This window comes from Xenopus laevis, chromosome 8L (genome assembly GCF_017654675.1).
Source record: "Xenopus laevis strain J_2021 chromosome 8L, Xenopus_laevis_v10.1, whole genome shotgun sequence".
Classification (NCBI taxonomy): Eukaryota; Metazoa; Chordata; class Amphibia; order Anura; family Pipidae; genus Xenopus; species Xenopus laevis.
The window spans coordinates 62,845,997-62,970,686 of record NC_054385.1 but is presented as its reverse complement, the minus strand read 5'-3'; the positions used below and the strand labels follow the sequence as shown (position 1 = coordinate 62,970,686).

Below are 124,690 nucleotides of genomic sequence, written 5' to 3'. Positions count from 1 at the left end.
CTGAAATGCTATACCTTTGTACCAGTCTTTGTGATCTGTACCAGTCTACAATCCTTTAGTAGTGAAGATCTGTGCCTCCATATATGCCCCCAGTAGCTCCCAAACTTCTTTTCTGCTGATTCACTTATTGAATTGGGCTGAAACAAAAAATAGTTCCCACTCCCCAAATTAACACTCATTCCCTGCAGAGGATTGGTGGCTAGCCCATTTCATAGATATGTTACCATTTGTGAACAGGTACCACTGGCCAAGGGATGTGCCTGGGTCACTGTTTAGGGCAGGGGTCCCCAACCTTTTATTACCTGTGAGCCACATTTAAATGTAAAAAGAGTTGGGGAGCAACACAATCATGAAAAAGTCCCTTGGGGTGCCAAATAAGGGCTGTGATTGGCTATTTGGTAGCCCCTATGTGGACTGGCAGCCTACAAGAGGCTCTACTTGGCACTATACTTAGTTTTTTTTTGCAATTAAAACTTGCTTTCAAGCTTGGAATTCAAAAATAAGCACCTGCATTGAGGATCCTGAGAGCAACATCCAAGTGGGAGCAACATGTTGCTCACAATCTACTGGTTGGGGATTACTTGTTTAGGGAATGTGGAGCTTCTTAGAGACTACCCTTCCTACCAATAGCCTAGACTTGTGGTCCCCAACCAGTGGCTTGTGAGCAACATTTTACTTACAAACACATTGGATGTTGCACCTAGTAACCTCACAGCAGGTGCTTATTTTTGATTCCTGGTTTGGGTGCTGTTTCAGTTGCATAAAAACCATGTGTACTGCCAAACAGAGTCTTCTGTAGACTGCCAGTCCACATAAGGACTACCAATAGCAGCCCATAATTGGCATCCCCGTGAGCTTTTTCCATAATAGTGTTGCTCTCCAACTTTTATTACATTTGAACGTGTCCCAAAAAAAGGTTGGGGAACCTTGGCCTAGTCAAACTCTTCATGAAGTTGGACTTTATCCATTGAACAGAGCTTCCATATGTTCAGTAAGGGTGGAATCAGACAACAGTATAATTATGGCTAACTGAAACATCTTTGAAACCCAAATTTCAAAACAATGACAATGTGATCGATATTAGTGGCAGGGAATGTCATGATATGCCAATGTGGCTAGTGGCAACTGCAAAAACCACTGATACTTTAATGTCCTAAAGTGGTCATATTTCATTAAATAATGTTTATTTATTGCCATTCCTTTAGTAATTTGGTTACATATTACATTTTGGGTAGTTTGGACAGGGATAAAGGCTGGATCGTGCTGGCAAAGCAACTGAGCATAGCTGTAACTTTTTTCTCTCCAGGCATCCTCTTTTCAATACAGTAAATCTAGGGCCAGACAACTATGGATCCGCTGCCCCTGTTATGCCTGGACCCATAAGCATTGTCTCTGCTCTGGTGCAAGTAGACACAGCGGATTTTGGTGCTGAAACATGACATTTTTCATTTTATGACTAAATCTGCCCTGCCTTCAGAAGGGGAGCGGCAGGTCAGTGGATTCTCTGCCTGTGGAAAATCCACAATCTTTAACATCATCTGGCCCTAGCCTAAAACCTTTCCTAATGTGCTGCACAGTTACTAATTACCAACCATGATGCTATACTGTAAGAGAATGGTCAAGAAAGCAAGAGGAGCACTAACCAGGGGTCCAGTAGTTAGCAGTTATATTCCACTGTTATGCCCAACAAATTGGCATAGCACAGTGATTTGCCTTGTCTTAGAATACTGATAAAGTGAGTGGAATTAACAATAGTATGTGTATCTGTGGCTGGGGGTAGCAAGGAAGAGAGGGGCTTCAACCAAGATCTTTCCTGGAGAATACAGTCCTCTAGTGAGGTAACTGTATAGGTAACTGAAAAGAACAAAATTAAAAGCAACATGCAATTTACCAGACATATGCTGATTTAGCAGGACAAATGAGTCTGTGTTTCAGTTAACCACTCAGCAGCATTCCTGTTCTTTTCTCCCCAGGAGGAGCAGGTTAGAAGGAATAAGCTGCTCTCCTGGCCCTTCCCTGTCAATGCAAAGAAAATATTCTAGTCTCTGTGTGCCATTAAAAATCTTCAATTCTATATGGTATTGCAATTTCCCAGTGAAATCATATACACAGTGTAGTATGTATAGTATGCAAAGGTATAAACTAAAATATGGCAGTTACCACGCTCCATTTAGGACACTTTACTGAAGACACTGGATACCTTTTGTTTTTCCTTTTTTTTTTATTTGGTCTGTGTGTCATTGGAGGGGGGTTTCTCGGTTCTAGAAATTGTATGAGCAAAAAGCAGTGTCCGTCTTTCTTTTCTACTGGATCCTCTTCCATGGGTTCATCAGGTACTGTAGATTTTTCTGAGGTTCTACTGTCCTCTTGGGGAACCTCTTTCCCTTGAGACTTCTGCAGACAAGAAAAATGTTTATATAACAAATGAATAAAATATATTTTCAAAAGTGAAAGATGAAGGAAGAAGAAGTATACAAAGACATTCTATGCATATTTATTTATTGACAGAACAGAAATGTAAACAGACCATTGACTCCTCCTCCTCTTTGTCAGCTATAAAGATGGTAGGTGGATTAGAAGCCTTGTCCTCCCTATGAAATAACGGCACAGTGACATCCACCTGGAACTGTGGCATTCCAAAACAACAATCTTCACAAAAGTGAATGAAAAGCGCAATGAAACAAATCTCTCTGTGGGGAGCAACTCTATGGAGAATGTGCAGAATTCCCTGCCCAAAGAACCAATGAAGGAATACAATCATGCTTCATAAAGAAAGAAAAAAAATAAAGAATGGGGCACAAGTGGGAGATTCTGTTACCTTCCAACCTGTATACCATAGACAAAAAATGTGTAATCCCACTTGCAGTAAGAAAGTATGTTTTTATTCTAAGTAGTTCAGCATGACAACAAATTCACAACATACACAACATTTTGGAAAGGTGTGTAACCCAATCCCTTCCTCAGGTATGCAATTACGCCTCATGGAACCAAAACAGCCTGGGACAGGGACAGTAAGCAAATTCGCTTCTCTTAGTCAGCAAAATTACACAGGCTAAGAAGAGCCTTCAGCCTGTGTGCCTATAGCCTTACAGCACAAGAGGTGGGCATCCCATGAACTTCACTGAATAGAGGATGGACTACTTTTGGAAAATCAGCAGCCCAAAGATCTAGCCAGAGCAAACGGTCACCAAATTGGTAGAGGCTAGTGTACTGCTCTCTTAAAGGGAAACTATTGTGAAAATGAAAATTTAATATATGCTTCATCATGCTGAAATAATAAACTTTCTAAATACAATCATCATGGGCATCCTCAGATATATTTCCAGGGAGGGGCAAGGAAGAAAACAAATTCCTTCTTCACAAACCTAATAAGAGCTTTTCTATAAATATATAAAGTAGTAAGTGTAGGGAGGGGGGGGGCTCCTTTTGCCTAGAAGACCAGACATCATGTCTCTCTACATGCAGAATTTGTTCAAAAGGCAGTTATTATGTTAGATTTTTGCTGGACTGGAATCAGTTATTTGAGTGAGCTCTAATTAATCTGCTAGGAAAGGAAGCCCCCCCTAGAAAGATATATTGGATCTAACTGTAAATGAACATTTGACATTCAACTGCTGAATGAAGAGAAAAAGATGATGAGAGAGGAATAGTGAACATAACATTGATTATCTCAGAAATGGTACAGAATTTTTAATTGGTTGTATTTAGAAAGTGTCTTATTTCAGTATGAGTAAGTTTATATTAAATTCCCATTTTCACGATAGTTCCCCTTTAAGTTGGTCTGCTAAAATATCAGCGGCCAAATGAATCCTTGCAAACAAGTAGGTGGGTTGCAGAGAATAAAGCCTGCAGCAAAAAATACAGGCGCATTGTCTATATTGAATCAAGTGAAGACAGTACTTTTATTGGTAAAATTTGTGAGCCTGGATCCTACTCTGCAAAAGGCACTGACACATATCCACAAACAATTATGTGAATAGAACTACAGAGTCAAATCATTCTTTTTGCCAAGTCTCTTGACATTATTTGTACTTAATGCTGTGCAACAGTGTAAGATTTACATACCTATGTCTGACAATGTAGCTATGCAACTACATGGTGTTTAAAGATCTGAACGAAAAATACTCATAAATGTATACAACAGCTTACAGCACACAGACACAGGCTCTGTGCTTCTGCCCTTAGAGGGATAAGAGCAAGAAGTTTGCACAAATTCCATTAACACGTTTTTCTCCCAGTGCATGCAGCCATGTTGTGTCACGCGCATGTGCATAATGAGCAATTCGTGGCACATTTTCATTACGCACATGGGGTTTGGATGATGCAGGCTGACAGCTGGCTTAGGGAACTGTCAGAAACCATATAAAAATTGTGAAAAGTCTGCATATTTTTTAAATTATGTATATTGCAAAGATGTTTGAAATTATGTTTACTTTTCAAAAAACTTAAGTTATGTTTTTGTGGAGTTCTCCTTTAACCCTTTAAGTGCCACAGAACGTAGAATCTACGTTCTGTGGAAAAGTAACTTGAAATGCCACAGAACGTAGATTCTACGTTCTGCAGCACTTCCGGGTTCTGGAGCGGAGGAGCGGCTGTTAGAGCCGCTCGCTCCGTTCCGCATCGATCCCCTGCCCCTAGGCAACGAGCAGAGCAGGGGATCGAGTGGCCCCTGGGGCGCGATCGCCCAGGGGCCCAAAAACAGCAGCAGGCACGTGTAACTTACGTGTCCTGCTGCTGCAGCCTACACCGCGCTGGATATCTCCGCCCCCACAGCACAGGCACACAGAGGACGTCGCAGATCTCTTCCTGAGGCCCTTCCAGATCGCCTGCAACAGTCTCCAGCGATTTTTTCAGGTTAGTGCAACAATTACACACACAAACACACCAACACACACTTATTACAGTAATACACACTTAGATTCACACTTACACACACTTACACATACATTTTTGGGGATTGGGGGGGTCACTTACACTCACTGCACTTACACACATGTGCACACGCACACACGCGCACATAACATGTAATTTACCATTTGTACACACGCACACGCACATACATGGCATTGTGGCTTTTTTTTTTTTTTTCTTATCGCATCGTTTCTTTTTTTGGCTGAAAAAAATGTTTTATTGCCATTACGAATAGCGTATTCGCTAACCGTACTGTGCAATATCTTTTTTATGTTATTTCGGTGATTATATTGCAATTTTGGGTATTTTGGTGCATTTTTAGCATTTTTATTGAATTTTTAGCCATTTTATTGCATTTTCAGCTCTGCGTATGTTGTGTTCACTTGTTTCTAGCCATATAACCTGTTTGGCCCAGCTAAAATATTCAAACTGTGATTCTGACGGCCGATAACACGAGTCTGGAAAAAAAACATTGATTTTTGTGGTTTTATTGGATTTTTTTGCATTTCACTCTTTACTGCCTTATTTTGTTTTGCCTTGTAAATTTTATTTACTATATATCCATTTGGGGGTCTCTGTGCACCACATAGTTTGGTATATCTATGCATATTGGGCATCAAAGTGTTCAGTAGACCCCTGGCGTTCATATTTAGGATGTTTTATGCTGATACGTTACGAAATGTGGGGCATATAATGGGGTAAAATTCAAGCTTTGTGACGATTTTCAGAAATTTCATAAAAACCGTTATGTTCAGCATTGCTTTGCAGTTTGGCAGTTTACAGTAGAAACATTTATTTACCCATATTGTATTCGTCAGAATGTGTACTTTCTGAAAATATATGGTTTTCTGGGGTCTCTGTACTGTTAGGGGGGTCTAATGTCGCATAATACACACTCCAGGTGCTTATATTGCAGCAGCCAGCGCGTCAGCCGTGAAAATGTATATACACTATTGTCATTTGGGGGTCTCTGTGTGCCACATAGTTTGGTATATCTATGCATATTGGGCATCAAAGTGTTCAGTAGACCCCTGGCGTTCATATTTAGGATGTTTTATGCTGATAAGTTACGAAATGTGTGGCATATAATGGGGTAGAATTCAAGCTTTGTGACGATTTTCAGAAATTTGATAAAAACCGTTATGTTCAGCATTGCTTTGCAGTTTGGCAGTTTGCAGTAGAAACACTTATTTACCCATATTGGATTCGTCAGAATGTGTACTTTCTGAAAATATATGGTTTTCTGGGGTCTCTGTACTGTTAGGGGGGTCTAATGTTGCATAATACACACACCAGGTGCTTATATTGCAGCAGCCAGCGCGTCAGCCGTGAAAATGTATATACACTATTGTCATTTGGGGGTCTCTGTACGCCACATAGTTTGCTATATCTATGCATACTGGGCATCAAAGTGTTCAGTAGACCCCTGGCGTTCATATTTAGGATGTTTTATGCTGATACGTTACGAAATGTGTGGCATATAATGGGGTAGAATTCAAGCTTTGTGACGATTTTCAGAAATTTGATAAAAACCGTTATGTTCAGCATTGCTTTGCAGTTTGGCAGTTTGCAGTAGAAACACTTATTTACCCATATTGGATTCGTCAGAATGTGTACTTTCCGAAAATATATGGTTTTCTGGGGTCTCTGTACTGTTAGGGGGGTCTAATGTTGCATAATACACACTCCAGGTGCTCATATTGCAGCAGCCAGAGCGTCAGCCGTGAAAATGTATATACACTATTGTCATTTGGGGGTCTCTGTGCGCCACATAGTTTGGTATATCTATGCATATTGGGCATCAAAGTGTTCAGTAGACCCCTGGCGTTCATATTTAGGATGTTTTATGCTGATAAGTTACGAAATGTGGGGCATATAATGGGGTAAAATTCAAGCTTTGTGACGATTTTCAGAAATTTGATAAAAACCGTTACGTTCAGCATTGCTTTGCAGTTTGGCAGTTTGCAGTAGAAACACTTATTTACCCATATTGGATTCGTCAGAATGTGTACTTTCTGAAAATATATGGTTTTCTGGGGTCTCTGTACTGTTAGGGGGGTCTAATGTCGCATAATACACACTCCAGGTGCTCATATTGCAGCAGCCAGAGCGTCAGCCGTGAAAATGTATATACACTATTGTCATTTGGGGGTCTCTGTGCGCCACATAGTTTGGTATATCTATGCATATTGGGCATCAAAGTGTTCAGTAGACCCCTGGCGTTCATATTTAGGATGTTTTATGCTGATAAGTTACGAAATGTGGGGCATATAATGGGGTAAAATTCAAGCTTTGTGACGATTTTCAGAAATTTGATAAAAACCGTTATGTTCAGCATTGCTTTGCAGTTTGGCAGTTTGCAGTAGAAACACTTATTTACCCATATTGGATTCGTCAGAATGTGTACTTTCTGAAAATATATGGTTTTCTGGGGTCTCTGTACTGTTAGGGGGGTCTAATGTTGCATAATACACACACCAGGTGCTTATATTGCAGCAGCCAGCGCGTCAGCCGTGAAAATGTATATACACTATTGTCATTTGGGGGTCTCTGTATGCCACATAGTTTGGTATATCTATGCATACTGGGCATCAAAGTGTTCAGTAGACCCCTGGCGTTCATATTTAGGATGTTTTATGCTGATACGTTACGAAATGTGTGGCATATAATGGGGTAGAATTCAAGCTTTGTGACGATTTTCAGAAATTTGATAAAAACCGTTATGTTCAGCATTGCTTTGCAGTTTGGCAGTTTGCAGTAGAAACACTTATTTACCCATATCGGATTCATCAGAATGTGTACTTTCTGAAAATATATGGTTTTCTGGGGTCTCTGTACTATTAGGGGGGTCTAATGTTGCATAATACACACACCAGGTGCTTATATTGCAGCAGCCAGCGCGTCAGCCGTGAAAATGTATATACACTATTGTCATTTAGGGGTCTCTGTACGCCACATCGTTTGGTATATCTATGCATACTGGGCATCAAAGTGTTCAGTAGACCCCTGGCGTTCATATTTAGGATGTTTTATGCTGATACGTTACGAAATGTGTGGCATGTAATGGGGTAGAATTCAAGCTTTGTGATGATTTTCAGAAATTTGATAAAAACCGTTATGTTCAGCATTGCTTTGCAGTTTGGCAGTTTGCAGTAGAAACACTTATTTACCCATATTGGATTCGTCAGAATGTGTACTTTCTGAAAATATATGGTTTTCTGGGGTCTCTGTACTGTTAGGGGGGTCTAATGTCGCATAATACACACTCCAGGTGCTCATATTGCAGCAGCCAGAGCGTCAGCCGTGAAAATGTATATACACTATTGGCATTTGGGGGTCTCTGTGCGCCACATAGTTTGGTATATCTATGCATATTGGGCATCAAAGTGTTCAGTAGACCCCTGGCGTTCATATTTAGGATGTTTTATGCTGATACGTTACGAAATGTGTGGCATATAATGGGGTAAAATTCAAGCTTTGTGATGATTTTCTGAAATTTGATAAAAACCGTTATGTTCAGCATTGCTTTGCAGTTTGGCAGTTTGCAGTAGAAACACTTATTTACCCATATTGGATTCGTCAGAATGTGTACTTTCTGAAAATATATGGTTTTCTGGGGTCTCTGTACTGTTAGGTGGGCTAATGTCGCATAATACACACACCGGGTGGTTATATTGCAGCAGCCAGCGCGTCAGCCGTGAAAATGTCTATACATATTGTCATTTGGGGGTCTCTGTGCGCCACATAGTTTGGTATATCTATGCACATTGGGTATCAAACTGTTTAGTAGACCCATATGTTTATATTTAGGATGCTTTATGCTGGTAATGATACATGGACAATACGATGCTGGAAAGTTGAAGCTTTGAGGCAATTTCCAGATATTTCACCAAAACCGACAACTTTGGGAAAGCCTTGCGACTCAGTAGTTTGGAGCAATAAGGCATGGGTACCCATTTTAGATTCTGTAGAATGTGTACTTTCCAAAAATGTATGGGTTTGGGGGGTAAACATATATTTCTGTGTTTTTACCCCACAAAAATGCAGTCAATGTGTTGATTTTTCATTAGCTGAAGTTACCCACGGGACTGTTTGTATGCACTAACTTCATTTTGGGGCCTCTAAATGCCAGATACTTTGGTAAACCTATGAACAATGGCCACCAAACTGTTCGGAGGAACCCTGGCAATCATATTTAGGGTGCTTTTTCTTGGTGCATAACGATACATGGGTGATATGGTGCTGAGAAGTTGAAGCTTTGAGGAAATTTTCAGATATTTCACCAAAACCGACAATTGTGGGAAAGCCTTGCGACTCAGTAGTTTGGAGCAGAAAGGCATGGGTACCCATTTTAGATTCGGTAGAATGTGTACTTTCCAAAAATATATGGGTTTTGGGGGGTAAACATATATTTCTGTTTTTTACCCCACAAAAATGCAGTCAATTTGTTGATCTTTCATTAGCTGAAGTTACCCACGGGACTGTTTGTATGCGCTAACTTCATTTTGGGGCCTCTAAATGCCAGATACTTTGGTAAACTTATGAACAATGGCCACCAAAATGTTCAGAGGAACCCTGGCAATCATATTTAGGGTGCTTTTTCTTAGTACGTAATGACACATGGGTGATATGGTGCTGGGAAGTTGAAGCTTTGAGGCAATTTTCAGATATCTCACCAAAACCGACAATTGTGGGAAAGCCTTGCGACTCAGTAGTTTGGAGCAGAAAGGCATGGGTACCCATTTTAGATTCTGTAGAATGTGTACTTTCCAAAAATATATGGGTTTTGGGGGGTAAACATATATTTCTGTTTTTTACCCCACAAAAATGCAGTCAATTTGTTGATCTTTCATTAGCTGAAGTTACCCACGGGACTGTTTGTATGCGCTAACTTCATTTTGGGGCCTCTAAATGCCAGATACTTTGGTAAACTTATGAACAATGGCCACCAAAATGTTCAGAGGAACCCTGGCAATCATATTTAGGGTGCTTTTTCTTAGTACGTAATGACACATGGGTGATATGGTGCTGGGAAGTTGAAGCTTTGAGGCAATTTTCAGATATCTCACCAAAACCGACAATTGTGGGAAAGCCTTGCGACTCAGTAGTTTGGAGCAGAAAGGCATGGGTACCCATTTTAGATTCTGTAGAATGTGTACTTTCCAAAAATATATGGGTTTTGGGGGGTAAACATATATTTCTGTGTTTTACCCCACAAAAATGCAGTCAATGTGTTGATTTTTCATTAGCTGAAGTTACCCACGGGACTGTTTGTATGCGCTAACTTCATTTTGGGGCCTCTAAATGCCAGATACTTTGGTAAACTTATGAACAATGGCCACCAAAATGTTCAGAGGAACCCTGGCAATCATATTTAGGGTGCTTTTTCTTAGTACGTAATGACACATGGGTGATATGGTGCTGGGAAGTTGAAGCTTTGAAGCAATTTTCAGATATTTCACCAAAACCGACAAATTTGGGAAAGCCTTGCGACTCAGTAGTTTGGAGCAATAAGGCATGGGTACCCATTTTAGATTCTGTAGAATGTGTACTTTCCAAAAATGTATGGGTTTGGGGGGTAAACATATATTTCTGTGTTTTTACCCCACAAAAATGCAGTCAATGTGTTGATTTTTCATTAGCTGAAGTTACCCACGGGACTGTTTGTATGCGCTAACTTCATTTTGGGGCCTCTAAATGCCAGATACTTTGGTAAGCCTATGAACAATGGCCACCAAACTGTTCGGAGGAACCCTGGCAATCATATTTAGGGTGCTTTTTCTTGGTGCATAACGATACATGGGTGATATGGTGCTGAGAAGTTGAAGCTTTGAGGCAATTTTCAGATATTTCACCAAAACCGACAATTGTGGGAAAGCCTTGCGACTCAGTAGTTTGGAGCAGAAAGGCATGGGTACCCATTTTAGATTCTGTAGAATGTGTACTTTCCAAAAATATATGGGTTTTGGGGGGTAAACATATATTTCTGTGTTTTTACCCCACAAAAATGCAGTCAATGTGTTGATTTTTCATTAGCTGAAGTTACCCACGGGACTGTTTATATGCGCTAACATCATTTTGGGGCCTCTAAATGCCAGATACTTTGGTAAACTTATGAACAATGGCCACCAAAATGTTCAGAGGAACCCTGGCAATCATATTTAGGGTGCTTTTTCTTAGTACGTAATGACACATGGGTGATATGGTGCTGGGAAGTTGAAGCTTTGAGGCAATTTTCAGATATTTCACCAAAACCGACAACTTTGGGAAAGCCTTGCGACTCAGTAGTTTGGAGCAGAAAGGCATGGGTACCCATTTTAGATTCAGTAGAATGTGTACTTTCCAAAAATATATGGGTTTGGGGGGTAAACATATATTTCTGTGTTTTTACCCCACAAAAATGCAGTCAATGTGTTGATTTTTCATTAGATGAAGTTACCCACAGGACTATTTGTATGCGCTAACTTCATTTTGAGGCCTCTAAATGCCAGATACTTTGGTAAACCTATGAACAATGGCCACCAAACTGTTTGGAGGAACCCTGGCAATCATATTTAGGGTGCTTTTTCTTGGTGCGTAACGATACATGGGTGATATGGTGCTGGGAAGTTGAAGCTTTGAGGCAATTTTCAGATATTTCACCAAAACCGACAATTGTGGGAAAGCCTTGCGACTCAGTAGTTTGGAGCAGAAAGGCATGGGTACCCATTTTAGATTCGGTAGAATGTGTACTTTCCAAAAATATATGGGTTTTGGGGGGTAAACATATATTTCTGTGTTTTTACCCCACAAAAATGCAGTCAATGTGTTGATCTTTCATTAGCTGAAGTTACCCACGGGACTGCTTGTATGCGCTAACTTCATTTTGGGGCCTCTAAATGCCAGATACTTTGGTAAACTTATGAACAATGACCACCAAAATGTTCAGAGGAACCCTGGCAATCATATTTAGGGTGCTTTTTCTTAGTACATAATGATACATGGGCGATATGGTGCTGGGAAGTTGAAGCTTTGAGGAAATTTTCAGATATTTCACCAAAACCGACAATTGTGGGAAAGCCTTGCGACTCAGTAGTTTGGAGCAGAAAGACATGGGTACCCATTTTAGATTCAGTAGAATGTGTACTTTCCAAAAATATATGGGTTTGGGGGGTAAACATATATTTCTGTGTTTTTACCCCACAAAAAATGCAGTCAATGTGTTGATTTCTCAGTAGCTGAAGTAAAGTCCTGAACAATTTGGATGTGCTAACTTCATATTGGTGTCTCTAAATGCCAGATACTTTGGTAAACCTATGCATAATGGGTATCAAATTGTTCAGTGGACCCCTGGCAATCATATTTCAGGTGCTTTTTCTTGGTACCTAATATAGTTTGGGATATGCGGAGCAGCAAAATAAAACCTTTGAAATGATTTTTCAGAATTTTGAATTTTTTGTTGAAAAACCGCTATGTTCAGACAAGCTTTTATGTTTGGTAGTTGGGAGTAGAGAGACATAGTTACCCATTTTGTAATCGGCAGAATGTGTACTTTTCAAAAATGTATGGTTTTCTGGGGTAAACCTACGGTTTCAGGATTTTTTTGCCTTGGAATCTAAAGCATGCCGTTTTCTGCCTTAGTGCTTTCAAAATTCGGTAATATACTGCCGGGAGTTTTTGCTGTACAGAAATCCTAAATCTCCCTAAAACTATACATATCTGGTATTGGCACGTTCGAGAGACATAAGGCTTTCCAAATCAGTTGGATTTTCATCCGTAAAATGAAATATTTTTCTGGTATAAATTGATATACGATGAAAAATGGTAATTTTTCATTTTTTTTTGGTATTTAGCACTATAAATTTTTTTGCACAGGTGGAAATACATGAAAACTCAGGCAGATTTAGAAAGCTCAGTTTCTACCGAAAAAAACAATGTATAGTTTTCCTAGGTAAACTATAGGTTTCCCCTCAGAAAATGCCCCTAAAGTGAGAGAGCACAAAATGTTTCAAAAACGGCTGGCATTTCGCGTAACCAAAATGTGAAATTCTGCTGGCACTTAAAGGGTTAAGAACTTATGCAGTCCAAACTAAAAAAATAACCTCAAATATGTATAAAACCATACCCACCCCCTCATATAAAATCTAATGCCTTCTCCATCACCGTTACTAAAGACAATCTATTTGCTTTGATAAAGATTTTATTCTCCTAACTATAACTAAGGTAGCACTGTTGATGTTTATACGAGGGAATGGTTTGTTTTATAAAAACCTTGCCAGCATCAGACAAATGTGATCATTGAAGTCACCTAAAAAGCTTTCTTTATTGCTAGTTTTGCCCAGCAGAGCCGTATGAGGATCGAATAGGCTGTTGGAATTCAAACTTCACATCTAAGTGCAGTAAATAAACAATGACTAACACTCAGCAAAGAAAGCAAAGTCAGCAAAGAACTCGGAAGATGGCTGCCGTAAACTGCGATCCCTGAATCTGCACCAAGGGGTAAGGAAAAAGTTAGGGGCATTTGGCCGGGGTAGCAGCTAGGATGGGGGAAAGGAGGGAGGGGGTCTATGTGGGGTGGGGAGGTAGGTTTTTTTTTTAATAAGGGGTTTGTTTCTCCTTTAAATAAACTATAGTTGCATGTTTACAGTATATTATATTTCGATTACTTTAAAACACTTAAATTTTTTGGTGGTACTGTTCCTTTAAGGATATCCATGGATGCCTCAGCACAGAAGTCATTTACAAGCTGCACCTCATAAAGAGAGTTAAGAATTCCTTCCTTGCTGACCTTCTTTTGTATGGCTTCCTCAATATTGCTTAACCAGAGTTTATTAGCTCTGGCCAAAGTGATTGCTACAGAGGGTTTACAAATGGCCCCAGAAACAGCATAAGCTTTCTAAAGTATAGAATCTTGACATCTCACATTAGGTCCTTGAGGGAGACACCCTCATCTACAGGCAAGGTTGTCCTTCCTGCCACCCTAGTGATTGAGACATAAACTTTAGGAGGTATTTCCCACAGCTTGACCTGATTTTCCAGGAAGGGATACATCTCTTTCATACTATAAGACACATAAACGTCTTATCAAGAATCTCCCACTCTGACTTAATAGTGGCTTTGACAACCTCATGAATGTGAAAGACGCACATATGTAGAAGTTCCGATCATTACTGCTCAAATCCCATTGGTTAATGTGGAAGGAGGGGGTGGATATTATGACATGCATATTTTTCTAGTATACTGCGTGTCTTTCTTACATACTGTGAGCGAAACTGAGCATGTGGCAAATTTTTGGAGCTGCAAAACTCAGAAATTCACAGCAAAAGCATACATGACGAAAAAAATCACTCACCCACTAATTACCCATCATTCATGAATTCATGGCCATCAACTATCAAGTACCATTTCCTAAAAGGATTGGGTGCAAGATAATTTTGTATTTTACTAGTAATTTCTTAAATGTATGAATTGGTTGTTATTAATCATATGTTATGTCTTTCAAGTAATTTAGGCATTGATTACATTTTATGGCAATGACATGCATTATTATTAGGTTTGTGGTTTTTGACTGGACTATTATAATAGTTATTAGGTTTGTGGTTTTTGACTGGACTATTATAATTACACACTAGAGGATGCTCCTTTCTTAAACTTATGATGTTAAAGGGAACTGTACACTACTGTAGGGGTTAGTCCTCAAAGAGGCAGTATTCCTTCTTAGTCAAGAGTTGAACATTAAAGTAATTTTTGCCTATTGTTTTACAAAGTGCTTTTTATTTCTTGAGATACTCTATGTTTGGCTCTGTACCTGGCTTTTTGCACCAGTGCCCACATGTACTGTACCTAGCTTTTTACACCACTGTCCACAGGTACTGGTGTCTGCTGGTTGTGCCAGAGTCTGCTTAAACAGTGGCTGGGGTGCATATGTGGCAGATGGCCTTTTTGTTGCCAGTATTTCAATGCTCTGTGGCTGGCCTTATGGTAACAAAGTTTTGCATGGCTGACAGCTGATTACACCAGTATTCACATGCATGGGTTGGAACACAAGGCAATACAGAAGCCACACTCCTGGGGGTATAGACTCGGCCAGAAACCACACCCTTGGGGCCATGGAGTAAGGCAGAATCTGTGCCCCTTGGGTAGGCAGACGCCACACTCCTGGAGGCACACAGTCAAACCAGATCAGTCACTGAGAAAATTAACACTTGGACAGCAGACTCGATAAGAGCAGGACAGGTGCTTGGCAAACAAACAACTTTATTAACACACAGACAGGTACATGGCAAGGCAGTAGGTAGGTGCTGGCATAGGTAGGGTTAACTGTCAGACAAGACAAGGTAATCACTGTATTGCAGCATTGGCAAGGTTAAAAGGAAAGGCTTTTTGAAGGTACACATAGCAGGTAACAGAAAGGCAAGGAAGGGAAAGTCCAAATCATGGCATAACAGGCATTAGCAAGACACAAAGTCCAGGAATGGGTCAGAGTAGACAGAGATCAGCAGGATCAGAATTGCACTCACAAGGGATCAGGAACTCAGTACAAGAATGTACACAAGGGCATACCTCCCAACTGTCCCGTTTTAGAGGGACAGTCCCTCTTTTGACAGCTCAACCCGCAGTCCCTCATTTGTACTGGAAAGTCCCTCATTTCTCTGCACTGAACAGCCAGAAAAAGAAACATAGTTTCTCACTTAATTGGCTTTTAGCAGAGAGCCCAGAACAGCTAACAGGTGCAAATAAGATACTTTGTAACAATTTTGAGACACAAAAACACAGTTTAGATAAGGAGAAATATTTTCAAACTTTGAAAACTTGCCAAATTTTGTAAAACAAACATGGTAATTAGGGGGTGTGGCCACAGAAAGGGCGTGGTCAACAAAATTGCTGCGCTACGTGCGGGAAAATTCTTTTTGTCCCTCTTTTTACTTCCAAAATGTTGGGAGGTATGCACAAGGGAAGTGTGACAAGCAGAAATGAGGACAACAAACTGGCAGTCCTATTAGTGCCAGTGACCTTTAAAGGTGAATTTCATATGTTGTCCAGTCACATCATCCAGAATCCCCAGTGGGCCTGTGTTGGCAGTCCTCGGCATGCAAGCATTGACATCATCAAGCCACACTGGCACAGTGATGTCATTAGCACATGCCAGGCTGGAGAGCAACTGCAGCTATCAATTTTAGAATTTAATTATTTTGGTTGTTAGGGATTAACAACTCTAGCAACAAGGGAGCAGTTGGAAATTAAAATAGAAGATAAATAGGTGAGGTCATGAAAATCAATACAAAATATAACTATAAAACTGAAGCCTTAATCTATATATACAGTATTTCTTTGCCATGGTGACCCAAACAACCAGGTAACATGTTCATGTAAGCTAGAAAGAGTCAGGCTACCCAGCCAGTTAGTAGTATTTCTGAGCTTTGTAGGATCCTTTAAAGGCTAAAGATATTTCCATCCTACAAACTTTACAAATGTTCAATTATTTGTGGAAACAAGGGAAAGTTGTGCTCACCACTATTTTTTAATACCATTAGGCGGGGGTGCAATGAGGGTGTGACCACAAAATACATATAGACAAATACAAGATTCCTCTGCACTCAACCCATTATCAATATATATGTCTTAAATATATTGATAATGGGTTGAGTGCAGAGGAATCTTGTATTTGTCTATATGTATTTTGTGGTCACACCCTCATTGCACCCCCGCCTAATGGTTTTAAAAAATAGTGGTGAGCACAACTTTCCCTTGTTTGTTATAGTTATACAGGAGCAGTGACCAGCTCCATGTTGTAGCTCCCACCCCTCCCAGCTATAGTCAGGTGATCCCACTGGTGTCTAATAAAAGGGGAGCCAAGTTTGGGAGTTTTACTTTGAAAGCAGCAAGTAAGTTGCAGGTAAAACTTAGTCCCTTTGTAAAATGTATAATTAAGCAATTGAATTCTTAATGAATCAGATGAAAATTAAGCCTAGGACTGGCCAGATATGGGATGACTTTGACGTAGTTGGCCAGCTTAAATATATTGCAATATATGGACAAACAATCCCTGTTTTGTTTAAAGGGTAAGGCATTTTTTAGTAGCAGTATGCACAAAATGTCTCTGTCTTAAATATATTGATAATGGGTTGAGTGCAGAGGAATCTTGTATTTGTCTATATGTATTTTGTGGTCACACCCTCATTGCACCCCCGCCTAATGGTTTTAAAAAAAAGTGGTGAGCGAAACTTTCCCTTGTTTGTTATAGTTATACAGGAGCAGTGACCAGCTCCATGTTGTAGCTCCCACCCCTCCCAGCTATACTCAGGTGATCCCACTGGTGTCTAATAAAAGGGGAGCCAAGTTTGGGAGTTTTACTTTGAAAGCAGCTAGTAAGTTGCAGGTAAAACTTAGTCCCTTTGTAAAATGTATAATTAAGCAATAGAATTCTTAATGAATCAGATGAAAATTAAGCGTAGGACTGGCCAGATATGGGATGACTTTGACGTAGTTGGCCAGCTTAAATATATTGCAATATATGGACAAACAATCCCTGTTTTGTTTAAAGGGTAAGGCATTTTTCAGTGGCAGTATGCACAAAATGTCTCTGTCTTAAATATATTGATAATGGGTTGAGTGCAGAGGAATCTTGTATTTGTCTACAATTATTTGTGGAACCATAAACTTCCAAGAATACATGGCCTAATCCTGCAAAAAGTCACATAAAATGAAGGACTGAGTGTTCCTGAGCTGCTACATTATTATAAAGCTGCCTAGGTAGTAAAGCTGCAGGTTCCTCTGACCCTTAGGGGCAAATTTACTTATGGTCGAATATCGAGGGTTAATTAACCCTCGATATTCGACTGTCGAAGTTAAATCCTTCAACTTCGAATATCGAAATCGAAGGATTTACCGCAATTCGTTTGATCGAACGAAAATACGATAGATTGAACGATTAAATCCTTCGAATCATTCGATTCGTAGTCGATGGTCGAAGTAGCCAAAAAAAAACATTCGAAATTCAACATTTTTTTTATTCTATTCCTTCACTCGAGCTAAGTAAATGGGCCCCATAAAGTGGACCTGTCACCCAGACACACAAATCTGTATAATAAAAGTCCTTTTCAAATTAAAGATGAAATCCAATTTCTATTTTTTATTATAGCATTTATAGCTGTTGTAAACTCATTAAAAATCTCAACTGTCAATCAAATATTGTCTGCCCCTCCTCTATGCCTTAGGCATAGAGGCGGGGCAGACAATTACTTTCACTTTCCTTTCAACACTTCCTAGATGTCACTGCTCTCCCCACATTCCCCCATTCTCTTCACCGTTTAATCGTGTAGCCAGGGCATGGGGATGGACATCGGATCCCCCTTTCTGGTGCACAAACAAGACTCTGGGATGATGCAAGGCTTGCCTTAAAGGAGAAATCAACCTGTGGGGAAAAAACACTGTACCCCCCCCAAACACCAGGTAGATCTCCCTCCTCCCCCCAGGTTAACTACACCCCCGGGGAGATGCCCCATACTCCATACTTACCCCTCGGCTCAGATTCTTCCAGTGAAGTTCCACGCGTCCATCTTCTGCGTCCTCTGTAAACTGACTGGGAGATTGGTATTTCTGCGCAAGCGCAGTTTGCCGGTTTGCGACAACTTCGCATGCGTGGAATTACATGGAAATTGACGCTCTCCCAGTCAGCTTACCGAGGAGCCGGAAGATGGACACGTGGAACCTCGCTGGAAAAAACAGCGGTGAGGGGTAAGTATTGAGTATGGGGCATTTCCCGGGGGGGGGGTAGTTAGCCTGGGGGGAGGAGGGAGGCAGGTCTACCTGAGGTTGATTTCTCCTTTAATAACAGTGTCCACAAAACGGCTCCTGCCTGCTTGCGATAATTATGAATTCCCAGACTGAAGGATTCAAATAATTTATATAGAATAAAGATTCAAATAATTTATATAGAATAATTAAAGTTAATTTTTTTTGACTAATGTGATAAAATAGGATTTTAAATATTTTTTTTTGGGTGACGGGTCCCCTTTAATACCCAGTTGCAGATGGAAAACACTCTTCACATAAATACCTTTATGGACACCATCCCCCATCTGTAATAAGAGGCACTAAGTTTGCCCAGGTGCAATAACCCATAGCAACCAATAAGATGTTTGTTTTTAAACAGGTGACGTAAATGTTGCCTACTGAATGGAAGCTATGGGTTACTGCTTCTGGGCAAATTTTGTGCCTTTTATTACATAACCCCTCATGGGCGTGAAAGCTAGGAGTCATAGTCAGGGCATCTGACAATATGGCAGACATTCCCAACATCCTTTGTGAAGGCACAGTTCAAGGAATCAAAACACAACCAAAATCCATAAGGGCAGTAAACACACATGCAATAAGCTAGGATCAAGTAGTGCTTATAACTGCCAGTATAGGGTCACCACATATAAGGGCTCGTTTACGACCACAAACACAGTTGCTTTTGTGCAATTTCCCAGCAGTCAGTTGCATGTAAAACAACATGCATTAAAGGTACTTGTGGCACTTAAAGGAACAGTTTTACCAAAATTGAAAGTGTTTTAAAGTAATGAAAATATCATATAGGGGGCGGGGCGAGCAGGCGCACGTCTATAAAAGTTGAACCCGGAAGTCAGCATTGCAAGGACATCCTGAAAGGGGGGGTGCGAGGTCGGCCCGAACCGCAGGTAAACCCACAGGTATCGGGCCAGCCTGCACATCACTAATGCAGATAACCATAATTTTATAAGAAAAGCATGTTGACAATGGTAAACTCACAAACAAAAGAAGTGTACCGTTGCCAAATGCAAGACTGTGGTACTGTATATTCGAAACTTTTGCTCTTGTGATATTCCATGATTAAGATCAATTCCCTCATACTGCTAACCACTGTTTTCTTCCCCAATACCTGTTATCTAATGTCCCTTCTTTAGCTTTCTATTTTCTCTGGCCCCCTGATCATTTTCCCTTCCATTTCCCCAATTTCTGTCTACTTTCTGCACTTTGACTAAACTTTTCTCACTAGTTGAAACAAATTATAATAAAACTTTTTGGCTCTGCCTCTCATTTATTCATGTGCCTTATTCATGTGTTTCCCTCAAGTACTCGGCAGGACAATCTGGAACAGAAAGAAACATTGAGAGGGGAGGGGTAGATGGGTACTGAAACACACCTCTGTATGAAACAAAGTTCATAGCTAACTTGTTTTGCACAAGGCTGCAGTGCCAAAGTCTGATTTAGTGTTAAGATAAGACATTATTGACTGAAACAAACTTCTGAATTCTCAGACATATGTAATCAAGCCAAACTCCTTTAGTTTAAACACTACATGAAAAGATCTTTTTGCGTCATCCAGTTCCCGGTTAGGCAAATGTTTAATTCTGGCCCCTGCACTGGTTGGAAATGCTGTCATCAATGTATGGCAACAGGGCTGGTGGATGGACCTAAACTACCAGGTTTTTAAGTACAGAAAAACTGATTCAGACCTTTTCCCTATGCAGACGCTGACCTTATAGGGGTGGTTCACCTTTACTTTAACTTTTAGTATGTTATAGAATGAATACTTATAAGCAACTTTTCAATTGGTCTTCATTTTTTCTAGATAGTTTTTTAGTTATTTGCCACCTTCTTCTAACTCTTTTCAGCTTTTAAGTGGGGGTCACTGACTCCATCTAAAAACAAATGCTTTGTAAGGCTACAAATGTATTATTATTCATTTTTCTATTCAGGCCCTATGCATATTCCAGTCTCTTACTCAAATCAATGGACTGGTCATTTGGACCCTAGCAACCATATTGCTGAAACTGCAAACTGGTGAGCTGCTGAATAAACAGCTAAATGACTCAAAAACCATGAATAACAAAAAATTAAAAACTGATTGTCTCAGAAAATCACTCTCTACATCACACTAAAAGTTAATTTAAAGGTGAAGAACCCCTTTAAGATCAGATTGATCTGGATCTAAAAACGGATAACTAGCAAACTAGTTGATTCTTTGGGCTCACACCAAGATCAAAACTGGACAATTCTGGTCCAACATCATTTGGTAGCTTACAAAATCAGACAACACATTGGAGAATTGAAAAAAAGCAGTGCAATTATGTTCAGCAGAGGTAAACCAACAATGGACATTTGGGAGTTGTTGCAATATGCCTATAAATAGCTAAAAGCCTCTAGGATTCTTGTTGTTTTAATACAGTTTAATAATAATCTTAAGGGTCTCATGGTAGTCTAATCACTGATCGTATGCACTGCAGCTTAGAGCAACCAGTCAATGAGTTTTACAGCAGAAATAACTTCTAATTGGTTGCTAGATGTTAATACATTGTTGTTTGTTTTAGGTTAATAGTTTTTGTGAATTATGTAGTGATTTTAAAGGAGAATTCAACCTGTTCGGAAAAAAACCCATACCCCCACCCCAGGTAGACCCCCCTCCCTCCAGGCTAACTACCCCCCTCCAGGGAAATGCCCCATACTTTATACTTACCCCTTTAAATTACCCTAGCAACCATGCATTGATTTGAATAAGAGAATGCAATATGAATAGGAAAGGCCTGAATAGAAAGAGGCGTAATAAAAAGTAACAATAACAGTACATCTATAGCCTTATGGACCCTTTTCCTTTTTAGAAGGGGTCAGCGATGCCCATTTTAAAGCTGCAAAGAGTCAGAAGAAGAAGGCAAAAACTATAAAAAAATAAAGAAGACCAATTGAAAAGTTGCTTAGAGTTGGCCATTCTATAACATACTAAAACCAAAAAAGTTTTGATTCCTCGCATTTGATTATTAAATCAATTTTCATATAGCAGATAAACTGCAAAGTGTATTTAAATAGAATAATTTATTAATTTATGCTGTAGCAGGATGGTCAAAAATCATTGTATTTACTTGCCAATATCATTTGTCAACTGACTGTCATTCTATTCATTAATAAGCACAAGAGATTAAGAACCAAAGATTTTTAATATGTAGTTATTTACATACATAAACAATGCTCCAAGGTTAACTCCTATATACCTATTTAACATAACATGGAAGTGGATGCGATCTACAGTCTGTATACTTCTTTATACAAGAATATTGCTTTCAGTGGGGCATCTATATATAGAGGGAGAAAATGTAGATAGCTAACAGACAGAATTAACGAAAGAGAAGGCAGTGATGCAATGTTCCAGTTAGAGCTTATTTCCTAGAATCCCCAGATTTGCCTTGAATTTAGGAAAAAATATATATCATATTAATGTTGCCTTGAATTATGAATTTGACAAAAGCCTCTTCCATTAATTATATCATTAATGAATCCAAAAAAATGCCAGTAAATACTAGTCTACAGAGCTCAATCTACCAGCAATTAGGCCACTTTTGAAGCATGAAGTTGTAGTCTGTCAGCAACTTGAGTACTTCAGTTGCCAATTTCTGGCCTTTTAAGAATTTAAAAAAAAGTATGTTTTGGAAAAGAGGTACAAATAGGACAATCTCTGCACACAACTAAATGAATTGTACATATCACCCCAAGAATGCATTATATCATATCTGCACATTCCGTTTGCAAATTGCTCTTGTGTGTGTGGGCCCTACCCCAACACTTTCAAGTCAACAAAATCAGAAATTTAAACTTTCACTTTCAGATTGTCTGCCAAATTTGCTAAAATGGAAATATAACTAAATAATCCAGAAAGGTACTGAGGATTGCCGTGTTCCATATTTGCAGAAACATTTTGAAGGTGTTTTCACTTTTGGAATCCAGGCACATTGCAATCTATAGATTAAAAATGGGTGAAGAAGAGTTTGAGTGTAGTCAGACATATTTGCTGTTAGAGAAGGAATGAGAATTCCTGTTTCTACCTATTTAAAATGGTACCATCCTTCTCAGATAAGCTTCCCCTTCCTCTGTGATGGTGGGGAAGAGGGCGAGAAGAATGTTACTGCTAAATAAACAAAGTGGCAGGAGACACAGCCCTCACTGTAGATGCCCTGCTGTTCAAGTCTGCAGCTAAGCATCAGTTTATAATAACCTAATGCTTGCTGTGGGAGCAAAATGTGAGGAATAAAAACCAAAATCTTAGAGGTTTTTCCAACGTCCTCTGCGCTTTCTTTGACTTAGGTAGCCAAACCTTTTTCTTTTATTTGGGGGTGGTGGGGAAGGAGACCTGGGAGGTTCTGCTATAACTTCTTGGATCTCTTCCTCTCCTCCATCTTCCCCATTTTCTTCCTCGTAAGTTACAGGACAACATGGTTCAGACTCCGGTTCGGTTTTAGTTGGATAATACACAGGGCCAAGAATACCAGAAGGGGTAGGTGATTCTGGTGGCTGATGAGGGACTAGGGGCAAAATGGCAGCTAAAACATTGGTCAAACGGTCCATGCTTTGACGTAAAGTATAGGTTAGATGCCTTATTGCTTCTGCTGTTTCCTGTTGGGCTCTCAGCATGGCAACCGTGGGGTCGTAATGTTGGGCAACTCCACTGGGAGTGAGCAATGGTGTCCCTGACCCAAGGGGTGGAGGTGAAGGACATTCTGATGGGTCTGGTGAAGGAGTGAGATGGGGGAGCTGGACAATGTGAAGCTGTGATGTTGGGGAGGGAGATTCCTTTGGATGGAGAAGGAGTGGTGCTTCAATCGGTGCACATGGAGCACTGAGTGATGTTTCAGGACTAGAGGACCCTGGGCCTGACGGATTGAAATCTGAGTGGGAGAAAAACACATAACAGAGTATGATTAGTAGGACTAATATGAACAAAAAAATATTGTCAAAGCAAGACAGTACAGAAAACTTTGCAAGCATATCTTAAAAAAAACGATTGCAAACATGAAACATTAGTATACAATTTGTAAAGATAACGACCTAAAGGAAAGGTTCAATCACTGGAGATTGCTGAATGCTAGGCACCCCCCAATGATTACAATCACTTACCTGATACGCCGCCTGGTGCTTCAAGAAGCACCATGGAACAATTATCTCCTGCTTCTTCCTTTTAGTGTGGGTGTGCATGCACAGTAGAGTTGAAAGCGAACCTTAACAGAAAAAAGCCTGCTTCTTCACTCTACTGCATATGCATCAGTCAGGGGCTATTGAACAAAATAAAGGAGGATTGCTCTGTGGTGCTTGCTGAGAAGAACCCCATCCTCAAAGTTCGGCACCCCCCCAGTTATTGAACGTCTTCTTCTCCTTCAAAATTTCTCAACTGTTTCTAAAATAGTCATATCTCCACTACCTGCATCTCAGCAATATGTTGCTTTATGTTCAGTTGGATATTTTGAAAGACAATTCTTTAATACATTATATAGGCAAAGAGGCACACACCAATGTGTTTCACCTGTCAGTCTGACTGACTCCTATATGTAGAGAGACAGATTGCCGAGAGAATACTGAAAAGTTTTCTGAAAGTTACAGAAACAGAACAGAATTTTTAATTTTGTTTATATTTAGAAATGTCCTTACTTCCATGAAATGAAGCTCATATTAAATTCATATTTTAATGATAGTTTCCCTTTTAACTATCTGTGGATCCAATGAATTCTGTGATTTTCATAACCACTGGAATTAACACTGGATAAACTGGATCAAGTGCAGTTACCATGCAGAACATTTTGCACAGTATGGTAGGACTTACCCATAGCTCCCAAGTGTGTGACAGGTCCATAGTGACTACTCCCTGGCATTACACCAGGCCCCAAGATGGCAAATATAGTCTCCTCTTCAGCAGTCATTGCCTCCTCTGCAGTTCCACTCTGGGTAGAGTGGGGAACACGTGCTAGTTTCTCTTTGGTCCGCCTCTTAAAATCGTTCCAACGTTTTTGAACCTCCTGGGCAGTGCGTTTCCAGTTGGTAATGGCGTTAATCTTAGCTGCAATGCCTTCCCACACACGCCGACGCTCTGCTACACTAAGACGCCGGCTCTGTGCTCCATAAAGCATAGGGTAGTGAGCCCGTACTTCTCGGATCAGGATCTGGTTCTCCTCATAGGAGAAACGTGGTTTACGTAAGCGGGTTACCTCCTCTGTGTCCCCGGACATGTCGGGGTCTCCAACTACTCCCTCTTCTACTCAGGCTAAAAAAAAGAATAACAAACAGTGATTATTAAACAATTTGTGACTCAAAAATATGGATGGTGCTAGAAGAATGTGTGGGCCCTACATTATTAATTACCTGGATGCAAGTGCTAGAGCACTAAGGGCTTCTGCAACATCAGACCCCCTAGTGCCCATTCAGAAAGCACTTGTGCTCAGGGCATCCCTGTGCACTGCACTTTGTGCCAGATTAAAATGACGGGAAAGTTAGGGGTTAGATTTCCTTTTTCTCTGTAATAATAAAACAGTACATTGCACTTAGTAACAGATCCCATACCTGTATAATTTATGCTGTATGCTGTTAGGGTATTATTAATATTAATTGGGTCTAGGCATAATAAAGATACTGCAACATTAGTGTAGGAAGCTACCTTTATAGATTATCAGTAATAAAAGCTGTAGTGAATTAATGATGTATTTATCTTGCTGTATGAAAAACATGTTAACCCCAGACTATGGGGTGATTAGCAGTGGATACCATAGAATTTGATTAACTGGTAATCGAATTACCTCACAAGGACCAAACATGGAGTAGCTTCAATATACATGTTTAGCTAAAAAATTGTTTTTTTTTGCTTTTAAAACAATAGACAAAAAGTATGTTCAGCACCAGCCCCATTTATTGAACTCATGTTGAAAAGGGGGTAGACTGCCCTTTTAAATGATTTGTATAATATAGTCTGTATTTAAATGAACTGTTAGGAGCATGAAAAAATAAATAATAAATAAAAAATAAATATATATAGGAGTTTCATGATCATATAAAAACACAAGGCCGAAGATAACTTCTAATATTTTGCAACTGGGGGTACTTTATTATAAAATACACGTTTTAAGTGAGTCATGTGACAGAAATTACATCAGAACTCCACCGTTTATAACTGATGACATCAGAACTCACTGTAGGATAAGGATATAATTTACAAGATATTCATGGCATTTGTGTATTTTATATATATATATATATATATATATATATATATATATATATATATATATATATATATATATATATATATATATATATATATATATAGTGATATATATATATAATACACAAAAGCCATGAATATCCTGTAAATTATATCCTTATAAACGGTGAGTTCTGATGTCATCAGTTATAAACGGTGAGTTCTGATGTCATTTCTGTCACACGACTCACTGAAATTTGTGTATTATAATAAATAAAGTACCCCCAGTTGCAAAATATGAGGATATTAGAAGTTACCTTGGAGTTCCATGACCTGTATAAAAACACTCGGCCTTCGGCCTCGTGTTTTTATATGGTCATGAAACTCCTCGTAACTTATAATATCCTTATAATTTACAAGAGGGGGTACTTTATTCACTATATATATATATATATATATATATATATATATATATATATATATATATATTTCCAGAATGAACCAGCAACACAGGTTTTTTTCAATAGAAAAGTGTATTTAGTATGTTAGTAAAGCATGTTCCAGCCAACGTGACGTTTCGGTCCCCACTGGGACCTTTCTCAAGGCCTTGAGAAAGGTCCCAGTGGGGACCGAAACGTCACGTTGGCTGGAACATGCTTTACTAACATACTAAATACACTTTTCTATTGAAAAAAACCTGTGTTGCTGGTTCATTCTGGAAATATATGAAAACTTTAACCGTGCAACTGGGTGTAGTCGAGAAGCGGAGTGCCACCCATCTTATCAATATATATATATATATATATATATATATATATATATATATATATATATATATATATATATTATATATATACACACACATACACACACAAGGTAGTATAAATCACTAGAAAAACAGAGTGTCCATACAAAAATGTTTTTCAGACCAATATATATATAGTTTTTCACTGACTACTTATATTTGAATTTCCGACAGAACACCAGTTCTTATAGTGCCTTTCACACTATTGTTATTCTCCTCCTTCACAGGTCTATCGGTCACAATATACAAGGCATTGTGGGGATTGGTGTCTTTGCTATCGGATGTATGACTACCAATACAATTGTTCTATGGTTCAAATAGTCAGGGAAAGGAGAAAATGCTTTTCTATTGCATCTGTAATGCTTTTCTATCTACATTAGGGATGCACCGAATCCAGGATTCGGTTCGCGATTCAGCCAAGATTCGGCCTTTTTGAGCAGGATTCGGCCGAATCCTTGTGCCTGGCCGAACCGAATCCTAACTTACATATGCAAATTGTGGGGAGGGCAGGATTTCACGTTACTTTTTTTTTACAAAACAAGGAAGCAAACCAATTTTTTCCACTTTTTCCTTTCCCGCCCCTAATTTGTATATGCAAATAAGGATTCGGGTTCGGTTCGGTATTTGGCCGAATCTTTCAAGATGGATTTGGGGATTCGGCCGAATCCAAAATAGAGGATTCAGTGCATCCCTAATCTACATACAACTTTTAAAATCGCTGAACATTTTTTATGTATATTGTAAGGTTGTTTAGGATTACATTTTGCTAGAAATGCCATTTTTTTTTTACATACTGGCTGAAGGGGGGGCCTGCCCTGTCAAATACATCTTACTGCTAACATGGGAACATCCTGGTGACCATATGTATCTCTTGTAGGAGTCTCCAACCTCTGGCTCCAAAATAGTTTAGCGCACACATATTAAAAACAGACACATCATACACTGTGAATAGTAGTAAGTAGAAGTGACTTATTAGTGCTAACTTTATTTTAGCGCAGGTTGGTGTAAGAAGTGACTTGTACATTACTTTGCAGCTGTTTGTGAGAAAAGTACACAGACATGGTACATTTTTTGTCACAGGACAGGGAGCACATTTTAGTTGGTTCTACAGTGCTGTCGCAGCTTATGATACTACAGGCCTCCTGCTCACTATTGCCATTTGGATGTAAGCAGTGATGTCCAACTCATTACATGTAGCGGGCCAATGATTTCTCGTAAAGCATGCTTAAGGGACGGACTGAATTAAAATGATATCATGCAGTAAAATCTATGGAGTCTTTGAACAGACAATACTCCAAGAACTAAGGTATTTGGATCTAGTTGTTGCCCTGTGAAGCAATGTCGGACTGGCCCTCCGGGATACCAGGAAAACTCCCGGTGGGCCCAGGTGTCAGGGGGCCCTTGTGCTGCTAAATATTTGGCCTATTTCTATGAGAACAAAGAGGCCAAATAGATGGAATAATAAATTATAGTATTATTGTATGTAAAGAAGAGAGACTAGGAGAATAGAGGTTGAGTGAGGAGTAGAATAATAATAGTACTGACAGTGGGCCCCTTATCTAAGGTTTTTGGGTGGGCCCCTAATCTAAGGTTTTTTGTTGGGCCCCTGGTGTCCCAGTCCAACACTGCTGTGAAGAATAAACTCACCTATGTAACTTGAAGAAATCAAGGCAAACTACAAGAGGAATAAAGTCATTCAAAGTTGCAGCATAAAGCGAAGACTGCTTGATGTACAAAGTGCACTCATGATTTCGCAAGACTGTGGCCTCATTTGCTAACTTGGTGTCAGGTCTCACTGTTGTAACCAAACCCATAGCAACTAATAAGCGAGCAACTTTGTCAGTCTGGGGCCAGTAAGTGTAAGCAGAGCAAATTCGGTTGCTATGGGTTACTGGGCTGGTGCAAATGGCACCTTTGTTAGTAAATGAGGAGTCAGCCGTATCCAAGGCTGCCTGACACTTAGCAGGGTACGGGGAGAGGAGGACGCACTAGTGATACATTCAATAGCGGTAACATGAATTGTATTGAGAGCAATGGGCTTTGCACACTGACAGTTACACAAACCCTGTGTGTATAAAACAATAGCTTATTCCCAAAAGAATTCCCTTTGTACAGCAGCCGACAAGAGGGAAAGAAAATAGCGAGTTACACATACACTACAGGTACTGTTAAAGGCCAAAATAGTCCCGAGGGCGCTGCAAGTAACACACAGAGAACGACCGTGCGTATATGTGCACTCAGTGATGCTTAACGTACAAGGAGTTGTGATCCGGGCAACGATTCAGTGCTGCCGTAAAGTAATACTCACTATGGGAATTATGTGAGCTGTGCGAACCTTTGGCTGAATTATTAGGAATAGTATAGAATGCGGTCTGTGCATATATGGATATTATGTCTAGGTCTCACCTATCTGCTGCCTCTTCTGCTCCGCCTCTTCCTCTTCCTCCCCCTTTCCCTGTGCAGCCCTTTGGAGAAGGTAGCTTCCTATCCTCGGAAAGGACCTTGATGACATCACGATCACATGGCCTTATCATGTGACAGCCCTGCGGAAAACTAGCTGTTACTGAGAGGTAGATTCAAATGGCTGTTGCTTTGCTGTGGCAAATGGCGGGCAGCGAACTCTTCATGGAATCCCTGGTATGAGCTTTACCTTTTCTTTTACTCGCTGGGTACAGTGTGCCCATTCCAACTTAGGCTTTGGGGATTCGTTGTACTGCTGGAGGGATGGCAGCTATACTGTGCCACTTGCTGTGTGTGTGTTGGGGTAGGGATACACTGTGCCACTGGATGCTGCTTCAGGTATGGGGGGGGGGGGATACACTGTGCCAAATACTTTGTTTAGGCTATAAAATGTGCCACATGTTTAAACTGGGCAGGGGGTACACTGTGCCACTTTCATCAGGTGGGATTTACACTGCCACTTGCTGTTAGTGGGCTGGAGGGGGAATACTAGATAAACAAAAAGTTGGAGCAAGGCACTCTGATAGGTCACACGTAGATCAGACTGATGATGAATAAAAATCTGAAAATATGTATTTATATAAACATCTCATGCCTGACGCGTTTCGTGTCACCGGGACACTTAGTCATAGGCTGGAGGGGGAATACTACACAATCACAGCAAGCAGGCAGGGGCCATTTTCTGGACACTGTTATTAAGACAAATTGTGTATCACCTCAAAATCTTATGTATGCACCAGAATGGGGGACCTAATGAGCACGCACAGTACCCTACCAAATGATAGAGTGTTAGGAGGGAAGGGGAATGTGTAGAGAGCAGTGACATCATGGATGCTTTAATGAAAAAAAATAATTTGGGTTCCATTTTTAATTTGCAAATTACTTTTATTATACAGCTTTTTATGTGCAGATGACCGGTCCACTTTAACTAACTGTGGTTGTTGGGTGCTATGTAATTTTTCCGTTTGAGATGTGTAATGTATGTGTATTGATGTGTGATTGGATATGTTGATATGAGTGCTGTGTGAAGTATACAAAGTGTTCTAGGGTGCATGTGTTTTGCAATGCATTTGTTCGGTGTCTCAGTATGCTGTTGGGCTATCAATATCTCCATGTGATTTGGGTTATAACGGTCTTGGATTTTATTAAATCCTATTTTGTCCTATAGTGGGATACAACTTTTTAATTTGCAGAGCTTATTACTTTTAGTAAATCTTCAGCGTTTTCTGTTTGTTTAGACATTAACATGTTAATTATTGATCCATTTTTTTCTATTTTACAGCTGCTGCTGCCATCCCAGCATTCAGACTCTTCTTTCGTCTCCATCTTTTTAATTATTTTGTGCAAATTATAGTTTGTTTTCTTTTCCTCTGTGTTGTCAATGGTAGTGCTACTCATTAAGGAAAGGTATGGTTCTACTTAACTGTGCCATAGATTTGTTGTCTGATCCTGCCTTATTATTTAATAAATTCGTAATAAAATTCTAATATGACCTCTTCTGTTTGAACTAAAGTATTTTGGTCAACTATATAAATTGAAATTCTCTGATCACTCTGTGCATCAGCCACTTAATTTTATATTCGGTTACATTCGTAATGTTGCAAGACAAATGTGCTTTGACCAACAGGAGGCTAACTGCACATGTTGCTGTTGATTGGTTTTTTTCCACAGATAAAGAAAAACAAATGTGCTCCCATCTTCTCCTTCCTGTATCTGTGCAGACAGGCATGGAGTTTGCCTGTGGGTAGCCACACACACAGAGCAGATATTGGTATGAAAAGTCATCCTTTCATGCAATCCCATGCTGATATCCACCATGTGTGTGTCTGCACACCGGTCAACTCTTGTGTGTCTGGTGACTTCGAAGTCGGTGGTTAGGAATCCAGGCTAACCAGTGAACTGCCATACAGTTTTGTAAAAATTAAGCATTTATTTCTACATAACTCAGTTTTAGACGGACATAATAAAGCAAACATTTTTACCGGTGAGCCACATAAATGGAGCAACACAAGCATGAAAAATGTTGCTGGGGAGCCAAATATAGGATATGATTGGCTATTTGCTAGCCCCTATGTGTACTGGCAACCTACAGGAGGGTCTGTTTTGGCAGCAAACCTGGTTTTTGAAACCAAAACTTGCCTCCAAGCTTGGAACTGGAAAATAAGCACCTGCTTTGAGGCCACTGGGAACGACATACAAGGTGTTGGTGAGCAACATGTTGCTTTTGAGCCACTGGTTGGGGATCACTACTGTAGACTATAGTCTTTGTAGATATAGACTGTAATCGTTCTAAAGCAAACACAATGCATAGCAACAGTACATTATGATTGAATTACTTTAAAGCACTTTTATTTTTTGGTGTTGCTGTTCCTTCAAAAAAATTGTGTTTGGGGCTGATTTATTGAAATTGTTTTTGCAAAAACCCTAGTATTCCTGCCCATCTGTTCCACATCTTGCTGCCTTCTTTCCTAGGCTGTGCAGGGGAGCTAGTCTTTATCTGTGCTAATAAATGCACAAGCAAAATTCTATTTGAAAGCATGTGTGCCTGTCTCTTATATGTGTAAAATGACCTGCAGCTACTACCTAAAGAGTGATTTCCCCCACAAAATGTATATAGATATATTCAGGAACATGAGACTGTGTGGCCATGCCCCCCAGCACAATAATTTTTTTCTGGCCGCACATCAGCTTACTTTCTCTATTTTATTACTGTTCCTATACCCCCTTAAAGAATAAGTACATGTAATTAAGTAAATGTACACTTAATGAGAGTGCTATTCTTAGCACTCTTGCAGTTTACATTTATTATTTATTTTTTTAATTCCATGATATTAAGGAATAAATGTAATGCTAATAAGAATGCATTTTGTCAACTTCTACTGTCTCCTTTTCTCATAACTGAGCCCTTCCATTACCTTTATCAGCTTAGTTGTTCTTTGTGCTCTGTAAATTGGATACATGACACTCTCCTCCCAAAATTCTATGTCCCTTTTAATACAGCTCACACCCCTGCAAATGTTGGCTGGTATTGCTTGTTGTGACCACATTTATTATGAGAAGTTACAATTTTTTTAAAAAAAAAAAATCCTCATGCAACACTTTTGTTTGTCAAGCACATGATTAGTGGATTTTAAACATTTTATTTATGAATAGGTACTATCTGTAAAACTGCATCTGTCCATTTATATGTTAATGGGGTACTCTTACAGGGTAGCATATAGCTAGCCCTTCACAGATTTGTTTCTCCTTACTATCACTGCCATGTATTAGCAGAAATATGTTCCTTAATGTGTTGTAATTTAATTCTCTGCTTGATTACAATTTTCTGTCTACCAGACCAAAAGGTTAATATTTTTAGGGCCTTTATCAGGATGGGAATTAGCGGACTCTTTCAAAAGAGACTGGATTATATTCTTATTTGGGACATTACTCCTGAAGTTTTTTGAAGGTTCTTATATTGGATGGTGTTTATTATATATTGGACTTGTTCCTATTTTCTTACCTCACCACTAGAGAGCTTTAGGTCCTTTCTGAGGATAGGAACTAGACTCTTCCAAGAAGTAGGTGGTGGACTCTGATCATAGGGGCACATTCACTAAGCTCGGGTGAATGAATAGAGTTTTTTGTGCTCCTCGACTATCGAATTGGCGTAAATTCGCCTGAGTAGAATAATTCCTTGATGTTCATAAGAGAAAGATAAATATGATTGGTAATATCATTAAAATGCATTCCTGTTTTTCTGGAACATAATACTTTCTTTATTTCTCCAGCAGAACACCTTTTGCCAGAGGACAGCAATTCTAGCTAACTTGTCCGTGCCTATTAAATGTTGAACTTTATTCAAAATGTAATTTTATACCACAATCATAACCAGTAGACAGACAATTTGTGATTAGAAAGTGGAGGCCAGTGGTGTGAAGACACAGGTGGTATTCCAGTAAACATATGAATATTATGGGCATAATTCATATCCAGAATAATAAAAGGTTGTTATTGGCATGCTTTTCTTGTACAGAAGAACTTGCCCTAAAGAGACAAATGGCATTTACACATTTTGTTATAATCGAGGGAGGGTGACCATCTGAGTAAACACTTCTGCATGTCCATACATAAAAATAAAATGGGACACTACTTTTGACATTTTCTTGGGATGGTAGGGCTATCAATGGTTCCCATAAAACAAAAGATTGATTCCTGAACATCATGAATCAGAAACAAACTAAGAAGGTTTAGAATATTTGAGCTTCAAAATACTCGGCAAACATGAAAAATACCAAAATACCTTTGAACCCTTTGTAATAGTAATACCCCATGAAAACACAAGAAAGATAAAAAAAAATTGTCAAGGGGTAGTTTGAATTAACTTTTACTATGAGGTAGACATTGATATTCTGAGACAATTTGCAATTGTTTTTTATTCTTTATGGTTTTTTCAGTTATTTTTGTTCAGCAGCTCTCCGATCTGATATTTCAGCAGCCATCTGGTTGATAGGATCTTATTTGTCCTAGTAACCAGTCATTGGTTTGAATGAGAGGCTTGAATATGAATAGGAGAGAGCTTGCTCCTGCGCAGTATTCAGCATGCGCACTTAGGTAGACATTGTATAAAGAGTTTACAATATCTGCCTGGCAGATCGACCTATACATAAGTCTTTGTATTTTTGTTTTTGGGGAATAACTAAGAATCTAGCAGGCCAAAGATGGATGCACATTGTCTGCACAAATAGGTATAGAGACACCTCACCACTAAAATGACTGCACCATCAGCACCTATATGATTTTTTAGGTATACTGCCCCAATTAATTTGAAAAAATATTGACTTGTTCTGTTTGTTGGAAATTAAACCAGAAAGGACAGAGCTAAGTAAACTTCAGCTGCCCTAGAAGCAGAAATTTTAACATAGTTCAGGTACAACAAAGTCACCCAGTTCATACATGGTTTTCAATGTTGTAAATCCTATAACTTCAGGAAATATCCAAGCAGTCTGCTCTATGAAGTAATGCATTTTGCAAACAAAAGACAACCCAAAAAATGCTTTTTTTACCTAGTAAAATAAAAAATATTTAAGAAACTTTGCACTATACATTCATTACAAATTCTCTGCCCTGGTGGCTGACTTGATACAATGTAAGACAAGGCAGCTGATTAACAGACATGTCTTTGCAATGGAACTAAGACTTTTGCAACATTGCTTAAAAGGTAACAACCAGGAGTTAAGCAAGTGCTGCTTTCAATAGAAATTACATTTACAAATAACTTTAAAAGCACTAAAATAATTTAATAAATTAATGTTGCTTAAAATTGTTTCCTTTTATTAGGCAAAACAATGTTTTTTTTTTTTTTGGATTGACATGTCCTTTAACCTTATGCATAAGATTATTAAGAACTTCAATGTGCATGACCCTTTTAAAGCTTTGACAAGAAGATGAAGAAGAAGAAGAAGAGGGATAAGAATCCTCCCTGGAAAAACTACACTTAAAGGCTTCTGCAATCCCTCTAACAGTTTCTCCATGCTGTAAATAACCCAGTCATGTTGTTTGGCATTCAAGCCTGAATTATGTTTGCTCGCATCATCGAGTCAGTTGCTTGCAGAAGGAAAACAGATTTGGCTTCATGTAATGGTAAAAAATAACAAGGTGTTGTGCCTGATAGCACCAAAGGCAAACATAGCAAATCAATGGGCATTTGAACAAAAAAAATTCTTTTGCACCTATTGTTTGCAGTTTTCTACACCTTTACTATAAACAAGCCCTGTGTTGTTTAAACATCATCACAGACATTGCCACATTGATTTTTTTCTTTGTGTTGTCCATAAAAATAGAAGCCAATTTATATCAACTTGGTAGCTCATAGTGGGCTAATGGACCAAGTCTAGTTCAGTGCTGACTAAGCTTGTGTGTATAATCAGGGTTTTAAAGGAGAATAAACCCTACAAATGAATATGGTTAGAAATGCCATATTTTATATACTGAATTTTTTGAACCAGCCTAAGGGCATGGACACACATGCGTTTTTACGAGAGCGTTTTTTTTAAAAAAAAGACAGACCGCCATGTAAATATGCACAATTCCTGCAGCGCGTTTTCAGCATCTCTATAGTAGTAATGATCCAGGCCTTCAAAGATGTCACAAGTGTTTCCCATCTTGGATTTTATTAGGAGTATCTGCAGCACACACATGCTCAGTGTGCTTTGAGAAGCTAAGCTTAAGGGTCACCACAAATTATCAAGCAGAAAATGAGTTTTGCCTGCTGTATTAAGCTGATACTACACAGCTGATTATTAAATTCTGGTGCTAATAGTTTCTGAGCTGCCAATAATCCGAATCATTTACTAATCAGCCTTATATTCTGACATATATATATATATATATACACACACAGTATATTGTGCATAGGCTCCTACGCTCTGGTAACTGACAGCAGCCCAGAGCATGTGCAGTGAATCAGCAGAAAAGAATATGGGGAGCTAAAGAAGCATCTTTGGAGGAACAGATCTTTACCGCTAAAGGTGGCCATAGATGCAAAGATCCGCTCGTTTGGCCACATCGCCAAACGAGCGGATCTTTCCCCGATATGCCATTAACAAACATGGCTATAGGATCTGTGTGTCTATGGCCACCTTAAGGCCAAGGGCACATGGAGCTGCTCTGATCCTTTATATTTTTTTCAGGCTGTAAAATGCTGTCCTGCTCCACAGTGGCAGTCACATACAGTGAAGCTGAGGTTGGCCAAAATATGTGAAAGCAGATGCTTTTGCCCCACCTCCGCTCCACTTGAACGCAAGCAGAAGCGGTTTAGATTAATGGAGCTGGTGCACAGAGCAGATCCCCTTCTCTCAGCCTGAAAAAAATATGCAGGTTTAGAGCAGCAGAGCCAATACTCCATGTGCCCTTGGCCTTAAGGGCTGTGGTTGTCTTGGGATGGTATAGAAGGCCAAAAATTAATGTACAACGTTTCTGCCCTACTTCTTTAGTTAAGCTTTAGTTCTTTAGTTCATGTCCACAAATGATGTGTATGTGAATATACAACTTGCCTTCACAAAATGACTCCTGGCTGTGATTGAAAAATAGATGTGAAGTATAAAGCCTCAGACGATCAGAAAACAGAGACAGGGATCAAGAAATATTTATAATCAGCCAAATATTTATAATCGGCTACAAATTCACAGAGCAATCTCCAGTAAGTGGACAATAAAAAAAATCCCTGGTCCAGACTTTAATATTTTATTTGTCTCATTTTTCTTGTCCAGCGATGGCTTACCTGCAAGGAACTAGCAGGAATTACTGTGTGTTTGTATACAAGCATACAACACATGTGTATAAATAGTTGTGAAGGTGCCTATAAATACAACATGTGTTTTCATATATTCTGTGTATACATATATGTTTCAATATATGATATATCTTGTTAGATTCCTGCGTGTCTATTAGTTTGTGCATTTAATTACGAGATCCCTCTGTGTGTGTTAAAATCTCAAACAGTATGTATGTATAACCCTGAGGAGTGCCTCTAAAGTACAGGTATATCATTTTACATAATTTGACCAAAACTGGCTTAATTACAGTTTTTCTGAAATATTCTGCGTACACTCACAGGGTGCTTGTCAATAGAGAAAAAATATTTATAAGAAATATTATATACGACACACTTTGTTTTTCTCTACTGGTATAGAAAAGTTTGTATATTTGAATAAATGCTGCATGTTTATGTATTTGAGTGAGTGCGTGCATTTATATAATATATATACATACACACACACACACACACCTGCATACATACATACATACATGTAATATAAATACATACTCTAGCTATACAAAAAGAGAGAATCTATACATATATATATGTTTAATTACACACATGCCACATTGTTCATAGATATCTGAACCTGTATAAAGCAGAGAGAGTTTGGCACATTCAATATACAGTCTGCTTGCTCTTCTCCTATAGAGGAATACAGAGTTTGGTTAGGAGTGGCAGTGTTTGGGTAGGTCTTACTAAGGATCATTACCTAATATGGTATTAAATGTGCTGTCAAAGCCAGATAGACCTGAGTATAGTCCATACATTTTACCTAGAATACTTTATAAAGCATCCATTATGCTTATTTTAACATTTTGGCTGTAAATATACCCAAAAAATTTACATCATGGATATTTTATTTTTGTGAGGTTTTGTTATCGCCCATCAAGTAAAAGCTTGGTCAGTCTTACTGGAATTTAATTTAAGAATCTAACATTTCAAAACCCCCACAGTGTTGGATGTATTGCATTAAACAAGTAAAATGAAAAAGAAAATCTGTATCCTATCTAAATTCTGAAGATCATATTAATGCAGATAATACTACGTTTTGGCACTACATATTTATGTTAAACATTTTGGCACAATTTTAAGGGAACAAGAAATGGTATTAAGGGTCATTATGTATTTAGTATGCTATAGTATATATTATAGTATTTTACATTTAACATTAATGATAATATAGGGACCAGACATGCACAGAAGAAATAGGTTTACACAGCTTTACTAGAAGGGTCACGGCATCATCCCGAGTAGGACAATTGGCTTCACATGACCGATTTGTCTAGATCACTTTAGCACTATGTATGGAACAAGGCCCTGACTGAATGAATAAGCATATATATTATTACTGCGTTTTTACCCATCACTAGTTTTTAGTTAAAGGGCAAGTTTCACCTATGCCAGTGCATAGGTCTTGTTCATTTAACCAAATATTTAAATGGACACCCTTGCCCACTCTGTTTGCAAAAAAAGAAAAATGCTGAACTGAGATAAAGATACATAGTGACAGGCCTACTATGCTCATTCAAGCCACAGTGGTGATGGGGAGCCTGTTCCAGTTGTTTTGTTATATCACTTAGATTTAAGGATGAGAATATCATGTTCCCATTTGAACACAAATGTAATAAAGCCATGTTCAATTGTCCACTGTGTCTGGTATATTGCTATCCTAAACTATCAGTGTTTATGTGACACCCATTTTTACTGGGGCATTCAACACATTTTTTACAAAACCTATTCACATTGCTTTTCTGTTTTAAAATCAAAATGTTCACATTTTTGGGTAAAAAGAATTACTTTTGCATGAAGGAGCCAGGCTGAGTAAACTTAAATAGTGCCATGCTATTTACCAGCCATTCTGTCATGGAAAGTTCAAGGCTCAGAATTGTCAACACACACACACATCCACACTCACACAGACATGTAAACATACACATCTACATTCTACACAGAACCATTCAATAATCTGGCCTTCTTTTTCACATTGCAGGTTCTTGCAGTTTTTAGACCCAGAATTTCCATCACCCTCACACTCAACATTCTCTCTTGTCAAACTAAATATAATTCTACCCAACCTTTTGGGGATTGCTAGACCTCACCCCTTGCTCATATGCCACCCTCTGACCAATTAAATATTGTGCTGCCTGTGTAGCCCCTGGGGGCCCTGTGATGGTAACCTTTCGACTCCTTGTCCCTGGTACAAACTCTCCTTTTTTGGAGATTTGGATACGAGCACCTGTTAGCTCCTGGTATTCAACCAATGTCTTGCCACCCTTTCCCAAGATTGCACCTACTAGTGTCTCAGGAACAGCCATTTCTAGGGTTTCTTTACCCGTCACACTTTCAGCCCCCATCTTCTCCAGAAGGATCCCTCCCCCTCCCAGTCCCAAAGATGGACCAGCTTCTCCTGTGTAAGAAGCAAGAAGATTAACGGCAGCTGGATGGACTCCTCCTACTAGAGGATTGTAGCCCATCCCTGTACTGTAACCATAGCTGGCTAGAGTATTTAGGGCTGCAGAAATGGCTAGTAGGTCTCCTCCTGAGATGGCTGGTGGAGCTGGTGGAGCTGGTTGAAAGGGAGTAAGCACTGGTTCTGCTGCTCCACCAGCATAAGGTGAGCCAGTAGGGTTTGAGTTGGCCACTGGACCCTGTGTGTTGATGTAACTTATGTTAAGGTGGGTGGTTCCTTGTGGTGGGTCTTCACGGGATTTGTGGATAATACTGTGTATTGCCTTCTGGACTTGACTAGGCTCTCCACTCACTGTCACTACTCGCTCATGTAGATTGGATCCTGCAGGCTTTTGGGAGAGCTGAACCCAGGCCCCTGATTCCTCCATAATGTTGCGGACAGTGGCACCACCCTTGCCAATAATTAGTCCTGCTGTTGTATTTGGAACAATAAGTTTTGCCTGCAGAGAAGATATTAAAAATTAAAAGAGGATTTAAAATCTGAGCATTGCACATTAGAAGTACTCAATAAGATAGAGACAGATTGGGACAGATTCAATGTTATGAGAAAAATTATCTCTTTGTAGCATCTGTCTACAAATGAAAATTAAATGAAACAAGTAATGGTTTCTCCTGTGTTAGGGATAAAGGCAGCCACTGGAGAATCGGCCATTTTAATTATGGGCAAAATGGTACCCACCATGACAGAAAGGGCGAGCATCAGTTCTTTCATCCATTGGCTTAGGTTTAGGGGTTGGGCCCCCTCTACAAAAACTGTTTTTCCGTGCCCCCATTCTCCCCCGTGATGCGCAAAAAAGGACAGGTGACCTGCGTAGTGCAAAAAAAGTGCAGGTCACCCATGATTTTGTGAGTTATCCCCTAAAAATTAAGCAGACCCAGGGGAGCTGCTGCCATGAGGTGAGTTCAGAAACTCACCGCAGCAGCCCACAAGTTACCAGGGATGGCAATATCAGCTCTGCTAGCGCTCCAGCTCTCAGAAAGGTAAGGGGGGGGTGGCATTAGAGACGCCACCTCAGGACAGCAAGGACCCAAAGAATGCAGCTGAGCAGACCTTGCCCCCCACGGCCATGGGGTCTGCTTCCTCTATAGTTACTGTTTTCGTCTTATCTTGTGAATTAAGCATCCCTCAGAAATAGCAGACTTTTCATTTTAATCAGATGGAAGAGTGCTACTATATGATCTTTCTTTTCTTTTTAGGGCTAGTCCACACGGGGAGATAGCGACGCGTTTGCGGTCGCGGCGACAAAGCGCCGCGACAGTCGCCGCGACCGGCGCAGGCGACAGTTTTGTATGGGCGCCTATGTAAAAACGCCTGTGCTAACCACACGAGGCGATGCGCTTTTCAACAGTCGCCTGAAAAAGCCTGGCGAGGCATTTTCAGGCGACTGTTGAAAAGCGCATCGCCTCGTGTGGTTAGCACAGGCGTTTTTACATAGGCGCCCATACAAAACTGTCGCCTGCGCCGGTCGCGGCGACTGTCGCGGCGCTTTGTCGCCGCGACCGCAAACGCGTCGCTATCTCCCCGTGTGGAATAGCCCTTAGCCTTAAAAAAAAAGCAGTAATCTTTAGTGGAGGGAGACTTTGCACCAGACAGCTATATTTCCAAATTTATTTGCAATAATGCATTAAAGCAAGTTAAATGCTTTAGAAATATGGAAAGTTATTTTATATGATACCTACCTGTTTTGCACGCTCTGCATTGATGGTTGATTGAGGAGGCAAAAGTATTTCCAAACTTATTTGCAATAATGCATTAAAGCAAGTTAAATGCTTTAGAATTATGGAAAGTTATTTTATATGATACCTACCTGTTTTGCACGCTCTGCATTGATGGTTGATTGAGGAGGCAAAAGAACTCCCAAGTCATTTTTTGGTGCACCTTGGGGTACCTCACGCACCTTCTCTGCAATAAAGTTGTGCACAGAAAGCAAGGCTTCTGCTGACCCTTGTACCAGGCATACACGTTCAGTTGTTCCTAAAGAGAGAGAAGGAGTTAGAGCTGAGGTATGTGCAAGGGGCTATGAAGGGCAATTCTTCTGCAAGTGCAGGGGGCAAGTGCAATATTCAGATGCAAATTACCATTTGTTTTTACCCACAATGCAATGGTATTGGTATTTATTAAAATGAGCCCACATGTGACAGGCTTCTTCCTGCATATTACTCACTGGCAAAAACTGTGCTAATTTATTCATATATATTATAATTTAAAAAGATAGTATGTAACATTGCTTGTACTTAAAGCTGGTATTGTTTGACAGTCTTGCCATACATGACATGCCAAATGGCCATAATATTGTGTTTTAAGCACTTCTTCTTAAAATTCGAAAAACATTCCTCTAAGATAAGCTTTCTTTATAGGAATATCTAAATGCAAAAATCCATTATTTTTAAAAAGCAGGAACATTTCAAAGGGATGGTATATTGTTATGTCAAAAAAGATAGAAAATGTGGACTGATAATTGTACCTGATAATTGTGGACATTTGGAAATACGACATATGACAAGACAAAGTAATTGTTATATTTTATATTTAGCTGATCATATAGTAATAACAGCTATCTATATTTTATATTTATATAGTTGTATTGATAATTCTTCAGTACCAGCAGTGACTAGTCAATCTGAGTGACAAAGCAGGGTGGTGTTTTCTGCCAAATTTGAATAGCACTAATCTGTTTCCATGACAATCTGAGCCCAGAATGGCTCAGGCTGATGCCTAAAAAGAACCTTTGTGGCAAAGTGGTCTCCATAGTAACAAAGAGGCCTACACAATCCTGCCAAGCCTGTCTGGCAGTAAAGCGTATCTATGGAAACTCACTGTTACTCAAGGTGCACTCTGCAGGGGCTTAGCAAACATGTATTTCAGTTAGCAGCCACAACAGCAAAGACACATTTCTATGGCTGTAACCTACCAAGCCCTGGTGAGAATGTATTATTATCACTGCAACTTGATTTGAGCTGTGCATAACATTTTGCCAGCACCTGCTACCGGATTTGATGCAGTACTGAAATATCAGCCTAGGCCATTGTATAACAGACAAAGTGTGACAGTAACCACATTAGCCGATCTTGCAGATTATGGTAGGACAATTGTGGCAGGTTAGGGCCTAAAGTATGTATGCAGTAGACCTCATATAAAAGCATCAACATCCCACTGCAACAACAAATGTGTGTGTCTATGTGCCATGCACTATGGGTATACTGTAATAACAGATCCACGGTTTGCTGCAATTCTAGATGCAGTACAAGCCTTCTTATGAAAGAAGGTATTTACATGATGCTTTAATATCTTGCACGGGTGAGCTCTAACAAGATCAAAGTGCTAGTAAATCTCAGTTCTGGAGGCACACTTGGCCACATGGACATAAAGGAGCAATTTGTGTCTCCTCGCATGATTTCTTTATTAAAGGAAATCTATACCCCACACAACGTAGGTCTCTATAAAAATATATTGCATAAAACCCTGCTACATGTAAATAAACCATTTTCATAATACTATACTTTTTAGTAGCATGTGCCATTGGGTAATACTAAATAGAAAATTGTCATTTTAAGAACTAAGGGTCGCCCCTGGGTTCCTACAATTCATGGTGCACACAAACAAACCATACATGTTAGGCGACATGAGCAAATTAATGGACAAAGTTCTGTCTTTTGCTTCCACACTTCTTCCTATTACAGTTAGAGCTGCATTATTTCTGGTCAGGTGATTTCTGAATGAGCACACAGAGCATAATAAAATAGTGGTTCAAGGTAAGAGATGTAAAAGGGCAATATTTACTTAAATATATATATTACAGTTAGATAAGATTCATTAACATGCTGCTTAATATGTTAAAAACTACCTGTTGCTTAAGTATTCATTTTGGGGATAAAGTTTTCCTTAAATGTTAAACCTCAAATGTTTTGATTTTCAGTGAACCTGTGTAACATGAGGTTAGTACAGGTTAAAAGAAGGCTTTTATTGAATAGAAGGTTTTTGGCTCCTTCCTAACCCTAAACTCTCTGGTTCCTCCATTTGGCTACATTTCTAGTTAACCATAGCAGTCAATTAACAGATAACACTTACTGATCAGCTGCTGAAAGCAAGCCTTTTCTAGAAAAAAATACCGGCCTTCCTATATATTTATCTTATTTCCCTATTAATAACATTGGGATCAGCCATCATTTTTACTGGCCAGGCCGGTAAAATATGGGCCAGGTGGCAACCCTAGTTGTAAAACACAATAAAACACCTTATGGTGTGGGTCACATTTCCTAACCGTAGAAAAACCCTAAGGATCTGCTACCATGTTTATATAAGCATTGTAACTAATGTTACTTTTGTGAATGTATTATATATAAAGTTCACATAATTTTAAGAAAACATAATAACACACAGTTCCAAGCATTGTAGCTTCTAACCTGGATAAAAATCCTTGGACTTTGACAGTTTTATTGTAGCTCCTGTCTCTCGCTGCAGCTGGACAATTGTCTGACCCCCTTTCCCAATAATGGAACCAGCTGCATAACTTGGGATAAGCACTTTCAGGAACAGCTCACCATCCTCTGCTGGATAAAATAAAATAAAAGCAGTGTTAGAAAAATTTATAACTATGCACCAAGCACTTTCAAAAACAGCATCTGAAATCCTGCCAAATAATTATCACTGAAAGTACAGCTTCTGTCTGAGTGCAGGTACAAGGCGCAGAGGTCAGTACCGGAGTTAGCGGGCAGGCGCCCAGAGACCGCGTGATCCTAACGCCTGCCTGCATACCGTCCTCCTGTGCGAGCGCACATGCGTGCCTGCACTGGAGCCCTGGGGAGCTGAGCTCCCCAATAAGTGGCTGGGCAGCACGCCGCCCCTATTATTCTGCCGCCCTAGGCCCTGGGCCTTTGTGGCCTCACCAGAAATCCGGGCCTGGCAGAGGTTGGCCTGAAAAACACAAAAGCAGGCATTTTCAGGCTGACCACCGCCCCATGTGCCTTCACTCAGGCAGTAGCTGTACTTTTCATACCTCCCAACTGTCAACCCACAATCCCTCGTTTGTACTGGAATGTCCCATTTTTCTCTCCACTGAACAGCCAGAAAAAGAAACAAAGTTTCTAACTTAATTAGCTTTTGGCAGAGAGCCCAGAACAGTCAAAGCTGCAAATACAATACTTTTGTAACAATTTTGAGATAAGCAAATAAGTAATTGTAACAATATAAGATAACATGTCCATTGGGAGAAGTTAGACTCTCCCTAGCTTAAAGGGCAATTCACCTTCATTAGCAAAACTGTAATAACTGAAAAAAAACACAGAAATATGTTCAAACTTTCATAACCTGACAAATTTTGTAAAATGAAAATGGTAATTAGGGGGTGTGACCACAAAATGGGCATGTTCTTTTTTTTTTCGCTTTTTGTTTCCAAAATGTTGGGAGGTATGGGGGCGTAAGGGAGAGAACCCGCTTCTCTCTGCCTGCAGAAATCATAGGCTGAGAGCAGTGGATCCATTCAGAAGTACCCCCTACTCCTGTAGCCACAAAGCAAAGGTGAGTTATTAGTTATGTTGTCACTTAGTCATGTTCTAAATAATGACTACAGTTTTCCCCATGTTTAAATGCATTTTGCACCTGCTATGTATGAAAAACATTTTCATCAGCATAACAGATGTATTCGATATGTGTATACTGCCCTGCCATGTATGACATATGTAAATGTACATGGTAATGAATGTGCAAATGGCATCAGAACATGTGCCATAATGTGATGATCACAGTAATGAATGTTCTGAAAAATATACACCATGGGTGACTTAGTATAAATACCTATCTTGCTATTTCAGTATACACTTATGGTTCAAATCTACATTATCAAACATTTGGTTTCTTTAAATTTAGCAATTGTTGCCTTATACATATTTCTATCTATCCAATGCAAATGGAGTTTAACAAATGTCAAATTTACCAGCTCTTAAACACAGTTTAAAAAACAAGGAGGGTGTTAATAACTTGTGGTGGCAATGTGTTAGGAATTCATTGCTGTTATGAAATCCACTGTCAGTCCCCAGCCTGCAACTGTTAGTTAAAAAACTCCACTGGTCAAGTGTTTCTGGTGCTGCCTTCTTGTCTCTTGTCTAGGGATCCATTGCAGCTGCCCTAGGTAGTGAACATGTTCTGCCTCAGTAAGATCTATCACAATGTATATTCTCTTACAGCTAAAGCAGACAATGCTGTTTCCAGGCAGCAGTGTATGATTGTCATCCTCCAATCTTGAATGTATTTATATAGAATTCCTGCCATGAAGCAAGAAAGGTCTGTTTTCAAAAGTAAATATTTTTTCCAAGATAAAATTGGTTTTTCAAAACATTACATATTGTACTCATGTATGAGTAAACCTTAAACAGTTCCTGAAAGGGGTGGTTCACCATTTTAAATACATTTTAGTATGATGTAGACATTGATATTTTGAAACAATTTGCATTTAGTTTTTTTGTTTTTTAATTAATTATATATCATTTAATGTTCAGCAGCACTCCAGTTTGAAATTTAAGCAGCATCTAGTTGCTAGCAGGGTTAGACTATGCCGGCAGGACACCAGGAAAAAACCCGATGGGTCCCAGCTCTTGTGGGCCCAGAACCACTCCCCGATTTGCCGGTCCCAGTACCTGGCCTTGCCACAAATCTGGGCCTGCTAGAAGTTGACTTGTTTTACCAATATTTACTATATATTGGCTGGTATTTTACTGGCCTGGTCAGTAAAATGATGGTTGATTCCAATTATTAATAGGGAAAAAAGATAAATATATGGGAAGGCCGTATTTTTTTCCAGAAAAGGTGGCAACCCTAGTCCCTATACATCCTGGGCACTCGTGCAGCCGCAGTGTATGCTTCCTCAGTAGTTACGTCCCTGCAGGCAGTTGCCATTTTTTTAAAAGCACACTCCCAAAATGTTGTTTATGTACTAGAATGTGAGCCTAATGCACATAACCATGTGCAGGCTACACAATTATAGACTGTGAGGACAGAGGGTCAATCTAAGGAATGCAGTGACATCTAGGAAGTGCAGAATGGAAAGGGAAAGTAACTCATTGTCTATGCCTGAGATCTTTAAATGCCTTTACAAAAGGTATGGATGTTTCATTAAAAAACACATATATATATATATATATATATATATATATATATATATATATATATATATATATATATATATACACACAACAATGTCCACTTGCTCTCAGTAAGTACTGCTATAGGCTGCTTCTATATGCAGGGTTGTATTATTTTATAAAGGGTTGCAGCATTCTCTTTGTTGTCAAAAATAGAAGAAAATATAAATAACATAAGGTTAGGTGCCTTGTGCACAGCCATTACGATTATTCTGCTGATTCACTGGACCATTCAATAACACTAATTGTGTAGCACTAGAGAACCACACTCTCATTGATCAATGGGCAGATGTTATTCTTCTTTGAACTAACCATGTGTGCAAATTCAGCCATATTTTTAACTGACTCTTGGCAACATGGTGTCCACCATAATAGTTCTTATTATAATCTATCACTGTTATTTAGGTTTAACAGTATTAAATAGAAAAGTAGATCTCATATATACACTGCTAATAATAATAATAATAATACATAGCAGGGACTGAATCACAAATAAATTTCAATGTCTAAGGATGCCTAAAATGTTTTTAAATGGGTTGTTTGGCACTGCAATCATTTCTTTCAAAGATGAAGTGACAAGGAATGTGACATTCATCTATTTGCCTACACTCCCACACCACACGTGTAATGCTTTACTTGTTTTTTATTAATATATTTTATTCAAGGGAAAAATATTATCAAAGTATAAAAACATTGCGCCAATCTGTCAATGACCCACTGAATATTCTAGAAATACTGAGTGGTATTTTTCACATTCACATTCTAGAAGTATATTATTAAACTAACACACATTATTTGGCAGAATTATATAAAATCTGTATTCTGTTTTTACAGTATTCAAAACCAGTGAAATAAAACGTTGCCAGGTAAAAGGTGGCGAGGTCCATTAGAAGTCAGCGGGAGCTGCACGGATCCTTTTGGACCGCTTTAAATCAATTCAGACTTTTAGAGGTTTTCCTATTATTTTTTTTTGCTAGGAATAAGAAGTATATTATTAAACGAGCACACATTATTTGGCAGAATCATATAAAATCTGTATTCTGTTTTTACAGTATTCAGAAAAAAAATAGAGAAATTAATACAATCAAACATATCCTAAATTCCTATGCAATATTAGTCAAGAAGTACAAATTACCCCTCTGCATTGTTTATGATAGAATATGAAATCAGACATGTGGTTAGGTAACTGCCCTACGCAAAAGTGCATGAGCAATAAGGGGCACCCTAGTGTACCCAGCGGCATTTCTATGTTAGGAACCGCCTGAAAATTTTTTGTCGCCATGGTAACTTGTTTGGAGCTGCCTCCTGAACCGAGTTTTTCAACTTGTGCAGCACCCCTGAATGCGCCCCTTAGTGCTCTTGCACTTCTCGAGTAAATTCCCCCAAAGTGTCCACATTTTTACATGTTATTTATGTGTATAATGTATAAATGTATAATTACTATAAGTAACTTATTTACTTAGTAGATTCTCCCTGCTGTTGCTGTTGCAATATTTTCTGTTGTACTTTTTTATTTGGATTTCTTAATAAATGTCATTCGTAGTTTTAGAGTTTGTGAGTTTAGTTGTGGTTTCAAAAACCTCTAAAACCACTAAAATCTGACCTTTGATAAATAGGCCCCTTAGTGTGGCCTAAATGGTGCTTGGTATGCACAGCGTGCACCAAGGGGGTTATTTATTAAATTCTGAATGCCAAAGACTCGAAAAATTCTAGTTTCTTTTTACTATAATATCTGATATTTTAGTGAAAAAAAACTTGATTTTTCGGGATATATTGTACCCCGAGGATGGAAAAAGTCAGAATCTGAAAATCCGGCATCTCAAACTTGCTGAGGTTGTATTTAAGTCAATGGGATAAGTTCCAAAGGTATCCTGATCTGTGCTGGGTTTCGTGCAAAAATCCAAAGGTTTAGTGGTTTTCAGGCCAAAATCTGAAGAAAATATGAGTTTTCAGGTGGATAATCCAAAAAATTTGTACGAATGATTGTCATGAAAATATATTGATAAGGGGAAATAACCTGTGCGGATTTGGTCGGAGTATATTTCAGAAAATAATGGGATAAATTTGGATTTTGATAAATAACTCCCTAAATGTACTTGAGAGACACAGGAAACCTGTTCAGACATTGAAAGAGAGTGGAATGGAAGAGCTAAATCTGAACAAGGGACGCCAATGTAGTTAAGCAAGGCAGCAATGGGGAATATTTATAAGTGATGATCAGGGTTCATCAGGCCTGGATTTGTGGCAAGGCCACAAAGACCCAGGCCTAGGCTGGCACATTTTTAGGGGCTTGCTGCCCAGCCGTATCTATATTTCCAGGTTCCTACAGGACACAACAGAATAACAGGGGGAGCAGAGGGCTGGAGCCAACCGGAACAGGTTCAATACTAATTTGTGCTCGTGCTCGTATTGGGGGGAGGGGCGGAGAAGAAAGGCAGCCGGCCTAGGGGCTTCTCATTCATAAATCCGGCATTGAGTCTCATCTAGCAGATCTTTGACCTAGGCTAATGCTAAAAGTACTGTTTTGGTTATATATTCTAGTTGTCTTTTATATGAAATCTGGCTATAGCTTATGGTGTACAAAGAGAATTCTTTCCAACCATGCTATATTAATAAATAAAGGGGGTGTCAATCTGTGATAAAGTTTTTTTTCTGCTGTGGCATTTGAAGCAGCAGTGCCCCTTCACTAGAAACATTAGTTTTAACAGCTCCTTTATTAAACAGAAACATTTTCTTGGTCTTTTCTTACAATTTGGTGTTTTCACTACTAAAATTGCAATTAAAATGTTTTTTATACAGCTTTCTCATTTTTAAAATTAAAAACCCTGCTGTGACTAAATGACCAAAGTGAAGAAATTAAGGTATTTATTTTAAAGCCCAGTCAGTACTACTGATAGCACCCACAGTTTAATGGAACAAACAGTTTATTTTAATTCTATTTCTTAAACATTTGCCTAGAAAAGTGCTAGAAATATATAACTTTCAAACAACAAGGCCAGCTAATTATTTAAAGTTACTGTTCCTGTGTATAGTGATAAGGTGAGCAAATGACAGAAAGCCTCTTTGTTTTAGGCAGGTGATGCAAGGTGTGTTCCAGGGCATAACCTTCTCCTCAGGAATAACACTCTAAAACATATTCACCAATGTGACATTATAAGAAGCGTTTATCTAATTCGTACAACTTAAAGCCATAAGACAACTACTGTGTCCCATACAGTTATATGGCCAAACATCGGGCAGATATCGATTGGGCAGGTTTGATTTTTCCTTTAATTGGGGACCGCATTGTGATGTGGTCCAATCAGTGTCGAACTGGCCCGGCTGGACACCAGGAAAAAACCTGGTGGGCCCTGACCATCGTAGGCCCCTGCCGGGCCAGACCCCCCTCTCCCCATATTGGGGTTCCACAAAAAAAAAATTGGTGCCGCCTGCTCATGCGCGTTGCGCCTAGCGCGCCTTCATGTGTGCGCACCTCATAGTAGATGGCCCTGGACATCGATTCCAGTGGGCCCCGGGCCCACCAGTCCGACCCTGGGTCCTATGACTCGTCGGTGCCCATTCGGATTAACCCGATATCGCGCTGTGATAGTGGGCATATTGGGTTAATAATAATAATAGTGTATGGCCACCTTAACTCTCAAACCCAGAAAACTTTATAAAACAATCTAGGCCCAAGTGCTATTGCAGTGGCTGCTCTGTGGATAATTACTGCCCTTGAAGTACCCGTGCTTTCACTTATATAAGACAGGGAATAAGCAAATGATTATCAGCAACCCAGACTCGAGTCAGATTTTTCTAAAAGCATATGAATTCAAGCCATTGTCATGGTGATTTTTAGTGAGCTATAGAAGAGTCCTGGAAAGCCTGCTAAGGGATGCTTATTGTAGTTAGTGGAATGCTAATAGAGATACTGGGCTGAGGCCTACATCACAGCAGATCATTGTTCCAAGGTGATCAACCAAAACTGGTTACTAAACTGTAAGATCATCTAACACTGGTTGTAATATGTCTGTCGAATGCTGTTAAATCATATCCTGTTTTCAGTAAAATTAGTAGTTGTCTCTTCTGGGTCTTTTGAAGGTTTCTGGCATCATACTCATTTTGTATGTCAAAATTTGGGTGCCAAATACATCAAGACTATTTTAAGCATTTTATCTAATCATACATTAGTATGTATTGCAACTCCAGCCAGAGTGTGCTCTCTAAAGTCATCAATTTAGCATAATCATCAATGTATCATTAACCCCAAAGTCAAATACAGTTTTTAATAGTATGATATCATACATATTATGAAACCCTGCATTGAATATATTTAGCAGATACAGAACAAAGCATCTTAAGATGAGTTCTCTCTCATGATAAAAACTAGATATTGAATGACCAATTATCATTACCATTTATTTAAAAATTCCAACAAGTTATGCAGCACTTGTTTTCTGTGATTACTAACTTTAGTCTGTAAACATGAAACTCTTTGTAATATATCTAAACTTAAAATATTCAGGGTATAGGACATTATTGTTACATTTAAAGATGTACCTGATAACACACACCATACTATGATTGTGTGTCGATTATTGTCTGTTTCCACACACCCCCTAAACTCAAATTGCCCTAGAGCTGTCAAATTAAGAAATGCAATTAAACAGTTATTTCCATTGTGCAAGCACGTTATAATGATAAGGAAATAAATGCATGCACCATAACATTTTATGGCTTGATCAGAATCTGCCATTGTTATGAAGATGTGGGCATCACATGACACACAGATTTTACAATTCAGCTATACAAGACAATAGGCTTCAGGGCTTCTTATCCTATTCAATGGCTGAGGGGCCATTGTTGCATTTGCCCTTCTTGTAAGCAAAAGGTTATAATATTACAGTACGTGAAAGCCTATGACTTATGAGGGGATATGAAGCATACATTTTAAAAACATCTTTTTCACAACAGACAGGGCAAAAGACATCAAAAAAATACTGTATCCTCAGTTCAACACAAATGCCCTGTTTACATTTATAATTACACACAAAAACTGCATGTTCTTAGTATCGACTAAAAACCTGTGATCTGCTAAAATCTCAGGAACATCTTTATATAGAGATCAAGCAATATCCTGCTGCACATGCTTTATATCAATAATGGCAGTTATTGTAGACTATTTTATGTGCATGGGAATCATAATCATGTTGCACTGATGCGTTCGAAATTTATCAAGATTGATTATTTTTTTTCATTGCCTGCAGTAGCCGTCAGTCCATTATCATTCTACAGATCTATAGATACTGTACAGTATTGTTCCAATTTCCTGAGTAGCCAGGTTTTTTATCCTCCCCAGTATATTATGGACATTTCAGCTGTCTAGTCCCCACACTAACCTGCAGTGTTGGACCTCTTGGTGCTTGTAGCCTCTGTTGGGGTTTCTAATGGTCGTTTTCTCGAGTCAGTAGCTTCTGTCTCCATCTGTGGGGATTGTTGCTGTGAAGGTGGGTAAGGAGTATTCTGGTGTAGAGATCCCCCAGCCATTATGTCCCTGAAGGCTGTGTCTGTCACACTGAGAAAGAAAGAGAGAGACGAAGACAGAACAGAGGGAGGAGGTGGTGGGGGTGGGGGTCTCAAAATCCCATTAATTAAAGCAGAGACTGCAGAATGTGATGCTTTTGTGACCAAAAACCTCTTGTTTGTAGTGGATACCCTCCCAGTTAGCCTTATTGCTATTTACTCTCTTAATATCACCCTCCCCCACTGTAGGGATGAAAAAAATATCAGGGATGGTAAAAATACAAAGGGAGGAAGGAAATGGGATGTGTAAGGATTTAGGCTGTAGGAAAGAAGGGAAAGGATGGGGGTGGATTACAGTGAAAAAGGTTTAAGCTGTGGCTTGGCCAGTAGAAATTGGGGAAGGTATCAAGAAAGTTTTGGGGTCACTGCTTTCACCTCTAAACTAATCCAATGAATAATCTCCCTCTAGGACTTTTAATGCAGGCTGCAAATTAACATAGCTTCTCAGGAGAAAAGGGGCAGACTGAATAGGGTGACGTCATGCAGCCTGGAACTCTGCCTACTCTGCATTTCAATTGGCCACAAACTGCTCCTTCTGCACACACCTTCTGCATTGATTGGCTAAGACAACCATGCTTTATTCTAAGGACAAGGCTGAAAAGGCAAGTGTATTGATTAAAAAATGCACTCAAAAGATGCTTATACTGATGGGCATTTTAACAGATTGTTTTCAGTCTTAGCACAGCCTCTAAAAGGTAAAATATTTTATGACATATTAGTTGATACAATATGTAACGTAGCTGCTGTTTTTTTTAAGATGCGTGCTAAGAAACTGAAAATAAAAAAATGCTCAATGTTTCTGGCTTATTCTGTTAATCCTTATAGAACCATGTGTTTAGTCCAGCAAGGAATCACCTCCAGTAAAAAACTTAAAGAAAAAATGTAAAAGGAAAATAATAACCCCAAAGACTTAATATTGTTTGTTTTTGAGTGAGCTTGTGGTGGGCATTTTGTCATCGGAGATAGCAGCATAGGTGGGGGCCCTTGAGGTCACATTTTACTCCAAGTACCTCAGTCTGATACTGTGTGTCACACTCTTCACCTTTTGATATACACAGTATATATATATATATATATATATATATATATATATATATATATATATATATATATATTCCTATATCTACTTACACAGTGTCTTGCATGTTATGAGAAATATCCAAATCCTTCAAGTTCATGTATTGAACACTGGAGCTGATATCCCCTTTAAATTGGTGGTAGTTCCAAGGTTCCCATATCAGTCTGTGTCAGTACACACAGCAGGATTTAAATCTGGAGCTCGGGGGAAAATGCAGCTTCAAGAGGCACAGCCAAGTGCTGTTCTTATTGCCTGCCCTCTGTCTCTCCTTATCTTAACTTGCATGTCTGAATGACATGGGATTCTGAGAGTTGTAGTTCAATAACAACTGTGTTTCAATATCACTGTAGCACTTAAAAAAAATGAGTCTGAGAGTTTTTGTTTGTGATGTTTGTGCAGCAGTTTCTGGCTAAAAATATATGTGGTTCCATTATGAATTAGTAAAGGATTTATTCACAATGCATGTTTGTTAGATTTTTTAAGCAACCACTGTGAAACCTCCACATGGATTTTGGGCACACCAGTACCAAAGTATCTTTGCAGTCCTAATTGCCATGTATTAAAGTAGTTTACCACTAGTTTTAACATGAGTTGGGCTAAAGTAAAAATTTTCTGCAAAAAAGAAAATTTGCCATTGTTAAAATTTGAAAAAACTACTCATTTTTGTGTATTTACACCAAGAGTTATTTGGCCAGAGTTTAGGATGGGAAACTACCATTTTAAAGACAGAACAGCCACCTCTACATCTCATTATTTACAAATACATCACATGTTCCTTGCTAATATGCCACACATGTCATATAGCATAGATTTGCCAGCATAGTTTCCCCACCCTGGTGAATAAACACAGACAAATGAATTAAGCCTGACAAATATTATTCACACATTACACTCACAATGATGTAAATACAATTTTAAGAAGTTATGCAATGTCACCACAAAAATATGCCTGATATATTGATGCCGTCTTCGGATTTTGTACAAGGATAAAATTTACCCATTAGTAAAGATGCTCCTTAGGATGTCTAATTAGGAATTGTGTCGCAATACTTTGCACTTTCTATTTACTATAATTAGCACTACATTCACAAGAACCAACAAATTAGGGTAACGATAATCTGAAAACCTACAGAGACAAGAATTAGTATGTCTCTTCCATCTGAATTCAAATTATATGTTTTCATACCTTTGTATACTGGAAATGAGGGAAGAGTGTCCTTGAGGATTGGTAACTCGTTAAGTGCCACTAAGTCCTTGCTTATGCATCATAATGCCTTTACAGTATCCACAGCATTGCTAACATGTTAATTCATATTTATGTTTAACAGAATTTAGTAAAACACTGTAATTCATACAACTACACAAATTACAGCTATCTACAGTCATGCAAACTGATGTAATTATTTATTTTCCTTCCCTGAATTTAGATTAGGTTTGGCCAGCTAATAAAATGGAGTAAAAAGATGAATGAAAGTTAGAGTGAGACAAAACAAGTGTGAATCAGAAAGAGATGGGGAGAAAGTGGGAGGAAGGGGCACACAAAGAGCGGCCAAATAACAGTTTAAGGGAGGGCAGAGAGAGTACAGCAGGGGGAGGGAGAACCCCCTGCTGTGGAGAAGATACGCCTTCTGAATGTTAAATTAGAATTTCTTTTGTCCCCAATCCCATCTGTTCCTTCTACCCCCCAATCCTTTTCACCTTTTGTACTGGTCTAGCTATTCACATCTGGGGCTAGCAGGTGCACAGATCTTCCACTGACAGTACATGTGTCAGATGCAGTGACAGGAGAATCCCGAATCTGCAATAAACACACATATATGCTGCCGCTTGCATCTCTCAGCACATCATATTTGTATATGTGTACATTCAATTGTACATCGCTGCTGAATATGTAAATTAAGACTAAATGGGGCCCTAGGCAGGGTAGTTCTTTTGGGACCCCCACCTTGATTCTCTATAAATGCTTTGCAGTATAAGGGGCAGCATCCACCTAAATTGTAATTAGATTATGACTACAATGGAATACCATCCAAAATGCCAGAAATGCTATTTGCTGATTGGTTGGTATAGGTGACTGGACCTACTGTATATCAATGAATGCATTTGATTAAATAAACCCTTATGGATTTAGGTAGCCATTCCCCTGCACATGCAGTGTCGGACTGGGACACATAGGGACCCACCAAAAAATCATTTACTAATGTATTGGATGCATGTTCAAGAACACCCAGGGCATACAATTGTGTTCCTAGAGCAATTGCACCTGTTTATTGCACTTCCCTGGCATTTGGGATGAAGAGCTTTTGTATGTCTTCCAGGTCACTATAACAGACCTGTTACAAACATGCAATAGTATAGTAACATAAGGTAAATACTGGGTAAATATACTGACTACATATAGTGGCTTGGGGCATAGGGTTAAATGAAGGCTGCTTAGATGTACTGGCTTGGCGGCTGGTTACATTAAAGGACAGGGAAACCCATATAATTAAGTTATAACCCCTGGATTGCCATCCTCCTGAACCGCACTACTACACTTCCCCAAGACTACCCTGTTCAACCTACCTGTTCTCAAAAGCAGAGTAGTGCAGCAGGGTTACCATACCATTTATTCCTTTATTGGAAGCTGTCACCAAAGCTGAGCATTTGCAACTGAAGCCAGGTCCAGAGTGGTTTCAAGTACGCATGTCGAATATTGCTGATTGCTTGCAAAATAAGAATTAAAAGGCATGAGATGGGGCCAGCCAACCACACTGCACTGCTCTGCTTTTTTTCGAACCAATAAAGCAAACAAGGCTCTTTCAGGGTAGTGCAGTAATGCATTGGTGGGGACAACCACTCAATTTAGGTACATGGGTTTTGTTCTCCTGTAACAGACTTGGGGTACTTGTTGTGTGCTTACAATATTTTGGTTTGGAACACAGATTGGCTAGATTTACAGGGCTGGGGTTTAAAATGTAAACTTTGCCCAAATTAACACACCTTTATGTCTCTACCTCTTCTATGTTTTTTTAAAGGTACAATAAGCAATTCAGTCATATACAAAACACATTCTATTAACAGGCATTGGGCATGGATCTCAGTCCTGATTCCCCAGGGACACCTTTTATTTGGATACCTCTACCCTAATATGTATGTTTAAACAATCCATGAGTTCATGGTCGGAGGACAGGGACAATGCATTTCATTGCCCAGTATATGAGTGCTCAAAATTTCAGTCTTGCATAATAAGCTAACGTCATCCAGGAATCTTAGAGGGCAGAGGTAGGGTTGCCACCTTTTCTGGACAAAATACCGGCCTTCCTATATATTTATCTTTTTTCCCTATTAATAACATTGGGATCAACCATCATTCTTACTGACCAGGCCAGTAAAATACTGGCCAGGTGGCAAGCCTAGGCAGGGGGCAAGAGAGAGAATGCGTGTAAGGTCATCTTTTACATTTTTTTCATCTGGAACCAGTTATTCAGAAAGCTCCAAATTTCAGAAAGGCCATAATTAAACAGTACCTTGTACTTGATCCTAAACTGCATGAATCCATATGGGTGGCAAAACAATCCTATAGGATTTATTTAACGTGTAAGTGATTTTTAGCACCTTGAAGTTACATTGATCTAAATTAATGAAGATCTCTTATCCAGAGTGGAAGGAATGGTTCTTATTTTGGTTCATCATTGAGTAAAACTATGGAGCAGAGGGGCTCCTGTATAAAGGGCTGGAACATTTGCATGTGCACACTTTCCTTGACCTCTGGGTAGGCTGGATGATTAAACTAATTAATCTATGGATGCCAAACCAGAATGAAGAGTAGGAGCCTGCTATTAGATAAACAGCCTTTCTTGTGCACATCAGTGCTGTTCTTTACCATGGTCTGTGATCCCAAGTATAGGTCTATAACAAACATATACAAGCCCGATTCCACAATAGTTGGGACACTGGGTAAAATTTAAATAAAAAGAGAATGGGATGATTTGCAAACCATTTAACCACATATATCACATGTTGAAACAGAGAAATGTTATTCTTTTCTGAAAATGATACACTCAATTAAAATTTGATGCCAGTATTATATATCAAAAAAGTTTTTTAAATTTTATGTTGAGGAACATTATTCTTTAATAATTTTTGCCCAGTATTTCACCAACTGGGGTACCACTGAGAGCCCCATCTCTCCAGTATATGCTTTTTTTTATACCCAATCTTGTTAATGACATCATTGTTTCTACAGATTTATCAAGTGCCGAATTTTTAAATTAGAATTTCAAATTTATTTTAGTGAAATTCTACTAGGGAATAGTCCAAATTCGATTTGAGTTTCAAAAAAATTTGAAATTCAAATTTATCATGTACTATCCCTTTAAGAATTCAAATTTGACTATTCACCATAAAACCTGTCAAATTGGTGTTTTGGCCTATGGGGGACCTCCTACAATCAATTTGGAGTTGCTTTTAGAAACTCCCATAAACTCAAAAGTTGACCCTTGATAAATCTGGCCCAAGTGTTTTGTTAGCATAACATGACTTTTTCAGTTTTTTGTTGACCCTCTTCTAAACTTCTGCTGCTATCAAATGCATTATTAAATACATTACAATTACTCAGTTTTAACATTTGATATGTTGTCTTTGTACTGTACACGAATATGATCACATTCTATTTTTATTTATATTTTACCAAGTGTCCCAACATTTTTTGGAAATGGGTTGTACTATGATATTAAATATTTAAATAGTATTGTTAAGCCAGCAGACTTGGTTGATGCTGTCCCTAAAGGAAAATCGGGTCAAATAGATATTTTTGTTGTAAGGCAGAAAATAGTTCTGCGTTTAGGGTAAGTCCAGTACAAGTCTGTAACCATCTGTCAGTAGCCTTTCAGTTGTGAAAATCAGTATCTCGGATAAATGGAAAGGAAAGGCCATAGAGCAATCCTTAAAAACTGTTCTTACTCTGGGAGTCTCACCAGATTTTGGCAGCTGTTTGTCTGCAGTTCTAAAGAGGGTATGGAGAATGAAATCCCCCATAATCCTTCCAAAATCACTGTCTATAAAAGCCTATACTGATGTTGTCTCAGCTGGAGCATAAATTGGTTAATCTCTTTCCCTACTCCCTTGCACTCAAGTAGATCTTATATTTGTATCCCTCCTTTCCAACAGATAGTTTATAGACTACCTCCATAACTCCATAAGGGTAAATATATAACAGAATCTGGAACGTAAAAGCCCTTAGAAATATTCCTTTTAATAGGCGAGTTGCCTTCTCTGCTTGCAATTTTGCTTACAATTACTGCAGCATATAAAAATGCAAAGCCCACAAACTAGGGAAATATTTTTTTCTAGATCAAATGAAGGCCTATGATGGACCTGATTACCACTACTTATAAGTACAGTTTTCTGGTTCATTTGTAGGATGATTAAAAGCTTTAGAAAAAAGACAGAGGTGAGAGCTGTTGTGAGACAAGGCTGTCACTTGAGTTCTCTTGTCTATGAACTGTTAGAAGATCGTCTGCTGAGAAGGCTGGAGACTTTGATGGGCATCTCACACAATCCATCCTTAAAGCTAGTAGTCTCTGCAGAAGATGTCACAGTGATTACTTTATAACCACAGGATGTAATATAATTACTTGTTATCTTCCAGGTTTACAAGAATGAGGGGCTCATGCAAACTAAAATAAGGGTTTATATAGGTGAGAGTGAGACAACTTTTCCTCTTACTAATTTCCCACTTGCCCCAGATGGTTAATATTGTAGGCTTTAAATTTAGAATGGATGCTAGAGTAAATTGGTAAAACAGTATTGGACACTAGAAACTCCATGTTTCAGCAGTGAAAAACTGGAAGCTGACCTACAAGGAAATAATTTCATTAACTTTCTTGATTCTGGTGGGGTTTGTTTGTAAGTTATGTTTTACAGTGTGTTCTTCCAGCTTTTGAGGAAGTGTTTTTGTACGGAACACAATGAAACAAGTGTAACATATATGCAGACAAAGGAAGGAAATTCCTGCCCAGGTTTCCTGGGGCCTGGCATTCCCTTTAAATAATGTGAAGATGTCTTAGAAAGGTAGATTAGAAGACAGCATGCCTGATGTTAACAGTTATTAAATACTGTTTGTGGACCATGAGATGTGATCCACTGGCAAGTTAAGATATCAGGACAGAGCTGAAGTGGTGCACAAAATAATTTAAATTTTTTTTAAAACATGACACAAAATCTAGAAGCAATATTGGAGAATGTTAAGATGACTGTATGTTTTGTTAAGCAGACATCAATTTTTGGGCATAAGGAAATCTAATCTGGGGGGTAGGTCTGTAACGTTTTCTTTCTTTTACTAAGAATTACTAATGAAAATATCTTTATCTGTACACTAGAGGGCATATGTATCACAGATCAAGATATTTTTTTAAACCATGAGGATCAGCTTCTGTTTTTCTTTCTGCATTTTTTTTAAATTTTTTTGTACATTCTCTCCAATATTTTTCCATGGGAATGTTGTAAAGTATGTCGCACTGCATATCTTTTAAAATAACTTATACCAGGGGGTACACTGCCCCAAATGAGAATAGAAAAAAGTTAAATAAACCCAAAAATATAGGGGTGCTTCACAGCCAATAAAGGATTGTAAAAATAAGAAAGAAGAAGTGTCTACAGAACAAAAAGACTCTGGGTCTAATATGAAATGGATTACATGTTGGCAAATAAATGACACTAATACAAGTAAATGAATTTAGCCAGCTCAGCTTTATTTACAAGGAAAACAATACATTTATGTTAATTAATCACATCTACTGAAGAACAGTTTCATAGTAATACAACCATTATACATAGCCCCACCCATGAATAAAAAGACTTTATAAAATACATAGTTCGTACAATAAAGTATGGATCCCATATTGGACCATGTGATCCCCATCCAAGATCTTCAGATATTTAGGGGGTTATTTACTAAGCTCCGAATGCCCGAAATCTGAAAATTTTTTGATTTTTTGTGTTATAAGAGGCTTAAAAAAAATCATAAATTTTTCAGAATTTATTACACCACGAGGGCTAAAAAGCCTGATTATAAAACCTTGGCATCTCAAACCTGTCGAGGTTGCATAAAAGTCAATGGGAACAGTCCCATTAATTTTTGGTTGTGTTGGGGGTTTCCGCAAATTTTACGATGTTTTCGGAGTTTTCGGGGGGAAATTCACGAAAAAATTCTGAGCTTTTCCCACAAAGGTAATTTTCAGGAAAATTTAATCAGAGTTTGTAGCAGCCGATATTGAGATAAATTCGGACCTTGATAAATAACCCCCTTAATGTGTGCATTTAAAAGATCATCAGCTTAAGAGTCACTGTATGGAGTACTAAGTCACTTGAATATGCTCACACATTAATGGGGCTCATGAATCTTGGTATCAAGTAAATCAGCAGTAGAAGTTTTAGAAGTCATAACCACAGTTTCAATGAATATATGCCCATGTTAATTATGGACAAGTCAGATTCCATCATAACAAAAGCATATAACTGCACCAGGAGCTTTTTTTCCTTTTAACCCTTTCTGTGCCAGCACCTTTTGATCTTGGAGAGGTAGAATCTGTGGTGCTGCAATGATCATACTTTTATGATGGTGCCATAGAGTCTGCATTTACTGACACTTGGTTTGCTCGGCTTTGAGAGTTTTTTGCAGCTCTTTGAATTAAGGAATCTCTTGGGTAATGCTGAGAGTCTGACTAACCTTTTCCTGTGAATGACTTGTCTATAACTTCTCACTCTGACATACATTACCATGTATTTCCTCAATGTTGCGACTTTTGTGAGTATCTAGATTTTTTGTATCAGTTGTTCATATCCTTCCTGACTCCACTGCTGATAAATATATCTTTAATAGAATGTATCTTGTGGGTTTTGTTGTTGTTACAATTTGCGTGATTTCCTGCTGTATTGCTTTTCTTCACCTGTATATAAGAAGTAGACAGAGAAAAGTGGATCATCTGCCCCAAGTGCCCTAGCCTTAGGGTTTGGCTTCCCTTATTATATTGTATGATTATATATGTATTCCTTTGAGTCACAGTCTACACATCTTGGATTTGTTCATAAGAATTCATACATGGGATTACCCTTGAGTGTCCTTGTTTATTTGGTCATTTGTATTTCATGCAGTAATCTGAAATTATCTAAATTATAATAATTCTAGTATCTAATCTAAATTCAAAATGTTGTCATTTTCATCTTTAGTTGTGAAACACACTTGCACTGTATATATGTTATAATTCATTTGTATGTAGACTTTAGATCAGGGTCATATCAGGGTCTACCATCAACCAAATATCAGTAATTATATGCAGTGGCAAAGAGACAAACTCTTTTATGCCACACAGATATTTTTTTTCCCTCTGAGATACTATGCCTAGTAAAAATGAGCCCTTAAAGGAACAGTAACGCCAAAAAAATGAAGTGTATCAAAGTATCCGGAAACCCATTATGCAGAATGCTCCAAATTACAGAAAGGCTTTCTCCCATACACTCTATTACAATAAAATAATCCAATTTCTTTAAGAACGATTACCTTTTTCTCTGTAGTAATAAAACAGTACCTTGTACTTGATCATAATAACATATAAAGTTAGGTTGAAAAAAGTCACACATCCATCAAGTTCAACCTTATCCAAACTAAGATATAATCAACCCTTATTGGAAGCAAAACCAGCTTATTGGGTTTATTTATGTTATGTTATTATGTTTACATGATTTCCAGTAGACTTAAAGGAACAGTACAGTGGAAAAATAAAAACTGGGTAAATGAAAAAATATTTCTAGTATAGTTAGTAAGGCAAAAATGTAATGTCTGGAGTGACTGGATCTCTAACATAATAGCCAGAATGCAGCTTCCTGCTTTTCAGCTCTATAACTCTGAGTTAGTCAGCGACTTGTAGGGGGGCCACATCATGGGACATATCTGTTCAGTGAGTTTGCAATTGATCCTCAGCATTCAGCTCAGATTCAAAAGCAACAGATATGACCCATGTGCTCCCCCTCAAGTCACTGATTGGTTACTGCCTGGTCACCAAGGTAACCAGTCAGTGGAAACCAAGAGAGCTGAAACGCAGGAAGTAGTGTTCTGGCTATTATGTTAGACATAAGAAACATTTTTTTATTTTGCACAGCCTATCCATTTACCCAGTTTTTATTTTTATACTGAACTGTTCCTTTAAGGTAGAAAGATCTGAATTACGAAAAGATCCATTATCCAGAAACCCCCAGGTCCCATACTTGTAGTTAAAATAGAATGTACTGTTGCCCTGCACTAGTAAAACTGGTGTGTTTGGTTCAGAAATACTACTATCGTTTATATAATCAGGCTGCTGTGTATTCATGGGGGCAGCCAATGAAGGCTCAGGTTACATAGCAGATGCACACTGTAGAATATAACGGTACTCTATTACAGAGCTTATCTATTATCTGCCATGTATCCTGTGCCTTTTCTCCTTTTTCATCTTAAATGGCTGCCCCCATGATCACACAGCAGCTTGTTTAAATAAACTTTAATAGCATTTCTGAAGCAAACATGCCAGTTTTACCAATGCAGGGCAACAGTATATTACATTTTAATTACTTTGGAACACTTTTCTTTTCTGGTGATATTCTTCCTTTAAGCTTTTTAAATTAGGTCACCATGATCCCTTCTAATTCAGTTACCTAATGCCTAATTTTTATATAAGGTTGGTGGTACACAGGGCATTTGGATCACTTACATGTTCAGACGTAAAACAATGTCAATATACCTTTTTTCACTTACCACATCCTATAGAGATGTAGGTGAAATGCTCTGTCAGTGGTAGACCTGCTAGTAATAAGGATGATGTTAGCTTCCAGAGGTTACAGGTTCTCTGCACTCAACCCATTATCAATATATTTAAGACATTGAGACATTTTGTGCATACAGCTGCTAAAAATTACCTTACCCTTTAAACAAAACAGGGATTGTTTGTCCATATATTGCAATATATTCAAGCTGGCCGACTACATCAAAGTCATCCCATATCTGCAGGCACGGATTTGCGGCAAGGCCGCATAGGCCCGGGCCTAGGGCGGCAAAGAAATAGGGGCGGCATGCCGCCCAGCCGGCGTTCAACTGCACCAGCTGCGCCGGCGTTTTTTCGCCGGCGTGCTGGGAAGGCGGGCGCTAGGACCGCGCGGCCGCCTGGTCGGACCGCGCGGCCTAGGGGCGCCCAGAAGTGAAATCCGGCGCTGCATATCTGGCCAGCCCTACACTCAGTTTTCATCTGATTAATTAAGAATTCTATTGCTTCATTATTCATTTTACACAGGGACTACGTTTTACCTGCAACTTACTGGCTGCTTTCAAAGTAAAACTCCCATACTTGGCTGCCCTTTTATTAGACACCAGTGGGATCACCTGACTATAGCTGGGAAGGGTGGGGGCTACAACATGGAGCTGGTCACTGCTCCTGTATGAACTATGACAAAATGACAACTAGGGAAAGTTGCAGGTAAAACTTAGTCCCTTTGTAAAATGTATAATATGGGATGATTTCGACATAAGAGCGAGAGAGAGAGAGAGAGAGAGAGAGAGAGAGAGAGAGAGAGAGAGACAGCAAGCTAGCCCAAGACTTTGCCTTGACTCCATCTAGTGTCAGTTATTAGGGACAGCATTATACAGTGATACTGTACAACACATCAATTTATATATACAACTATGTGTGTGTAACATAAATTAGACTGTGAAATATGCACTCCTAAATTTAAAATGTAACTTTTAATATACATCTCTAAATCTATAATAGCGTTGCAGTTTAAATAAAAACAATTTGAGTTTTCGAGTTTATTTTTTGCTAAAAAAAACCACACATTTTTCGATATTTATTAAACTCTGGCCCTGGAAATAGCTTGAATCTGAAAATACACCATCTAAAACCTGTTGAGATTGTGTCATTGGCAGAACCATTTCAAGATGTTAATAGCCTTTCGTGATGTTGGAGGTTTTTTTGGAGGGTTGAATAATTCGAACAATTTTAGTTTTCTCCTGCAGAAAACTCAATTAATTCAAGTTTTCGGGTTTTCGTACTTGAACTGGCAGAATCAAGTTTTTTCCATTCTAGTTTTTACTTAAATAAGTTAGAATTCCAGTTGTGAGTTCATTCGAGTTCATTCGAGGTATAAATAACCCTAACATCTGACTTTTGATAAATAATCGCCTAAGTTACTTGTCCGGTAACAGACAGTTGGCAATTTCTTGTTTTAGTTGTACTTGCTTGCTGTTACATGGTGGAATTCAGTTTTTGGTGACACCACAAAGTGGTGCCACACACAAAGTAGTAATTTCAATTGGAACATACATATTTAGACAGATATAAGAATTGTTTCTCTATACTATTGCAACGCTGTATACAATTCAGAGACAAATATTTAGAGATTAAAAAGCATTCCCTCACATTTTAATGAGCTACATTAAGGAAAAATTAAGTGTATCAAAGTATCCGGAAAGCCATTATGCAGAATGCTCCAAATTACAGAAAGGCTTTCTCCCATACACTCTATTACAATAAAATAATGCACAGATGCACCAGAGGCCACCCTTTAACACTGGAGGAGCAGAATTTTATTTTGAAGCAACATAGGTGGTTCTTCACAATGAGGACAGTGAGGTTGTGGAATGCACTGCCCGGTGATGTTGTGATCGCTGATTCAGTTAATGCCTTTAAGAATGGCTTGGATGATTTCTTGGACAGACATAATATCCAAGGGTATTGTGATACTAAAATTTACAGTTAGTATAGATATTGGTATATACCCATCTTAACTATATGCAACTATGACAGAGGAAATGGAAGCATATGTTATGGAGTAATATAATTAAAGGTGCAAAATTTGTTATTGTTCTAATAACCCATTGAAGCCAGTCAGCAGATAGTATTTACTGGTCAGTTGTTTCAAAGCAAATAATCTTTGATTTTGCTTTTTTAACTACCTGGGTCAAATTTGCACCTTAGGGCAATGGCACACAGGAATGTTGTTGAATGTACAATTGCTCACCTGTGGATGGGTGACAAAATTACCACAAATACCCTCCATAGAATAATCTTGTAATTTCTCTGACACTACCAGTGCAAATGTTCACTGCCTCACTAAGATATCATTCACCGTTTTCTGGCTTAATGTGCAATATATTACTACTCCCAATGTTATATAATAGTGAGTGCCCTGACTGAAGCACATGGATAAGTTACAGGCAGACCGGTGTGTGTGTCAGTGCATAATATAAGTAGTGGTGACAGGCAGACTGGGGCATTTCGACTGCCACTGTTTTCCACCAGACACCAGTGTTGGCTAAATTGCCCTGTGTGCCTTTGGCCTGAGAATGTGCAGACCTAGGACATCATCTGTACATACTGCAAAAATGCATTCTCCCAGTCTTACAGTAGAGAAGGGTCTTTCTCTTTATGGATCCATATGTCTTTACAGAACATTGCAAAACAACCACAGGGTTCCAGATGGGGAGTATTGCGAGTTTACAAGGGTTTATGAGTGCCTAGCATAGCATACATTTTAAAGAAGCAGTCGTCCCAGGTTTCTTACTTACTCCTCTCATTGCATTCTTCTAATCCCTGGTTATATTTTTAAACAATAAGAAATGTTATCATGAACTTTAGCTGATCTGGTCATGTAAGCTTTACAACATTAGCCATATATAATAGGGGTTGTATTAGATTCCAAGGCAGACCAGAAGAAGTAGCCCAAACGGTTTTACAAGCTATCTCACCAATTTTCTTGCCAAAGCATAAGTCCCATTTCTTACCAATTCTTATGGATTTGTAAGGCAAATCCCAAACAGAAATGATATAACAGACCCCAAAAGGGTCTGCCTAGAAAACCTCTCCATCTTGACCATTTTTTTGTAAAATGCTGGGAGGTATGCTATATGCTCTTATGAACTTTTATTTTTTTAGGGACCACACAGACATATCGGATTCCACAGATTGAAAGGAAATGATGATAGTCTGGCTGTACTTCAGGGACCAGCTTCCCTGTCCGCATGTCAAAAAGGAGATATATTTTCACTTTAACATATACTTTAGCTGGCTCTGTGGATATTATACCAATGTGTAAATGAAACGGATCCGCACACACAACGATTAATGCAGTCGGGGATTATCCCCTTTTATTCAGCCACCAAAGATCAGCTTGCAGGATTGGTGAATTACAGGTGTGCGGTAGGAAAATTATATTGTAATCAATCTGTGGATATTATCCCATAATTATACTTCATACTTCCTGAAGTTGTTTGTTTTAATGGGGTGTTTCTAATCGTTTTTCTAATCGTTCCTTTTATGAATAAATTCACTGGTTAAATTTCACTGGGCAATTTAGCACCAATCTTAGTAAATTAGCCTCAGTATTTTTAAAAATTAAATTTTCTTCTTATTTTTCTAAAACTAGGAATCTTGCTTCAAGTTTATTATTAATTTCACCTCCCTTTCTATAGCATATACACTGATTTTTTTCTAAGAGCTGCAATTTTATTGACCAAGCTCCTTTTTGGAGCCACACCCCCTACTTACCATGTCCGTTTTACAAAATTTGCCAGGTTATGAAAGTTTGAACACATTTCTGTAGTTTTTATGTTTTATTACAGTTTTAATAATGAAGGTGAATTGCCCTTTAAGCTGTGAGTCTAACTTCTCCCAAGGGACAAAACTGTTACAAATGTATCTTAAGTATCCAGTATCTTATTCTGGGCTCTCTGCCAAGATCCAATTAAGTTAGAAACATTGTATCTTTTTTGGTTGTTCAGTGCAGAGAAATCGGGACTTTCCAGTAAAAACGCATTCTGTTAATGCAGCTGCAATGAAGGATAGGGTAGTCGTTGTGTGTATATACTGTATATATATATATATATATATATATATATATATATATATATATATATATATCTTCATAAAGCAGCACAATGTACTTCTGAGAGGGAGAGAAAGAGAGAAGAATTGCAGGGTGTATAATTGCTATTCTGGAAGAAGTTCTTCAAATTTTACCCATTTTTGTTTGGTGCAATTATTGAAGTAGTTGACATTAAGCATACATTTAAATGACGCTGCTTATGATCTTTTCTAAAAATACAAGTATCTTGGAAAATGTCAGCTGCTAATTCATACAGAAAAGAAGCACACACGTATTACGTATAAGATGAGAGTAAGTGACAAAAGGTACAAAAATGTGTCTGTATCAGATCCGGAGAGAGGTGGCTGAAAAAGCAGAAGGACACAAAGTAGTCCAGACACATAAAGTACAAAGAAAATTCAAAGTAGACGGGGAACGGCAGAGCCAATAAAGTCAGTAGACACTCATTTACCATTACCTCCGTCCTTACGTAATTGGAAGTCTTCAAAAATTGACAAATATTTTTTTTTTGTTCTAAAAAAATTAGGCAGAACACGTTTTCCTGTGTTTTTTTTCTTGTTATTTTCTAGAACTTCGTGTTTCTACTACCTCCCTCTCATTTCCTCAGCGACATATTTAAAGATGGCCGCCGCCAGGTCAAGGGACCTTGGCATTTCCTTAGGACTGGTCTAGGTTTCCTGTAGATGGGGAGGGGAGAGAGGTGACAGGAATGGGACGGGATGGGAAGGGAAGTTTCCTGTCTCCATTTATATCCCGCACGCTTGCACACACACACAGGGATAGCTGAGGGATGCACAAGTATCAAGCAAGGGTGAGGTCAGGCTATCATTATTTGGGTAAGCATTCTTGTGTCTTCTGCGTCCCCAGGTATATTATCAGATAGATACATATAGTTAGATTTGTATAATACTGTAACTGTATGCTTATACAACCATGTTTGCAATTTATTTTAATTTGTTTTCTGATTTTTGTTGTATGCTTGATAGTTTGTGGTCACGTGTATATACTTTTCTGTTAATTTTATATACTGGTACTAAGTCAATGAATAACTTTAATGTGCACGTAAAGATTGTTACTCTTATTTGCACATATCTGTATGTTCTTGAGAAATGCATTTTTTATAGGGATTACAAAAAAGTTTCTTTCTTTATCATAGGTAAGTAAATGTGTCTATATCTTTGTGTAAATATACTTGGATATATAAGTGTTTTATACCTACATGTGACTATGCACGGGCATATTAAAATGTGTGCTATAAATAGTTGAAGACGTTTTTTCGATGCGGTTATTGGGGAAAACTGCTTTTATGATTGTTCTGGAAACATTGCCGGGTTATTCTTGCACAAAGTGATTGCTCTGCATGTATAGAAGGAACAGTTTCCATAGCAATTAGCGGAATGGATCAATGTGTATTTATGTATACATATAAATGCATAAAAGAACAAAAAAGTGTAGGGACACCATGGGCCATTTTTCTGAGGCATCAGAGCCAGCCATTGTCCTGGACACTACTGTGATCTTCTTCATTAAAAGTAACTACTTCTTATTGCAAAGGGAATTATGTCTCTTAAATCAATCTTACCTGTAGGTATCTCCTTGTCTCCCTTGATAAAATACTGATTGTTTCCTTGCCAAATGACCAAGAAGGGCAGCAGAATCTGCACTTCCGTACTTTTATCCCTGGTTTCATAGCGTATTCATTTTTATCTCTTTGTGATTCTCTTTTCTATGGAAGCATTGCATGCAGAGTCTGTTTTTATTGGACCATCCCTTTACTTGACCTCTTTTATAGAACCAGTGACAGTCTGAATATGTTTATTAAATCTTAACTCACACCTTTAGTTAGGGAATGGGGATATCTATGGCCTATTGTACAAACCACTTGAATTAAATTGTGCGTGCTCTAAACTCGCCAGAATTAGCACATAGTGCCTTTCAGTCACATGTTCACATGGGTGAATTTATTCTTTTATTTATTTATGCTTTAATGGTTTCATTTAAGAACTCGACCCTTGATAAATCTGCCCCTAAATGTTGCCTTCAAATAACCTATGCCTTGAAGCTGCATAACAATATAGCTACAGATAACTAAATGCTGAGCAATCGACCACTTCTGAATGTTAAAAAAGTACTGGGATTAGGTTAGTGTATTGTAGAGCAGGCATCTGTGGAAAAGTTGTTTGTCTGACTTTACACTTGAGTGTAATGTTCTCTCTGTATATCTGTTTGTTTGTTTACTAATATGTTATTTATTAAGTTTTGAAGGTTTGGGGGATTAAAAGACAGAATATTTAAAATGGCTACACATTTTCATGCAAAGTCTGTAGATTTACATCTTTTCTTATGAAAAGGTAAATGTATTTATATATTTGGTTTCGGTTATCCTTCCTAGTAATGAACTGGCCTCAGTACTGCTACCTATAAAACATATACTACTTAATTTTTTATAAATGTGTGTGCATCTTTATGGCACATTTGCCATCTGGGAATGCTCAAGAGTACACAGTGCGTATTGTTACATTAACAGCAAGAAAATAAAGGCATAGTACAACTGGGTATAAACATCCACAACTTCATGGTGTATTTTGCTATGAAGATTGATTGCTTTGTACTTGTGCATGTGCTAAATAGTAATCAATGGCTAGAATTTCTTGTGTGTCTAATGAATGGAGAATATTTCAGGCAGGGTCATACAGGTTTCATGACCTTTTATTTACTTGCTAACGAGCCTTTTTATTTACAGGCATTTGTAGCAATTTAATGTCATTGGTACCATGTGTATAGAAAATCAGCCCTAGTGTTTAGGGGTTAATACTGTACATCTGCATCTGAATTTGTGTCTGAGTTAACTCCATATTCAAGGCAAGTGAAGTCCTTGTCAACCTTTTCAACTAGTCTCACATACTAAGGACACCGATACTTGTGTTGTATGATGTTAATGTTTACAAAACTTTAACTGTGGCATTTAGTGCCACATGTAAATTTTTTTTAATCATTTTTATTTTATTTAGCAGTTGTGTTTTGTATCAGATTTTTCAATCCCTTAAAACATCAATATTGGGCATTATGAATTCTTCTTATCATTTCAGCCCATGTGACATTGTGCCACTGATGTGTAACTGATTTCTCATAAATTCATACCCTAGACATTTACAAGGATCCATTCACACTAACAAAATCAAGTGTAACAGTGCAAGAATGTCCAGTATTTGAGCTGTTGCATCATTACACCTAGCAGCAGTTGGAGGGTCAAAGACTGGACATTACAGGCCAAGGCAGTTACCCCCTCAGTTTTCTTTGGTCTGAAAAAAGAGGTTATCATAAGTATTAAGCCAAACACTGTAATATTTCTTGTTGGAGAAGTGACAGAGAAAGGAAATAAAAACATGGAGCTTACCAGCAGAAGAGGGCATTGGTGATTGTGCTAAACAACGAAGGGCAAATGGCAACACAAAAGAATAGCATGATGATTGCTGGAGGAAATGTGATATACAGAAAGAAGATGTGAGACGTGGCAGTGTGGATTGCATGGAGCCATTAAAATAGCAATCTTCTTTACAAGTGAAGCTGTGTCATATTATTGACCTGCCGGGGTACTGGGATTTTTCCTGCTGGGCCCTTGTCTAGGTGGGCCCTTTGCCCTTCTGGAGCACAGAGAATTAACTCTGTCTACCCTTTCCAGGTTCTGCTTGCATTTTCACTTATTCCCCCCTGAAAAAAAATTAGTTTAGAAGTATATGATGGGGCTAAAGAAAAGATAGAAGCCACATTTCTTGGCTCAGATACGCAAGAATATCAAGGGAGACTGTGTTCGCTTAGACAGCTTGTACTAGGGATGATAGAACTAACATAACAAACAGAGCACAATGCAACAAAAACACAGATGCTTATATAGAAAAAGTCCCAAATCTACTGTAACTTTTTGGAAGCTGCTACACTTGTTGCTGTGATATCTCTATGTCAAAAAGACATCAGTGAATGAAATGTGCAAATGGTTTTGAAAAACAGTGCCTATGCAGCTATATTAAGTAGTTACATTTCAGCAATAAATCTATTACACATGGGGATACCAGTGTTTTTGTTGGTCACCTTGATATTATATTCTCTGGTAGAACATTGGCACCACAGTATTTACACAAAGTCAGATAGTGGCTCTGTGAATACCATAATAGCAGAAACATACCTGCAAATGTTGCAATTAAACTGTAATCCTGAACTGTATATATACTGTATATATATATTTGGCAAGGAATATATTTAACATACTGTATAATAAGCACAGCATTTCATGCTCCATTGGAGCTAGTGCTTTAAATCAGTTAAGAATACAAATTGCAGTAGAAAAGTTATGATGTGCACAGTCACCATCTGTGTATTATGCCCTGGGCATCATTCTTCCCTGAAACCCCAGGAGAGCTCATCACTACCACTATATTCAGGGCCATCAGAAACCCAGTCTTTCAAAGCAAAACAGTTTGCAGTCTATTTGTAAGGAGAACTAGAACACTGTCACACAGGGTTAACATCTTCCATGACTATCTGGACATTAAAAGTACCTTCCCTAATGGCAGCATGAAAAATTCAATAATGCCTAGGGTTGCTACCTGGCCGGTAAAAGTGTTGCTTGATGCCAATGTTATTTATAGGGAAAAACCATAAATATATAGGAAGGCTGGTATTTTTTTCTAGAAAAGGTGGGAACTTCAGTTATGCCTGACACTGTATGGAATATAGTACTGACGCAATCTGATCCAATGTTTAACCCTCTGAAGAAATTTGGAAAGGCATCATGTGGGGTTATTTTTCATTCTTCTGGACCATCTAGAGAGGTTTCCATAGACGCACAGATAATATCGTACAAAACAAATTTATGTACGATATTCGGTTGAAGACAAGCAGATTGATACCAGAAGACTTGAATATTTGTTGGCTCGTCGATTGGGCCTTTGAAGGCACCCAAAGATCTTTTCCAGGAAAGATCGTTATAGTAACTTCTATGGCCACCTTTAGGCAGGTTTCACAGGCAAAAAGGTTGAACTTGCTGGTCATGCCTCTTTTTCTACATAATCCACTATGTAAACTATGTTTCCTATACCCCCTAAGGGTAGGGGCACACTGAGTGATTTGGGGAGATTTAGTCGCCTTTCGACAACCAATCGAAAGCCAATCCCCCTGAACGCCTTCCCTCTGTCTTGCACCAGCTATAATGAAAAGTCGCCTGCGGCATGGCACACGCGGCGCTTCATATTCCGAAGTCGTCTGAAGCTTCCTTATGAGGCAACTTTGGGTGACTTTGGAATACGAAGCGTTGCGTGTGCCATACCGCAAGCGACTTATCATTATAGCCGGCGCAAGACAGAGGGAAGGTGTTCGGGGAGATTGGCTGCCGCAAAGATGAGGTGATTAGTCACCAGGCGACTAAATCTCCTCAAATCGCCCAGTGTGGGTAATCAAAGCTAATTACTCATTAGTAATAAGGAAAACTGGTACATTGTCTTCACTCCTGAAACAATGTTGCAAGCTAACAGATTAAATCTGGTAAAAAGACTTGAAAGAGACCAGATTCCTGTTATATTATTTACTAGTCAGACCCAGAGAATAAAAATAAATAGAAAATAACAGAAATAAATAATGATTTTGACTGCAATCTCATTAAAATTCATCAATAATGTTTGGAACATTTTAATTCATGCATATAACTTTGCACATTTATGTTATAACCTTCCATTGTGCTGCACTGCTTCCAAAGACAGTTTGTATCTCAGCATCAGTGTTCCCACAGAAAACATGATTTTTAGGGGGGTTGGATACATTTGTCTGTATAGGGGTATGGTTAATTTGGATCATATAGCGTGTGCAGATTTCTTTCCTCAGATACTAGCCGTATTCTAGTTTCTCCCTGCTTAGACTTATGGGGATTTGATCCTATGTGCCTGGCCCTGCAGCTGCACCATCTCTATTTTTCAGGTTCTGGAGTTGTAGATATATGCCTCGATTCTTCTTTCTGTTTGAACTAAAACTGTGGCTTGAACTGAGTTCATCAGTCTGTGGGGATTAATTTACTAATATAATTTATATCTTGCTCTTTTATCCTCTCTTAATTACATGCAACTTGCCATCTAATTTGCCATTTTCTGCATAAGTTACATGGGCATCTCTCATGAGTTTCTAAACTGACATCTTTACCGCATATTTTGGCTAGATGTATGTACTGTATGTAGCCCCAATGAGTATGTATGTGCCTGTGTGGGCAACAAGGTAGCTGGAGAGCAATGGTGGCTCAGTGGTAAATAGCACTGCCTTGCAGCACTGTTTTTTTTTTTTTTTAAGTTTAATTCTGACCTGCAACGTGTTTGTATATTCTCCCTGTATCTGTGTGAGTTTCCACCAGGTACTCTGATTTCTTCCTAAACATAAAACATACCGGCAGGTTTAATTTCCAGGTGAAATTAACCCTATCTTGTGATAGCATCACTGGGTTAAGGACAGATTTAAATGATCAATAATAATCCTGTAAAATATTGCATAAATGTGGCCTATCTGTATAAATAATAGTGTTTATTCTGAAGTCTTCATATGAATCTCTTTGGGTTGTCTCACAATTTCATAATATGCATACTGTATGTGGCATGGTATAATCACTGGGAGGTACAAAACTGTTAGGCACCCTCAGTGATTGTAATTGTTTACCTGATACCCCTGTAGAATCAAATTAATCTCATTCTGCTGTCTTTTGCCCGGCCCTAGGCAGGCGCATGTACAGCAGAGGGAAAAAGGCAGCTTTTTGCATCTAAAAAAAACTTATAGGCCTACACGGACCTTAGTAAAGAAAAGAAAGAGGAGCTTCTACAGAAATACCCCAAGTCAGGGCAGTTTGTTATTTCTCCTTAGGCTAATGCCACACTATGCAGTCACCCGTTGCTTCTGTGCTGATCAGTGTGCCTGCACCTGGAAACATGGCCTCTGCTTAGCTGCAGGCAGACGGGCAGATTTTGGCACAGAAACACAAGATCTTGCATTTCACACCAGAATCCACTGCGTCTGTCTGCACCCGAGCGGAGGCAATGTTTCCAGGTATAGTTAGGGTTGCCACCATTTCTGGAAAAAAATACCGGCCTTCCTATATTCTTGCTGTTTTTTTCCTATTAATAACATAGGCATCAAGTATCATTTTTACTGGCCAGGCTGGTAAAATACTGGTCAGTTGGCAACCCTAGGTTTAGTGTGGCAGCAGCCTAACAGCATTATTGTGTGAAGTATATAACCTAACTAAATTACCAATTCCCCAGTGATGTCATAGCTTCATAGCACACAAGGCACAGCCTCTCTCCACCTACTTTTCTCTGCAGGTGAAGAAAAGCTACTCGACTCCCCTCCGCTCCACTGTGTCCCTGCACTGAAAGGCACAGTGTCTGCCTGTTGCCCTTTAGTAAATCGGCCTCAAAGAGTGGATTCAGTTAGAAAACATGAAACTATGCATCTTGTGTGACATTAGCCTTAGGGTAATGAAACAAATGTGACACTGCACAAGACAAAACTGCACTTGTGCTAGTAATTTAGGGCAGTGGTGTAACAAGAGGGCACCGTCCCCCCTTTGCAAAACTATTCTGAGGAGGAGAGATTTTAATGCTAAAATGGAAGCCAAGCTCGCAGGCTATGCCGCCTGTCCCCCGGGGTCTGCTTCCTCTATTGTTACGCCACTGAATTATGGCCTTTGTGTGTATTGTTTGTCAGCAAACGAGTGAGTGGGAGGGATCAAGGTAAAAGATTAGGTAATTTCCAGGAATGTCACAGTAAGCTGAGATGAAAGTGAAATAACTTCAAAGTATAGATTTACAGTGACAATGGAGAGAGGCTGAGTCGGATTGTGGACAGACCTTTTGCATATTCTCATGGTTTTAAAAATGTGAGTACATATTTAATATTTCCCTATAGAAAATAATGCCAAGGTCCAGGTATTTCTGATTTCCCTGCCGGCTTCCTGGCTGGCTCAGACTTGCTCCCCTTTGAGTAGTATCACCAGAGATCTATGAAGAGGCCAGTGCATAAAATCTTAGGAAAAAAACAGACATTGATAGCATGAGTAATATTTTAATTGGAGGTTTTCCCTTTTGTGCACATAGATAGGACATATTTATTGGGCACTAATGACTAATAACCTTTAGGGCAAGTTGTGGTCCACCAGAAAATATATACATAACATTTTCAACATCTTACCATCTATAATGATAGATGGGCACTCACAGACTTAAACTAGACTGGCCTTTGTTATGTTTCTCTCATGCAGATCCATTAAATAGAAGCAGCGCTTTAATATACATTTTGCCACAGGACATAAAAAGCTCTAATAGCTTAAAATGTGTTTCATAAAGGATATATCCAGTTTAAAATACACTCACATTTGAGAAGAATTAAAATGCATATCGAATAAAAAAATTTCAAAAGACGTTTGGTGGTAACTTTCGTATACCCTTTCTGACAGCATCTGCATTTTCTGAATCCAAATAGCAAAAATCCCTACTTTTAGTGAATGCATGCACATGGAAGTTATTATATGGTACCTTCTGTTAAGCAGAAAGTACAATGAGATGTAAGATAATTTCCATAAATCTGCAGAAATAAAGGTATAGTTTAAGATGGGGGTCCCCAACCTTTTTTACTCATAAGCCACATTCAAATAGTAGCCTCTATATGCACTGGCAGCGAGGAGGCTTTGTTTGGCAGTACACCTGGTTTATGCAACCAAAACTTGCCTCCAAGGCAAGAATTAAAAAAATAGCACCTGCTTTAAGGACACTGGGAGCAGCACCCAAGGGGTTGGTGAGCAATATGTTAGGAAACACTGGTATAAGGAATAGGTATAGTCACTGATGACTAGTTTGTTGGGTCAAGTAGTTACTAAAAGTGGAAAGGTCATGTGACAGAGGCAGAGCTCTGAAAATAAGTTTTCTGTAAGAATGCATGCAGCACTATCAACTGTTTCGGATGGTATCTGCCTTTCCAGACCCTACGTATTTTGTGAAACAGGATATTCTGCTCTTAGGGTAAGGCCACACGAGGAGATTTGGGGAGATTTTGTCGCCTGACGAGTAATCGCCTCGTCTTTTGCGCGACTATCTCCCCGAACTGTCTCTGGGTTTTAAATTTGGCGACTATTGAAAACGCATTGCCGCGTGTGCATTAGCGCAGACGACTTTTCATTCTAGCCTATGCGGAAAAACGCTGAGGCAGTTCGCGGAGATAGCCGCGCAAAAGACGAGGCGATTAGTCGCCAGGCGACAAAATCTCCCCGAATCTCCTCGTGTGGCCTTACCCTTAGGTTGGTGGCAGACAGGGAGATTAGTCACCCAGCGACAAATCTCCCCTACTTCGGGCAACTAATCTCCCCAAATGCAAGTATGCGAATCGCTGGTGGGATGGCATACATTCCCAAAGTCGCTTGAAGTTGCCTCACGAGGAAACTTCCAGCGACTTTGGAAATCCGAATCGATTCATATGCCATCCCGCTGACAATTCCTATTCTTATCCGGCGGGAAGGCATTTCGGAGAGATTAGTCGCCCGAAGTAAAGAAGATTTGTCGCTGGGCTAATAATCTTGCCGAATCTTCATGTGTGACACCACCCTTACGGGTTTGTACACTTATGGAAATTATTAACTGTCTTTTCCTTTACTATTCAGCTGAACAGAGAGAACTGTTTAGAGTGTGTCCTCAGTAGAGATAAGACTGAGGACAGATCTTGAGCTATAAGTAAACAAATAAAAAAAAGATTGCAAATATTGACTTGTTAACTCAGCAAAACAATCAATGTGCAAATAGACATATGCATATATAGGGCAAAACACAATGTTACAATTGGTTGTTATTCTGGCACAGTGGAGTGGCTTTTTGTACTGAGCTGAAACACATTATTTTCCTCCAAACAATTTCTAGGACGGAAACTATGCCAGGAGCAGCATCAAATCCTTTTGATGAAAACACACCACTTGACCGGCCCTCCCCTGAAGGGGGAAACCCATTTTTTGAAGAGGAACATGAGATTAAAAGAGAATCTCTAGGATCAGATGTAAAAAGAAGAGGGACTTTGGAGAAGATTGCTGGTCTTTCTCCATTTTTTAAAGGAGGAAAGGGGCTTTTAGGTGGCTGGGGAACACCTGAAAAGAGACGGGGTCGGCGAAAGTCAGAGGATGTCAGCTTGTTATCTCATGGGCGGAAAAAAGATATAAGTGTAGGAGATGAAGATGGTGGAGGCCCTGGTGGAAGTGTTAAACGTCTCTCATTTTTGTGGTTGGGTGGAAGCAGTGGTTATGGTGGGAATCGGTCTCAGAGGGAGTCCATGGTGGAAGTGGTGCCAGAAAGAAGTGAAGCTGAACAAGAAAATGAGAAGACCCGGGAACCACTTTCAGGTATTTACTTTTAGTGATATGCCCATACTCTCTTCTACGCTCACACTCACAGTCTGAATCACCCAACTACTTTCACTTATGATTTCCTTGAAAACAGACATACACTTAGGTAATGACAAATGGAGAGATTTACTTACCACATTAAATAATAGTGAAAGGTAAGGCATTCTTGGGGAGATTTGTCTTTGCGGCAAATTTTTAACACAGGCAACAAACCTCCCTGTGTGTCATTGGTCTTATAGTCAGCCATGCTATTACATTCAAATGTTCCAAAATAGCATTTCTTCTACCGTTAATCGACTTGAATTTTGTAAACAGAATATCTTTTTGCTAGTTAGATACTGAGTCAGAATTTAATAATAAAGAAGCAAAGCAGAAAAACTATTTGAATCGGTATATAAATATTGAACTAATGGGGCTGAGTTATCTAAGCAGCAGATTGTGCAGAAGGTTGTGATTTTTTCAGTTATCTGCACTGGAAAAAAAACAAGCAGAGCTCAAGCTTGAACCTTAATAAATCAGCCACTAAGTGAATGCAAATCCCAATTTCAATACAAGTGGAGTACCTGCTTACCATAAGTATTGAGTTTGTTGTTGATAGCAAATCGAACCCCTATATCAAATTGAGACTCATTTAAAAACCACGCATGATGATTTTGCTCCATGCTGCTTTGTAGTATTGGTATTACTGCCATGTTTAGTGTTTATTGGCACAACATATCAAGTATGCCACACTAAAATAATTTCATGTTTGTAAATATATAATATATAAATCTTTGGTTGAAGTTGGTTTCACACCTTGCGTTTTTGAGACATTCTATACAGGTATGGTATCCGTTATCCAGAAACCTGTTGTACTGAAACCAGTTATCCAGAAAGCTCCAAATAACTGAAAGGCTGCCTCTAATAGACTCTATTTTATCCAAATAATCCAGATTTTTTAAATTATTCTCTTTCTCTCTGAAATAATAAAACAGTACCTTGTACTTATCCGAACTAAAATATAATTAAGCTGTATTGGAAGCAAAATCAGCCTATTGGGTTTACAGTATTTAATATTTATATGATTTTCTAGTAGACGTGGGTATGAAGATAAAATTACATAAAGATGCATTATCCGGAAAACCCCAAGTTCTGAGCATTCTGAATAACAGGTCCCATACCTGTAATAGGATTTGGGTCAGAAGTAAAGCAGGTGAAATTGTAACAGAATAAATGTAATCCTATCAGATTTTACATTTCATTAACAGTCTGTGAATGGCCTTAGAATGCATGGAATAAAGGTTAAATGTTAAATCCACATACCATTGTTTGACACATACATACTGTAGAAGCCTGTTGCAAAGGACCAGAAAATATTATGCTAGGTATGACTTTTCTAAAGAATGTTATCTTACCCCTGATACAGTACTTGAGATCCTTCAACTCATCCAGTGTCGAGACCTACGATCAGCAGACCAACATATTATAGAACTTGAGGCAGAATGTGATGGAGGGACATGTCCGGAAGGAGGACTCAAGAGTCCAGGGCGACAAGCCAAAGATGTGACTCTACTGTATGAGGCTCTGATGAAGGAAATGTGGGCAGTGGTGGAAGAATCACTAAATAATAAAGGAACTCATCATAAACTTGATGAAGTCATTGGGGTAATTTTGCAGGAGGAGGGTAGGGAAGGCCCCCCAGGTATCAAGGACATGAGGCGACAATGGATGAAAGCCATTGGCAGAAGTGTAGAACAGCGTCTCAAGAACAATCTTGAAGGGAAAATGGGTTCACTGTCATCTCAGGCTGACAGGGTTAAGAGGATTGCAGTGGAAGACCTGACAACAGTGAAGAACCATTTGGTGAGCAGGACACAAATACATTAACAAATGTAATATTTGTATATAGCCCTTCAGCCTCACATAGAGTAACTCAGTAAACCAGCTTTTAGGGTTTTTGCATGTCTATGGCTTCCCTACAAGGCCAGTTTGACATATGCAGTTGAATGCAAAAAAATTGGCATAGTTCATTATATTACTTACCCACAGTGCACATTCCTTCCTAGTTCTATATGTAATTGTGCTCGCAACTATCAGATGCAGTACTTTGCACCAGATACCAAAGATTTTCCCCTGCTTGTAAATTATGCATGTATAGATGCAAGTTGAACCTGAGAGGGAAGGGGTGGCATGTGGGCAGGACTTAGCACAAATTGCATGAGATACAAGTGGTGTAGGCAGAGAATATTGAAGATTTAAGGATTATCTCCCAAAAATAGAACTGCTATATATTTATAGATACGTTTTCCAGTGGAAAGCCTTTTATAGATGCACTGGTGGTAAATGCAAATATGGAAGTGCAAGGAGCAGCTTTGAAAACAAGTACCTTAATGAATGGTGTCACGTTGCTCAGTTGTATCCACTTTTGTGCAACTTTGGTTGTGGATGTAAATGAGTCATTTAGAGGCTTTCCTAGTTGGCATTGCAGTCTTGTTTTCTTAGCAGGAGCGCCATCTTAAGTTCCTATTTGGCATTAGGTCCATGGCACATGCAATGTACTGTTTGCTGACATTTTTCAGCAGACTGTGTTCAAAGTAAACAACAGTATGCATTGCTCTTTTTGGGCTCTTCTCTGAATGCAGAGAGTATATATCTCTTTTATATATAGGCTTAATGATAAGCACAGAATCTGCCCCTAGGGTTCTTTGCTGCATGTACAAAGTGTAGAAATATACAAAGGCACACAAAACTGCTGCAAGCAAGGAACACCATACATGTTTAATGCGGAAGTGCAGTGCAATGTTTCGGGGTCTTGCCCCTTTGTCAAGCATGCTTCATATATAGGGTTGCCACCTGGCCGGTATTTTACCAGCCTGGCCAGTAAAAATGATGCTTGATGCCAATGTTATTAATAGGAAAAAATGGCAAGAATATAGGAAGGCTGGTATTTTTTTTCCAGAAAAGGTGGCAACCCTATTCATATAGCATTTGAGGTTGATGGTACCACTGTGCACCAGACATCACTGAATTCATTTGGATAAGGGTGTGCGAGAGCCAGATTCTTATTGCATGTATGAAGTGGCCAGTGATAAAGGTAACTAAGTCAGCTGTTTATAAAGTATGCATGTCTTTCTTCAGTTTGGTAATTCAATAATAAAAGGCTCCCAGTGTCTCTGCAGAATATGACATAGTTTCAGGCAGACAAGGTCACATTAAATATGACTCAGCCTCAAAAACCCTTCAATTTTGTCCACTAGGTTTGTTCTTACCCAAAAGATTTTGAAGTTTTCCGAGTCTACCTCTCTGCCTATCACAATGGAATATCAGACTGGCTCAGTACAACAGCTCGGCGCAATCTCGAGACCAATGAAATATACTTCATTCTAGACTGGAACAGTAATGTCTATTACAGGTTAGTTCCAAATTTGCTGAAAAGGCATATGTGGTTAACAGTGGCTTGTGTCTTAATGTAGCGTGAGTACATGTATATCAGTTGAGCTGTAAGTTTAGTTTCAACATACCTGTCTTTGTAACCCCAAGAAGAAAATACAGTACTATGTATTGCCCATTCTTCACTGCTACAGTGATTATATGTATATTACCTTATCAACCTCTGCATCCATCAACATCTTAGCTAGTATATAGAAAGCAAACTGTAAGTGTCACAATAATATTTTCAAAATACTAAGATAAGAGGTGGATGCAGGCAATCCTTCAGTCTGCCAACCAATCATTACTGCCTAGCTCCAGTCTAGGCTGATTTTTCTGCTATTCCTCAGCTCTCTAGGACTGCTTAAGTGGTTACTGTCCCTAGTTTGTGCCTAACCTTTTTTACTCTGCTGATGGACTTGCTTTTGCTTCACACCTATTTGCTGTATAATATTAGCAAAATGGTCACAAATAGAAAATAGAAAAGTCTTTATTTCTGGTAAACTCTGAAAATCTGAAAACAACTGAACTGAAAATAAGTGTTGGAAGGTGAACAGTCCCTTTAAATAATAGCTCATGCAAAAGCTCCTTATGATGCTGGGGGACATCATCCAAACAACTTTACCATTTAAATAATTTCTACTTCCATGTGGCATCCAGTCATCATCTTTGTTTTAACATAACCAAATCACCCTACCCATCTTAATGAAAAAAACTGACTCATTCTTTTAGCTAACCCCAACCTAAGTATTCCTAAATTGTGGATCCCTGTGATAATGTCAGCACAGTGTCCCCAAAGGTATCTATGCAGTGTCTATGTTTCTGATACTGTTTATAAATACTGTAACCTTGCACTTGCAATGTATTCTTTGTTTTATACAAAATACTAAGATCAAGGTAATATAAATTCTCTTTTATCATCAATTGCCCAAACTAGAAGCCTTTACTATTTTCCTCTTCACTAACTTGAGGGGGTCCTATAGCATACCCCTACAATTTGCCTGCTTTTCAGAGGCATAGTGCCTATGGGGTTAAACAGCAAGACCAGTGCTGTTGCCTATTATGCCTCTATTCTATTTCACCATCCTAGAACAAGCAGATGGCTTTGTGTATAAGCTACAGGCTGAACTATTGCTGCACCATCTTGGCTCTAAACAATAAGAATAAGTGATGTGTAAGTCTGCTCCAAAAATAAATTTAGGTACAAAAATTTAAACAGTAATGACATACTGTATAGTCTCACTACATAAACCCAGTCTAAAGGTACCCAAAACTGGAAGAACCACTAAAGTATGGAGACCAACAGATAGAAAAGCAGTAGCAATAATACTTATAAAATTTTAAAAATATTTATTAGGACATACATAGCCTTAGTGCTTTTTCCATCTTGGCTCTTGCAAGGTCTCACTAGATCCATTCATGGAGTGGCAATATCAAATTCTAGCAAATGCCAGGGGGCTGCTGTAAGCTACCATAGACTGGTGCTTTATTTTGGCCCTATGTGGGTCTAGGTGGGTTTTTTGTCTACTTTAAATACCTGGGGCTATTATGTCCTATGCTTAGAAGTGTGTGTGTGTGTGTGTGTGGGGGGGGGGGGGGTTATGGGGTTTGATACATGCTTGGAGAAGCCAGAAGCATTCTAAAAGAATAAAAAAACAGAAAAAACTATTTGTTCTTCTTCTGTGGCCTTTTATTGACACCTAACCCAGCTCTTTTGAACATGGTCAGCGGGTGGTGGTCAATATTTGATTCCTACTGGACCACTAGACAGCTCCAGCCTCCTTCACAGCCAACAGGGAATTCCCTTGTACATTTCAGTGGTAGGCTGGCACAAACTGGACTTCACTCCAAAAGTAGATGCAAATTTAAAAAGTTTTATTCATACAAAAAGGAACACCTCAGAGGGAGGCCTTACACGTTTCGTGCCTACCGAGATGTTCCTTTTCGTATGATTAAAACTTTTTTAATTTGCATCTACTTTTGGAGTGAAGTCCAGTTTGTGCCAGCCTACCATTGAAATCTACATGTCTGGTATTGCCTCCCCGAGCTGAAGGTCTGAGGCTTAAGCACCTGGACCCCCTGTTGTTATTGGTGAGTTTACCTAACTGCCTACATCTCCTTCACACTGGAACTTTTTTCCTTTTTACCCATTTGCTGTTATCCTTGTTAAATGTAAGGGAATTCCCTTGTTGAGGTATAAAAGACAATAGACTGTATGGATCTCCATTCAGTGGACTAAAATTCACTCTCTCCTTTTCAGGGATGTCCTTTCTCGGCCTGAGATCTCTCCACTTATTAATCCTTTGGAGTTGGGAACCCTTTTATCTCCTGAGACTCGGAGTATGCTGGAGCAGCAATGTGTGAATGCAGTGCAGGTAACTAACTACTGAAAGACTCTCTTATTCGCATCCATGGTAATTATACACCTCTGTTAATCATAAACTCAGTAATTAGGTGATTTGGACTTAAATATTCCTCACCTCTTTAATTATAAACCTTATAGTGCAGATAGCTCAGCGCCTCTCTGCTTTTTTTTCCTCTCCTCCTTAGACTTTTCCCTTCCTCTCACTTTTGATCTCAGCCTATCTCTTTTTTACCCTTTCTTCCGTTTTGCTGTTCTTTCTTTCTTTCTTTCTTTCTTTCTTTCTTTCTTTCTTTCTTTCTTTCTTTTTCTTTTTTATTCACCCTTTTCTTTTCCACCCATCCATTTTTTACATGCACCATGTATTCCCTATATTTATCCATAATTATCCATAATTTTTTTCTCATACATATTTCCCTCTTTTGCTTCTTTTCTCACATCTTCCGCTGTATCAAACATGTTTTATTCTGCTATCCAGTTATGATCTCCTTGTTGTCCCTTTTCATCCGTTTTCTCCCTTTATCTTCTTTTCTACTCTTTCCTTTTCTCTCCTGCTCTCTGCATCACCCCATTCTTTTTTCTGTTCTGCTGTTTTATCTTAACCTCATTCTTTGTTGATCTTTCCTTTACGTTTCTAGTCTCCTTTCACCCCTTTGCAATTTCTCTTTCTAACTCATTTTAACCCGCTTTTTTTGAGTCTGCTTTCCTTAGGCTAATGGCATACTTTGCGTTTCTACACAGACGAAGAAAAGGCAATCAACTCCCGTAGTGGAAACAGAAACATATGTGAAGGGAGAGTTATTTTGAGCAGATCAGCTATACATGTCTGCGTGGCCTTTATAGTTTTTGCCCACTTTGAGGACAGAAAGTACTTTAGTTTGTTATGCAGATGGCATAAGAGTTTGGCAAAGAGTAGCTAGTGTATCCATAGAAAGATGTAGCAGAGTCAGTAGCGAGATAGTCGAGGTGTTGACCGGCCGTGAACAGTATGAAAGATTAGATTTTGAGTACAGTAAATAAAAAGCAGGAAGTGCTATTATTATTATAAACAATAGGTAGCGGTATTTTCAGCACAATTTCATTCATTGTTCATTTTGCCGAACAAGAGTATATTGTCCCTTGTGAGCAAATCACACCTGCAAATTTTTGTGCTAGGGAAAAATCAGACATGAGGAGGCATGGATGGTGTATCGTTTAGTATTGTGAATTGATTTGCTCTTGTTTATGCCCGCTGTAATTAATACAAGGCAGGATCATATAGGGCTCTTTTATGGCTACAACTGCAGAGTGAAAAATGCAATTTTAGATGCTAGTTGCTTTTTTACTCACAATGAGTTTTTATCCATATCTCCAGTATTATTGCAGGCAGGTGTGGAGATGCAGCTAATGGGACAACACTAATACATTGGATACACTCATTATTATTGTTTATATAGTGGCATTATTCTCCACATGTGATTCAGCAGAAGAGACCGGATGGACCCAATGGTGCTTAGTGCAACAATATGGAAGTGCAAGGAGTTTATTGGGATGCAAGTTTGCACGCACCATGAATTGTGTGGCATTGCTTACTACCCTGGAACTACCTCCATGTTTAGGCTGGAGGTAATGTAAGGGTGTCAGTGTATGTTCAATGTGACTATTAGGTTTTTTAAGTGACTTTATCTAACATAATAGAAACTCAATTTTTCTTTCTTATAGTTTTGTGGGAGAGATCATTATGAGCACATTGCAAAGGCTCCTGGGTGTCATTTAGATACACTAAGGGCTTATTTTATATTTTTCAGTCATAAGATCAGAGGGGGCATTCATATCTGTTCAGGGATGGAACTAGATAAGGAAGTTTTAGGGTCCCCAGGGAACTCAGTAATTGTATACATTTGAGAACTCAGTAGTTTATCAACAGCTACTAAGTGCTACTAAATGGATATTTATAATATTTATACTGATGCTATCCCAAATGCTTTTTCTGCCGCACCCTATAGTAGACTCTGTATGTTTTACAGAGGGAGAGTAGGGGAAAAGGGAAGATAGAGGGGGACGAGAAGAGGTGGAAGGAAGTTCACAGTACATAAATGTCAGTTCATGAAAAAGCTTTACATGCAATGAGATAAGGTAAATGTCAGATTAGATTGCATATTGTTACAAAGGGAAGGTGAAGAGGAAGTTCATTGCAAAGTAAAACTTAAAATTAACTTTCAGTGTAATGTAGACCACTAATTCTCAAACTATTTTTCACCATAGCCTGACATTATTCTCTCAAGCGTCATTCATTTACATTGACATTTTCATTAACACTGAAACAGGAAACGCAATGCAGAAACATAAGGATATTTTTAGGACTCTTATTTCAGTGCAGGAAAAGACAATATTTTCTTTTGCTGGGGCTCCTTCTCATCTGGCTTTTCCCCAACTATATACTAAATAGGGGACAGTTGAGGGGAATGGAATTGGCACATGAAATATTCAGCTTTGACAGGCTGTATTCATATACATATGGCAGGGTTGTTTGGGTGAGTCTTACCCTGTGGCTGAAAGAACCATTAAAGAAACAGCCTATGAAAATGGTCTAGCATTCTCTCTGGGATGGAGGTATAGTAAATCTGAGCATTTTTCTTTCAATACGATGCTTAAGCCTGATGTACACACATGGTGAACCAAAACCAGAGTTTTGTGAGATAAAAGACCAAGGGGTCTACTAATATTTGTTATGAAAGTCTGGCTTTTTTGTCGCAAACAAGTGGGAAGATTATGGGCAGTATAAATGAAAATTGACCATACTGGTGAACTTTATCTGACTGTTTTACCATCTTTACAGAAATGTATATTCCCAAGCCATGGCAAACATGCCTTTAGATGTGTCTGATCATTCATTTCAGTCCATAGCATTTAATGCATTTACTCATCAATATATTTCTTTCACCTCTCTCTGTGTTTGGTGTAACACTTTCCATAACAATCTCTTTCTCTCTAACCCCAGCTCCGTATATCACAGAGACTAGAGGAGGAGCTGCGAACAGAACAAGACCACTGGAAGGAAGAAAACAGAATTGATGAGATCCAGTCCAATTTTAGTATGCGTTCCATTCAGGTAACTCTATAAACTCATTTTAATCTGCACCTGTATTTTACAGAAATCTGCTTTCCTAGCCAAAAAAATATCAAGTTCACTTAACTGAGATTTTACATCTAAAAAAGCACATGTTTATGTATGTGGTGCATAAGTCTGTGATCTGGCTGCAGGGTCAGAAGCAGTTGCAGTGTGTGGTATAAGAATGCACAGCAGTTTTATCTGTTATGATTAAATGCCTCAAAATTTGTAACAGTGGATTATAAGCAGAAAATCCTAGAAAGGCCATCTGGGGCCCAGAAAGATATTAGTGGCCAGTAGAAAGGGTTGCAGTGGAAACTGGGCCACCGGGATCATGGAACAGCTGTGTGGGAGGGTGCTGATGAGATATTTTTTTACTAGACTGGTGGATTAGCAACCAACAAACAGTTTGAAGCCACTAGCTCATTTGCAGTCCAGCACAACATAAACAAAGATCAGGGATGGTCAGGGAAAACACTAGAGTTCTTGATGCCAAAAATTGACCACATGTATCTTTAGCCTAATAGTTTTTTCCCCTCCCATTCCTTCATTTTCTGAAGATGTAATAGCAAGTTGCCCTTTCATCTTACAGGACCAGGCATTTTGTTTTGTCTTGTAGATTATGAAGCCACATGTAGAACGCGCTCCTGTAATCAGTAAAGGATTTGGTATTGTTATGTCTCAGTCCTGTTTACGATGCTTCTCTGACTTCCTACACAGGTAACTGCCATGAGGGATAATGGTAAATAATGTAGCTTGTGATACCTGATAGGCATCCTGTAGCCCACAGAATGGACATTCCAGCATTATATACTGTGCAAAATACAGTATATGTCTATTTCAGATCAAGGTCCCTGTGGTTTGTAGATATTGGGCTGTCAGTGAGATGAACCACTATCCATTGCAATGCACTTGCTCTTGTACAGTAATGGGTACTAATCTACAAGCAGCTACAGTATATTGTTGCATTTTATGGGCACAGAAGCATGAGGGTTCATGCTGTGATACCTTATTGAATAACCAAATATGCAGGTAGCTTCTTCAATGCATCTCAGCATATCAATTCTCCTGCCCTACAGAATGTTGTGGCTGTTCCGACAGCTTGAAGAACAGAGCTGTTTGTGTTTCCCTTTTACTCCTTTTACCAGAGTCAGGTCTGGTCTTCCTCAGTCACTTCTTTTAAATTTGTCCTCTTCTCCCCACCCAACGCACCAAATTTCAACCTCATTACATATGATTGGTCACTGCCCCAACTCACTGCTCCCTCAGCTAAAGGTGCATCTGTGACTTTTCTTCAGGAAAGGTGACCTTATTTGGGTTACCATCCAGCTGACTTACTGGCACTTGGCTCTTAATTGGGCACTTACAGACAAAAGTGGTTTGATATAGATACAATTGCATGCTATATTTTGAAATCAAACAATATTGAGCATAAACAAAAAAAAAATAATGCAGCATTTCATTTCCTGGCCAAAGTAAACAAAGAATTTTGTGGTGAATATGAAAGCAAAACTCCCAATTAAGAGTTGTGCACAAGCCGCACCAATACCAATTGCATGCAATTTATTGGGTACAGTAAACAAAGAGAACTTATAAGTTTCTGCTCAATAGCTTAATGGCTTACACCCCCTTGTAATTTGGTGTGCTGTGACTCTTGCACATTAATAGGAATGGTGAGTGCACTAGCACTAGCGAGAAAATTTTGGCTTTTTATACACACTTTGCATCTGTTAATATGAGCGAGGCACATCTTTGTGCAGTATCCACTGTTTATAATTGAACCCCTGTGATCATAACATTACTATAATCTAACTGAATGGGTGATTTCAGGATGTGGGTGACTGAGTATGTACCCAATTGTGGTTTATTTATGGGTAGCCAGAAGCGCCTCTTTATTAATTTTTTTTTGCAAAAGCCCATGCTCACATTTAATAGTTAGAGCACCAAATAAACAATGACATAAAACAAAGCTCTCCAAGTGCCATCCCGCCGGCGATTTTGATTCTAGCCAGCGGGAAGGCAGTTCCTGGTGATTAGTCACCCGAAGAAGAGTCGATTTGTCGTCGGGCAACTAATCTCCACGAATCTCCACGTGTGTCTCTGCCCTTAGAGCGAGAAAAAAACACCCACTGACTTCAATTAAAAGAAAGTAAAATAAATAAACAGCCAGCTGACTTCAATGCATTTGACATAAGCAAAAACTTGAGAAAAGAATGCCTGATATGAAACTCAATAATGCTCAATGCTGACTTCAATGCATTTGGCGTGAAAAAAAATTTAATTTGAAAAAGATTTTGAGAAAAAAACGCCTGTTTACTCCAATGCATTTCACAAATGTGTCCAGTTGTGCACATTTTATGTGAAACAAGGCAGTTTAGCTTATCACTTCAGCCTTTGAGTATTAATGATACATATTACATTTGTTGTGACCATAGTTATTACAACTGCCTTGCAATGCTGGGATCCTTAGTTTCGATCTGACCAGGGCATTATATTTAAAGTCTAAGTCTTTTGTATCTTCTCCACATTTCTGTATGTTTTTTCTCTGAATATTCCATTTTTCTCCCACACAAAACATGCATATGGGTTTATTAGCTCCTGATGAAATTGACACTAGTGTGCGCTTTGTGTGCGAAGAGGAGTGGCCGACAGTCTGATTTGACATTTAGGTCTATGGCAAATGGGGAGATTTCAGATTCAGGGAGATTGGTCGCCTGGCGACTAATTGCCGCGTCTTTGAGGTGACTAATCTCCCTGAATGGCTTGCTGGTATCTCGCACCCGCTATCGCTAAAGTCGCCTGCGCCTATTCACACGTTGCGATACATTTTTCAAAGTTGCTCTAAATTGCCTCGCCATTCAGGGAGATAAGACGCAGCGATTAGTTGCCAGGCGACTAATCTCCCTAAAATCTTCCCGTGTGGCCTAGCCCTAAGAGGAGCTAAATGGTGTTGGCCTCAAAATATATAGTTCAGATAACTAATGCAAAATGATAGGTCCAGAGTAGTATTAGGTCTTTCTCTAAACTGCTAAAATCCCTAGCATTTTATAGCTCTGTGGGAGAGAGACAAAATGCGTGATATGGCAAAGGCCTGTCAAGTCATTGGTGTGGTGGACATATGGATCTTTTGCTTGAATTGTGGCTTAATTCAAGCTTTGTGTTTTTTCCTCCCACACAGCTACAAACTACTCAGGCAACAAAATACTTAAAGTCACCCTGCCTACCATTGACTTCAGATTTGCAGTTCATACGTGGTGCTGTGATTGTTTTCTCCACATAGAGTCTACTCTTCAAAAGGTGTGGATGACAGAACCTAACAGATTATCCAATGTTTCTGTTTCTTGCAACAGCTTCCAGAAAGCAGTCGATCGATTTCACGCAGAGCAAAATGGCGTGACTTCAGAGTCTTATATTTATGGGATAATTGGCATAGTGAACTGCTGCCCTCCTTTCAGGTAAAATGCTTCATATGAGTAGAAGAACATTTTTTAAAGGGACAGTTCCAGTTTAAGTTAACTTTTAGGATGTTATAAAATGGTCAGTTCTAAGTAACTTTGCAATTGGTCTTCATTATTTATTTTCTATAATTGTTATTATTTGCCTTTTTCATCTGACTCTTTCCAGCTTTCAAATGGGGGTCACTAAAAACAAATGCTCGATTAAGCTACAAATTAATTGTTATTTATACTTTATATTATTCATCTTTCTATTCAGACCCTCTCCTATTCATATTCTTGTCTCTTATTCAAATCATTGTATAATTGCTAGGGTAACTAGCAAACTAGAGTGAAAAACTAGAGAGCTGCTGAATAATAAGCTAAATCACTCAAAAACCACACATGATATAAATTAAATACTAAATGCAGTTTGTCTCAAAACATCACTCCCTACACCATACTAAAAGTTAACAGAAATATGAACAACCCCTTTAACACAATCTCATTGGTTTTGTCTAAAGTGTTTTAACTTAATTTTTCTGAAACTTGTGTGCTTCAGTAGTAAGATCCTGGTGCACCTTAGGAACAGATAACCTGGTGGTTACTTCCCTGACCCCATCGCAGACTCCTAAACTAACTCTTTCCTATCTTTCTCACTGCTGGGAATAAGTGAAACCCAAGCAGAAAAAAAGTCCCTAACAATTCAGTTCAACACTGTCCAAATCAACTGACTCCCATCTGCCTGCATCACTTGATAATCAGTCCAAATGATAAGTTAAAGATACCCAATGCAGCTGGAAATAGTCAAGTTGGTTGACCATCTAACTTCATGTTTGGCTGGCAAAAAACTCTAATTTTGTAGGCAATTATAAGTAATATATGGTGTGGCTTTACATGGTGCTAAAAATGAATATTATCGTTAAAAATAGCCCCTTTATTGAAGCTCCCTATAGATGTTCTCTGGTCCCTCTCCCTGTTTAAAATGAGGTGTGGGCGTGTCCTAACAGTCCCCGCCAGAAAGACAGTAGCAGGGGGATAGCCAATCACAGCCCTGCAGTCACAAAAGCAAAGACAGGCTTCAGTTCCCTTTCAGGTCCTGCTAGCTGCTGATTGGTTCCTATCCAACAGTGCAGTGAGCTGAGTGCCACCGGTTCCCCTGCACAGCCTGGGAATTCACGAAGCAGAAAGTGGAAGAGAAGGGAGGGATTATTATTATTTTATTATTTTTCAGAAATATTCAATAATTCAGCCTGAAACACTACTTTTTTTTGCACAATTCTTCTATATCTAAATAAATAAAACACTGGTACATTCTTATTTTTACACAAAATGTCTACTTTAAGCAATGTTCCCTTTAATTCCTTCTCGGCTATATGCGCAAAAAATTATTTTGTGCAGGTATTTTAAAATTTTGAGCTCAGTGTTTAAAAACTGTGTGCTCAGGTCAGAATCTTTTGGGGGAATGTAATATAATTTGCTAATGCTAAAACTGTTTGCAATTAATTCACAATGCGACTAAATGTTTGCAAAGTGAACAAGTTTGCCTTTGCGAATACTTTGCCCCTCACGTGACTAGGAGGATAGAGATTGTGAATGTTATAGTTTGCGAAAGTGTACAGTGTATGTAATAAAACTTCTAAATGAAAAAGTTATGTTTGCTCAAAAAGTTTACGTCACCTTCAAGCAAATCTTAAAGGTTTACAATGAGCAATTAAGATTCACAATGCAATAAAATCCTAATGAAGATAATTAAAAAATTTTCTCATTGTGAATTGTATTACATATCCCACTATGGGGCAAATTCACTATGCGCCGAAGCGCCTAACGCTAGCGTCAATTTGCTAGCGTTGGGCATTTTTGTTACTTCGCAAATTCACTAACGGACGCTTGTGTAACTTCGCTAGTGTAACTTCACACCCTTACGCCTGGCGAATTTGCGCAACGGACGTAACTACGCAAATTCACTAACGCACGCATTGTTCTGAACGCTACCTTTTACGCTAGACTTCCTTCGCCATCTCAGACCAGGTGAAGTGCAATAGAGTAGATAGGGATTTATTCAAAAAAACTTCAAATTTTTTCTAAGTCCCAAAAAACACTGGCGTTTTTTCTATATTATGGGTGATAGGCTGAAAAAGATCGAAAAATTTTTTGGGGCTCCCCTCCTTCCCCCCTACATTTCCTAACTCATGGCAACTTAACTATACTTAAGTGGGCACATGTGTAGGGCAAAATAAAAATCTTATTTGATGTTTTGAAGGTTTCCCAGGCATTTGTAGTGCTGCTACATATTCCTTCATTGAAATTTGAATTTGGCGCCGTATGCAAATTAACCATCGCTAGCATAACTTTGCTTCGCTGAGCGAATCAACGCTAGCGCAACTTCGCAACCTTACGCTACCCCTGAGCGCAACTTCGGATTTTAGTGAATTTGCGGAGCGCTGGCGAAATTACGCCTGGCGAAGTGCGGCGAAGTTATGCCTGGCGCAACTACGAATCTTATTGAATGTCCCACTATGTCCACCCCACAAATTGTTGTGCTGGCCTTAAAATCTGTGAGCGCATGTACAAGCTCACACCTTAGAGGGAACATTGGTCTCAAGCTATAGTAAAATAAATGGTCAACCATTGATGTGAAGTGACTTTGAAATGCTGCCAAAGGTCCTTTATTTCATTGCTTACCCAAAAGATTTTTTCCCACAACAAGAACAAGAATTTTTGCCAAAACTAATCATTTTTCAAATTTTATTATACTTTTTTGTATTCTTCCTGTAACACCAACCACAAGACAATCACATTCCATTCTATTTTTAGTTCTATTTTAGTTTTAATCTACATCTCCCAGCATCCCCTGACAGCTGTTAAGAGAATTTGTGTCTTGTAAATTCATAAACAGCAGTTGCTTGTTTTTGATCATTTCATTTATTACACATTTCTGCATTTAATGTAGGGAGTTTGCAAATCGTATGGCGCAATTTGAGTCATCACAGGGTGAGGAGCCTCTGCGGCAAAGTGAGAAATCTCTTGATCGCATTATTAACCTTGGCACAAAGACAATTTGTGATCAGGTGCTTCATGATCTTAAGGTACGAGTATACCATGGAGTATGAGTCTTGCAATAGAAGTTACCTTCTACAGTCTTGCATCTTACTCTTCTTCGTCTATTTAAGAAATCCAAAACAATATGCATCATTTGATACCTTGCAATATACTTCTCAGAATAATTGTATCTCAGTAACTAAGTGTTCTCTTAAAATTCATCTGTTGTCTTATTTCTTGAGCTTTAATGTTTCCCATATTTGGCTCTCTATAGCCCTTTTCCAGGAAGCTACTGGGACGTCGATGGCTGAATAACTCAGATGCATGTGAGGGGATGGTTGCAGCACTAACAGACCGTGTTTCTGCCCTTCGCAAAATAAGTCAGGGACCTTACCAGGTATGGCACCAATTATGTCATCATTGTCTCATTATTGCAACTCACTTTATTTTGTTGTATTTTGAAAACAATAGGCTATCTTACAGGTTTCACAATTACAATAAGGCAACTTCAAATGATGTAAACAGCTAATAACAGCTAATATTGCCTGTGCATGTTGTGTCCATTTTATCCAGTTCTATACACATAGAAATATTGACTTTTTTCAATTGCTTTTTCCAAAATTTAAGTTTCATGTTCCTGTTTCTGGTGTTTCAGTCTGGCAGTTTAGTAATTCAGGTGCAGATTCTGAACTGTTATAATTTGCTACATTAGTTGATACATTTCTCAGCAGCATCTCTGGAGTATTAGCAACTATTGTATCAGCTGCCTTTAATGAAACACAGGGATTTTGCTCAACTAAATGTATCAATTCAGACCAGTTACAGAGTCAGCGACCCCCCCTCCCAGAGCTGCTTCAAACACACATAAGAAGGGGAAAAATTTTACACTTTAAAGGGGAAAAACTTTACACTTTAATGTTAGAAAAACAATCACACATAGAAAATAGAAAGTAATTGGAAAATGTTTTTATTTCTGGTGATCTATCTGAAACAAAAGTGAACAACCCCCTTAATAAATGCACTGTTTTCTAAGGCTCGGACATTTACATAATGCATAATGGAACATATTCAATTACATGAAAAACTTATAGGATGTATTAATATAAGTCTATGGGGAAATTTGAAATCGAATTAGAAGATATAAATTTTTCAAGGAATTGAAGATGGCCCAGTTTTTAACGAGCAGTAAAAATATGTATATAGTTAATTTAGGTTGAAAAAGACCAAAGTCCATCAAGTTTATAGGTCCCTGGTGAGGCTTCATCTGGAGTATGCAGTGCAGTTTTGGACTCCAGTCCTTAAGAGGGATATAAATGAGCTGGAGAGAGTGCAGAGACGTGCAACTAAACTGGTTAGAGGGACAGAAGACTTAAATTATGAGAGTAGACTGTCAAGGTTGGGGTTGTTTTCTCTGGAAAAAAGGCGCTTGCGAGGGGACATGATTACACTTTACAAGTACATTAGAGGACATTATAGACAAATGGCAGGGGACCTTTTTACCCATAAAGTGGATCACCGTACCAGAGGCCACCCCTTTAGACTAGAAGAAAAGAACTTTCATTTGAAGCAACGTAGGGGGTTCTTCACAGTCAGGACAGTGAGGTTGTGGAATGCACTGCCGGGTGATGTTGTGATGGCTGATTCAGTTAATGCCTTTAAGAATGGCTTGGATGATTTTTTGGACAGACATAATATCAAAGGCTATTGTGATACTAAATTATATAGTTTGTATAGATATGGGTATATATAATTTATGTGAAATTAGGGAGGGGTGTGTGTATGGATATTGGGTTTTTGTTTGGAGGGGTTGAACTTGATGGACTTTGTCTTTTTTCAGCCCAATTTAACTATGTAACTATGTAACTTAACTATGTAAGTTCAGCCCCTCCAAACAAACTCCAGCACAAATATATCACATGCATAAACATACATATCTCTACACTCACATATATAACCTACATACCTATATTAACTTAACTGTAGATTAATATATATAGTGAATAAAATACCCCCTATTGTTATATATAAGATATTATAAGTTACCAAGGAGTTCCATGACCATATAAAAGCTGGATACTGAAGGCCTTTTTTACAGGTCATGGAACTCTAAGGTGACTTCTAAGATCCTCATATTTTGCAAAAGGGGGTACTTTATTTATTAGAATACACAAGTTTCAGTGAGTCATGTGACAGAAATATATATATATATATATATATATATATATATATATACACAGTATATATATATATATATATATATATATATATATATATATATATATATATATATAATTACTCTTCAAAAGAAAATCACAGACTTCACTGGAATCTACCCTGGAACCTGACTGAAAATCTTATATGTGAGACTCTTTTCAACCTAACTAACTTGCAGATGTGATGTTTGCATGAAAATGAACACGAAGCTGTCACTTGGGTGATGTTACTGTTTTTATTGCCCTCTGAAGGTCGTTGTTTCAGAACTACATCGAAGGGTTTTTCTGGAGCTAGTCCGTCCACTTTTGCAAGGCAAGATGATCTGTAACACTTCAAAGACTCGGAGGAAGGTCTCTAGCAAGTTGAAAGATGAAGCCAGACAACTGGGACAGATCTTCAACAAACTGGTAACCAAAGGGAATGACCCCTGTTATACCTATCACTTACTGCCATATCATAGTTATCTACCAGTGTAATGATTTCATGATGGTGGCTATAACACCTTCTCTTATTACTACAGGAATCCCCTCAAACCAGCTTGGATCATATAATCCCTCGCCTCACAGAGATATTAGTGCTAGAAGATACCGCATCAATGCAGATGGAGGTTGGGATGTTGGTCTCTGACTTCCCAGATTTTAGGTTAGTCTGTAAACCCTGCAGTGCTATTTGCTGTCCCCTAACATAGCTATTATTCAACTGATATATATGCATTATTTAAAGATAGCCATATTATATGTCCTATTAATTTCCCAAGGCATTGATGAGCATTATTTAGTTATTATAAAATAATAACTAAATAACTAAATAATAAAGAATAACCAAAATACCTTATTAGAAGCTCTGGTTAAGCGCTTACATGCAGCAGGCATTTTAATGTAACAAGAGGTGTTGCATGTAGTGTCTACATTAATTTGTGTAAACAGGAAAAAAAGAGGTGTGTGAGCTAATATTAGCTGTATTATCTGCTGCAGATCTTATCGTTTGTTTCAAGCTCATTACACACTTTCATAAACAAAAGTAAGCACACAATGGACTTTGGCACACAACTCACAAACACATGGGAGGTGCATCTTTACAAGTATATTTTAAGATTTACCGCAAATTTTTGCTACTTATTGGAAGTATATTTTAGTATCCTTTCAGTCACTGTTTTGAGTCAATTTTCAAGGGAAAACTTTTTGTTTTGTTTATTTTTAATAGGAAGCATCACCTACTGGCCTTAATGGATGTAAGGGGACTCTGGGATCCAAACCAAAGGCAAGAAATCTTAGGAGTCCTCCATGACTTGCAAGACATAGATTGTTTATCAACCTCTCGTGGAACACCTGGATTTTTTTCAGAAGTGCCAATCACCAGGGAAACATGCTGTATTAATATTAATATTTCAAGGGCCTCCCAGCTGGGCCGCAGGACATTGAGCAGACTGAGCTTTCAGGGAAGGAGCACTCGGAGTAATGCGTCTAATGGCTTGAGGTCAGTGGTGGAGGACACTCATCTTTAGCACTGGCCATGAGTAAAAAGGAATCAATATATGTCTGATTTTGTAAACTCTGAACATAAAAATCTTTGGCAGAGGTTGTAACATCAGCTGCCCTTTTGCAAGTACGTCATCATGGCTCACATGACACAAGACTTGGTGCCGTGATGATTGTAAAGGTAGCTACATGGCCCGAGTTTTAGTAGTTCTGCACTATTTATCATCAATTGACAGAGACTTAAGGGCTATATTTTATGGCACATTGAGTAGCAGCCTTTTGACTGCCTTGTTTTGTATGTTTTTGTCAAGGTGAACACTCTGTATGTATTTGAACTTGTGTGTAATGAATATTAATTTTAATAAATATTAATTTAACAGTACCTTCCATTTTCTTGCTGTATTTGTGCAGTTATATCTCAAACAGAGTAATAAAATAAGAAAGTATGAATGAGAAGAGATAATAGTAATAGATAATAGTAATATAGAGGAAGGAGAAAGTGACTGAATGTACTAAGGCAATAAAAATAGTGGGCCTGCATTCAGAGGGCACTAAACAGTGCCAGAAGTAGCCAGACATACAACATGTGCTGAACAGAAGAAGATGAGTGGCAGTGGAAGTAAATGTCACAGGAATGTGGCATAAAGTACTGAATTAGTAGAAGGAGGGATGGAGATAGACTAGGTCAGGGGTCCCCAAACGTTTTTACTAGCCAACCTTTGAAATTTAAAAATAGTTGGAGAGCAACACAAGCATAACATTAATTCCCGGGGGGTGCCAAAAAGGGCTGTCATTGGCTATTTGGTAGTCTTTATTTGAATTTGCAATCTACAGGAGGCTTATTTAGCTGTTCACCTGGATTTTATGCAACTAAAGCTTGCTTTCAAGCCAAGAATCCAAAAATAAGCACCTGCTTTGAGGCCACTGAGCGCAACATCCAAGGAGTTGGTTAGCAACATGTTGCTCATGAGATACTGATTGGGGAAGGCTGGACTAGGTAATAACAGCACGGAGAGGGAATGGATGACCAACGGAACTGTTAAAATATTCGTTTGTTAGTTGCAATTGCAAATAGCAGGGGAGGACAACAATGCAAAGAGACTGAAAAGTATGCATAATGACATAATAGAGAAGAGGATACTTCATTACAGAAAGCATACCAAAGTCATTAAATGCTCTTACATTTTGTGAAGGCAGTTGCCCAACCCCATCTCTTCCATCTCCAGTTTGGATCCCGGAATGCTTTCTCCATGAACTTGAGGTAACAGGGAGGTGTCAAAGAAGGGATATAGCCATATAAACAGGATACAGAAGGGGAGAGAGTCACAGGTCAGCAGGGTATCCTGTTTGTATACATGTAATGGCTGGAGGAAGGTGACAAGTGCCAAAGCGATGTTTAACCACTCTGTGTTGGAAAACCTGTGGCATTGAGTGTACCTCTGAGCATCCTGTAGAAACAATGCTTGGAGCTAAACTTCAGGAACAGTTGGGAGTACCATGTTTTCCTTAAACTAAGAGGCACAGAATCTGCCACCCACAAACTTGTATTGACAGCCAGCCTTTAAAGTGGTAGATGGAGACAGGGGTATGTCCCCATTGAAGCAATACTATTGGACCCCTATTTCATTTCAGTCTGTTCAGTCTTGAACTAATCAACTTGGGATAAATACACGTTATATCACATGCAACAATGGATTGTCTCAGTGTGGCTTTAGCAAGGTAGCGCAACCTGTGACAAAGGAAGGGAATTAAATCCATACACTGAACCTAAAGGTGTTAAAACAATTACCGAGTGTAAGGCAGAAAACCTACAAAGAAGGAATGCATACCCCCAACTATATCTTCATTAATATAAAACCTTTAGCATATAGGCAGACATCCTCTGATTTTACTCTGCTATTTTGTGTGGCCCCACCAATATATAATGCATATTGTATTTTCTTGATTTTTACATTTTCCTGGATATTACACCTATTTTTTGATCCCCTGAAAAATGCGGGTTCTACTGTAATTCCAATAAGATAAAGGATATAACTAAAATGATGAGAAGATAAACAATGCACTGTATATACACACTAATAAAGGTAAGATATACATTGTAAATTGCTAGAGCATATCTCTGGAGCTATGAAGCATTGTAAACAACAGTGTAGAGTAGAATGCAAATCCACAGAGTATAGCAGTGCACACTATACTTTGATCTTGAATGTATGCTGAAATTTGGGGTGTTAACAGTTCAGTTAAGGGATCAGAAGCCTGAAAATGCATTTCCTAAGTGGAAGTTCGTTATTATTTATGCAGTGCCATTGTCTTCTACAGCACTTTACAGGGTATGAGGATACAAACACAAGACATAACAATTTACATCTACAAACAATGACATCATACTAAAACAGATACATAATGTAAGTTTATGTAGTATTAAGGACAATAGTGGTAGGGCACACCACATCCTTATTTCCCCCAAAAGCTTATAGTCATTGTGTGCAAATAAATTACATAACCAGGGCTATTAGAGACTTGTTGTATCTTGTTGTGTCTACAATTGTCAAGGCACCCTCCTTCACATTCTCACAAATTAAAAAAAATATATATATACAATAATTCTCATTTCCATAATCATTGGTGAGAACTGATTCCCAGTGTGCCAGTCTTCATACCATGGTCTTTCATGCTTTGAGGCTTGGGTTGTAATCATCCTGCCTATTCTTTTAAGCTTTACCCACTGATCTTGTATGAATTATTGATTGTTGTTTTTGTATGTAATCAATATGTTTAATTTATACACCTTTCTATTGTACTTCATTGCATAATATGCTGGCACTTTATAAATAAGTTAATAAATTATTAAATAATAATAATACCCAGTCAAACTTTGTTGGGTCCAGTCCCTAAACATTGTGTCAGTACAAGTAAAATCTGTCAATAACAATGTATTTGGGTAGGATATCTGACTGCAGGAGATTATAAAGAGAGTATTTTGAGATATAGTTATACTAGCATAACAATTTAGAGCAGAATCAGTCAAGAGGCATCCCAATAAATGGTGAATAAAAAAAAGCTTAGCAATGCTAAGCTGATGGAAGCAGCAAGATGGGCAATTTGGTGTGAGAGAGGATGAGCCACTGAAGGGCAGTGATTGAGCATTTGCTTCTAGGTTGAGCTATGAAGGAATATACGTCCTTGATCCTCTGTCTGTGCCATGGTGAAGGGGAAGATGCCTATTTCTCTTGGTTTGTGTTACATTTATAGGCTAACAAACAGCAGTCTATGGGGCAAATTTACTTACCTTCGAAGTTGCGCCAGCGTTGGCTTTGCCGCACTTTGCCAGACGAAGTTTCACCAGGGCGCCGCTAATTCACTAAAATCTGAAGTTGCGCTCAGGGAGGCGAAAGGTAGCAAAGTTGCGCTACCATTAATTCGTCAATCAAAGCGAAGTTACACCAGCAATACCTAATTTGCACATGGCGCCAAGTTAAAGTACAATGGACGTATATGTAGCAGCAAATACATTACACTACACAAGCCTGGGAAAGCTTCATAAAATAAAACAGAGTTGTTATTTTGCCCTATACATGTGCCCACTGTATAGTTTAGGTGCCATATGTTAGGTAATGTAGGGGGAAGGAGGGTACTCCCAAAGAAATCTACAATCTTTTTCAGCCTATCACCCTTAAAAAAGTAAGACACCACTTTTTTTAAAGCAAGCCCTATCTACTCTATTGCACTTCGCCTGGTCTGAGGTGTTGAAGGCAAGTCTGGCGCAAGAGGTAAAATGCGCAAGTTAGTGAATTAGTGTAGTCACGTCCCTTCGCCATAGTGTAACTTCGCCTGGCGTAATGGTGCGAAGTAGCGCTAGAGTAGGTCCACTTCACTAGCGAATTTACGCCAGCGCCAGTAAATTGGCGAAGTAATGAAATGACGTCACACTGGCGAATTTACACTAGCGTTAGCCGCTTTGTGCTTTAGTGAATTTGCCCCTATGTATCTCACTATATGTGGGACTGATTCATTCTAAGGAAACAGAATATGTACAGGGGTCTTGGTTGCCTTCGTAACAGATGTATCATATCAGAAGCCTCATTTTTAGCTCAAGGGAAGCTATATTTAGCCAGATACATCTATGCTCAATGCAGGTCTTGTATAAGCTGCAGTTTGCATTTATATAATCTCCATGTATGACTCTACCAAAGCATCTCTACAAGTCCTTTCATTTCCTCTTGCTATGCTAAGCAACCGGGATATTAAAATACATGAATTATTAACTTTTCTGTAAAAAAGCTCAGTGGACTTTAGCATCAACACTGTGGCTTTGTATTAGTGACATTTATACATTTATATGCATACCCTGCTCAGTCGATCAGAAGCATTTTTCTTTGCCAGCAGTGATAGCTTCTGCAAATTAATAATGAAAACATGCTCTTGCAAACATCTTGCATTGGCACATTTATACATTTACTTAATATAATCAACTTTTCAATTGACCTTCATTATTCATTTCTTATGGTATTTCAATTCCTATTCTGCCAAACTGTAGCTAAAAATAATTAGGAAAAACAGTGGGACAGGAATGGATATAGACAATTAACATTCTGAAATCTGCTAGATAATATAGCTCTTACATAAAGAATTAGAATTTCTCTGCTTGGCCTGCAGGCAAAAATGTGTGTTCAGGTGAAATATTATATTGCTTAGGGCATGATTATATCCAGTATAAAGTGTAGGAAATGAAAAAGACAATTTTCTAGTGACCTGCGTGTATGGATGGACCCTGGGTACGTGCCCCATATGCCCATTAATCTATCCCTGCTGGGCTTTTTCAGGCAAAATGCATAATGTCATGTCACTACAGCATCATTCCAGAATGCTGTCCAGTGTGCTTAACCTATAAATGCTACATAATTAGAAGATTTCTTACTTTCCCTTTATGTGTACCTAATTTATAGTCTGACTTATTTGTCTATTTATTAGGAGTGTCCATTACATGTTTTTATTTTAAAACATGTTTAAATCACTGCTACTTACCAAATTCCTTTACATTACATGCCCCATACTGTATATTCCAAATCAGTGACTCCTCTGCATCTGAGAATGCTGGGAACAGTAGCCAGAATTAAACGTTATGGATTTCTGACCCCTTTGGCCTCTCTCTTCTGTGTCTCTCTCTCACATAGTTATTTTGTCCCTTTTGCCTCACCCCCCTCTTACTAGCCCTTTCCTGTCGAGACTGTCAGACTGAGGTGTGAAAGGGAAATAAGGGTATGCAAAAGCTTGCCAGGAGCACACTCGATATTAATAAGTATGTATGGGTGTTTATATCATGTCACTGGGACTGTGGAATGTTTACCTATTATTTGTGATATTATTAAACACACACTTACATGCTGCTGGAATGCCCTCTAGATAGGTCATCTCTGATAAGAACCTTTTGTTTTTTGTTTCACTGAGCCTTCCAATAAGTGAAGGTGGAGACAGGATGCCCATATATTTTGGTCCATCTTCTCAGGAGACCCCTTAACTCATCATTTAACTATGTTGCTTTCCAAGGAAAGTTATTAAAGCGACGCTCACAATAAATCTGGTGGTTTTTACCCAAACTCTTGTTTGCTCTGAAATGTCTTTGGCAGCATTGGTAGGCATGACAATCCTCACCATTCCATTTGAGTCTCTATCTCAGCATCAGGTAAGGGTTAAGGGCTTTACAGTTTATTCTATCTCACTGCCAAGGCAGATCTGTAGGTGTCTGGCTCAGCAGGAGGTGAGGGTTCTGGAAGTCTCTGTCTCAACTGGGAGGTGTGGGTTAGGGCTATGTGTCTGCTTGTCTTAGCTGTGAGCTAGAGGTTAAATTAATTCATGGTTGTTGTTTCACAACTGAAGTGTGACTATAATATAAATAACAAAAACATTTTATATAGTTGTTAATAACATTTAAATAGCACTCCTCCAGATCCATCAGGGTTTGACAAATGGCAACTAACTAAAATAGAGAAGTAGATGCACTAGCATGGTTAAATGATATCTCAGACACACTCTGAGCTGCATGAGCGCTGCAGATTTGAGCAACATGTAATTGCTGTATGTCTCTCTTTGGAGCAACAGTGGTTAACTATTCTTCATGTCTGATTCCTGGAATAAACCATTTCCTCTTCGTGTGGGGGGTTGGTGGGTAGGGATATAATTAGTCTTAATATATATACTCCTGCAGCGCCAGAGGCGTTGATGATTTTGCTCCGGAAGACTATTTGCTCCTGTTTATAGAGTGGGGAGGCTGGGGGATAAGCGCAGATAACACAACCTGATAAGATTCCAAACCTCTCTTCTTGAGACACACTGTACAATGTATGTTATACAAATTGTACAAGTGGTAAACTCTTTATCTTGCTTCCTTTTTCTCTTCAATAGTTATCCTTCCTCAGTATAGGGACAATTAGTATTTTCAGCCTAGGCAATCCCAATTGGCCTGTTGAGCACATGCCTGCAATTATGCCCCTCTCTAGTGCTCACTGCCTACAACACTCTACTTTCTCTTGGTCCCCGCAGAAAAAGTATGTGCAATGGGTCCTAGTGCCCCAGCCACACACGCACACTGTTGTGCCATAGGCACCTGCTTCTTCTGTCTAACTCTAGTTCTGGCCCTTTCTTCTCTGTCTGGACAGATGCTGGACAGACTAAGCACTGGCTGCATTGATACTCTTTATTAACTGGGAAGGTCTCTGTATATGTAAAAGACTTTCTGCTCTGTTTCGTTGTCTGTCTTGATCTGCCCCTTACATCCTGGCAATACAAGGGTAGTTTTCTCCTTTTTCTTTTAGCTTAAACGGCTGTCCCCATGGCTAAACATTAGTTTGTTTATATAATCTATAGTAGTCTTTCTAAAGCAAACACATAACTTTAACCAATGCAGGGCAACAGTAAATTATATTTTAATTACTTTAAAATGGTTTAATTTGTTGGTGTTATTGTTCCTTTAAGGGTGATGACTGAAGGGGAGGTTTGTCTCCCCTCATAAAAAATACATGGTATGACAAGTCTCCCAAAAATGATGCTCCACTGGCAATAACTAAATTGCCAGTTAAATTTCTTAACGAGGCAAATATGACAAAATCTCCCCGTCACCCATGGCCCCAAATGGTTTTCATAGGCCGTTACTTTGATCTGATTATTAAATCGGGGGCCCATATGATCAGGCCAGTGACATTTAGTTCAGAGTTTGTTTGTCTAAATAAGGTAAAGTTCCCTTTGCGGCCTTTGAAAAAGAGCAAATCTTCTGGGATATGGATATCTAAACAGAACAGAAGACCCCCACCTTAAAAGAAGATCCCATCAAATGGGAAAGGTTGTATAGTACATTGTTGTCTTCTTATCAGGGGCATAATAAGTGGAGTTATTGATAGCAAGTTGCTATGGGCCAGTCATTAATCAAGTGGTATATAGTCATGAAGATAATCATATCCCATTGGTTAGGCCAAATATCCCTATGATGTGGTCTCTAAATACAAGATGAAATCATTAGGCACTGTTATATATTGAACCAAATGGGCTCCCGGGACCTTCAAGAACACAGGGAGTTGGCAGATGGGGAGATTTGTCCCCTGCACTACTGCAGGCAACAAATCTCCTTGAGATGCTTTCCACCAGCAATAAAGTAATGGGAAAACATATGCGGCACTTGCTTTTTCAAATGTTTGCAAGGCATTTGTAGTGATTTGACACTTGTGGTAGCGCAGATTTATATGCAGGTAATCTCCCCATGTGCCAGTACCCTAAAGTGGGTTCAAAAAAGACTCTATGGCAACATTCATGGGAGCAAGGCTGCAATAAACAAAACAGTTCATAAAACTGTTCATGAAACTGTAATTACACTTTGTTTTGTATCATTAACCCTTTTACACATTCTTATATCATGCTATATATTTTTCTTTTATAATGCTGTTATGATAATATATAATATGTTGCTTTTCTTATCTCTCCCACACTGCTATTTAAAACTCAGAGGTCCTTTCCTTCATACAATGAGTAAACAATTCTATGTCTGCGTCTTCCAGACTAAAACAATGGAGCTGCATGAAAAACTTTCTGCCAAAGGCAACCTACACTTTGTCTATGTAAAGCTGACCATACATTTCAAAATCTGCTCTTTTGGAGAGGTAGCAAAACAGGGGGATCTATGACTGCTATATGTGGGGCTGAATCAAGGGCCAAAAATCAAATCATACAGTGGGCCACTGTGAAGGCCACATCATTGAGCCAATGCGGTCCTCTCCTTAGAAATTTTACAAAGCTGTTAAATGGATATCTAGTCAGATAACAGTAAGACAAGCCCTCCTCAGCGCCACATACACAAGCCAGTAAGTAGTTGACTTTGTCTAAAGGGGCCTAGGTGGCAGCTTTTATTAGCCCACGTATAGCACATGCTTTATGTCGCAACAGTTTTTCTTTCATCAACAAGCCAAGAATGATCTCTAATTGCCTCCTGTTACCTATTAATAGTCATGAGTGAACGTGCAGCATTTTGTGTCTGCAAAAATTTTGCAAAACTGTGAAACTTTGCTGAAATACATTGGTGTCAATTGAAAGGCAAAATTATATTGCGGTTAAGGTGTTTTTAGCCACAAAACTGTAATGGGCATATTAATCAAGCATATATTAAAGGAAACTTTACCCCCAAAATATCAATATTTAAGCAACAGATAGTTTATATCATATTAAGTGGTATATTAAAGAATCTTAACAAACTGGTATTTATGTTTAAGTAAATATTGCCCTTTTAAATCTCTTGCCTTGAGCCACCATTTTGTGATGGTCTCTGTGCTGCCTCAGAGATCACCTGACCAGAAATACTACAACTCTCTACGATCCAAGGGGGAGGCCCTTATTTTTTAAAATGACAGTTTTCTATTTATAATTACCCTATGGCACATTCTACTAAAAAAGTATATTATTATGAAAATGGTTTACATGAAGCAGGGTTTTACACATGAGCTGTTTTATGCAATAGTTTTTTATAGAGACCTACACTGTTCGGGGGGTATAGTTTTCCTTTAAGCATATTAATCTCAGACCTTCCGTTACAATCACTGTAGAAATGGCTAAAGGCCACTACTTTAACCCAAACAAGCCAGTAAGATCACTGACAAATTGGCCAATGAACCTTTCATTAACTCCAGACATGCCAGTAAGATTAATATGGACATGGATAGATTTAAAGCATCCAATAAATTTAAAGTGTGGGTAAAGAATACCATTAGGCGCAATATTCTGCTGCAACATTGCTTTTATTCACCAACACACTAGATTAAAAACATTACCTCCCCTACATGCAGAATACCAGCACCAATGTTTTCTTCTTTCCTGCTGCTCCTACACTGCTTGTCCTTTCTCTCTGCCTGGCTCCTGAAAACAAATCCAAGATGCCTGTGTTTTCCACAGTGGAAGCCATCTTGGATTTTTTTTAAGGAGCAGGAGAGAACTGAAGGCAATAAGAGCAAAGTGGGACATCAATCCAGGACAGTGGACTATGAACTGAAAAAGGGGACAGTTAGGAGGTATGCAAAATTCCAGGGGGGGGGTGCCTACCCTTGCCCTTTTCTGAACGATTATGCCAGCAGGACTTTCCACGTTACCATGGTGGACCAGGCCAGCACTGCATGGTTGGGTATCATCTTGATTTGAACTTATAAGTTGTAAAACTTTAACACTCGTTTCTACCAGGAACTTTTGCCTTGGTTATCTCGGACGCAATTTCATTTTCCTGATATTTTAATGACATTTTTGCAACTCCGAAGAAATTTTAAATGATGTTCACGATTCCTGCAGCTTTCTCCCTTGGCCGGGTTCCCCAAAAAATCCGCTCTTTGATTAAAGTCACAAGGAAATCCAGCAATATGAACCAGTGCTCCAAAAAGCATGGGGGAAGACAGTATAAAGAAAAAGATAAATAAAAATATAGTGCAGTATTGTTTGAACTCTATATCACACCCCTTTTGTGATAACACTCTATTAATTATGGGTGTGTGAGTTTTCCACACTTTTAGGTTAGGTTGTCCCTTAAATGAAAAAGTGTTTCACACTGCAGAGAAGTTGTGAGTGGGTACTTACAAACATTTAGACTATTATCTCCACCTTAATTAAAACCAATGCTGAGTTTGTCACAGTAGGGGGGCCCTGGACCAGCAGTCCCGTTGGGCCCCAGTCCGACCCTGAGTGTGAAATATATTTTTAATTTAAGGGAGAACCTAACCTAACAAGGTGTGGAAAACTTACAAACCCACTATTAATAGAGTGTTATCACAAAAGGGGTATGATATAAAGTTCAAACAATTCTGCACTATTTTTATTCTTTTTCTTTATCTTTATACAGTCTACCCCCAAGCTTTTTGGAGCGCTGGTTCATATTGTTGGATATTCTTACAACTCTGTCACAATAGAAAATGAATGCAGAAACCATCCCCAAACCTATAATTATTTGGAAAGTTATTGTTTTATTTTATTTTTCTGGGTACTTGCTATAAGTCCTGGAATGCATTCTGTAAATAATTTCCGTCTTTGTCTACAAAAAAAGAAACAATATCTTTCCAATTTCAGCTTTAGCTGTTGTTCCATATGAGTTGCGGTATTTTGTGGAAAGCCTTCCAGCAATCCTACTAATTGCTTTCATAATTATTCTGTCACAGATTACGAAACCTTCATTTTACTGTGCAAACCAGCTTGTAATTCCATCTGTATATGTGTGTGTACGATCTAATAATGGAATGTTTTTTTATCTTTAAATGACCACAAATCTGTGCAAGTGAATTAGAGAGAATAATTTGGCTCAGAATCATGTATGGAAATTAAATATACAAATATATCTTCTTCATTTATGGTATTTCTAAAGCTCCCATACAGATGGGCAGAGCAAAACTACTCAGAGCAGCCGAAATGCCGATTGATGGGATCCCTACACATGTCCAATTTTATCCTATTGTATTAGTGGGCTGATAACTTCATACACGAGATCATAAACAAGCAGGTTTTCTTCTTTTTTTCATTGAACAGGTTCAGTTGCAAACAATTGCATACAGTATTTCCTTGAAACTAGAATTATTCAGGTCCTCAATAGTGCTGCAGCACGCCAATTCAACAAAATAGATGCTCTAAGCAACAGAATGCAGACAACAAGCCTTTGACATTAACACACTCAGCCATTTGCACTCTACAAGGCAATAGGTTTAGGGTTATATTATCCTGCACCCCTTTATGTTTCCCTGTGCCGTTTTAGGTGCAATGCAGGTGTGTAACCCAAAGAGTCAACTCTCTCACTTACATTACAGCCAGATGTTTTTCTCACTTATGCAGCACTCCAGGAAATCCATAGTATTATGGGGAATAATTCCTTAATTGTTATCTTGATTTTATAAGCACCGAATATTTATTTTCTTTTTAATTTTAATTGTTTATTTTGGCTAAAAATGTAGTGCAAAAATACAGTTATATGTTTATTTAAGCTCCCTGCTATATCTTAAAGCAAACATGTGTCTTCCTAAAATAAACTACCGAGCCAACAATTACATTGGTGTTCTATAAATAAAGTGATCCATCACAGAGTGTTTTTATGGTATATGGGTGCTTAATATGCTAACTTGTTGAGTGAAGTATGAAAAATGTATAGATTTAACAAGTGGTTAGCTGTAGCAATAATGCCTCAACCCTTTCCCAGGTTGTTGGTTATGCTTCCTTCCCAGACTGAGACAGTGGAAGTCTGTTTAGTACTGAAACGGGCCCCTATAGCAGGTGTTGAACTACTGCAAATCCCACAATAAGCCTTCACTTTTCAGTTGCGATTAAATGTTTAGAGCTGTAAGTCACTAACTGCTAGAAGCTTCGTGTGAGACAGCCGTGATACAATTGTGTTATTAATGGCACCATTGTGACTTACTATACACAGCATTCCATAGCTACAATGCTCTTACAAAGTTTTTCTTTACCATGAGAATAGGTGACAATTGAGCTCTGACTCTGAGCAATATGTTGCACCCTCTAGTCTCCAAGGAGAAGTTATCTCCAATGCAGCATTTGTAAATGTAGTCCTGTTAAGTATGAGTAGCCTTGTAACTAATGCATAACCATATTTTTATAAAAATAATGTGGGAATCTGTCCCAAGATGTATGTTTTCTAAGGCATGTCACATGATTGGGTATATTCTAGGGATGAGCGAATATTTTTAACCAATGCAGTTCTGCCGTAAAATTGCCAGGTTTACCTGCAGTAAAAATTGTGAATCCATGGCAGCATTTAGCCATGTGTTCTAGTATGATCCTTGCATTTTACATCAACAAATGTGTTGTCCCATGGTCCATCTAAGAAACTGCCAGGCAATATGTTTGGAAGAAATTGACAATGTTAGAGAAAGCAACACTTCTAACTATTTCCAAACAGGAAAGCTGAGATGGATACATTGATACGCATTGCCTATGTAATATTTCTGCTGTATTTTCTGTAATATATTAAATACAGATGAGGTAGTTAAAAGGGCTGTTCACCTTTAAATTAACTTTTAGTTTGATGCAGAGTGATATTCTGAGACAATTTGCAGTTGATTTTCATTGTTTATTATCTGTGGTTTTTGAGTGATTTAGCTTTTTAATTCAGCAGTAGTCTGGTTGATATGGTCCAATTCATCCTAGCAACCAGGTCCGGACTGAAAATTAAAATAGGCCCTGGCATTTCAGGTACACAGAGGCCCAAACAGCCCCCACCAGCCCACTAAATACTGACTTTCTATGGAACTTTATAGCAGCCCCTCTGGCATTTGCCAGAACCCACAGATTGCCAGTCCGGGCCTGCTAGCAACCATGCATTGATTTGACTGGGATATGAATAGGAGAGGGCCTGAATAGAAAGATACGTAATAAAACATGACAATAACAATACATATGTAGCCTAACAGAGCATTTGTTTTTTAGATGGGGTCAGTGACCCTCTTTTGAAAGCTGAAATAATTAAAAAACTATAAAAAAAGAAAAAATGAAGGCCAAATATAAACTTGCTTAGAACTGACCATTCTACAACATACTAAAACATGAAACACCCCTTTAAAGGCTACCCTTGCCATTTTGCTTTATACTTCAATGTTTATTTTATATATGCAGTGCCAAATATCTGCTTCATCTTTAGTTTGCATGTTTAACCTATATAAGCTCAGTTGGGGGTTTAATAAAAGCACAGGTACATGGTTAGAAAATATTCAATTCAAAAAAGCTTTTGCTAACATTCCCTCACACAAGTTTGGAATTATGGTTTTTGTGTGGTTTACTGTGATTTGGTGATTGGTGGTGACATTGCTAGTTCAGTATTTGTCTCCCCACAATCTTGGTTGTCACTAGCATGGAGATGAGGGGTTGTGAATTAGTGCATCTCAAGATCTACTTCCACTATAAAATACAATGGGGAGTGTTTGTGGAGAAGGGAAATGGGTTCCTTATTTATAAATTAATGGCTTGTCTATTAGGCATGTTGGCACAAGGCATTTCGACTCTTTAATTTTTTGTTGTTTATATTATGCAGTTCTTGAATTGTGTTGATTTAGACAAACCCTTAATACCATGCCTTAATGCCATGTTAATTTTGTCCTGCCTCAACTGAGGCCACAGTAGATAAGAGTCGTAGGCCACAAAGCTAAACAAATGCAATTCTATGTTCTGGAACCATTTGCTTAGATATATCTGTGAAACAACCCCTTTCACATAAAACAACTTAGTTTGGATCTCTGTGGACCCCTTTGAAGAATAACAGAATATTTAATTTAACTAAAAGCATGTCTGGGTCCCCAGGGTGCCACATGAGTCCTTGTAATGATGACTTTGCTAATAAGCATCAGTTGGTTGCAAAACACATCAAACGAACAGTGCCAGGAAAAGCCAGACATTTTCTTCTGCTAATCAAGCAAAAGCCATTAAGTGAGTGTACCTTCTCTTAGCTGTGTAAGGAAAGGGAAATGTTTAGAGTCTCTCTTGCCCTCCTGTGCCAGGTCCCTAGTGGCCCCAAGGTCACAGGAAATCTCTTTACAGAGGATGTGTAATAAGGACACACATACAACTTTGTCATTGCACCTCCACCCTGTTGTCTGTGCTGTTCCTGTCCTGATTGTGCTCACATTCACAGCAACAACACTTCCATCCTTAATCAGATATGATATTATTATTATGGTTATTACAGGTTATTTATAGAGACATAACATTTTCCAGGAGCTGTTTAAAAAAAAGACCCAGACAATTAATCATTGGGTCCTGTTTGGGATATTTAAGCTTCCACAGTCCATTGTTATTATAGCATATGACCCTAAATACCACTGACACTATTTACCACTCCTACTGACTGCATCCTACCCATTAGCAACTACCTGACATTTTTCTACTGAGCCTTAATACCACTGCCACTGATTCCATCCTGCTCACTAGCAATTCCCTGCCATTTTGCTATTGACCCTTAATACCACTGACAGTATACCAGAGCCACAATAAGGCATATCATGGACAACAGGGCTGCTATTGACCCCTACTACAACTACTGCAAACAGAAAAATGAACTCAAAATATACAGTGTTAGGTGCTAATCCATAGGAGGCTCCCCATCTGAGTCCCCAAGGCTATAATAATCAAAAATCAAAAGAAGGATTGCATACTGTATATCAAAATTAAAGATTTATTGCATCCAAAAGGTTACAAAAATTATAATAAAAGTACTATCATTAGCCCTACTCGTTTCGACCAAAGCATGGTCTTCCTCTGGGGCAATCAGAATGAAAATAAAAAATGAAAAGGTAGGATAATACCATTGCCACTGATTGTATTCTACTCACGAGCAACTCCCTGCCATTCTGCTACAGAAACCTGTGGCTTCCTTTTCTGGAGCAGGTTTTATATGGCTGTGGGATTAGTAACAGTGGTGTAACTAGATATTACTGGGCCCCACAGCAAATTATATTTCAGGCCCCCAAAATGTCTAGATGTTGACCTGTTTTACCAAGATTTATTGAAGTTATATATGAATTAGGGCTTAATGGGGCCCATGTACCTCCTGGGCCCCCTTGCAGCTGCAGAAACTGTTCCCTCTGTAGTTATGCCCTGATTAGTAGTGATTTGCTCCTACCATCCCATTCCATTATTCATAAACCTTTATCATTTCTTTCAATTATTCTCAAAATGGAAAATTAAGAGAGAGAATTATCACCCCAAGCAATGAAAAAATCTCCTCCAAGAAATAAAACCACAGTGAGTAGATTTCTATTTCCTTTTTCCTGTCAGCAATCATGGCACTGGGCACACAATGGGGTGTACCCAAGCAATATGTCTAAAAAGGGAGGGGATCCTGAACAAACAAAAACTGGGAATGCAGCATTTATCATTACCCTGCTTGCAAATCATTCCTTCAGAAACGTTTCATTCCATATTGATAGTACGTATGTAGGCTATGTGCCCATGGGTGTGTGAAGTGATTTCCATACATTAACTGATAGTTTCCGGAGATCTAAATGTCTCCTCTGGCTACAGTACAAAAACATGTCACAGTTCTGGGGGTACACAAAAGTTATTGTAACACTTATCTTGCCTTGAGAGTTCAATAAACTAGTCATATCTGGATGCAGATTGGGTCACCTGGATAGGAGGAGTGGGCATCAATTATTATTAATGAGTCCAGGTATGTTTTCCCTGGTTTTGCGGAGCAGCAGGATTATCACAGCTGTTCCTTCATCGTGTGAAAGCTTAATCCTGTTTTCTGAACTTGAAGAATGACTAAATTGTGCAATCACCTAGCAAACACCTAGGAGTCGCAGAAGTTTGTTAGCTTCAGTGCCATTTCAGAAGACGATGGAGATGATGATGGGGGCCATGCAAGCTTGAGTAAGGGTAGCCAGTACATAGCCTGGTATTGCAGGCTAGACATGCTCTTATCAAATGCTAGACCACAAAGTAGGACTTGAAATCCAGCTCATCCAGTTTTACTTTCTAACTGATAATTCTTTTAACCGATTTAAGGAGTGATACATTAACTTTTAGTATGTTATAGAATGGCTTACTCTAAGGGTGGTAGTACATAGAGAGATTATTCGCCAATCGATAAATCTTCGCTACTGTGGTCAACTACTATCCCCAAAATGCCTTCCCGCTGGCAAGAATGAAAATCGCCGGCAGAATTGCATACGTTTCACTTCATTTTTCCAAAGTTGCTTCACAAGGAAATTTCTGGGGCCTTTGGAAAACCAAAGCAACACGTATGCTATCTGTATGATATATTTTCTTTAAAAATCCAGCCTAAAGTACATTTTATAATAAATGTAAATTTGTCAGAAACATGAGAAAAGAATGCGTCTTGAGATCTTCTGCCTCCCAGATACAATGTAAATATTTTTCTGCAGGGTTTTTTCATGAATTCCAACCTTCTACTATGTATTTCAGAGGTTTGGTTCCAAAAAATTGGTCATTGTGCTCTACAGGGAAGTCTACCAAAAATCATCTCTGTTTACACCTTTATATTAATTATATTTAAATTAAATTAATAATTCACAATAATTAGCACCTGTGTTGCAAAAATGGCTAATTCTTTTAGTAAAAAAATCCATGTTTTTCAACATTTTTTTCTATTAAATATTACTAATAGAAAATTGTTTTCCCTGAGGGGGGGTCCCCCTAAAATAAGGTAATTTGTTAAAATTGAGACAGTGAGTTCTGTAAAAACAAACCTCCATCTTCCATAATATGCAGCCTTTATTAGGTCTTGTAATAAGAAGCAGCTCATTATGGACTGGTAAATTGTTTTACTACTTTATTCTCCACAGTGATGCAACAGAACCAGAAAGTGGGACAATGAGTTAGAAAGTGAAAGCTTCAGTTTGTTGTTTTATGCAATAAAAATAATATAATAATAATAATTCACAAATCATATTCACTGAAATCATTTTGAAAAAATGGGTATCCTGTGCCTTAAATGCAGCAAGTTTTTTTTTTTAAAATAACAGGACAACAGTAATTAAAAGAAAATAACAGATTACTCTTTTCTGCTCAGTAACGTAATTTTTTAAGCAGAGCAACATCGCAGCAATTTCCATTTTCTCTATTATGTCATGCTCATTATTATTAATAATAATAATAATAATAATAATAATAATAATAATGGCTACACAGATCATTTTTAGCAGCTGGGCAGGAGAAATACCCACCAGTGAGCAACACTATTGCTTAAATCCAACATTTGTGCCCCCTTTTTCTCTAGTTCTTGACACTGCAACATTTATGTGTTTCTACTGACACCCAATGTTTATTTGTAGGTATTGCAGACAGGATGTATATAAGTACAGCAGCTATGGACACCCTTCCTAACAGTGAAATTCAGGTTTGGTTCCTGAGTTGCAAAAGTCTGTTGCAGCTCAGTCTTTCAATGGGCAGTTTATATTTACTGTGCTCTTTACGAAAGGTCTGGACTTCCACAGCCTAGTGTACCCAAAGGAACTGTCTCTCATAGGTATGTGAATTTATACCAATATCAATGGGCTGGTATGGATTAAAGGAAATTTTGAATTTTCTGCTGTCTTTCATTATGTATATCACTAGGTACAGTATATCACTGCCATAGAGTGCATTGCATGGATACAAAGTACTCAGTTAAATTGAATTCTAAATACCCATCATTATGGTGGGAATGTTAAAGCTTTTTCGAATGTACAGGGCATGACTGGCATTTGTCCATGCCCATAAACACATGACATCACCATGTCACCAAACAGCTGCTTTCCAATAGAATATTTGTGAGTTATTAGATGTTACATATTTATATCATTTTTGTTTATTCACTTCTCACTGGGAAAAAAAATCTAATTGTAGTGTTGTGTTAGAGTAACAGGGAGATGGCAGGATCTGGAAGACATGTATAAGTGCTGAGGACAGCAAACTGCCAGCCAATTGTCATGAAAACAGGAAAATATTTATTATAGAAATAAGCAGGAACAATCTTTATTTGCATTACTCATTAATCCTTTACACAAGGCACAGCCCCAGGGCTGCTGTTGCAGAATTGCCATTCAATAAAACACTTGTGCCAACTTGTGCTTGTCTGTATTATGTTATGAGCCAATATGCCACATTTGCTTGCATTGCAAAACAGGGCACAATGTTGCTCTGTACTGTATACATATCTTGAGCAGGTGGTGATTCCAGGGTACCCTTCATGTGTAAAACCAACAGAAAGTGGCAGTGTGACAATTGGCCAGATTTTGTCACTTTAGATACATTGCTATATTAATAAATACGACCTTAACACTTTACAGATTAGGATAGAACTGTTCTAGTTGGTGTTAGCAATGTATTAGAATCACCCCAAGTAGTTCTTAGTTATACAAAGCTTCATGCAGAGGCTTCAGTTCAGTTACATTCTACACAAGGGAATTTCTTTTTCAGATTTATAGAGCATTCCTGCCATTCTATAAAAAGTCAGAAATATGTATCATATCTTTCTTACAACTACTAATCCTTTCATGGATAGTGTGTTGTGTAGTTGAACTCCACATGTAGAACCTACTAATGCCTAATGCCATATAAAAAAACACCCTGAATATAATACTTGAATGCGCACAGCAAGGTCTAAACAGAGGTTTAGGGGACAGCTTCAAGAACAAGTGTTTATTAAAGGAGACATATATGGGCTACTTTATTAAGAGCAACAGCAGTTGCAGTCACACAGCTTTTGCATCAGTCATTGTGTGAATCAGCAAATTGAAGGTACTAAAGGCACGTGTTTGAAAGAAACTTTTATTACTTCCCTTTAAACACGCTGGTATTAGATTTAAAACAAAGACCTTCCCTTCATTGGTTTAGGCAGTTCTGACTTATTTAATGAGTAGCCATATTTGATGAAAAAGAACATATCCATAATTATTTATATTTCTCTTAATGCTGACTAATAGCGTCTGTAGCTCTGAAACCCTCTAGGCTTATGACTCAGATGATTAATGCACCTCAGATGATTTTAGCACCTTATTCAGAAACTTAATTTTGATATGTTAAAGAGTTTCCTTCTGCAGCTGATGTTTTGCTGAGTAAGCAGTGTTGGAGTCTGTGCATTACCTGCATGTACAACTCTAGTTATGATGCAATCTGAATATAAAATTATGCCACATTATATTAAATCTGGAATATGCAAAGGGAGGATTCTCACATTTAAGGCATCTCAGTGATATGAAGGCACTAGCATATACTTGTTTCTCTGGTGCACTCTTTGGCTTCCACAAACCAGAGACTGTACTTCTACTGTAGTTGTCTGGTGATGGTTCCAAAGACTTCGAAATGCTAGCACTTCACCTCATTAAATGGATCATATGATATTTTTTTTTTATAAACACCATAACAATGACTTTTGTTGACTTTTAACAATGACAGTTTTGGAACTTTATCAGTGCTCTGTGTCTACATTAGAAACAAGTGGTGGGCATCTTCTACAAACCTTCCCCAGAAGCACAAAACAATGTGTCAATCAATGCTCAGTCTTCAAGGAGTGAAAGACAGGCAACATAGTATTATACACTGCAAAGTGCTGAGTGCCTCTGGCTGTCTTGAACAGTCTGTGATGTAGAAAGACTGACTAGTGTTAAGACATGAGGAAATATTCTGTAAACCAGTAAAAATATTTTTCATGGTATATTTCCCTTTTTAGAGGTATATAATACAGTGGCACAAACATGTTCTTGACACTATAGGGCTAATTTTTGAGCAGGGCAGCGTGCATGAATAAACCACTTCTTTTCACCTAATCAGAGTGCGGCTGGAATGTTATGTTTGAGTGGCCTCGAGGTGGCTATGTGAATGACTTGAACATTGATCTGTGTTTAATCTTCAATGTTGGGATGTTCTCAATTCTGGAGCTCAGCATCAATGACATGTCTGCATATGATTCTTTAGGTGCAAGTATTGAAGCATGTGCACAGTGCCTGACAGGAGTGTTGGTGCTTCATGCCAAATTGTGCATGTGCATCTAAATAGCTTTAAATACAAGCACATGTAATAAATAATGCAGATGTGAACAACGACTGCAGCAGCTGCATGACCATAACTACTTTTGTGTTTAATAAATGAGCCCTCATATATTCCTTTTAATAAACACTTATTCTTGACACTATTTGGCCCTTAAAAATATCAGTTTAGTGCTTCTTGTGCTATTTCAAGTACTTTATTTTGCCCTCACCAGTCCAAACACGGGAACAAGGGCTAGGAAATGATCATAGTGGTAGACAAGAATCCTATGGTGAGACATACCTCTCTACTCTGGGAAACTTAGTCTGGTTAGGACTCTGATAAAACACTGTAGCTAAGATATGTGGCTGTAACATGTCCTGTATTTGTTGTTAAATCTTTCCTAATTCATTTTACTTAAAGGGGTTGTTCACCTTCCAACACTTTTATAAATTCAGTTGTTTTCAGATAGTTCACCAGAAATGTAGACTTTTATCAATTACTTCCTATTTGCAACCATTTTTCTAATATTAAAGTAAGAGTTTTGTGTTGCACCTTTTGAAGCAGCTCTGGGACTGGGGTCACCAAATGTAAACTGTTCTAAATGATACATTAGTTGATACATTTCTTATCTTTGGCCCTGCTGAGCAGAATTATTGAGTTTTCATTAAAGGCAGCTGTTATAATTGATACAATAATTGCTTATACTCCAGAAATGCTGCTGAGAAATGTACTGTATCAACTAATCTGCGCTCAGAGTACTGAGCTGCCATACTGAAACACCAGAGACAGGGACATTACACTTCATCTGTTTAGACAGTGTTAAGAAGGTGAACAACCCCTTTAAATGACCATTTCTGTACAATTTGTATTGAATTATACAGACAGAAACAGAAGACGACCTAGAAGGAGCTATGCAGAGAATGCTCTTAACTCACTGGCTCGGATATGAAAACATGTAGAGCAGAAACAAACTGTCAGTCGCTACTGAGAAGCATCTGAGTAATTCTGCTCAAATCTGGACACCCTTAATGCTATTGGTGTAAAACAGTAGTTCCGAAACTCTGGGGATAGCTATCAAAGGGAGATTTTGGAATTTGAAATTTTGGGGATGTCTACTTGCCTTCCTAGATAAACCTTGAAATGTCAGATTCAGCGAAAACATTTTATGTACTGGATGTTCTTAAAACTATAACCAAGAGTCAAGACATGTCAATCCTATACCAAAGACCTTACACATACAGGTCTGTGCTCAAGGTAGGGTTTGAAGCTCTACCTTGTAACTTGTTTTTTTGTCATTTTCCTTCCTCTCTACCTGGGCCTTCCTTTGCTCTCTTCTGTAATTGCACTGGTGCAGCTGCAGGCACGGCCCAATTACGTGAATATATATAAGTGCCTCACCCTTCTCCTTCTCAATGACAGATCACTGAGCCACTTTCTGTGATCATTCCTCTGAGTTCATGCCTTGCTCTTGTCTTTTCCATCTGATCTCCTGGTTTGACCCTTGGTCTGCTTTATTGACTTGTTGTTGTTTGATGCCTCTGGCCTGATTTACGGATTTGTGTTGTCTTACACCTCCCCTACCATCAGCCTGATAAAGGATCTGTAAAGACAATTACCGGAGCTCCAGTCACAGTACACAAATGTGAGTCCAGTTACATTCCTAAAGGTGGCCCTTAGATGCACAGATATTATCGTACAATATTCAGTGCATGTATGGCGGGAGATGAGCTGACCGATATTGGCAAAAGACTTGGATATCAGCCGTCTCGTCTGAAAATTTTGAAGGCGCCTGAACATAGACCACTTTTACCTCTGAATTGTCAGATACAGATAGAATGTTGTTTCTACCTGTATATCTAACGATTCAACTCAATCTGGCACATTTATCAAAGGTCGAATTTTGAGTTCATGTGCATTTTTTAAAACTCCCATGAACTCGAAATTTGACCAATCGAAATTTAATAAAAAAATCAAATTTTCCAAACTTGGTTGAATAGGATCAATCCGAAAACTTGTATCGAATTGAATTTGAGGCTGCAAACAACTCCAAATTGATTCCGGAAGTCTTCCATTGACTAAAGCAACAATTCAACAGGTTTTAGGTGGTGAATAATCAAATTTGAGGTCTTAAAGGTCCAGTGTATGATAAATCTGGAAAATTGAATTTTAAAAAAAAACCGAATCAAATTTGAACAATTCCCAAGTCGAATTTGACAGTTTTGGCCATAAAAAAAAACTCGAAAATTCGAATTCGAAATTCGAATTTTTACTTTGACCCTTGATAAATCTGCCCCTAAACATCTGTATTGAAAATTAACATTCTTTCATGTGACCAATGGCCGTTATTGTAACGTGTATGGCCACCATACACGGCAAGTATTGTGTGTAGATGCTTGCCTGCCCCAGATCAGATCCTTTGCCCATTTTTCTGCCTGACCATCAGTACAGCATTTTGGCCCTCTGGCCTCTTTCCATGCTGAACTTCCTGTTATTCCTGGTTCAACATGTGATAACCAGCCCGCACATAGGCACCTACCTATCAGTCACACGTGTGGCCTGTGAACTTCACGTGGCCTGTGAGCTTCTCCTATTAAATCACACATTTTTCCCTTAGAAGGGGTAGCTTACATTTTATAAGTGTATTGCAAGACAATTTGCAAATAGCATGACCTTTTATTTTTTTGAACTCCAGCTCACCTGGGATTTAACCGTTTGCTAGGGCTCATCTATCTTACTATTCTTTAGCAACTAGGCAGCGGCTTGAATGGAAGAAGATAATACAGCCTAAATAGAAAAATAAATCATAAAAAAATAAGAACAACCAAAAAGGGAACCTCTCACTATCACACCATCCATTATTTGTCTCCAGGGTCAGTGACCCTGACAATCAGGTAGTATTTCCATTGGCAGATAAAAAGACGCAGAATAGGAAGGCTGATGATTCAAAAAGCATGAAAAATAAAAGATGAAGACAGCTTGGAAAGTTGCTTAGAATAGCTGTGTCTATAATATACCAACAGTAAACTGAAAGGTGAACCTCCCATTTCATGCTAAGGGCTCTGAATCCTCTCTAACACAATGCTCTTTTATAAAGAAAGCTGCTGCCACTGAAAGAAAGAAAGCAGACACGGCCACATGAATAACAGAACAATTCACTGCACAAGGACAAAAGTAACTAAAATGAAAATATCAGTACCTGAATATTTTCCAACATTTTTTTCTACTAAACATTACACATTGTTTCCATTCATTTTAAATTGCTATGCACTAAAAAAAAATTCTCCTACACAATGCAACTAAACATATTAATAATGTGTAGAAAACATGACAAGCTAAACAGTATAATGGAAAATATATCAAATGAAAGAGAAAATGAAATCAGTAAATATGGGCAAAATGTAAAGGGGTTCTTCACCTTTAAGTTAACTTTTAGGGGCATATTTATTATGCTGTGTAAAATGAAATTCACTGGAAAAACGGTGTAAAAGCAGTGTAAAATAAATAGCGAATTTATCAAGGTGTGTTTTATCTTACGACATTCAAATGCCAGATATGCAGCTGTTATTTTAAACTGCTTTAGACCGTGGCAAGTTCCGGGCGGAAAAATGACAACGTATTACAACGTCAAAGCCTCGTGATGCGTGGCAAATTATCCCACCGGTTTTTACACCACATATTAAATCTGCCCCTTAGTATGTTGGAATGTGTAATGTGTTAGAATATGACAATATGTTCGAATGGGCAATTCTAACCAAATTTTTGATAGTTTTGAATTATTTTCCTTTTTCTTCCGACTCTTTTCAGCTTTCAAATGGAGGTCACTGACCTCATCTAAAAACAAATGCTCTGTAAGGCAAAAATGTATTGTTATTGCTACTTTTTATTTCTCACCTACCTATGCAGGACGTCTTGTCTCTCGTTCAAACCAATGCCTGATTGCTAGGATAATCTGGATCCTATAGCCTAGGGGAACATGTGCATTACAGCATGCCTCATTTATCCCAAGTCTGGAAACACAAGAGAACAGGTGTAACCTGTGTTAACTAGTACAGATGTATAAACAGAACACTTATTATCTATATCTGTTACTGAAAACCGGTCTATCAAGCAATGACGTACATTATTTATTCCATTCATTATTGGGGAAATAGTATGCTACAATAACAGAAAAGCATTGTGTATCTTGCCTACCAATAGACTAAGGCTAGTGCCACAATATGTGGATCTTGGCCTACGGAGAAACGCAGGTAAAGATGCCTGATGTGCCTGTACACAGAAACCTTGCATTCTCTTGGGTGCAGGCACCCACCACCTCTGCCTGCACCTGAGAGGGTGCAAAGTTTCCAGGTGCTGGCACATTAGGCACAAGCAGAGAGGAGGATTCTCGGCCTGAGTTTATTGCTTGCAAAAGATCCAGCGGTAAAGAATACTCCACTGTGCTGGCATCCAGCACTGAACACTTTTTTAATCTACTTTCCAATATTATGATATAACATCTTGCTGTCAGCAGTTTATAGGCAACAGGAATATTGACCAATGTAGCGAGAAGACAAAGTGATCATTCTCCTAACATAATTTTACTACCAAGGTGGAATCCCAATTCAGATTATTGTCAACAGGCAAGCCTCCAGGACATTGGTTAGACTCAAGCTAAACCATTTGGTAATAGGCCCACATGTGTATAGGGCAAAACAATCAGTATTCCTGCAGTTAGTTTAAAGTAGTTTGTTGTAACTTCTAGAAATGCCTCTGTGCAGCAATTGCCTACAGCCATCAAAGTATAAAGGGAGATTGGCATTCCCCTGAAAGAAGGATGTATATCACTACTATTTACCATAAAGGGGCAATAATATGTCCAATGTTTTTTTAGTAACCAAAAACAATCAATATTATGTGTAATTTTAAACAGTTGACCAGACAATACTACCTGCTGCTTGCTGTGGATTACAGGTATGGAATCTGTTATCCAGAATGCTAAGGACCTGGGGTTTTCTGGATAATGGATTTTTCCCTAATTTGGTTCTTCGTACATTAAGTCTACTAGAAAATCCTGTAAACATTAAATAAACCCAATAGTCTGGTTTTGCTTACAAAAATGATTAATTATATCTTAGTCCGGATCAAGTACAAGGTACTGTTTTATTATAACATAGAAAGGGGAAATCAGAAAAATGTGGATTATTTGGATAAAATGGAATCTATAGGACACAGCCTTTCTGTAATTCGGGCCTTTCTGTAATTCGGAGCTTTCTGGATAATGGGTTTACAGATAATGGATCCCATACTAGACAAATAGCAATCTTTTAATCAATTTATTACATTTCTTGTCAAAGGCAATACTGACTGGTATGGCTACATACTGGGTTGAGCAGTATGGGCCATGTACATTATTACAAATGTTGTATTTTCTTGCAGAATTTAAACTCTGTGAGAAATAATCATCGTGTCTGTCTCCAGCATAACCACACTGAGTGAAATATTATGGTTTATGAGTAAAGAGGAAGAGCTCTTCCAGAAGTTCAGACTAATGTTTCTTCCGTGTGAGTTGTCTGTGAGTCTTCTGTGTGATCATTTAACAAATTAATTTCAATTTAAATAATGCCATTTGTGATGCTTGCAGCTGCAGTAGGTCATAAACATGTGGGTACCCCAGAACATGTGGATATTGGCTAGGTAGTGGGTAAATTAATGCAGATGTCAGTAGAATTGTGAGTCAAGTCTGGAAAAGCACTTTCCTCTACTTTTTCCTCTGCGTTTCTTCTACCCACCTATTAGTTTATCTGGTTTGTGGGTCCAAGTGGGAAAAAAAGCAGGTTGCATAGTCCAGGTATACTTCTGGGTCGTGTGTGACTTAAGATAATTTAGTCAGCACAGTTCTCTAGTTTATGGCACAGATGTGACAGTGTGTGGCAACTGTGACATGAAAAATTGTTTTTTTCACTTGTGATCCTAGGACTCCTATTTATTGGCCTTGCCTAGGTCATGTTGCTAAGCTATTATTACCTCATTAGTTCGATAACAGCTCAGTAAGTGCCAGAATGTACTGCTGGTGACTCGATGAGTAAAAAAAAAGGGTGTGGGAAGATGAATATGCAAATGACTGGAAAAACTATGTTGTATCCTTTATATCAGGACACTTCTAAAATCTTCCTCTTCTCAGTATGATAACAAAAATGTAATCCCTACAACTGTGTATTATGTATTTGTGTCTGCCGAGAAAACATATATTTTAAAATACAAGTTCTCACTTACCAAAGCAGCTCTCCAATCAAAGTGCAAAGAGCATCTTGGGAGAAAAAGGTATGCTGGAACCCTAAAAGAATAAATAAGCTAAATGTATTAAATGATGTCAGGGGATGAAATACAGCAGAATGTAACAGAACTAGTATATACTGTATCTAATGCTTTACGGGATTTTAATTACTTTTCAATTAAATTTTAAACAGACCTGTAATAATTCATTTTTATTACTTGCATTTCCTTACCTACTTGCCAATCTCTACCATATTACAATCATGCATATATTGTTATTACCTCCATTATTTTTGCACAATTATCATTGTATGCCTCCACCTATACCCAGACTGCATGACTGAAGGCACAGACCTCTATCCTTTATTGTAATTTTATAGTCTATCACAACAATTATTTCTTTTAATCCCCTTAAAAACAATGCAGAATAGCAATGTGCATAAAAGCTGAACATACAATTATATTATTTAGTGTCTTATAAAAAGGTACAGCTACACCCATTCTGCAAAAGGAAGAGGCCAATGGTTCCTATTTTTCTACAACAGAAAAAGTAGTAAAAGATTTAAAGAAGTGGTACAAAGTGTAGGGAACTGAAAGTACAGTTCTTTTACATGTGGCTAAGTACTTAGCAGAAGGCAATAATAAGGCCCAGTCTGCAACCAACAAATATTAAAATCAGCCACATTATTCAGGTGCCCAAGGACCTGTGGCTAGCGCAGGAACTTTGGAGGTGGTTTTTAGATGCATATACAAAATAATATTTCACAAAACCACAAAACCAGAGCCAGGCCCCCTAGGCAACCCACCTCGTCCCCGTCCCCCCCGTGCCCAGCTCCCTCCTCACATTTGCGCCCTAGGCACGTGCCTCTTCTGCCTACCCCTAATTCTGGCCCATACACAATAGGGTGAAAATAATCATGAGCCAAAATAACCCCCATTCGGAGAGGCTTAATCTGTATTATGAACATACTGGTTTTCTACTCTTTGGAGTTAAATGGCCATTCCAGAACATCAATATTTTAGCATAGCTGAACTTGTTATTTGAAATATTGCATTTTGCCATTGGTGCTTTTTTACCATGAAAATTTTTGCTGCAAGAAAAATACTGAGAAAATAATGCAATCAATATTCTGAAGTCTGAATATGTAGGAACTACTAATAGCTGGCACCTTTACAAGCAGATAGATATATGCTAGAAAATATTTGCAACTATAGAGATGCTCTGTTTCATTCACTGTGCTGCTTATGTCCTCTGTATCTACCCCCCTCTTCATCATGGTATGCTCCACAATGAATTCGCTCAACAGCATAATTTTTATAGGGTCTTTCCAATGCAAAGATTGGGGGGGGGGCTCTTTGTCCTACATGCATAAATTACCCATAACCTCTTGCATTCCCACATGCCGGCTTATATTAGCACTCTCAATGATGAAGCTAATGTCACTCACTGTGGGTTTCTCCCCACCTCTGCACTGCTATTGGGTATAGAGCTGTCGCTAGGCTCCCTTTTCATCCAGTTTCAGGCTCAGAAACACATAGCCACCTCCCTTAGAGGAGAGACCTTCTGAGCACAAGACCGCCCTTGCTAAAGGAAACCTATAGAAACAACGAAACATTACTGTGCCAGAGGAAGCTGCAGAATCACTATTACTTTTCTTTCATTACTGGCAGCTCAAAACTCATTGGCAGGGCCCAACAAAGCCCACAGAACAGTTATCATTATGCTCCCTGTGATAGACGTCCATGCCTTCATGGGTGTAAATAGGAAAACTGTCAATGGGGGGCAAGTCATCAACCAAAAGCAACCTGTTTTTTTGGTGTTACGGCAATGCCAGTTTTGGAAGACTTTATTGATTGGCTAAGCCCAGAAAGTTGTTTTCAGCTTCCAAATTGTGTAACTAGGCGGTCTGTTTAAATAGGGAGTATAAATTATGAGAATGTGTTGCACTATACATAACTCAGTAATAGGTGATATTATTTGGGTGTCCTGCTATTCAAGGGGGCCCAGATGCAATACCCTTATCAGGTACCCTTCTAATTTTCCATGTGTCCTTGGTGTACCTGCCTACACATAATAATACAGATAGGAAAAAAACTGCAGACCGTGTTATTGGTATTTTCAGACAGCAAAGAAACAGATTTCATTGCCTTCAGGTGCAGGAAAAGACAATTTACAGTGAAAAGAGTGGATCCGGGCTCTACAAGGCGGGTATGTTCCAGCCACCCCCCCCCCCCCAATAACCACCTCTATCCACCCGTCCCCCTGAGTTGTAAATCACTCTTCCTTCCCACTTCCATCACAAATGCTAGCCATCCATTCCTTGTCACCCCTCACTGTCCCTGACTAATGGAGGCCTGTGGTCAGCACTCTACTGGGAACTGCAACCCCCACAACTGACATCTAAGCAGGCACTCCTAGATCCAGCCCTACCAGGGGCCGATGAGCA

The 124,690-nt window shown here is 38.6% G+C and overlaps 3 protein-coding genes and 1 long non-coding RNA gene across 9 annotated transcripts; 2 read left to right on the top strand and 2 right to left on the bottom strand.

The window, feature by feature from the left end:
* Positions 1-21,826: 21,826 nt before the first annotated feature.
* On the bottom strand, positions 21,827-29,202 carry mypop.L (Myb-related transcription factor, partner of profilin L homeolog). Of its 4 annotated transcripts, NM_001122876.1 has the most exon segments (4): positions 21,827-23,567; positions 24,497-24,934; positions 25,033-25,184; positions 29,076-29,117. In NM_001122876.1, coding segments are annotated over 2 exon segments (1,026 nt in total). In that variant the 5' UTR covers positions 24,900-24,934; positions 25,033-25,184; positions 29,076-29,117; the 3' UTR covers positions 21,827-22,944.
* LOC108698522 lies at positions 29,164-30,621 on the top strand. Its single transcript, XR_001932665.2, has 2 exons — positions 29,164-29,306; positions 30,412-30,621. It is a non-coding gene; the product is annotated as an uncharacterized LOC108698522 (long non-coding RNA).
* A 5,619-nt stretch (positions 30,622-36,240) lies between these two features.
* nova2.L (neuro-oncological ventral antigen 2 L homeolog) lies at positions 36,241-52,170 on the bottom strand. Of its 2 annotated transcripts, none has more exons than XM_041572192.1 (4): positions 51,417-52,170; positions 43,306-43,449; positions 40,710-40,876; positions 36,241-39,341 (listed from the first exon to the last, which is right to left on the bottom strand). In XM_041572192.1, the coding sequence occupies exons 1-4, from the start codon at positions 51,562-51,564 to the stop codon at positions 38,499-38,501; spliced, it is 1,302 nt and encodes a 433-aa protein (XP_041428126.1). In that variant the 5' UTR covers positions 51,565-52,170; the 3' UTR covers positions 36,241-38,498.
* Positions 52,171-67,327: 15,157 nt separating this feature from the next.
* On the top strand, positions 67,328-96,390 carry exoc3l2.L (exocyst complex component 3-like 2 L homeolog). Of its 2 annotated transcripts, none has more exons than XM_041572820.1 (13): positions 67,328-67,407; positions 76,504-76,976; positions 78,385-78,821; positions 80,216-80,370; positions 82,648-82,762; positions 85,730-85,840; positions 86,460-86,560; positions 89,191-89,295; positions 92,228-92,363; positions 92,591-92,713; positions 94,782-94,937; positions 95,051-95,172; positions 95,734-96,390. In XM_041572820.1, exons 2-13 carry the CDS (start codon positions 76,514-76,516, stop codon positions 96,032-96,034), a joined length of 2,325 nt encoding a protein of 774 aa, XP_041428754.1. In that variant the 5' UTR covers positions 67,328-67,407; positions 76,504-76,513; the 3' UTR covers positions 96,035-96,390. The 2 variants fall into 2 exon arrangements, with proteins under 2 accessions (XP_041428754.1, XP_041428753.1); XM_041572819.1 differs by lacking the exon at positions 67,328-67,407 and adding an exon at positions 74,326-74,477.
* Positions 96,391-124,690: the final 28,300 nt, after the last annotated feature.

What these genes read in the sequence shown, in the direction of transcription:
- mypop.L (XM_018228745.2), bottom strand. Translation starts at nt 24,899, where the DNA reads ATGTCCGGGGACACAGAGGAGGTAACCCGCTTACGTAAACCACGTTTC. An exon ending in CACACACTTGGGAGCTATGG is followed by an intron (nt 23,568 to 24,496) that starts GTAAGTCCTACC and finishes TCTCCCACTCAG; the next exon opens with ATTTCAATCCGTCAGGCCCA.
- nova2.L (XM_041572192.1), bottom strand. Translation starts at nt 51,564, where the DNA reads ATGGCTGGGGGATCTCTACACCAGAATACTCCTTACCCACCTTCACAG. An exon ending in CAAGAGGTCCAACACTGCAG is followed by an intron (nt 43,450 to 51,416) that starts GTTAGTGTGGGG and finishes TTTATCCAGCAG; the next exon opens with AGGATGGTGAGCTGTTCCTG. An exon ending in ATGCAGAGCGTGCAAAACAG is followed by an intron (nt 39,342 to 40,709) that starts GTAGGTATCATA and finishes TCTTCTCTGCAG; the next exon opens with GCAAAACTTATTGTTCCAAA.
- exoc3l2.L (XM_041572819.1), top strand. An exon ending in TTCTCTGACTTCCTACACAG is followed by an intron (nt 86,561 to 89,190) that starts GTAACTGCCATG and finishes TTCTTGCAACAG; the next exon opens with CTTCCAGAAAGCAGTCGATC. An exon ending in TAAGTCAGGGACCTTACCAG is followed by an intron (nt 92,714 to 94,781) that starts GTATGGCACCAA and finishes TGCCCTCTGAAG; the next exon opens with GTCGTTGTTTCAGAACTACA.